Source organism: Panthera pardus, unplaced genomic scaffold (genome assembly GCF_024362965.1).
Source record: "Panthera pardus isolate Hobbes unplaced genomic scaffold, ASM2436296v1 HiC_scaffold_6, whole genome shotgun sequence".
NCBI classification, from domain to species: domain Eukaryota; kingdom Metazoa; phylum Chordata; class Mammalia; order Carnivora; family Felidae; genus Panthera; species Panthera pardus.
The window spans coordinates 72,306,543-72,450,721 of record NW_026526991.1 but is presented as its reverse complement, the minus strand read 5'-3'; positions in this window follow the sequence as shown (position 1 = coordinate 72,450,721).

Sequence of the window (144,179 nt, the reverse complement as noted above, 5' to 3'; positions counted from 1 at the left end):
GCGGTAAAGGATTTTGAAAATTCTCGTTAAATTATGTAAAACAATTTTCTGATACTGTATACTTGACTTTTTCAGGTATTGATGCAGTAAAGAAGGAGAAGACAAACATCTATCACTGTAATGGCAGGGAAGACAAAGGTTATTTCAGTTTGGGTGTTCTTGGTTAAAAAAATAATGCTCCAATCCCTAATCTTCCTATATTAACCAAGGATACGTTATCTAGCACCTTCTCCTGGTTGGATTTTATATGAAAATAAAATTAATTCAGTCACTTCAGCTATCCAAGTCTTAAAGAATTGAGAAAGCAAGTTCTGGTGTAAGGTTATTGAGTGTTTACTCTGTGGTAGACATTGTGCCAAGTGCCTTCCATGCATTATTGCATTTCTGCCTTACCACAAGCGTATGAGAAAGCTACTGTGTCTATTGCCATCTTACTTATAAGGAGATTCAGAGAAGCATAGTAACTTGGCTGAGTCTACACCGTTGGTAAATGACGGGGCTGGGACTCAATTTTTCTTTTCCAATTTGGCCGCCAGGCAAAAGCCATCAGAAACAGGTGTCTTTTATCTGAAGTTCTGGGAAGGAGGAGCAGTTTTATTTGATTTCAAAGAAACAACGATCTAAATCAATTTGCACCTGCCCTTGATTTTGTGCACATTTATTTATAATGAATTGTGAAGGAAGGGGGCATAGTCCTAAATTCAGAAAAATTTAAATAGTCTTAAATCAAGCATGTAGCATGCAATCCCATTTGTCCAGAAAAAAGTGCAAAAGGCAGAACAATAAATCTTTTCCATAGCAAAATTATCACAAGGCTACACAGAGTCTTCCAAGCTCAACTTTTCCCCTTTGAATGGAAACTGCAAATCATTGGGTTATCATGTGGTATAAGTAGTGAGTCCATTAATCTCTTTCACTCTTCATTTGCCTCGGATCTGATTTGACTTTGTGATAATGCAGCGCTCTGATCACCCTGTGCTCTCCTTGATATGAAGCCTCCAGAGAAAGCTACAAACAGACAAAGAAGGCTGGTGGCCTGATCCTAACGGGGTCTCAGATGAGGAATGACAATGTTTGGAAGCATCTTCAACATAATTGTGGTACCCAAGAGAACTTTCAAGATACAAGCCAGCAGTAAAATACTTGTAGAACTGAATAGTAAGGCAGAAACTGAAAATGAATTCTTATAATCACTGCAATTTGGTGTAAAGTTTTGCCTCTAAGGGCATAATACTCAGATACCTACTGAGCACATAAATATGCACCTAACTATGCACCACAGTGGTTAATCAAGTTAAAATTCAAAATTGCATTGTTGTGTTTTGTTTTGTTTTGTTTTGTTTTAACATGAGAAGCTGAGATGCACAACAGTAGAATTACTTAAAGTCTCTCTGGCTCGAGGTTCCGGAAGATGGCAGCGTAGGAGGACGCGGGGCTCAAAACGCGTCCTGCCGATCACTTAGATTCCACCTACACCTGCCTAAAGAACCCAGAAAACCGCCAGAGGATTAGCAGAAGGGAGTCTCCGGAGTCAAGCGCAGACTAGAGGCCCACGGAAGAGGGTAGGAAGGGCGGCGAGGCGGTGCGCGCTCCACGGACTGGCGGGAGGGAGCCAGGGCGGAGGGGCGGCTCGCCGGCCAAGCAGAGCCCCCGAGTCTGGCTGGCAAAAGCGGAGGGGCCGGACAGACTGTGTTCCGACAGCAAGCGCGACTTAGCGTCTGGGAGGTCATAAGTTAACAGCTCTGCTCAGAAAGCGGGAAGGCTGGAGGACAAAGGGAGGGAGAGCTGCTGAGCCCCCGGACGGCAGAGCTCAGCTTGGCGGGGAACAAAGGCGCCAGCGCCATCTCCCCCGCCCATCCCCCAGCCAAAATCCCAAAGGGAACCAGTTCCTGCCAGAGAACTTGCTCGCTCCGCGCAAACACCCAACTCTGTGCTTCTGCGGAGCCAAACCTCCGGCAGCGGATCTGACTCCCTCCCGCTGCCACAGGGCTCCTCCTGAAGTGGATCACCTAAGGAGAAGCGAGCTAAGCCTGCCCCTCCAGCCCCCGTGCACCTTGCCTACCCACCCCAGCTAATACGCCAGATCCCCAGCAACACAAGCCTGGCAGTGTGCAAGTAGCCCAGACGGGACACGCCACCCCACAGTGAATCCCGCCCCTAGGAGAGGGGAAGAGAAGGCACACACCAGTCTGACTGTGGCCCCAGCAGTGGGCTGGGGGCAGACATCGGGTCGGACTGCGGCCCCGCCCACTAACTCCAGTTATACACCACAGCACAGGGGAAGTGCCCTGCAGGTCCTCACCACGCCAGGGACTCTCCAAAATGACCAAACGGAAGAATTCCCCTCAGAAGAATCTCCAGGAAATAACAACAGCTAATGAACTGATCAAAAAGGATTTAAATAATATAACAGAAAGTGAATTTAGAATAATAGTCATAAAATTAATCGCTGGGCTTGAAAACAGTATACAGGACAGCAGAGAATCTCTTGCCACAAAGATCGAGGGACTAAGGAACAGTCACGAGGAGTTGAAAAACGCTTTAAACGAAATGCAAAACAAAATGGAATCCACGATGGCTCGGCTTGAAGAGGCAGAGGAGAGAATAGGTGAAATAGAAGATAAAGTTATGGAGAAAGAGGAAGCTGAAAGAAAGAGAGATAAAAAAATCCAGGAGTATGAGGGGAAAATTAGAGAACTAAGTGATACACTAAAAAGAAATAATATACGCATAATTGGTATCCCAGAGGAGGAAGAGAGAGGGAAAGGTGCTGAAGGGGTACTTGAAGAAATTATAGCTGAGAACTTCCCTGAACTGGGGAAGGAAAAAGGCATTGAAATCCAAGAGGCACAGAGAACTCCCTTCAGACGTAACTTGAATCGATCTTCTGCACGACATATCATAGTGAAACTGGCAAAATACAAGGATAAAGAGAAAATTCTGAAAGCAGCAAGGGATAAACGTGCCCTCACATATAAAGGGAGACCTATAAGACTCGTGACTGATCTCTCCTTTGAAACTTGGCAGGCCAGAAAGGCTTGGCACGATATCTACAGTGTGCTAAACAGAAAAAATATGCAGCCGAGAATCCTTTATCCAGCAAGTCTGTCATTTAGAATAGAAGGAGAGATAAAGGTCTTCCCAAACAAACAAAAACTGAAGGTTTTGTCACCACGAAACCAGCCCTACAAGAGATCCTAAGAGGGATCCTGTGAGACAAAGTACCAGAGACATCACTACAAGCATAAAACATACAGACATCACAATGACTCTAAACCCATATCTTTCTATAATAACACTGAATGTAAATGGATTAAATGCGCCAACTAAAAGACATAGGGTATCAGAATGGATAAAAAAACAAGACCCATCTATTTGCTGTCTACAAGAGACTCATTTTAGATCTGAGGACACCTTTAGATTGAGAGTGAGGGGATGGAGAACTATTTATCATGCTCCTGGAAGCCAAAAGAAAGCTGGAGTAGCCATACTTATATCAGACAAACTAGACTTTAAATTAAAGGCTGTAACAAGAGATGAAGAAGGGCATTATATAATAATCACAGGGTCTATCCACCAGGAAGAGCTAACTATTATAAATGTCTATGCGCCAAATACCCGAGCCCCCAGATATATAAAACAATTACTCATAAACATAAGCAACCTTATTGATAAGAATGTGGTCATTGCAGGGGACTTTAACACCCCACTTACAGAAATGGATAGATCATCTAGACACACAGTCAATAAAGAAACAAGGGCCCTGAATGATACATTGGATCAGATGGACTTGACAGATATATTTAGAACTCTGCATCCCAAAGCAACAGAATATACTTTCTTCTCGAGTGCACATGGAACATTCTCCAAGATAGATCATATACTGGGTCACAAAACAGCCCTTCATAAGTTTACAAGAATTGAAATTATACCATGCATACTTTCAGACCACAATGCTATGAAGCTTGAAATCAACCACAGGAAAAAGTCTGGAAAACCTCCAAAAGCATGGAGGTTAAAGAACACCCTACTAACGAATGAGTGGGTCAACCAGGCAATTAGAGAAGAAATTAAAATATACATGGAAACAAACGAAAATGAAAATACAACAATCCAAACGCTTTGGGATGCAGCGAAGGCAGTCCTGAGAGGAAAATACATTGCAATCCAGGCCTATCTCAAGAAACAAGAAAAATCCCAAATACAAAATCTAACAGCACACCTAAAGGAAATAGAAGCAGAACAGCAAAGGCAGCCTAAACCCAGCAGAAGAAGAGAAATCATAAAGATCAGAGCAGAAATAAACAATATAGAATCTAAAAAAACTGTAGAGCAGATCAACGAAACCAAGAGTTGGTTTTTTGAAAAAATAAACAAAATTGACAAACCTCTAGCCAGGCTTCTCAAAAAGAAAAGGGAGATGACCCAAATAGATAAAATCATGAATGAAAATGGAATGATTACAACCAATCCCTCAGAGATACAAACAATTATCAGGGAATACTATGAAAAATTATATGCCAGCAAATTGGACAACCTGGAAGAAATGGACAAATTTCTAAACACCCACACTCTTCCAAAACTCAATCAGGAGGAAATAGAAAGCTTGAACAGACCCATAACCAGCGAAGAAATTGAATCGGTTATCAAAAATCTCCCAACAAATAAGAGTCCAGGACCAGATGGCTTCCCAGGGGAGTTCTACCAGACATTTAAAGCAGAGATAATACCTATCCTTCTCAAGCTATTCCAAGAAATAGAAAGGGAAGGAAAACTTCCAGACTCATTCTATGAAGCCAGTATTACTTTGATTCCTAAACCAGACAGAGACCCAGTAAAAAAAGAGAACTACAGGCCAATATCCCTGATGAATATGGATGCAAAAATTCTTAATAAGATACTAGCAAATCGAATTCAACAGCATATAAAAAGAATTATTCACCATGATCAAGTGGGATTCATTCCTGGGATGCAGGGCTGGTTCAACATTCGCAAATCGATCAACATGATACATCACATTAACAAAAAAAAAGAGAAGAACCATATGATCCTGTCAATCGATGCAGAAAAGGCCTTTGACAAAATGCAGCACCCTTTCTTAATAAAAACCCTTGAGAAAGTCGGGATAGAAGGAACATACTTAAAGATCATAAAGGCCATTTATGAAAAGCCCACAGCTAACATCATCCTCAACGGGGAAAAACTGAGAGCTTTTTCCCTGAGATCAGGAACACGACAGGGATGCCCACTGTCACCGCTGTTGTTTAATATAGTGCTGGAAGTTCTAGCATCAGCAATCAGACAACAAAAGGAAATCAAAGGCATCAAAATTGGCAAAGATGAAGTCAAGCTTTCGCTTTTTGCAGATGACATGATATTATACATGGAAAATCCGATAGACTCCACCAAAAGTCTGCTAGAACTGATACATGAATTCAGCAAAGTTGCAGGATACAAAATCAATGTGCAGAAATCAGTTGCATTCTTATACACTAACAATGAAGCAACAGAAAGACAAATGAAGAAACTGATCCCATTCACAATTGCACCAAGAAGCATAAAATACCTAGGAATAAATCTAACCAAAGATGTAAAAGATCTGTATGCTGAAAACTATAGAAAGCTTATGCAGGTAATTGAAGAAGATATAAAGAAATGGAAAGACATTCCCTGCTCATGGATTGGAAGAATAAATATTGTCAAAATGTCAATACTACCCAAAGCTATCTACACATTCAATGCAATCCCAATCAAAATTGCACCAGCATTCTTCTTGAAACTAGAACAAGCAATCCTAAAATTCATATGGAACCACAAAAGGCCCCGAATAGCCAAAGTAATTTTGAAGAAGAAGACCAAAGCAGGAGGCATCACAATCCCAGACTTTAGCCTCTACTACAAAGCTGTCATCATCAAGTCAGCATGGTATTGGCATAAAAACAGACACATAGACCAATGGAATAGAATAGAAACCCCAGAACTAGACCCACAAACGTATGGCCAACTCATCTTTGACAAAGCAGGAAAGAACATCCAATGGAAAAAAGACAGTCTCTTTAACAAATGGTGCTGCGAGAACTGGACAGCAACATGCAGAAGGTTGAAACTAGACCACTTTCTCACACCATTCACAAAAATAAACTCAAAATGGATAAAGGACCTGAATGTGAGACAGGAAACCATCAAAACCTTAGAGGAGAAAGCAGGAAAAGACCTCTCTGACCTCAGCCGTAGCAATCTCTTACTCGGCACATCCCCAAAGGCAAGGGAATTAAAAGCAAAAGTGAATTACTGGGACCTTATGAAGATAAAAAGCTTCTGCACAGCAAAGGAAACAACCAACAAAACTAAAAGGCAACCAACGGAATGGGAAAAGATATTTGCAAATGACACATCGGACAAAGGGCTAGTATCCAAAATCTATAAAGAGCTCATCAAACTCCACACCCAAAAAACAAATAACCCAGTGAAGAAATGGGCAGAAAACATGAATAGACACTTCTCTAAAGAAGACATCCGGATGGCCAACAGGCACATGAAAAGATGTTCAACGTCGCTCCTTATCAGGGAAATACAAATCAAAACCACACTCAGATATCACCTCACGCCAGTCAGAGTGGCCAAAATGAAGAAGTCAGGAGACTATAGATGCTGGAGAGGATGTGGAGAAACAGGAACCCTCTTGCACTGTTGGTGGGAATGCAAATTGGTGCAGCCGCTCTGGAAAGCAGTGTGGAGGTTCCTCAGAAAATTAAAAATAGACCTACCCTATGACCCAGCAATAGCACTGCTAGGAATTTATCCAAGGGATACAGGAGTACTGATGCATAGGGGCACCTGTACCCCAATGTTTATAGCGGCACTCTCAACAATAGCCAAATTATGGAAAGAGCCCAAATGTCCATCAACTGATGAATGGATAAAGAAATTGTGGTTTATATACACAATGGAATACTACGTGGCAATGAGAAAAAATGAAATATGGTCTTTTGTAGCAACATGGATGGAACTGGAGAGTGTGATGCTAAGTGAAATAAGCCATACAGAGAAAGACAGATACCATATGGTTTCACTCTTATGTGGATCCTGAGAAACATAACAGAAACCCATGGGGGAGGGGAAGGAAAAAAAAAAAAAAAGAGGTTAGAGTGGGAGAGAGCCAAAGCATAAGAGACTGTTAAAAACTGAGAACAAATTGAGGGTTGATGGGGGGTGGGAGGGAGGGCAGGGTGGGAGGGAGGGCAGGGTGGGTGACGGGTATTGAGGAGGGCACCTTTTGGGATGAGCACTGGGTGTTGTATGGAAACCAATTTGACAGTAAATTTCATATATTAAAAAATAAAAAAAATAAAAAAGAATGTGAAAAAATAAAATAAAAAAAATAAATAAAATAAAAGCTGAATTACCTGTGGGGGGGGGGGGGAAAGTCTCTCTGAAAATTGCTGGTGATAGGGCTCAGTCCAATGTCTACTATACTTTATTCCTACTCTATCTAGACTAGGGGTAGGCAAACATTTTCTTAGAAGGTCAGATGGTAAATATTTTAGGTTTTGTAAGCCATACTGTCTCTGTAACAACTACTCCACTATGCCACTGTAGCGTGGAACCAGCCAGACAATAATAACAATTCGGTGTGTGTTCCAATAAGACTTTATTTACAAAACAGACGGCTGGCTGGATTTGGCCGGCAGATGGTAATTTACCAACCCCTGCTCTAACTACAAATTGCATCATGGCCATTTCTTAATTATAGGCTTTGATTTAGTTGTTTAGTCTCTCTCAACCTCAGTTTCTTCCCCCAGTGAAACACACTGTTTTTCCAACAGTGAAAACAACTTTTCTCAGATAAATTTACCAAAAGTGGTATAAATAAAATAGGGCTTGGGGAATCCCACTTTTTAGGTTTATAAAAACATATATAAATATTCATGCATAGGTGTATAATTTCTTGGATACCTATTATGTGCTAAACACTATATTAAATGTTTTACATATATTGTCAAAATTTAAACCTCATAACTGTCTTTCAATGTAGATCCCAGGTGATTCAGAGACATTAGGGAGCTTGCCAATGTTGCACAGCTCCTGAGGTATAGAACTGCAGTCGACTGCTTGTAGAAGCTTCACTCATGCCTCTACAACATGCTGTCTTTCCATGGTCTCTTAATTTTATTATTTTACTTCATTTTAGCTTAGTTATTTTAGCTCATTTCATTTGATGTGGAAAGAGCACGTACATAAGATCTACCCTCTTAACAAATTTTTAAGGGTACAACACATTATTGTTGACTATACCTACAATGCTGTCCAGCAGATCTCTAGGGTTTATCTTGTTTGACTGAAACTTTATGCCTGTTGATTAGCAACTTTCCATTACTATCTTCTCCCAGCCCTCAGAAACCACCATTCCATTCTTTGCTTCTATGAATTTAAGTATTTTAGATACCTCCTGTAGGTGAGATTCTGCAACATTTGTTTTTGTGTGACTGGCTTATCTCATTGAGCATAATGTCTCTTGATAAGGACATACCGGGGATTTTCTTGAAGAGTCATGAGGGGAAGGGAGTGTCATGTACATAGAATACAAGTCATTTTTTATGGGGGACAACCTCCCGCTGAGATCTAAGTATTCACTGGGCTATGTTTTACTAGCAGGTGAAGAGACAGTGCTAAAGTTTAGGATGAGGATTCTTTCTCATTCTCTGACTGCTTCCTTTTTCCACTTGTAGATCCAATGACTGGTAAGGGGACACTAGTCTTTTTTCCCCTTAAGGGAACTATATGGGTTATCTCCTCTCTGATCTCTCAAAAGTAGCCAAGCACAGGCTATTTGCCAAATATAGCCTAAGAAGCCTAGGACCTCTCAATTCCAGGTACTGGGGCAAATTTATACTATCTTATTCCTTTTACTCTTGATGTAGCAGATAAAATTCACGTTCAAGTTTTCTAGCAATGCAATGGTGAGATCTCATCCTCCAGTTTGAGATGTACAATAGGCATAGATACAAAGAACGGTACGTAGAAAGCTCAAATGTGGCATTAGACCTAAACTGTATTCTATAATACAGTTTTTATCAAAACTCAGCATTAAAGGCAGAGAAGCTGTCTCAGATTGATAAAAACAATACATCTTTTGGCATTTGACCACAATCTCTGTACGTGAGATCCCTTGTCAGGGAATGCCAGGAAGGAACATAGAAGAAGACCAGATCTTTTACATTTAAAACAAAGAGACAGACAAATCAATTACATAAAATAAAACAAAAAACGACCCTACGTTAAGCAGTTTGAATGGGACTAGTTCCTCCATATCATTTTCATATTCCTCATCAATCACTGGCTTCCACCCTAGTATCCCACTGAAACTTCTACCATTAAATTTACCAACGGCATCTATTCGGGTCCAATGGTCATTTTTCAGTTCTTAACCCACTTGATCTTTCTGGATGATCTTTTTTTTTTTTTTTTTTTTTTTTTTTTTTTTTTTTTTTTTTGGAAACCCTCTCCTCTTTTTAACTTCTGTGTTCTCTCATGAGTCAAAACTCAAATGCCCCTAGGGTCCAAGCCATGACATAAATTATTGGAGTGGTCTCTTATGTTATATTCACCGCAGATATATTTTGTAGCTATATCAAACAGGTAAGAATATTCTTGTCTTTCGCAACTAACACGGTCTTGCCCATTGTTCTTGAAATGTGTGGCCCAAATGTCCCCTTGTCTGTTTTTCCATATTTGATGGAAACACGGATCTGAGAAATGTTTCACTTTCCTCTTACCTATGCTGTAAGAAAAGCAGCTGTCATCCATTTAAGTAGATGAGAAGTAGCACCAGACGCTTAGTCCAGGGACAATGGATTATGGTGGAGACTGTGGCAAACTATAGCCCACATACCTTTTCTAAAGAAGTTTCTATCCAGCTCTAGGTTATGGTTCCCAAGTCTTGTTATTTGCAACAGATGCTCCAAATTCTTTGCTACACTCTGTATTTTTAAATGTTGGCAACGCTGTGTAGGTCAAACTTAATTACCTCTGAGTGTGAGATTTGGTTCACTAGTTTGCCACGTTTGTGGTCAGAACCAGATTGTCTTTTACTGATTCTTTTTCCACCAGTTTATCTCCTGGCTCCTCCCTGAGTCTTATTCTCATTCCAAATGCTTCTCTTGAGAAAGTCCATCTCCTCTGTCACATCTTCACTGCATAACACTTTGTTGTAAACTTATTCTCCCACAGCATATTCTTCCTTGTATGATAGTTGTTTACAAAGTTGTCTTATCTGCCTCAAATGCTGGTAACAATATTATGGGTAGTGACTGACTCTTACTCGTATGTGCATTCCACACAGCACCTAGATCCATTGCTTTGCACCTGAAAATTTTGTTATAAATATATCTTTTTAAAAAATTTTTAATTGTTTAAAATTTTTTAAATGTTTATTTATTTTTGATACAGAGAGAGACAGAGCATGAACGGGGCGGGGGGCAGAGAGAGAGGGAGACACAGAATCTGAAACAGGCTCCCGGCTCTGAGCTGTCAGCACAGAGCCCGATGTGGGGCTCGAACTCACGGACCATGAGATCATGACCTGAGCCGAAGTTGGACGCTTAACCGACTGAGCCACCCAGGCGCCCCTGTCATAAATATATCTTGATTCATTAATATTTAGATTCTGAATTTCTGTAAAGAAAATACTTTTAAAGGATGGGTGCTCAGTCAGATGGTCCCAGGAGCATGCAGGGATCCCTCTCTGTGGATCTCCATTTGTATAAGGCAATAGTTCTTTCCTCAAATTCCTGCCAAACCCAGGTAGTGCCCAAAACAGCTTTATTCCCTAGGATGGTAGCTTTGCTAAAAGTATTTTGTGAAAAAAATAAAAGTGGGACCTATGGAAGCAAGTCGGAGAAATTCTGGGTTCAACAATGTTTAGCAGAGTTCTTTATTGCAGCACTTCTCAGAGTTTTCACTGTGCTAAAATGAACTGTGAGTATATCTCTGGTGTTGTTTTCTACCAAACAAACCCTCCACCCACTCCAGAACTCATGTTTTTCTTCGCTTCCAAACTTGTGCCTTCCCACTTCAGCGCATTTTCTCTCAAAATCCCCATGGTCTAAAATACCATTCGATCTTCACAAAAACCTAGTTAAGAGTTCCCTATCCTTTAAAGCCCAGTTAAATACATACTTTTCTAAGAACTCATCAGAAACCACTCCTGCCCCTGTTAACCTATCTTTCCTCTAAGCAGCAGCTACATTAATTGTCTTCATCAAGGCTCTGATACATAAGATAGACTATGCTTTGTTTTTTTCTGTTTGGCAGCATGTATCTCCTCTACTTAAGAGCTCTGCCTTTTAACTCAGTGCCTTCTTCATAAAGAAAACTCATATCAGTGATTTTCATGATAAAATAAGTTGGAAACCTAAATGTGTATGACCAAAGATTCTGAGAGGTGAATGGTCAGAAGTGACCACTGGTGTACGTGAGGTTTTAGAATAGCACAATTTTCCCAGCAAGCAGGTGTACAAGAGAGTTTTTGTCGCTCTGGAAATTAAGACTTTCAAAATAAGAAAGAGGACAAAACCTTCGAGAAGGGGAAAGAAAACCCTACCGCAGGGTAGAAAGCACCCTCTCAGGAAGAAAATGTATGCCAAGACATCTTAATCACACCTTAGCAGTTTTTAAGTCAAAGACTATAACACAGAGTAGAGTCACATAACCAACTCTTGCTGCGGTCCAGTCTGCTTCTCCTGGGGATTTAGTATATGTTGTTTTAAACAGAGTCAAAAGCTGAAAAAGTACCTTTTGGAGTCTTGCAAAGGCCATACAGTCGAAGAATGTTTGCCAGAGCTCTCGCAAAATCAGGAAAAAAATCTCCTTTTACCTGCAAGATTTCAGGGATCTAGGCAAAACAAAACATCTGGGGGCTACAAGTGACGAATAAGAATGGAGGACTACTGCCAAAGTGTGTCTCTTCAAGATCCATGTAAAGGACAGCCAGGGAGAGAACAGGGGGGCGTGGATGGGGAGGGCTCCAGGAGAGCTGGTACCCTAGGAACAACCTGAAGACCATCTGGACCCAGCGTTGTAAGTGAAGCCCTTATTGTTTTTTCTCAGCGCTGGTATATCCTGGGGAAAGCAGGTTACACTAGAAAGCAGAACTTCATTTCCCAATGAAGTAAATGTGGCAGAGGCAAGAAATTTATTTTGCTTACAGTTTGATTTCCTGGCCTGCTAATTTCTCAGAAAGTAGAAAAGGAATTTGAAAGTGAGAAATATTTACTTATGTGGGAATAAATATGCATGAAAATGCTAAACAAAAGTGCAAAACCAGTATTTATGCCCATTTGCATGAATTTAAAAGCAATATGAATCAAGAAAGCTCTAACATCATCATTCTGACTCTCCGTAATGGGACAGAGAGTAAAGTAATATATACATTTAAAATTTATTCTGTGTATGAATAGATGCACATTATGTGGATGAATTTCTTTATGAAATAATTGACTATTTTTTTCTTGTAAACCTAATAAAAACAGTTTGAGATCATCAAAATTAAGAGATCGAGCTAGTGCATAACAAAGTGAAACATTCTAATCTGTATATGTAAATGAGGTAACTGCAACACATTTAGCATCTGTTAAACTCACAGTATATAATATTCATTCCATGAGGCTTGAAATATAGGCAGGAGTGTTACGAAGGAGAATACCTGCCTGAGAGAACCCTATGTGACATTTTTCATCTCATATTTACACTCAGCTATATGTGCAAATAAGCAGGTATTTTAATATCTGTACCAAATGAAAAAATATATTGCACTAGTTTGAGTTTTGATGCACATGGTTTAGATACATGGTTTAATTTTGAAGAAGAAAATGATGGAGAGCCTGGAGATTTTCAGTTATACCTAGAAAAATGAGAAATTATCACCTTAGCCACCTTCCCCATTGAATAGAAGCCCATCTGGAAATGCATCCATTTTTTATATCAACAGAAGACATTCCATTGCCTGGTAAATAGTTACATATTGTAAAATGTGGATTCTCTCTAATTAACAAAAAGAAAGACATTGCTTTTCAAAGTCTGGGAATGTTATTTTGTGATTTTGCCATAAATGATCTTTATTTAATTGTTCCATTCTGAGGATTATTTGTCTTGCTTTCACCTCTTTGATCGCCTCCTTCCAGTGCCATGTAAATCGGAATCACTATTAGCAACATCACTACTTTCCCCTAAAGATCATGTGAGCTTTCAAGCCGAAACATTGCACTCCATTTTATTTTTCATAAAATTGAAATGGTTTTAGATGGCTAATATTATCATCTTTAATTCAAGCCTCAAAGGTAGCCAATTTTTTTTTTACGAATAAGTAATTGCTTGGACTGAAAATCTTAACTGCAGTATTTCAAAGGGAAGATAGTGTTGAGATGGTGTTGGTTATAATAATTAAACCCTTTGTTCAATCAAAAATAGACTCTTTAGCTAAAGGGCAGTAAACTTCATGAGGTATATAACAAATCATGTTTCAATTTATTGAACACAGATTTTTTTTCCTTCCCCATGTTTAGTATTTGTCGTTTAGATACATAAATAGAGAATTAGATTCTGAATAAATTAAGCATAGCGATAATTTGTAACAGCTCTGATAAATCACACATATATGCACTGTGATTACATGAAATGAGAGGGGCCATCACATATAAAGCTGATAGATTGCTCTCAGTCCACAAAGGGTTTGATCTGCAGACCAGCTCTCTCTTCTTTCTCACTCAGGCAACAACATTAACTGTTGAACTAGAAAAGCTTTACCTAATATTTCAAATGAATTTTATAGTATCACCTGAGTTAGGTGATGTTCAATTACTAGCATTAAACCACAGCAAGATAGCAAATATTATTCAAAAAACAGAAGTGAGAACTGAAGGTATCTGACACATTTCACTGAGAAGCAGGAGAGAGACTTACCTGGCTGCAGTGGACGGGAAATGATAGGTATAAAGGTTGATAAAATCAGAACAGAAAGCTGTGGCCATGGTGTGAAGGGGGAGGATGAAGTATCTAATCCATAAGCAGTGGGGGGGCTGCCTTAGTCAGTTTGGACTGCTATAATAAAGCACCATAGATGGGTGGCTTATAAATAACAAAAATTTGTTTCTCAGTCCTAGAGGCTGGAAGTCTGAGATCAGGATGCCAGAGTGATAAGATTCTGGTGAGAACCCTCTTCTGGACTGCAGACTGCCAACTTATTATATCCTCCTGTGGCACAGAGCAGAGAGAGGAAGCAAGAACTCTCCTGACTTTTTTTTAAAGTTTATTTATTTATTTTGAGAGAGACAGCGCGAGAAGGGGAAGGGCAGAGAGAGGGAGAGAGAGAGTATCTCAAGGAGGCTCCATGCCACCAGTGCAGAGCCCCAACTCACAAAACCCAAGAACATGGCCTGATCCAATATCGGGCACTTAACCGACCGAGCCACCAGGTGCCCCAGCTCTCCCTTGACTCTTGTAAGGATCCTAATGCCATTCAGGAGGTTCTCACCCTCACGCCCTTGTCTAATCCTAATTGTCTTCCAAAGTCTCCACCTCCTAAAACCATCACATTTGAAGGGCAGAGGAGTAGGGTTTCAACATATGAATTTTGGCAGAGGGGGGTGGGGAGACACAAATGTTCAGGCCATAGCATACCACATTGGATTCTGTGTAGGGCAGCATTTTCTGAAGAGTGATCTAGCACCTGTTGGCAGGGGAAACTGTACAGAGAAGGGTCTGAGTGTAGCAGCACACTTCAAGAATAAATGTAGTAGCTCAAGAGTAAAATGAGAAGTTGCTGAACATAGATGTTGGCCGTGGTAATGGCTAGGAAAGGATATTTTGAGAAATATTGTGAAGGAAACACGAGCAGGCCTTTCTACCTAGTATATAAGAATGCTTGAGATGATTCTAGCATTAACCAGGGAGGTGGATTTGAGGACAAGAAAGTCTATTTCTGCATATTGAGATCCTCTAAATTGTGCTACAGTAATGGAGTCACCAAATCTCCTATGCTTGAAATACCGAAGTTGTTTTTGTTGTTACCACCATTGGTACAGTTGTTTTTGTCATTACTGTTTGCTTGTATTTCCTACTCACACTACGTGCCCATCGTGGTGAGCTGGGTCCCTGATCCTCGTTGTCAGCCTCCCTCAGGGACACGCAATGCTGCTGACAACTGACTGCTGCCAAAGGAAAAGAGAATTTGTCTCCTAAGACATGTTGTCTCTTAAAGCTTCCACTGGAAAGGGCACACGGGACCTCCTGTCACATTTCATTCGTCAAAGTAAGTCAGATGGCTCTGCCTGAGTTCAAGGGGATGGATATTGGAGATTAGTGGTACAATCTACCACTTTCTCTTTTTGTAACCAACTGGGCATTTGATGTGTAAGAATATTTTATTCAGACTACGTTCTATAAAACATGAAATGCAAAGCTATTTTCTTCTCTTTGGTGACAAATAAATAATTTCACATGGACCAGTGTGGAAGGAAATAAAAATGTAATTAAATACTAAAAAATGTCCCTAGCTACGTACAGTTGGTTTCATAAATACCCAATCTCCAAAATATGTGGTTTGCCATGTAATAGGGCTTTCTACAAATCAGTTTCTTATGGGTGCTACAACAAATTTCCACAAACCTGGTGGCTTAAAATAACAACATCTCTTCTCTTACAGTTCTGGATGTCGGAAGTTCAAAATAAGTTTTAATGGGCCAAATTCAAGGGGTCAACAGAGCCATACTCCCTTGGGGAAGGCTCTAGGGGAGAACAGGTTACTTGCCTCTACCAGCTTCCAGTGGCGGCCAGCATCCCTTGGATCTTGGTTGCATCACTCCAGGCCCTATTTGTATGGTCACATTGCCTTTTCTTCCTGTAAATTCTCCCTCTGCTTCCCTCTTACAAGAATTCTTCTGATACACTGGATTACACCACCCAGATAATCTAAGTCCCCACCTCAGGATCTTTAACCTAATACCTCTGCAAAGTCCCCTTTACCACATCAGGTAGTATTCGCAGGTTCCAGGGATTAAGACTTCCATATCTTTGGTGGCTATTATTCAGCCTGCCATGCTTATCATGGCACAGTGCATTAGTACCTCTTGTGGCCCCCATTGTGTTTAGATGAGCACATGAAAGAAAATCGACCGAAGCACTATTACCATTAAACCTGTATTCAAAAATGTCAGGCATGAAAATACTCTGAAGGGAAGGAGGGTGTAACTTTGTGTAGGACTTATGGAGGAAACAATCAGTCAACTGAAGTTCACTTGGCTTTGGGAATTTGTTGGTCAAAATGGTTCTTCAAAGAGAGAGGATTGCTCCTACAGATTAGCAGCGATTATTTGCATAGTACGGCCTCTACCTGAATGGATGGAAACACAGTCAGGAACTAAACTCTTGTGCAAGATCAACTCGCAGATGAAAGAAAGCTGCAGGTCAATAGGCCAGGTGTGAGGGCCACAGTGAAAAATTCTCAGGTTTTCTTTCTTTTACAAATAGAGCAGGGATAAAAAATTAATCTGTATTTGTTCATAGACTTTCCAATTGCAGAAGAACCATTGTCTAGGGAATGGAGTGGCTTCCTCTACTATCCAGGAAGTTTCTGTGTAAGCTTGACTCTTTGCTTTCTGAGTCTTTTATCATATTGATCTGAGGAGAAATAAAGAACCCAGAAAAGCCAGGCATCCACATGTTAGAAAACATAAAGGGCTTTCCATGTAAGAAAATAATAAAGCAGAAAGTAAAAGGAAGAGTTAGGACAGGTTAAAGAATAAGTGGGAGAAATGGGCACAGATAAATTTAAATAATCTTTCTTTCTGTTAAGGATGTAATTTTTATTTACTCCTCTTCTAAAGACTTCAAAAAATATATAAATTGCCAAGACTAGATGCAAACTCTCTGCAGAGAAACTTTCCTCTGATTATCTGCACTTAACACGCTAAAATCTGTGGAATGATATATGTTCCAAACTCTAACAACTCTTCTCTTAAATATTTTTACGTGACATATTGGAGGTTATATTCTTCCTCACTGGGCAAGTGTTTTCCAATTATAATCTTACCTTTCTTCACATGTAGAAACCCGTTAATGTTTGTGTATGAAACCATTTGAGGCATTTAGACATATCTGAATGACCTAGTCAGAATAATCAAGCAAGGATCTTAATGATTACTCAGCAAGTAGCCATCATGAAGCAAAAACTCAAATCATAAATTTGTTCATTTAAATAGACAAAATGTATGATTTCATTTGTTCTTGGACATCATATCAGTCCTGAATTCAAAGGATGCTAATGAATAGTACATTCCAATTATATTCTTAAACAATCTCTCAGTCCCCCTAATTCATCAAATAAAATACTGTGTGTGGAGTAAAGGTGATAAGACTCTGCTTAGGTTTGGAGGGAAAGTTTACTCTGGAAAGTAACCAGATCACGGAGATCCTCGATGATATATGATAACATATATTATATTTTTGGGTTTTTCTGGAAATTTGTTTACAGCCCTTGATATTTGTTATCTTATTTGGAGCTCGCTAAATCCCCAGGAGTTAGTCTGATATTTGTTATCTTATTTGGAGCTCACTAAATCCCCAGGAGTTAGTCTGAGTAGCCAATGCACTCTGTTTGGTAAAGGCACAGTATCAGAAAAGTGATGTCACTTTTGCAGAGCAAGTTCAAGAACCCAGGTGTCCTACTGTTCCAACACTGACTCATAACTAACTCTCCAAAAAATAAGCATTGTCTTTTCTGACTGGCAAATAGCTCATTCTTACAAGTCCCAAGGGCGTACCTCAATTTCACAGTCCACACAACCCCAAAAATTCAGCTGAAAATTGGTCTCAGAATACAAAGGCAGTGCTTGTCAGAAGTAAATTCTAGGCTGGTAGGCCACAGAAATCCAGGCTCATTTCCTATGCATAAGACCCTTATGCTGTATGATTTTCCGTACAACTCAAGTGCATATTCTTACCACTCAGATTCTGAATATGAACAAAACCCAAGAAAAATGCACAGTCTTTCCCAATGGCTAGTTATGGGAGCCTGTTCATAAGTCACAGAAACCCTTTAACAGATAATTCTAAATTTATTACGTATTTTTAAGAAAATGGCAACTTAAAATTTACTTATTTTTTCCTTATTTAAGAAAATCTCTATTTGATGTAAGTTTGCATTGGGGCATGTCGTATTCTCAAGAACTTCCTTTTTTTATTTTTGGTCACTTTTTTACATTAAAGTCTTGAACTCTCCTGGTTGAACTGTGGGTATGAAAATAGCTATACATGTAAATAGTAAACAGCTGCAACTGGGTGACAACTTTAACATGAGGTGGACATTCATAATTACTTATTGACCTCCCGCTTACATACACACACACACCACACACATAATCTCCGCCTCATTCACTACTCTATTTATTGTGCAATATATTTTCTGCATCGATTATTATATACTAATGGGCTGTGTAATATCCTTTCCAGATTTCATTGTAGGTATTTTATAAAAATGAATAGATTCAATTATAGAAAAAAATCAAGTCCTTGCCTACTGCTGTTTATTTTAATTGTAAGTAGTTAAAAATTTACAATTTGTACTCTTTGGTTTGGATCTAAGCTATGCATGGGCTCCGACTCCCATTGTCGACTCTTTGTGCGTTACTTTTGTTTTTTAGGTAGGCTAGGATGTGAATTTCTGAGGTTATGTTGCACACATTCCATTCATAGCCCATTAATAAGCATCTGTCATCTTCAGATGTTGCGGTTGGAGAAAGGAAGTTTCATTTATTCATTCATCCATTCCACAAACATTTATTGCTTGCCTGCTACATGCTAGGCATTGTTTTAGGCACTGATGATAGATCAGTGGGGGAACAGCAACAACAAAAAAAAGAAAAATATCCCTGCTGTGATGAAGCATCCATTCTAATTGGGGAAGACAGACAATAAATAAACAAGTAAAACATATAATATGTCAGATGATGATATATACTAAAGAGGAAACAAAGGTCTAGAAAGAGCTGGGAGTTCCAAGGGTGGATAAGCTGTTAAAACTGGTAGTAAGTTGGTGGTATCATTTCTGAATAGACCCAAGGAAGATGAAGGAGCAGCCATACAAATACCTGCGGCACACTGAAGGCAGAGGAAATGATAAGAAGAAAGGTCCTGAAGAAAAAATGTACATGGTGTACTAAGGCTAGCCAGAGGCAGTATTCCAGTAAAGTGAGCAAAAAGAAAAATAATAAGAGTTAAGGATAAAGAGGAAACAGTGAAAATAATATAGGGTCTTTCAGGCTACTCTAAGAACTTTGGGTTTTACTGAGTAAATCACAAACACATGATTTGACTTACCTTCATTCAAAATTTGGTATAATTCCAGTGATGCTTCAGGTGGCTATCTTCTGCATGGTGATTCAGTGATCCAGGCTGCCTCTGCTTGTCACTTTATTATTTCAACACTCAGCTAACATCTTCACTGACAAGGGGAAAGTGAACTGGAAGGTCCACAGGGGACTTTTGCTTCTACTCACACTCCATTCCCAAGAACTAGCCAGAAGCCCCAGAAAATATAGTCCTCCCAGGAGGGAAAGAAACCTAATTTCAGCGAGCAGTCATAATGTTTACTACTGGGTGCAAATGCAAAAACAGCAAAGCCAGGTAAGAGAACACTGCAATTATCCAGAAAAAGAAATGACAGTTGCTTGAACCATGCTGGTAGCAGGAGTCAGATTCTGAGTGTATTTTGAAGGTAGGAATAATAAGATATATTGATGGGTTGAATGGGGATTTTAGAGAGGAGGTAAATTGGAAGAATGGAGTTGCCATTTACTGATCAGAGAAGACTTCAGAAGTAATATGTTCAAGGCACACTAGCAAGAGTTTGGTTGTGAAACACTAAATTTTTCATCTAACTTGAGATGTTGAATAGATAGTTGAGTATATGTGTCTGGAGTTAAGAGGGAGATAAATTTAGGAATCATCAACATCGTGATAGAGCTACCCGACACAAGAGAGATAGATACCTGAAGGGCTGGTGTAGTTAGAGAAGAGAAAAAGTACAAGGGCTGAGGTAGGGAGTTCCAAGGGGCACTAGAGCTCTGGGGCACCCATCTTTGTAAGTTTGGTAAATTCCCAAGCTTCCCAAAGGAGCTTGGGAAGTAGCAGCTATGAATTAGGAGAAAAAACAGCAGTGTGTAGTGTTCCAGAAACTATGTGGAAAAGGTGTTGCAAGGAAAGAGTTGTCAGCACTGTCAAATTTTGCTGATAGACCAAACTAAATAAGGGCTAATAATTGGCCTTTGGTTAGCAACATGGAGGACATTACTAACCTTGAACGGAGCCATTTTGTGGAATGGTGAGGTCAAAAGGCAATTGGAGTTCTTTAGGAGTAGAAAAATGGGGTGGGAGTTGGGGTAGGATGTGGGAGAAACTCAGCACAGCTCTATGCTGATGAGAATGATCTAGCAGCGTGAGAACGAAGGAACACACAGGAGAGGCAAGGGGGATCCCTGGGGTATTGTCTCAATCAGTGTAGAAGGAATAGGATCTGATATATTGGAGAGGGTGTTTGTCTCTGAGAGGCGTGTAGTGACTTCATCTATTGAAGTAGAAAGATGTCAGAGTGTGTGGGTACAAATGCAGGTAGGCAGGAAGGTATGCTGGTGTGGAATGTGCGGGACACGCTTCTGATTGGCTCTACTTTCTCAGTGAAATAGGGATGAAAAGCAACAACTGAAAGGAGAATGAAGGAGGTTTGAAGACAGAAAAGGTGATGACTTATCATCTAGAGTTGTAGATGAGTAAACATGATTTCCAGGCTGCTCTGAGGGACCCCTTAAAGTTGGAGCAGTCAGTGAACTTGCTTCACCCATGCCATCATGAACTGAGCAGGTACAGGGGCAAATGTGACATAGGAAGAATTCGGATTTTAAGGAGTCTTATTTTCATTGACCATGATCTTGCCATTAATATTCTTGATTGTTCTAATTGTCTCCTTTCTCACAGATGCTGTTGAGATTGGTCAATCACTAAATTTTTGCCTTTCACATTCTAGTCTAAATTCACTTGCTCTTACTCCTTTGGTTCCAAACCTATTGTCAACACCTGGTTCTCCTTTAGCACCCACCTCCTTCACCAAGGCTTTTTTTTTTCCCTTCTTGACCTGTGAAAGGCATGGTTCCAATTTTTCTCAAGGGCAAGCTCAGCGGCCTCTGCCCACTTCTCTGCCTCTCCCACTCTTCTCATGTTAAACCCCATCTGTAGCTCCCAGTCTGGGTCGTACTCTGATTCAGAATACAGACTTGAGCAAAGAGCCCTACCACAGACAGCTAGCCTCTGATAAAGTAGGAATGAACTGAACCACTGAAGGAAGAAGCAGGGGTTTCCAGGACCGCATCTCCCCCCTCCACTTTCTGAGCTTCGGCTGTTTTTCCAGAAGCCAGTTCAGAGGCAGTGAGGACCGTGAGTGCCATGGGAGGCCAGACCGCATCACAGAGTCTGTTCTTCTTACCTCAAATCGGACCAGTTCTTTCACAGTCCAGATGGTTAACACTGCTGCGAAGGCCTAGTCAACATGTTGAATTTACCATCCCGGGTAACTTATTCCTGGGGAAATGGGAGAAATTGTTATCCAAACAAATAGGGGGTCAGCTTATTTGGTTTAAAAGAGAGAGAGAGAGAGAAAGAGACTCTCTACAGAAACATTTGGGCAGGTTTCAATTTAAGCAAAAAGCATTTCATTCATTTCATGTTAACGGTTTCTGTTGAATAAGCATGAAAAATGGTTTTCATTAGTCCTTCCTCCACATTAGGCCTGACAAGCAGGAGGAAAACATGAATTTTTCCTGTACTTAACAAATATTCTAGAGTAATATGGAGCAGCAGGAGAGATGCAAAAGGAATAGTAATTTTGCAAAATGAAAAGGCTTGAGCCAAAACAGATCATTTATTCCCAGGAAGGAGCAAGAATATGCTAGCACATGATAAAAATAAACTGATGAAATTTCTAATACTGGAGATTATGATTAAAGACAATTTATAATCGGTCTGGAAATGAAGTGGGGAGGAATGCTTCGTTTTCATTATTTGCTTCAACCTTATTTATTTTCTCACGCCCCATCCATTCAGCAGGGGACCTCCAACAGTCTCTCCATAGATAGAACTTTTTGCTTCATGCCCTGGCTGATGCTTGCTACCACATAAATAGCTTATTTCCACAAGCTACGCTTCTTGCTGGGTCTAGGATTTTAACACTAATATGATTTTCCTTTCTTTTTAATGCTCTGAGATTAATTGTACTTGTGGAATATCTAGTTTTGAAATGTAAATGCCTTTGACATTTTACTTTAATTCCAATTTGGATGGTAATTTAAGGGTTTAATTAACAATAAAGATGAATCAACCTATAAAATGAATACATAAACAGGGAGCAGCGATTGACAAAACTGAAAGAAAATTTTTCTAACGCATTCTCCACAGACTCTTACCGGTGTGGGCGAGTGTAGTGTGTGTTTCTGCGTCTCGCCACACAACTAAGAGTAGAAAACACCCAGTGTGGAATGTTGCCTATTTGCCAAACAGTTTAGGCCAGTTTAGCGGTTGTGAACACCAGTAGTAATAAATGGGAAGAAGAGGCCTATTTTGAAGAAAGAGTGACTACAGTAAATAAGCAGTCAGAGTCTAAAAGGAAAGCCGGTCAAGTGTGCATAAACAAAAACGAGTAACTCAGTAAAGAATTTGTACAGTACGGAATTTGTTCTGTATTCTAACCGTAAGCCCAGGCATGTGCTAAATACTTTACTTGTCTTGCTCAGTAATCCTCATCCAATTCAATGAGATAGATCTTATTATTATTCCCAATTTGCAGATGAAGAGGCAGAAGCTCAGAGAGATCAAGCAACGTGGGCTAGATCACACAGCTGATAAGTGGCCCGGCCAGGATTTAAACTCAAGGTCGGTCTGACTCCAGATTTATTTTATACCAATAGATCATTTCTTAAAATCAATGTTTTTCTTGATTAAAAAAATCCTCTTAAAATGTATAGAATAGTTATTAAGTCTAGTATAAAATAGTATTAAGTCTGATCATGAAACTGCATGCATGCCCATTCAACGTCACATATATATTGGCACAATTTGTGCACAATTTGAAAAAAAATATTTCCCTGAGGTCACACTGCCCCTCCTAAACTTACTTGTACCACTTAACTTGTGCCTCTTAGAAGCTCACAGGAAAGCGTCAGCAGTGGGTACTAGCCTGCTTTGAAGACTGCAGTTTTCTCCCCAGAAAGTTGGAGTATTCACTCTGGGACTGAATCTCACCATGTGCACCACGGAAACCGGCCTCATCGGTTCAGTGTGGGGCATGCACTCTCCAACTCCGCGGGAATGATCTGGTACAGTGTAGTCCACAGAGTTGTTCTGGTGAAGGGGAATTAGAGTAACCGTTTCAGCTAACACAGGCAAAATTGCGTTTTTCTTTGCATCAACTGACATGTCAAGAAACGATTCAAGTCTTTTTCTTTCGGAACGCAGGAGACAGAGGGTTTTTTTTTTTTTTAAAGAAATATAGAACATAAATAGGGAAAACCAAGCAGATAGCAAGTTATAAAGTATTCATAAGCTCTTACATTACTATAGCACTTGATAGTGTATACAGTGCTTTCAGATAAAATTCATGCATTTTGCTAATGATCCCTTGAGTTAGGCCAGGGCAGATGTAATCACGCTCATTAGCGGAAGAGACAGAGGCTCTCGAAGGTTAAGCTGTTTGTCCAAGGTTATGTGGATTTGACATGATAATATTGGGCTCCAACTCAGGTCTTATGGCTCTGTTAAGACTTCATATTGATAAGATGTTTATTTTCTGAAGGCTTCCATGGACAATTATTTCATTAAACAGAAAGCTCTCGGGGTTTTTCTTGAAGATCAATGCCTCTGCCTGGATAACTACTCATGTAGGCATTCGCAGTATGAAATTCTAATGATAGGACATCATCATCACCCTCATCTCCAGCTGACAACAAGTATTGATCAATGCCAATAATGGGGGTTCCTCTTTGTCAGACACTTTCAAATATTAACTTTTTCAGTCATCACAAAAACTCTAATGAGGTAGGTATCGTTGTTATCCCATTTCCTACAGGAATGGCTGGGAGAAGGAATTATCTTAAAAATGCTATTAGGTGGTATCAGTCAGGCAATGCTGTGGTTAAAATTAAAAAACAGTAATAATAAAAACAAACGATGAACCCTCTGTGGTTTTTAACTACATGGGTGCATTACTTGCAGGGTCTGCTTCCTGCCCCACTTATTCCAGGATCCAACTTGTCAATACATCCCTCTCTAGATCATTGCTGGTCTCATGCCAGAGACTGTAATGGACCACAGGGTTCTGCTCAGAAACTCATATCTGTTCCTCTCACAGCCCAAAGCAAGCCACCTGAGCAAGTGTGACATCAGTAGAAGGGAGATGTATTCTAGATATTTTCTAGTAGAATGTGGGTCCCATACAGAAGGACCCAGAGAGAGGCAGCACATAGTTCGGACACTATTACATTTCATCAAAGTCTATAAGGGGGTACAGATATTAGGTTCTTTCTTTATTGGAGTCAACCCCAAAGTTTTATCTTAACATAAGACCAGACTGAAAGTCTAGGATTTTGTGATAGTCTCTGTATCGGGTCTGGGTATGGCTCCCGTGGTTTTGAGACCCACGAGCAATCAATCAATCACAAATAAAAATATGTCAGTCTGCTTCAGGCACATACCAATGGTGTGCGGGAGCTGGCTTAGGTCTCCTTAAGAGAGTTCATTGTTACATTTTCAGGAATTTTGCAAATGTCACATTAGTAGCTTAAAGTTGCCCATGGTTGGAATTATCTAACACAGAAATGGGCAAATGCTATAAATTGGGGCTTTTCCCCCAGATAGAGAGCTATTACATTTACCAACATATCACTGCACATCTGGCATATTTTGGTGGCACAGGAGCAGATTAATAGCAACAAATTCTCCTGTTTGGAAAGAATAAAGATGGAAACCACACAGCAGTCATTGACCAATAAGAACTCTGGAATATCACTGGGTACTTGTTGCAAAGAAGCCTCCTACCCCAGAGGTGGGGAACGGTCCTTTGTTAACTGCTATTCTTCCCTAGAAGTAGTTCCCCAGACTACTGTTCTCAGTGACCTTGCCTCTGCCCTCTGGGTGATCCTTTGTTTTCCTATTTCTCCTTGGCTACACCTAAAATAAACATTGGACACTGCCCTCCTTAGAAGCCCTGTGACTATTGCAACCTGCTTCTTGCCTACAGAAGACTCACTCTGTATCTGTTTAAACAAATTCCACTCAGTTCCATATGCTGAAAGAGCGGACCTACGCCGGCCCACTCCATCTTGTTCTGTGTCCTCCACCTTGAGTGACTATGTCCCCGACATGGCCCCTTTCTGGGAAAATCGCAGAAACCTCAGACCACGCCTCCTCCCCTTGAGTAACCTCCCACTCACCTGTTGAAACTTCCCGATCAAAACACGCCCAGCGACCTGCCTAATGGGACTCCGACCCTTCCCCAGCCAATCGCCAGAGGCCATAGCCATTACCTCACCAACTGCCCCTAGACCCCCTATAAAACCTTTGTGCTTTTGAAACTCGCTCTCTCTCCCAGGCATCTCACCGCTGTGTCGGTGCAGGTGGGGGATTGAGCTCGCGCTAGCTCGAATAAAGGCTCTTTTGCTTTTGCATCGGAGTAGGCTCCCTGGTGATCTTTGGGGATCATGAATTCTGGGCATAACAATGCCAGTAGCCACACCTCCAGTTCTTTTCCAGATATGCCCCTCTTTAATTACTAATAATTCTAGCCATCAGGCTTCTGAGGGAGAGCCTGGAAGTCTCTTGCCCTGAGCGGTGTTTTCCATTTGAAAAGATTTTCTGGACACCAGTTGAATTGATTCAGATTTCAACAAAGAACATGGCAGCCATACCTCTGCATTGGTTTTTACCAAAAATCTGGGTTTAATCAGTCTTTGTAGTTCAAAGATTTTCTCAGTTTTATCATTTTTTTTTAACACTAATACTAACTGGACTCTCTCCATTGCTTTTTACATCTTGCAAATCAATCGATTCTTTCCTAAGCACATCTCAGTAGCTTGTCAAATACAACTTACAGTGAACAATTTATGCTACAAACATTCTATTTTCCAATTCCTTCACCTAAAGCCACAAGTTAATTAAGTACATTACCTGCTTTCCAAGCTACTGTGGGCAACAGTGTTGCTAAATGTTTCACTACTGCGTTCAATGGCTTCCTGCCCACAATAACAGCATCTTTACCACCTTCTGGCCAGCCCCAAAACATTTTACTTATTTCAGGCTTTTTTTTTTTAACAGCAGGGTACTCTACTTTCGGCACGATATCTATAACACTCTGAATAGGCTAGTTTGATGGTGAGTATATCCCAAAATTTCAGTGGATTATACTTACAAAATTTACTTAAGTTTATTTCACTTATGTTAATATTGGCTACAGGGAGGTTGTTTCCCTGCTCCAAATTGCATTCACTCAGGGATTTGAGTTAAGGAGTGGCCTTTATCTGGGATATTGTTGGCCTCACAATAGAGGAAAAAGAGTCTGTGCAGCTGACCATAAAATGGATCTTAAGGGGCGCCTGGGTGGCTCAGTCGGTTGAGCGCCGACTTCGGCTCAGGTCACGATCTCGCGGTCCGTGAGTTCGAGCCCCGCATCGGGCCCCTGTGCTGACAGCTCAGAGCCCGGAGCCTGTTTCGGATTCTGTGTCTCCCTCTCTCTGACCCTCCCCCATTCATGCTCTGTCTCTCTCTGTCTCAAAAATAAATAAACGTTAAAAAAAATAAATAAATAAAAATAAAATTTAAAAAAAAATGGATCTTAAAGTTCTGTCACGTTCACTCACCTTCCATTGATGAAGAAAGTAACATGGGTGATGGGCTTTGGATAGCCCCCATAGGGAGGGCCCATAAGGAAGAATCTGTAAGGAAGCAGATATTTTGGAACAATATGCAGTGTTTCATGGTAATAGAGTCTATCTGACTCCAAAGCCTGTGTTCTTAACCACTATATGATACTATCGCCTCTCCGAAATATGGCTTGGCTTCATTTTGGTGTTAGACTAATGACAACGGTTCCAAGAATACTTTGTGACACAGAGCAAATACCGCTGGGCTTTAATTGCTACAGTTCTCCACATGACCCAAGGGCAGTAACAGTCAAGGCTACCAGTCATGACTGAATTTGTCTCAAACTAGCCTGAGACAAAATTCATTTTGACCAAAGAGATTTAAGCGAAGGCTATTTTCCCACAGTGATATAAGATGTCTTTTTGCACCTTCTTTAGAGCAATGAAAAATTTAAGTCATAAAAATTATGTTCTTAAATGATGTTTTTCATCTTGAGAGATTACTTGTAATTACTTATCATTAGCTATGATTTAAAGCAGTTAGAGAAATAAATACTTTATCCCTCCTATTTTATAAGTTGGAAAATGTAAACCAGGTCTGTCATTTATATTGGTACAATAAAGTAGGAGTTTAAAACAATTTTACAGATATGTTTCTTTGTACGCGTGTGTGTATGGATATGGTTATGGATATGGATATGGATATAGATAGATTATAGATAGACATATATGATAGATATAGATATAGATATAGATATAGATATAGATGATATAGATATAGATAGATATTTTTTTTCCTCCTCTTCATTTAGCAGGGACAAATCCAGCCCAAAGATCCGGAGTCTCAAAAGTACCTTTTAAAAGAAAGAAGTTTAGACTGTATGTTTGGAGCATTGGTTTTACTGAAACCTCGGTTTGGAAGCCAGAGCATCTCAAATTCTCTCCCTATTCTCAATACACCTTGGGTCTATAGAGTAATGTGTGACTTAACAGGGGCAACAGGTATGTAGGAGTCTGCATTGTGTGAATAGAGGTCTGAACTCTTGGATTCCTGAAGAAAGACACGAGGATCTGCGCATGAATAAAGACAGCCAGAAGGAAAGTAGCAAGCACAAAGCCATTTTTTTAATGTTTTATTTACTTTTGAGAGATAGGGCAAGTGGAGAAGGGGTAGAGAGAGGGGAAGACAGAGGACCTGAAGTAGGCTCTGTGCTGACAGCAGCGTGAGCCAGACGTGGGTCTTGAACTCATGAACTGCAAGATCATGACCTGAGCCGAGTTTATTAAGGACAGTACACACTCAAGGTGGGAGAGTGGGCAGGCCCAAGGGTGGCAAGTGCACCAGATCAGCGGTACTGTCTTTCTATGTCTGCAGAGGTTATGGGTAGCAGCTGGGGCGGGCTCCCACTGAATTGTTTCCAATCACCTAACGGACTCCTCCTACCAGTTGGAAGTGAGGGATCAAAACCAGGTAAATACATTATAAGGGAGCTACAGGCTACCGTGTGGCAGAGGTTGAAGACAAGAGGGTATGTGCTCCGCAGGTGTCACTCTGTCTGTCAGCCCAGGAGTGTTGGAAGCCTGAAGCCAGGAGGTTAAAACCCACAGTCAGGATGTTGTGCACTCAGGCTTCTAATGTGTCACCCGTTTATCACCACCTTTGCCTCCAATTCCTGTCTAACTGCCTGTTCCATCAGGAGTTTCAGTGTCAACATTAGAGCTAATTACATGGGCAACAGGTTTAGTTCATAATTTTTATCATAATGAGAATGCACTTTTACACTTTTCTATAGCTACCAGGAGTTTGTCCAGGAAGTAAAGTCATATTTGGGCATTAGAGGCTTAGTGTCTCTCAAAAGGGTCTTCGACCATTTTTTTAAGCCTGTAAAATAAAGTCTGGGAAGGAAGTTGGTTTTGGCTTGGTGGGAGTACTGATGACCTAGAAACAAAATCAGCCTATCTGACCAACTAAGATCACTGGTTTGTTGGTCCCACCGTGCTCTCCTGAGTCCCACATTGGAGATAGTATTGACTTCCGATATTTCCTGCCACTTTCCTGGTACTGATCCGCCTGCAAAAACAGCTTGTCCTACAGGCAATTATGCAGCTATTTTGTTTAGTGATCTTTAATAATGGCTTCATTCTTATCTAAAACAGTTTCTAAACCATAATTAACTAACTCTAAATATATTTTCTACAAATGGAAAATAGATACTTGGAATTTGATATTCTCAATAGGCTATTTAAACCCCATACTAAGTACATTTACATCATAGATTGTACTAGTTTATTAGACACAAACAAGAGATATGTGAAAATAAATAAAAAATTACTACTTGGAAAATATCTCCTCCCTCTTAAAAGTCCTCCCTTAATATCGTTCTAAATGGTCTAGCCTGGATCTAACTGGTCATTTAGGTGAATTCTGGCACCATGTTTTAGAGTCTTCCTAGATTAGTAATTCCCATGAATTAATACTTGTCTTTTGCTTTTTGTTTTCTGTCTTTTGTCTTTTCTTGTGTGAGTTTTTGTTTGTTGGTTTGTTTTTTGGCTTCTATGTAGGCTCATTATAAAGTAGAGATCTGAAGTAATTATCCAGAAATTTAAAACCCTCAGATATATTTTGATGAAAATATTTTCTTGTAGTGAAAGCATTAGCATAAAATGTAACTGAAATTTTTAATCAACAATAAGTTCATTATGTGGAATCATTAAACACTGACCTCACAAACCATTGGCCTCATGTTTTCCAAATATGTTCCAAATAAATTTCCAAGTATTTTTTTTAATTCTATTTATTTTGAGAGAGAGAGAGTGAAAAAGCAGGGGAGGGGTAGAGAGGGAGAGAGAATCACAAGCAGGCTCCGTGCTGTCAGCACAGAGCCCGAAGTGGGGCTCAAACCCACAAACCATGAGATCATGACCTGAGCCAAAACCAAGAATTCGAGGCTTAACCAACTGAGTGACCCAGATGCCCCACTAAAGTATTTTTTTTACATAATCTCTACACCCAACATGGGGCTTGAACCCACTTCCCCAAGATCAAGAGTCTCATGCTCCACTGACTGAGCTAGCCAGGCACCCTGGCTGTTTGGTGCTTTAACGGTCACTCTGAACCTGAAAATATCCATCATGGCCATTTACAGCTTTGAGTAATGTCAATCATCAGACCACTCCTCTCTTACTATTGGCTGCTGAGCATTACAGGAAAAGTCACACAATCATGCCAGCTGCCATTAAAACTAAGCCATGTTCTCCAACATCCACTGATCTATCACGACTGCTGGGCAATTATTTATCTCTAGTTGACTGTAACTACCTGCAAGTTTTGCCATACTACTTTCCTGGTCTCCCTACTCTCATAAAGTTCCCAAATCCATGTGCATCTCCTTCACTCTGCAAATGGGAGTCTTGCCTCCTCCTTGAGGAAATAGACTGTATGAATATGAATTGTCTCCTCAATTCAACCACCATTTCTATCACCCTTCCTTCTCTCTTACTTTTCTCTTGCCCCGGGGTTTTCCTCTTTCTCTCCCTCCCTGGTGATCTCATTCATTTCTACAAGACGTAGTCTCACTTCTACATCTTCCTCCTATGCTGTCATTTGACCACTGGCTGTCCTCAACTAGATTATTTGCTTAAGCTTTAAACTCGGCACCTTTAAATGTTTTAAATTTCCTTCCAGTACTATAAAATGTTGTGGGTCCATAAAATTATCTGAGTGGTTGTCTTTATTCTCCAATTCATTTATTCTGGTCAAGACAGATAAAAAGTTCTTTTTTCCTATATCTGGCACAACAATTCCATAATCCTTTTATTGTGTAGAGCCTGATACCCTATGAAATTCTTCCTGCAGGACTTAGTCCCAGAATGCGTTCACTCTGGCCATCTCAATTATGAGCTTATTCCTACTCTAAAGTGAAGTTGAATTTTTCTGCTTCTCCAAATGACAAGCTAAATGAAAAATCCTTGCCAATAGATTTCTTAAATGATAACCTCAAGTTGCCAAAATACTCTCCTGAGAGATTCTCCCTTCACTCGGACAGGATCTAAGTCCAATAGGCATGAGCTCCCTGAAGGCCGTACCTGCCAGCTGTCACTGAATGCTTCCAGGTGGGCATCTCAGCTAATCGACAGTGCTGTTGGAGAAATTGGAATCCAATTACAGTGACTCACAGCAAAAGGCAATTTACCTTTCTTTCAGGAATGGAAGGACAAAGTGCCAAACGCAGCAGGTTGCATATTTTTGCTCATAAAATACATAATTTGTCAAAATCATTTTTCTCTCAACACTTTAATGGAAATCCTTGGCAGGACTGCGTGCTAATGATTTCCATATTAATTTGGTACTCAGTTCCTCCATTTTATCCCAAACTCTCAGCATCTCTAAGGTAGGGCTATTATTCTTTTATTATAAATCACATAAGTAGACCATTTTCCAAGGAAGTCGGTATCTCTGTTGCATTTAAAAGTGCTATGTGACTCTCCTTGGATGGCCTGTGCTGAAATTAGTAATAACAGACCAGACTGACTATGGAACAATTTTGAATGGCTTCTTGCATGTTGAATTATGTAGAGGCAGAATAATCGAAGAGAAGCATTACAAAGCAAAGGGAGTGGGGAAAGGGAGTTTTCAAAGTTATGAAATCTCTTTTGTCACATTTACTTTATTACAAGTGATTTGTACACTTTAAAAATATTGGAATTTCATTTTACAGATTTTCTCTAGATATTTAAAAAAAAAAATTTTTAATTAAAATGTTTACCTCGCCCTGTAATGGCAGGGGCAATTTTGTTGCCAAATTGATAAAATAATAGAGAGGAAGGGGAGATGTGCTTTAAGAGAAAAAAACAGTCATCTCCCATTATAGTAACAGACAAGGAAAGCAGGCTTGCGGGCTCCAAAGTCTATGTGAGCTACATTAACGGTCATATTAAAATTCATATCACATCATGGGTTTGTTTCTACTGAAAACTGCTCGGCTTGAACTAATATGTTATCAGTCAGATTTTAAGTAGCTCTCCTCTTACTTTTAAGAATGTGATAATGAGTCCTACTGAGCCATCAAACTAATTTTGTGTTTTGGTAAACCCTTCAAAATGTTCTTGCCAGAAGGGTAGGGATTCCGGGTGAAACGTGCTGGCCGCCCCCTCTTCAGGTATGCAGAATCTTCTAAATTTTCCTTGTCAAACACAAGCTATTCAAATTTCCCAGCCACAACAGCTTTCCTGCTCCTTTTCCCTCTTTGCCCTCAAGATAGTCTCAGAGGGGTTTTACTCAATGCCATAGGATGCTGGAGTTGTACAGGAGCGATATGGTAATTGCATGCGAACTACAGTTAAGGCCTAATGAACATTATGTTTATGAAGAATGTAGCTCTGATTTCTAAAAGCACTTTGGTAAATTATACAAATTAAATATTCATTACTTCGTACTTCATTAGTTCACATTTGGAACACTTTTTCTTCATTATAATAGCCTGGAGTAAAAGCTTTTTGTGATTTTTTAAAACATTTTATTCTGTTATTTTTCAGAAACTCCTTACTTACAATATTAGTGCAAAGTCGTATTTTTTTTTCCATGGGGACCATAATATTCAATTTTCTTTTAAAAAAAACTATGTATTTATTTCACACAAAGAAAGTGAAGATGTGTTTGTTTGCAGTTTTTATTTCAATCGTCAGCATGAAAATACATAAACTTTTAACTCTGATTTTCACTCAAAGTTTACTAACTGCTCTTATTCCTATAAAAAAAAATTGCTATTTCATTAAGGGAAAACCTTGGTGTTGAGTTAAAAGTGTTGCAGAGTTATAAAGAATGTTTATTTTCCATGTTGGAATAACTTTACAGTGATTTATTGGTCATCAGGTTCTGAGAAGTTAAACATCCTTTAAGTAGTAAGGTTGTTTGTCTGAGATAGGTGATAAATAGACAACCTTCCTCAGCACGTGGATATTAAAATAGAAAAAAGAATTATGATTGGAGCTACTCTTTTCCACTGCTAAATACCTAGTCAGCTAAAATGTATACTTTCCTCAATGCATTCAGCAAATGAGAGTGTGTACGAAATACTGAAATTAAGTAACTCCCAAGATTCTATCAATTGATAGTCTGTGGTAGGCAGTCAGTTAAACAGTTGGAAGCAGGTGACTTAAAGATGTGATTTTAATCAAATTAAGTGTCTCTACATTTAGAGATCTTCAGATTTTTTTTAAGATTTCCATAAATGGCAATTAACAAGGGGTTTTTATTAAAAGATGCTGGTGAGAGAAATAAATTCTAAGAACACATTTCAAAAGATTACAGAGAAAATGGTCTGCATGAACTGGAATGAAATGATATTTAAATGTTAAGGAGCAGTGGGCCAGAAGACAGAAGACATGAATTTGAGTTCTGGATGCATCAGATAGTCTTGCAATTCTTCATAAAATCCCTTAATCTTTTTAAACACCAATGATTTAACCTGGTAAATGGGAATAATAACACTTGTTTTACCCACTCCTTTGGTTCACGGTGAATATACCATGAGGTTACGAAGCATTAAAAAAAGAAAAATCATGGGCACCTGGGTGGCTCAGTCGGTTAAGCATTCGGCCCAGGTCATGATCTCGCATTTATGCTGACAGCTCAGAGCCCAGAGCCTGCTTTGGATTCTATGTCTTCCTCTCTCTCTGCCCCTCCCCCACTTGCACTCTGTCTCTGTCTCTCTCTCTCTCTCAAAAGTAAATAAACATTAAAAAATAAATAAATAAATAAATAAGTTAAAAAATAAAATATTCTACAGGTTTATGACATTAAAAATCCAAGTCACAAACTCTGTAATTTCTACACACTAAGATATCAATAATAAAATCTCAACTCCATTTTTTTCATGTTTATTTAATTTTGAGAGAAAGAGAGAGATACGGAACATGAGTGGGGAAGGGGCAGAGTGAGAGGGAGACACAGAATCTGAAACAGTTTCCAAGCTCTGAGCTGTCAGCACAGAGCCCGATGTGGGCCTGGAACCCACAAACCATGAGATCGTGACCTGAGCTGAATTCAGATGCTTAACCAACTGAGCCACCCAGGAGCCCCATCTCAACTCCGTTTTAAAGCACGCAGGGTGAAGAGAAAATTGTGGTCCAGGCAATTAATGAGATGTTACCTTCTCTTGAGCACTAACCATATCACGTGCTCTCAGCAAGTTTCAGCAGAATGGTTGTTACATCTCTCACCTGAGAGCTCATTCATTATTCTATTTGCTTCTAGTATTTATTTTAACTGACTTTTCTTCCTTAGGGAATTTAAAGAAAATAATAGAATCATAAGAATGAGATTTCAGCAAGAATCTGAAAAAAAAAAAAAGACAACAGGTGGCTTTGTAGGTATTCAGTCTGCCTATTTCAAAGTGAAAGAATCCTGAGAATGTCATGGATTGAGGAAAGGAAGAGTGTGATGACCCAAGAAGCTTGGAGAAGAAAACAAAATAGAACCCAGACTGGGAAAAAATGTTGACAATTTTTTTGTTATTGTTTTTTCATGATGAGTCGGAAAAGAAGGTCTTGAAAGCAACTGAGAAAGAAAAACAAGTAAAAGTAAAGATTCTACATCAGAAAACTCGGAAAAATTTTGATTGGGATCGCTATATTTTGCATATATCAAAGAGAAGATTACTGAGTCTCAGAAGCCAGAAAAGCAATCTACAAATCGATTCTGACATGTTATAAAGAAACAACATCTGAATTTGTCAGCCGGATTCATTTGAGGAGAGAATGGTAATTGTAAAGAGTCAGAGATAATGGGGAAATTGGCCGTTAAAGTAATGGGATGGATAGGGAGTTTCCAAGAGGTAAGAATGACAGGCAAGGATAAATATTAGGACTAGCACAGAGTTCTACAATAATGCCTGTTCCTGCTCTTTATTGATCTATGTTCATTCCTGACATTAAAACTTATTTAAAATTCCCATTATTCAATGACCTTCTTCAGAAAAATCACAGAACTATGATAGCAAGATATTATAAGTAGTTCTTCTAGCCATCCACTCCTCAAATTCTTTCAACAGCTTTCCAGCCAATGGGAATTACATGTAAACACCTCCTGGGATGAGATAGTCACTATTTTCTGAAACAACATATGCCACATTTGGTGAACTTTGTATGCTAAAGAAGTCTTCCTTATGTTAAGCTGAAATCGGCATCTCCCCACTGGGCCCTATTCTTCCTTTTTAGGGTCACACAGCCCAACCATTATCTGTTCTGCCCAGTTCTGTATTTCTTTCTTTCTCAGACTAATATATTGAACAAATATTTACACCAATATTATATACTATGCTATTAGTTTTAAAAAAATTTTTAATGTTTATTTATTTTTGGGAGAGAGAGCATGAGCGGGGGAAGAGCAGAAAGAGAGGCAGACACAGATTATGAATCAGGCTCCAGGCTCTGAGATGTCAGCACAGAGCCCAGCGTGGGACTCAAACTCACAAGCTGTGAGATCATGACACAAGCTGAAGTCGGAAGCTTAACCTACTGAGCCACCTAGGCACCCTATACTCTCCCCTTTTATCCTTATAGTGGGAGCAGAACTCCCCTTCCCCCCTCCCCACCAAGGCCCATGTTTTAACATCACCACAAATCCAAGGTTCTGTGACAAATCCACATCTCAATTTCCCAAGAGGAAGGCAACTTACACGTGATGAACCCTGTGATGTGCCAGGGATAGGATATAGACCACATCATTCAATCTCCTCATCAACCCTACAAAACAGGTACTGTTATCAGCCTCTTTAAACAGATACAGTAGTCAGTTTTATCCTTTTACACTTAGAGATTGACTATACTGTAGTTCTCTCTTTTCCATGGTTTCAATTCCTGCAGTTTCATTTACCTGTGGTCAGTCATAGTCCAGAAGCAAATCATCCTCCTTCTACCAAATTGTCGGAAGGTCAACAGTGGCCTAACACTACATCTCAATGCTACACCAGTCATCTCACTTCATCTCATCATGGGGGATTTTTATCTGCTCACATCATCACAAAAAGAAGGGTCAGTATACAGTACAGTAAGATATTTTGAGAGCCCACATACATAAGTTTTATTAAAGTGTATTGTTATAATTGCTCTATTTTATTATTTGTTATTGTTGTTAACATTTAACATGTCTAATTTATAGATTAAACTTTATCAGAGGTATGTATGTGTAGGAAAAATATATTATTATATAGGGTTCTGTATCTGTGCTTTCAGGCACCCACTGGGGGTCTTAGAATGTATCCCCTGTCGATAAGGGGGAGTCTACGGTATTATTACTTTCCTAGGAACTGATTTCTCTATGTGTGCTCTGAATTCTCTAATATATATTTTCTTTTAGTGTTTATATTTTTTATTATTTTTAATATTTGCTCTTCTAGAAGTATTTTTCAATTCTTTCTCGAATGAGGCAAGATATAAATAAAATAGATGGTATTTTAAATTGACATTTCACAGATGGGGTGCTGAAACTCAAAGAGGTTGAATAACTTGACCAAGAGGTGATCAGACTCTGGAAAATGGATTCTCAGTAACTGAACTCTTGAGAATCTGATTTATAAACCCAAAATCTCGTTTACTACTTTTAATGGAAGGTCTCTGTGGAAGGATAACTGATGCCCATCGCTGCACAAAGCACTCAAAGACCAAGTCACAAATCAAATCACATATCAGAAGACTGCTTAGTTAGAGCCACTGGAAAAAGAGTCTATGATATCAAAATGATATTTACATAAATATAAAAGAGCTCAACTGTTAATCTTCTTTGTCCAGAGATATTTCAAACTAAAGGTTTTAATAAAAATACTCCTTAAAATTATAGCACCAGGTCTCTTAGACCTTTTTGAAGTGAGGCTACCTAGGTTTTATTTCTCAATTTTTTTTCTCAGTGTTACCAACTAGTTACCTACATTTGCAGGCACAAGACTTCTTAATGATGTCATTCCAAAACCCATATTAAATTTAAAAAAACTTACATTAAATTGAATATATTTTAAATATGTGTTTTTACTTAGGGAGAAAATGCTGCTAATATTTAAAAATACCACAGATGCCTGACTAGCTCAGTCGGTTAAGCATCTGACTCTTGATTTTGGCTCAGGTTATGATCTCACAGTTCATGGGTTTGAGCCCCACGTTGGGCTCTGCACTGACAGTGCAGAGCCTGCTTGTGATTCTCTCTCTGCCCCTCCCCAGCTTGCTCACACGCACTCTCTCTCTCTCTCAAAAACAAATAAACTTAAAAATAATCTTTAATATACCATAAAGATACCACATCTATTTAGGTAGAACCTTTTGGGTTCCATTTCACGGAGCAACATTTTATGCCCTTATTCCTAAACAGTAGGGATAGGCTTTGTCAGAAACAAAGGCCTGGTAAGATCCTGTGAAAGGAGCAAAATAGCTTCCTCTGAAGAAAATGGATGTCACTATAAGATGGAAAAAGATCTGGAACCAGGGGCCACAGGACCGTGGAGTCCAGGGTTGGAGGAAGTGTTCAAAGAGGCCAGATTCCAGGGAATTAAAGAGACCACGCTCATACACCAACATACCTTGGGACTGTGGCAACTCTCACAGTAGAAGGGTCAGGGTAGATGAACTCAGGGAGTGCTGATTTCTCTCATCGAACTCTGAATTTTCATATTCTATTGTGTGACCATGTTACGGAATCCTCAAGTCTTCAGGGAAATTTTCTGAAAAGGTCTTTGCTTAAGTATTGTGTTTGGTGAATTTATGGGAAATACAAAGTTGGAGCTCCTTAGGAAGAAAGAAGGCAATAATGAAAATGCATAAGTAACTAACAGTATTTGCCTCGGAAGCTGAACCACAAGATCTACTGGGGGTGGGGGGGAAGCAGTGTTTCTCCTGATGGTATCTATAAATATTGTTTTGCATCTGAAGTTTTGACAGTCTCCATTGAATTTTTCAAATTATGATCATAATAAGCCAAGCTCCCAAATGGATATCTTATCAGCTGTGTAAAATCGGGAACACATCGTTTCAGAAAAAGAGATAAGTACTGCAATTTGTTATACTTACATTGATAAAACAATACAACTAATAGAAAGTATACTCCTGTTCTTGTTTTATAATTGTGAAAATGAATAATAAGAGAGCATAAAAGGGAACTTATAGCCATTTTAAATTCATTATAAAATGAGTTGTTGCATATTTTGAGATTTCTATTAAACTAAAGCATCTTTTATATTTGCAAATCAGGTTTTTAGTCTCTCAAAAATCAATAAAAATTCACATTTCCAAAATGTGCAAATTATGAAACTGATTTGGAATTTTTACATACTCTTCTGCTATTATACCACAGAAACACATAATAACATATTAACTTATGTTATCCTTTAACCTGTAGGAATTAGAAAATTAAAATTTTAAGTAGACTGAGTTCAATAGCATTTCAAAAGCTAATCACTGCTTTCAACTCTTTTATCTTTCTTAGTCCTGTCATACAAATATATGTTATCAAGAATATTAAGGTCTCAGAGTTAAAATTCTGAGATGAATACAGATTTATCGGGCTATGAACTCAAATGTGCAAATCATGTCGATTTAATTTTCTATAATTGCACTTACTTTTTATCTTGAATCTCCATTCTACCTGCCGATAGCAACTTAATTTTGGTCAATTCAGAGTAAAAAAATAATAATTCAGAGTTTTCTCAGTCAATTTATCCTTTTTCTCAGTCAACTTTTATTTCCCTTGCAGCTCCTATGGTGGTGTACAAGTTGTGAGAAGAGTTCACATGGTTGAGTCTTACTTACTCATGCCAGCTCCTCCAGCTGCCCTTGAGCCTGGATGGTCTCCAGATTTTGGAATCTGGAGGACTTCTAATTTCTTATCCACTCTCCAGTCGCAGACTGCAGGCATACTTGCTGCTGCATTATTCTCCTTTAAAAAAAATGCAATGCTACTCAATCCACAAGATCTTTCTCAATTGCTGCTATATCTCTCTCTGAAGCATGGGATATATTCAGATGCTCTCCCAAAGTCCTCTGGGTCCAAGAGAGCACACTGAGATATCTCCATCCTTCTTTGACCTGATACATGAAGATTCGCCATTTGACCTAGGTAAGGGCTCTTAGTGTGACTCCCTAGGAAGTCTGGGTAACTGACTCTGATCTTCTTCCACCAACACTGGTTCAGGAATGTGCTCACAGCAGGCTGCATTAGTGTGGGGAGTCTAAGTGATGGCTGAGAAGTATCAGCCCCCAGGACGCTGTGTACCATTCTTTAATAACCATAAGTCCATTGTATACTCAAGATTCCCATAACACAAGTCCAGGTGGATGGTTCATTTTCTTGTACCTAGGAAAACGCTGAGTTCTTCCTAGGTGTTCACTAGCATCTAAGCTCCCTCTTGCTCAAGATTTGCCCCCCATAGTTTCTCTCTGGAATTTCCATCATCTTGAGGACAGGAGACATTGCATGACATCATGAACTTCTCTTAAAACAATGTTTATGGAAAAAACTCTTAGCCATAGGTGCTCCAGGGCCATGGATTTTGAGATCAAAAAGGAAAGACAGTGTAATCATTTCATAATGTATATGAATATCAAATTATCACATCGTAGACTTTAAATGTACACAATTATAAGTGTCAATTATTCCTCAATAAAATTGGGAGATGGGAAAGATGAAAGACATTGAGACTCAAAAACATCCTGTCAAACTTTTGTCTCTGCCAGAATTTCAAAAATCATTAGTTGATTCAAGGATTTATAATTATATTAAATTATATTAAATTATAATTTATATAATTGAGCATTTAAATTCAACCAATTTTGATATCCAATACTCTTAGCTTAGTAACCAGCAATTGTATAGATAATTTCCTCTGAATTATAAATAGTTTCAACTTACATATTAATTGTGCTTACTTGATGGAGAAAGAAAAAAATTGTGAAGTCTGTTTTCAAATTCTCTCAACATAACCTGTTTGCCAGCATATAGAAGAAATTTCCTTTTTTTTCATGGTAGAGAGTTTTAATTATAGAAATCAGTTTTATAACACAGCTTGGAAAATACTCTATGGAATCTAACTTTTAGACAATTTTCTTGCAATTTTCAGTTTCTCACATAGTTACATTTGCACCCTCACTGGTAGTGGGTTATTTCTAGTATTTTTGTATCACCCATGCTTGTATTTCTTCAAAGGTTTGGCTTTATTTTATGTCAGCCAACTACCCTACATAGAGAAGAACTGAGCCTAGCTTTTCCTACTTATTAAGACTGTGGATAAGATTTCTGTCCCATAATATAAAAACTACTTTCCTAGCCACTTTCTAGAATGTTAATCTTAGGTCATTCCTTAATAAATCAGCAGTAATTGCGGATTTACATTTCTCAAAGCGCTCTTCGCACAAATACTGCCCTCCCTGCAGAAAACAAAAACATGCAATTCTGATATATGTCAAAAAAGAGATTAAATGATTATGGACTATCAATACTTTCTGGGTGAAAATCACTGCTGTTGGGAATATCAAATGGTATGATTACTGGAATAAATAATTCAGCAGCATCTAGGAAAGTGAAAATGATTTTACCCAAAGACCCAGAAAACCCACGTGTAGGCAAATACCTTGAAGGGACTCACATATGTGCATGGGAGACACTTAAAAGGATGACATCCCAGCATTATCCCAATGGTGACACCAGCTAGAAGTGGTGTCAATAGAGGGATGAATAAATAAAAGATATCAATACTTAAGGCAGCTAAAAATGAACTTGATCTCTATAGACCTCAAAGACATAATGCTGAGTGGAAAAAGTGAATTGTAGTTTGGGATTAATACACAGAGTGATACAAATTGCATGCATTTAAAAGTACACAGAAATAGAGGGGCCCTGGGTGGCTCAGTCAGTTAAGCTGTCCAACTCTTGATTTTGTCTCAGGTCCCAATCTCAGTTTGTGGGTTTGAGCCCTGCATTGGGCTCCATGCCGACAGCGCAGAGCCTGCTTGGTATTCTCTCTCCCTCTCTCTCTGTCCCTCCCCCACTCACACACAGGTTCTCTCTCTCTCTCAAAATAAATACATAAACTTAAAAAATACACAGAAAGAGGGGCGCCTGGGTGGCGCAGTCGGTTAAGCGTCCGACTTCAGCCAGGTCACGATCTCACGGTCCGTGAGTTCGAGCCCCGCGTCAGGCTCTGGGCTGATGGCTCGGAGCCTGGAGCCTGTTTCGGATTCTGTGTCTCCCTCTCTCTCTGCCCCTCCCCCATTCATGCTCTGTCTCTCTCTGTCCCAAAAATAAATAAAAAAAAAACGTTGAAAAAAAAAAAAAATACACAGAAAGAGGGGCGCCTGGGTGGCTCAGTCGGTTAAGCATCTGACTTCGGCTCAGGTCATGATCTCACGGTCCATGAGTTCGAGCCCCGCGTCGGGCTCTGTGCTGACAGCTCAGAGCCTGGAGCCCGTTTCAGATTCTGTGTCTCCCTCTCTCTCTGCCCCTCCCCTGTTCATGCTCTTTCTCTCTCTGTCTCAAAAATAAATAAACATTATGGGGCCCCCCGGGTGGCTCAGTCGGTTAAGCGGCTGACTTCGACTCAGGTCATGATCTTGCGGTCTGTGAGTTCGAGCCCCGCGTCGGGCTCTGTGCTGACCGCTCAGAGCCTGGAGCCTGTTTCCAATTCTGTGTCTCCCTCTCTCTGACCCTCTCCTGTTCATGCTCTGTCTCTCCCTGTCTCAAAAGTAAATAAAACGTTAAAAAAAAATTTTAAAATAAATACATAAATAAATAAATATTAAAAAAAATACACAGAAAAATAACATATTATTTGTGTGCACAAATACTTATATACTTACATAAAAAGATATAGTTATATAAAATTGGATACACATTGGGGCACATGGGTGGCATAGTTGGTTAAGCTCCGACTTCAACTCAGGTCATGATCTCACACTTAGTGGGTTCAGGCCCCATGTCGGCCTCTGTGCTGACAGCTCAGAGCCTGGAGCCTGCCTCAGATTCTGTGTCTCTCTCTCTCACTCTGCTCCTCCCCTGCTCATACTCTGTCTCTCAAAAATAAGTAAACATTAAAAAAAATTTTTTAACAAAAAAAGATAAAATTGGATATACGTAAAATTCTTCCTCTAAAATGTAAAATATTCTTGGTCAGAAATGTTTCTTAAAAAAAAAACCTGATGTATTTCAAGCATCTAGAACTCTGCCTGACACATAGTAGGAGCTCACTAGATACTTACTGAAAAATGCATTCATGATAGTGGTTGCCTGGGAGTGTGAAATTGAGAAACAATTTTATCTGTAATATAATATTCCTCTTATTTAGAAAGAAGGAACAAAACAAAGAGGGGGTGGAGGAAAAAGTTAGGGAAGAAAAGACTCCCCCAAATTAAAAAAGTTACCAAGTTTCAGTCGTTAATCAGTTCATGCATGTCTTTTATAACCATCCCTATGCTTCTCTGTATTTAAAAAACAAACAAACAAAAAAACAATTTCACGAACTGCAAACTGTATTTTAGAAGCTGTATGCCTTAAAAATTAATGAGAAATTTTAAAAGAAATTCCATGGGAACATTCTCACCCTTAATCCTAAACCCTTGCCACTTTTGTAATGATGTTCTTGCTTCGTGTATATTTATTTTGCTTTCTTCTTTAAATTGTGAGCAACTCATGGAGAACCTCTCAATTTTTAATTTGTCATGTTTCTCCTAATCTCCTGATTCAAAAGTCAGAATAGTTGGCTTCTAGCCGTCGTTCTACCTAAAACAATCTGTGTGACCTTCATCAAGTTGCTCAATCACTGTGGACTTTGCTTCCTCATTTGATAATTAGAGACATTACGAATGATCTCTCTTATTTAGGATTTAAGGACTTTATCATCTACATTTCCTTTTAGTTCTCAAATTTGATGCTGATTTTCTCACTAAATTCCTATTACACATGTTTTGTACTTTTACTATTGGATCAAGCACACTCTCTCCTACAATGACTACGCAGTACCTGGTAGGACACAATAATATTTGCTGTTTTAAGATGAGTAAGTTCTGGAATGCTAATTTAAATTTTTGAAAGAATCAAATCCAATGTCAGTTTTGTATATTCATAAATGCTGCATTAATTCAAGCCACAAAGTTACAAAAGAATAGGCTATTCGTTGGATTGTTTGCTTATAGCAAATCAGCAGTGGGATGCACACTGTTTTCTTAATGTTGCAACATATTGATAGGAACATGCATATTGCCTACGTCTTTCCCTGTGCCTTTCAGTAATCATAGATCAAATGGCATGTAGTCCATGAACCTCTGCGTCTCTCCAACAGGATCCTTTTGAAGCCAGTGCAAGTTAGACCTGTTTCGGTGTGACTTTTAAGTTCCATTTCGACAGCCCTGCTTGAAAATCCAGTTACTATGGTGATATGTACCACTGCAAATAATCTCCTTCTCAACAACTAAAGTTATACCCTACTCAGTAAAAGCAGTATCTATGGCTTAATGGTTCGGCAAAAGGCTGACAGATCTACAGTCTTATTTCCAACTGAGAGGTTTTTAATAAGTAGTTTGAGCTCCTGGAATCTGAGAAAATTGAACAAGCTCTGTCTAAATTTAGCAGGGTCAGTCTGTTGACACTTCCTCAACCGACCAAGTACTGTATAAATTGGAGTATGTTGCATTGGCATACCAATATTTGACTCTTTTTCGAGGTAATGGAAAGAGAAACAGACTACCCCCTCTCTTTTCTTTTTTTAAATGTTTATTTTGGGAGAGAGAGCATGCGATTGCATGCAAGCGAGGAGCAGAGAGAGAGGAAAAGAAAGAATCCCAAGCAGGCTCCATGCTGTTGGCACAGAGCCTGACATGGGACTTGATCCCATGAACCATAAGATCATGACCTGAGCAGAAATCAAGAGTGGGGCACTTCACTGACTGAGCCACCCAGGTGACCCCCTCTACCTTCTTTTCAAAAGATAAGACAACTGATCTTAGTTGTCACTCCCTCCTTAGTGTCACTCCTTAGTGTCACAGGTCACTCCCTCTGTCAGGAGCCCTAACTCAGGCCAGTGCTCACCCAGCTGGACTCCCAGCAGCCTCTTGGAGCTATGCTTCTCCCTCTCTCCCACTCTCAAAGATGAGGGGAGTGGACAAAGGGCAAATTTTCTATTACCACAGAGAAATGATCTTCTTGGCATTCTGAGTGGCGTCTCTTGAGTGCATTTTCCTTAAATACATGTCATTTCACATAAGAATTAGATTCAGTAACAGCACATTTCATGCATTACATAGGATTGTGGCTGGCTTGTTGCATTAGCAACCTCTAGGTCTTAGTTATATGGCAAACTACATCCTTAGTTCCGAACAACTGCCTCAGGTGGAATTTTGAAAAAATATGTATTAGATAACTTTGTAAACTGCTACCCTAGGAATATCTCAGAGGTCAGAAACTGCCTTCTTCCCATTCACACACATCCGGCAATCAGCATATGTCTGATGAGCATAATGAAAGGCACATGGTGCTCAACAGTGTTTTGGGGTGAATAAGGTGAGTGGCTAAGACGTGAGTAAATTTAATCCAAAGTCTTCTGATATGGGAACCATCTTCAGAAATGTTCCATATGTTTATCACAGTTCATCTTTAGCTGTTCTCAGGACAGATTTTTCTAAAGCTCAGGTAAAACTACTGGTCAAATCCTAGAAACTACCAAATCCTCCTGTAAAGGGACCAGCAAATAAAGGAAGCAAACAAGCTATGTGTTCGTAAAATGAACCAATAAAAATTACGAGTATAATCACGGACTGCAAATTAACAGGGTCGCAGTCTGTAAATAAGAACATCTGATGACATAAGCATTAACATCTTAAATTAATATCTGCTCTGAGAGAACTACACAGCTTGAGGCAAAATGCAGGCTGCTGGCAATCCTCTAGCGTGCACTGTTGGCAATAAGGTCTGAATCAGCAGATATTTTTGTCATTAGATGATACCTCTACCTTGGAGACTATGGTGTTAATTGTTATCTCTGTTTATAATTACTAGTCAAAATGCTGTGGACTAAAAAAAAAAAAAATCTCTTAATCATGTGGCATTGTTATTTTACTTTGATAAAAGACTTAGGTCTTCTCTTTGTGTGTGTTTTTTCCAAGATTAGCTACACAGTTTCAGGAAGCCATGACTCCCTGTTTATTTGAGACTCTTCCTAGGTTGGTAAATTGTAAATAAGTCCAGATCACAGTGCTGAGAAACTTGTTACCTAAGCTCAGTGGCCATTTTCCCAGATCACCTCCCGATAATCACAGTTTCTTGGAATTGAACTTAAAACAAAACAAAAAAAGCTTCCTGAACACAAAACTCATGAATTGTATGATTTTGCATCAAATCATGTCGCAAAACATGTTTAAAACAGGTTTCTAAAGCATTCGGTTGATTTAGTTTCTCTCCTTCCTTAGCTTCCCAAGGAACCCATAATCCTAATTTTTTTTCTCTCTTGCTGTGGTCCCTCTTCTTCCAGTTTCATTTATATAAGATTCATTTACTGTACTGTCCGGAACTCAATAATCCACATTTTTTTCCCTCTGCCATCTCATCAATTTCCCCACGTCTTCAATTATGCTATAGATGCCACTCCCTAAATTTTCATTCTAATCTAATCCCACATTTTCTTCAAACTCCAAATCTGCCATCTAGAAACCTTTATGAAAATAAGGTATCTGAACGATATATATCTTTCCCCCAAATTATCTCTTCTTGACATCTCTTGCATTATAAATGCCTTTTCTAGGGATGCCTGGGTGGCTCAATCAGTTAAGCAACAGCTCTCGGTTTCAGCTCAGGTCATGATCTCACAGTTTACAAGTTCGAGATCTGTACTGACAGCACGGAGCCTGCTTGGGATCCTCTTTCTCCCTCTCTGCTCCTCTCTGCTTGTGCTCTCTCTCTCTCTCAAAATAAATAAATAAGCTTTAAAAAATGAATAAATAAATACCTTTTCTAGGTACTACAGCCCCAAATCTCAGAATCACTGTTCATTCTTTCCCTTCCCTGACCCTCACATCAAATTAGTTCATCCCGAGGCTATGAATGCAGTCTCCTATTTCTTTCTTCTTGATCATTTCTGGCCCAGCTGTCTTAGTTCAAATTCTCATTACCTTCCACAGATGCTATTGCTGGTCATCTAACTGGTCCCTGGATTCTGTGCTCCAATTAGCTAAGCCAACGGTGCCTAAGGTAACTCAGGTACATAATATATAACATTATATAAAAAGTTGAATTTGGGGGTGCCTGGGTGGCTCAGTTGCTTAAGCATCAAACTTCGGCTCAGGTCATGATCTCATCACTTGTGAGTTCGAGTCCCACATCAGGCAGGCTCTGTGCCAACAGCTCAGAGCCTGGAGCCTCTCTCTCTGCCCCTTCTCTGCTCGTGCTCTTTCTCTCTCTCAAAAATAAATAAAAACATTAAAAATTTTTTAAGTTGAATTTTTAAATCATTCCCCCTGTTGTGGGTGTACCTCTACTTATAACATTTGGTTGCTCAAAGCTTTCATGTCATTTGCTCTGACAACTGGAAGTGTTGAACACTGCTGGTGGAAATGTAAATGGGTACAATCACTCTGGAAAGCTGGAAGTTTCTCATAAAGTTAGATGTACACCTACCTACCCTATGTCTCAGCCATTCCCTTCTCAGGTATTCACCCAAGAGATATGATTTCAGTCATTTTGAAAATCACCCTAATGTATCAGATTAACCAGTTTTTAAAACAGTATTTTTCAACCTATGACAATGATGCACAAGTGCACTTTTGGAATGTTTCACAGCTTTTTAAATCAAGCATTTTAAAGTGCTTGCAAGAAACAGAACCCAAAGAACGGTATAATTGGGGGGGGGGGGGGGGAATGTCGTATCCTCTTTAGTTACATTTTATAAAGCAGGCAAGGGGCGCCTGGGTGGCTCAGTCAGTTAAACGTCCTACTCTTGATTTCAGCTCGGGTCATGATCTTGCAGTTTGTCAGTTCCAGCCCCACGTCAGGCTCTGCACTGACAGAACAGAGCCTGCTTGGAATCCTCTCCCTCCCTCTCTCTCTATTCTCCCACACACACTCATTCTCTCTCTCCCTCCCTCCCTCTCTCTCAAAATAAATAAATTTAAAAAAAAACACATAAATAAAAAACAGGCAGGAATATGGTGCTAACTTTATTATTTCTCCCCAAAGAAATTGAACCTGTCTTCAGTTTAATTGGCAGATTTGCTATATGTGAGTTTACTCACTAGCTCATTGATGTGACTGGCTGCCTTTACAGTACACAAAACTAATGAACACAGGGAAGGGGTGATAGTCGGGAAGTAGCAGACAGGACTTTTCAGTCATTAAACCTGTGTAAACTGTACCAAGCTCCTTTCTCTGAACACCTCAGAGTGTTTTACAACCACCATCTATTAAATCCATCCAAAGTCAATGCAAATCAGAAATAACGGCCGCACACTTCTTTTTTTAGAGTTAGGGGAAAAATACCTCTGGCCGAGAAAAAAGGAAGATACCTATCACTTATTACTGAATGAGCTAAGAACAGGGAACGCCCCAGAGCCTGTGCCAAGACCATGGCCTCCAAACCTCAGATGTCTAACGGTGACTTCAGTTAGGCCAGTTACATGGGACACAGGGAAGGGAGTTAGCTAACATTTGACCCAACCTTTTAGTTTTTCAATTATCATAGCTTTCTTCATATCTCCCAATATGTGGCACATGGTGGATACTCCTTTCTAAGGCGGCGGGGGTGGGGATTAACAGTTTTATTGAGGCATATGTGACATATCATAAAACTCACCCATTTAAAATACACAGAATGAGGGGCGCCTGGGTGGCGCAGTCGGTTAAGCGTCCGACTTCAGCCAGGTCACGATCTCGCGGTCCGTGAGTTCGAGCCCCGCGTCAGGCTCTGGGCTGATGGCTCGGAGCCTGGAGCCTGTTTCCGATTCTGTGTCTCCCTCTCTCTCTGCCCCTCCCCCGTTCATGCTCTGTCTCTCTCTGTCCCCAAAATAAATAAAAAACGTTGAAAAAAAAAATTTAAAATAAAATAAAATAAAATACACAGAATGATTTTTAGTCAATCTACACAGAGACAAAACTATCATTGGATTCCAGAATTAGAACATTTGTATCATACCCCCAAATTCCACCATGTACATTTGTAATCAATTCCATTATCTCCCCTGGGCCCAGGCAAACACCGATCTGCTTTCTGCTCTTATAGTTCTGCATTTTCTAGAATTTTGTATAAATTGATTGATGCAATACATAATACTGTGTCTGCATTTTTTTCACTTAGTATGATTTTTAGGTTTATCCATGTTTTTGCATGTAAAAGTTTTCCTTCATTTTTATTAAGTAGTGTTTGATTGTACAAATATACCACATTTTGTTTACCCCTTTGCCAGTTGATGAACATTGAATTGTTTTCATTTTTTGTCTGTTTGGAATGCAATTCCTACGAACATTTGCATTACAAGTCTCTTGGGTATGTGTTTTTATTTCTCCAGAATGAAATCACTAGGTTGAACGTTAATTATATTTTTAACACTTCATGAAACTGCCAAACTGTTTTCCAAAGCAACCATTTTGCACTACCACAAGCAACATATGAGGGTTCCAATTCCTACACGTTTTCTCCAACACTTAGTATTTTCATTCTTTTTGATTATAGTCTTTCTAGTGGGTATGTAATTGGATCTTATTGTGTGTACTTTACTAGTAGCTTTATAGAGATCTAATTAAGATACAATAAATTGAACATGTTTAAAGTATTATAATCAGTTAAGTTTTGACATATGTATACAACCCTAAAATAATCACCACAATCAAGATACTGAAGATATTCATCTCTAACAAAAGTTTCATTTTCCCTTATAATTCCTCCCTCCTGTGTTGCCATCCCTACTCCTTGCCCAGGAAAGCACTGACCTATTACTATTTCTATTACTATGAATTGGTGCTTTTTCTAGAATCTTATATAAAAAATTAAACCATACAATGTACTCTTTTTTGTCTGGCTTATTTCACTCAGCATAATTATTTTGAAATTTATCTTTGTTGTTGATTCTGTCATAGTTCAATCTTCTTTGTTGCTGAATGTTATTCCATTGTATGACTATCCCATGGCTTACCCGTTGACCTGTTGAGCACTTGGGGTTTTTCCCCCAATTTTTGGCTGTTGCAAATAAAGCTTCTATGGGGTGCCTGCCTGGCTCAGTCAGTAGAGCTTACGACTCCTGATCTCATGGTCATGAGTTTAAGCCCCACACTGGGCACAGAGCTACTTTAAAATAATAATAATAAAAATAAAGCTTCTATGACTATTAATGTATAAGGCTTTGTATGGACCTATGTTATCATTTCTCATGAGTAGATACCTAGCTGTGGAATGGCTGGGTCATGTGGTCTGTGTATGTTTAACTCTTTAAGAAACTAACAAGCTGCTTGCCAAAATGGCTACATCATTTTATGTTCTCACAAAAGGTATTAGATTTCCAGTTATATCATTCTTGTCAACACTTGGTACAGTCAATCTTTTTAATTTTAGGAGTCCCAATAAATGTGTAGTGGTATATCATCTGTGGTTTCATTCACATTTCTCTAATGACTAATGATGTTGGCCATATTTTCATATCCACTTAAAAAAACATTTGCAAATCAATATCTGAAGAATGTGAACTTTCAAAACCCAGTAATAAGAATACAATCCAATAAAAAATAAGCAAAATATTTGAAAGATGAAATACAGAGGACAAATAAGCCCAAGAAAAGACCTAGGCTCACTCATATAATCTCCTCACCTCAAGATCTTTAAGTTAATCACATCTACAAAGTCTTTTTTGCTGTGTGAGGTTCTGGGGATTAGGACATGGACATACCTGAGGAGGTGGCTATCATACAATGAGAATCTTATAAATTATGATCTGTTATGTTTTCATGTTCATTCTATTCTAAATACTTTCTCATTTCCTTTTTGAGGTATTCTTTGGTCCAAGAATTACTTAGAACTTAGGTTACTTAGAAGTATGCAGTTATGCTCCAAATATTTGTGGACTACACAATATATATGTGTTATTGATTTATTTAATTCCCTGTTGTTAGAGAACATTCTTTGTATGATCTGAATCCTCTTAAAATTTTTTAAAGTTTATTTATTTATTTATTTATTTATTTATTTATTTATTTATTTTGAGATAGAGAGAGAGAGAGAGCAGGGGAGGAGCAGAGAAAGAGGGAGAGAGAGAGAGAATCCCAAGCAAGCTAGGCATAATTAGTGTGGAGCTTAACCAGGGCCTGAACCCATGAACCATGAGATCATGACCTGGGCTGAAATTAAGAGTCGGTCACTCAACCAACAGCCACCCAGGCTCCCCTCCTCTTCAATTTTTTGAGACTTGTTTTATGGTTTAGAATTCGTTCCAACTTTGTAAGCGTTATATGTGTGCTTGAAAAGTTCAGTATCTTATAAATGTCAATTAGATCAAGTTGGTTGATAGTATTGTTTAATTCTTCAATATTCTTACTGATTTCCTGTCTACGTGCTTGGTCATCTATTGATATTGGCTGTTGAAATCTCTAGCTATAAATGTAAACTTACCTATTCGTCCTTGCAGTTTTCACATCATATATTTTGAAGCTCTATTATTAGCTGCATAATATTTAGGATTGTTACATGGTCTTAATGAACTGGCCCTTTTATAATCTTCCAGAGACTCTCTTTATCTCTTATAACATATTTTTCTTGAGGGGTGCCTGGGTGGCTCAGTCAGTTAAGTGTTTAACTTCAGCTCAGGTTATGATCTCGCGGTTCATGAGTTCGAGACCTGCATTGGGCTCTGTGCTGACAACTCAGAGCCTGGAGCCTGCTTGATTCTGTGTCTCCCTCTCTCTCTGCCCCTCCCTCTCTCTCTCTCTCTTTCTCTCAAAAATAAATAAACAATAAAAATTTTTTTTTTAATTTTTTTCCTGAAACTTATTTTGACTGATAGTAATCCATATTACCCTAGCTTTCTTTTGCTTCATGTTACCATGGCATACCTATTTGTGTCTTTGTACTAAAGCATATTTCTTATAAGTATCACAAAGTTGGATATTCTGTTTTACTCACCTGACATTTTCTGCCTTTTTATTGGAATATTTACACATTTACATTCACTTTTGTTGTTCTGTAGCTTTATTTAAATCTGTCATCTTGATATTTTTCATTTGTCTCATGTTTTCTTCATTTTCTTTTTGCTATTTGCCTTTCTTTTGAATAAAGTATTTTTTATGGTTTCATTTTATCTCTCTTTTTGCCTTATTATCTAGAACTCTTGTGTTGTTTTAATGGTGGCTTCAGGATTTATAATACATTTTTAACTTATTAAAGTCTACTGTCAGGTGATGTTATATTACTTCACATTTGGTGTAAAAACACTAAAACAATATTCTTACATTTTTATCTCCTGATTTTTGTGTTATTATTGTCATACATTTTATTTTTACACATGCTATAAATACTGTAGTATTATTGCTATTTTGGCTTTAAACGGTCCTCTCCTTTGTGTAGATCCATGTTTCTGACTGCTTACATTTTTCTTGTGCTTAAAGGACTCCATTAACATATCTTGAAGCATATGTCTGCTCTCAACCAATTCTTTTAGTTTCTGTGTGTCTAAAAAGATCTTTATTTCACCTTCATTTTTAAAAAAATTAATGTTTATTTATATTTGAGAGAGAGTGTGTGCAGGGGAGGGGCAGAGAAAGAGGGAGAGAGAGAGAATCCCAAGCAGGCTCCACACTCTCAGCGCAGAGCCCAACATGGGACTGAAACCCTGAGATCATGAGCTGAGCCTAAATCAAGAGTCAGATGCTTAACTAACTGAGGCACCCAGTCATTCCTCACCTTCATGTTTTAAACAGCTTTACTGAGGTATAAATTACATACCAAAAAAGTCACCCATCCTAGATATTCAGTACATTAATAAAATGGTGCCTTTGTTCTAAAATCCAGTTTTGAACTTTTCCATCATCCCCAAACTTCGATCACCCCCCTTTAAGCCCTGCTCTACTGTTCAGGCCCAGACAAACACCAATCTGCTTTATGGCTATAAGTTGGCCCCTTGTAGATATTTCATATAAATGGGATGCTACAATAAAGTATTTTATATCTGCCTACTTTCTTGTGGTGTAACGTTTTTTTTGGTTCATCATTTGTGATATGTATAAGTAGTCCATGCCTTTTCATTGCTTAGTATTATTTCCTTATATGGATTTCACTTTCCATTCACCAGCTGATGAACATTTGGATTGTCTGCAGTTTCTGGTAATTATGAAGAACGTTCCTATGAACATTTGTATACCTGTCTTTGTGTTGACATATGTATTATTTCCCATAGGAGTGCTACCTTTCAAAATATGAAAGGTATTTTTACTGGGTAAAGATTCTAGTTTGATGGGTTGTTGGTGTTTGTTTTCATTAATTTCATGACATTGCACCATTGTCTTCTAGCTTGTCCTCTTTCCCATGAAAAATCTGCTCTCCTGATCTTTGTTTCTGTCTAGATAAAGTGTCCCTTTTTCCCCACTCTGGCTGCTTCTGTGATTTTCTACATATCACCAGTTTTAAGCAATTTGATTTTGAAGTATCAGTGTAACTTTTTCATGTTTCTTGTGCTTCAGGTTTGGTGAGCCTCCTTTATCTGTTGGTTTATACTTTTCATCAAATTTGGAAATTTTTTGCCATTATTTCTTCAAATGTTTGAACAATAATCTCTCACTCTTTTCCTTCAGGTTCTCCAAATACATGGGTGTGTGGCTGCTGGGAAGTTCTCCCACAGTTCACTGATGCTCTGTTAATTCTGCTCCTTCCCTTTTCTTTATTTGTGTTTCATTTTGGATAGTTTCTATTGCCATTTCCTCGAGTTCACTAATCTTTTCCTATTGAATGTCTAATCTGCCATTCACCCCACTTGGTATGCATTTCATGTCAGATATTATTGGTTTCAGCTCTAAAATTTTGACCTATGTTCTCTCTGTCCTGTATCTCTACTGAACATATTCCATCTTTGTGCTCAACCTTTCCTCTAGCTTCCCGAATGTATGAGGTTAGAACTCTTTTTAATAGTCTTGTGTACAGATTCTCATCGCTTTCATTTATTTTTAGATAAGTTTGATTGATTTTTCTCTTTACTATAGGTTATATTTTTTCTGCTTCTTTGCAAGCCTGATAACATTTTATTGGATTCCAGAAATAGTGAATTCTGTCTTTTTGGGATGTTCTGTAATGTCAAGGAATAAGTGCTTCCCATAACCCATTTACCTAGCACCCTTGGTAACTGATCATAAGGGCTAAAGTGTTTGTCTAAATAAAGATCATAAAAGAAAATAATAAGGCTCGGTTACATAGCTATCATTTCATTCATTCTGGGGCAAAAATGCCAGGGTCATAATTCCCCTTAGGGATGGACCTATCTTCATTAACATTGATGATAAATGATGAGACTAACAAAGCATAAGTTAACAGGAAACAATGCAATAATAGAAACAGTGAAACTGCTTTCTATTATAAATGACCATGGAATTCAAGGGTGGATTTTGAAAGGAGAAAGATTAGAATAGGAGAGAATGGAGAGATGGGGTAACTAGGAGTGTAATAGTGTTTAAATAGTATTCAAGGTCAAGAATGACTGGCATTTAAGTTCTTTGCATTAATGAAAAGCAAATCTGCTGTTTCCCTAATCCTCAGTAAAGTCTGCTGCTTACCTGTCTCTTGAAAGTGTTTTGTTTGTTTCTTTTTCCAATGAAATGAATTAAAGACTAAGTCCTATATTTGACATAATGCCAAAACAGGGAGAAAGAAATAACCAGAAGCCATAGAAGAAAACAAGGATTCAGTGGAGGCAGATAACCAAAGCCAAATTGATCATGAGAATATCCTTTTTCCTCCTTCAGTAATTTTCAGTAATCTTGGGGAAAGAATGGAAATTTCTGAACAAAGGACTGAAGCAACCAAGTGGAAATATGAACGGAACATAGATCTCTCTACTAGGCTTCCTTACTTTCACCAAATAGAAATGTTCACTTCTACTACGAGTTGAAAGCAACCACAATCATTAATTTATCCACAGTACTAATTCTCAACAGTCCCAATGTACACTATTCCATTCCTCCTCATTTTCAGACACTGCCTTCTACTAACTAACCTCTCATCACAGACATTTATACCTACCAGATGGTGGTTTGTTCCTTTCCTTCTTTGCATTCACACTCCCTCCACTGTGCACTGCAGAAACATTGAGTGCAATAAACATTTCAGCTGTTCAAAAATTGTTCTAAAATGTATGGCAGAGTTAGCTCAATTTAGGAAAGGCAGCACAGACAAATCCATGTAATAAAAGAAATATTAAAATAAAAATACCAATTAACAGGGCTAAAGTTAGCAACATCACTTCATGTTTTATTTTCTGTACCTCCTCCCACCTTCATGTTAGTAGAAAAGACAAGGATGTTGGAAATATTATAAGATTATTAACCATGCTGGTTGTCATGAAAGATTGAGTTTTGGTTCACCCCAATGACTTCTTCAATGATAATAAGTGATACATTTTAAGAAAGAAAGTGAAATACTTTAACAGAGTACTTAACATACCAGAATGAGTAACTCCAGGCATGGACTTGTGTAAGATTTTCTTAAGGAAACTTCATGGGAGAGGTAACACTTGAATTGCATCATGAAGGAAGAATAAGAGTTTATCAGACAAGAAAGGGAATGACATTCTAGGCAGAGCAAACACTGCATTCAAGACTCAAGATTCAACAAAGAAAAGGACGAAGTGTCTTTTGTGAACAGTGAAAAGTTCAAAAATTCTGTAATACATGGAGAGATTATAAGGGCAAGTTGTTGAAGGACCTATTCCAAAAATGATCGTCTTCTTAAATCCCTTTTAGAAAGTTTGTTCAGTCTATGGTGTGCTAAAAATATTAAAACAAACAAAAATTAACACTGCAAGATTTGCATTCTGGGTCTGAAGTTTGTGCAACTGACAGAAACTAATTGCCCACCACAGATCACTGTTCCAGGACTCAGGAAAGCCCAGACATTTACTACCACCTTCTTTCAGACTACCCTTTGTAGAGTGGGCAACCTGCTTGATCTGATGACTCGGCCTCATGCTGATCTCTCCTCAGAACTCGACTTCAGGTATATCCCTTCTGGTTCTTTATGCCCTCCTTTTACCACCTCACTCATCACACACACGCACACACACACACACACATACACACACCACCTTGCCTGGGATTATGTAGCGGTTACTTACTGACTCTCCACCTCATCCAGTCTTCCTCATCAGAGAATGGAGTCAGGCAATTAGCAATAAAAAATCAAAGCATTTTCAAGGAAAGAAAAAGATGCGTTTGAATTATCAAGAGTATTAACACTCACTGGACATTTTTTCTTATTAAAAACAAAAGCAATAGCCATTAAATAGCTGGACTTCAAAGAAAGCCAGATAATGAAACTTTAGCATATTTTCTCAAGTGATAGGCCTATGAGTGGGAAGTTTTTACAAATTAATTGAAGGTATAAGAACACACTCAATAAAAATAGTAACCTGTTCTGATTTTTTCAGAATTAAATACTTGCCTAATATCCATCTTCTCCACCACCCCCTCCACCATCCATCTGTATGGATTTTATCAACCAAAATACAAGGAGAAGCTGAGGGAAAGAGCCAGAGAAGGAAGAGTGTGGTGGAAGATAACAGACATGAGTATTCATTATTAGAATGCAATGCAAAATAATATTAAAATTTAAATCCCCCTAGCATGAACTTAAAGAGATTTGCATGATATCAAGAAGTCATTTATTATTAGTTTTCTGCACTTACAGATAAATGAAGCCAAGAAAATCTCCATTTCCCAGCTGTGAGTTTTCTGACTATGGTGTAATATTAAGCTACTGAGTCGAAGAGTGTTGTCCGCTTTAACGACTAGTTTTGAATATAACATGAGTAATCAGCATGGAATAGTATTCTTAGACCCCTCATTGTAATCAGCATGTCATTGTTACAATATTATGGTACCCAAATAAAGTATTCTCCTCATTCTTAATTTTGGAATAAGTGTTTAAGGAATAAATTATAATAATTTCCAAACACATGAAGGACAGCATTGTAAGATTGCATCTTTCTCCTAAAAATGATAAGAAATTCACTAATGAGTCCATTAGACAGAGTCCATTAAAGGTGACAGGACAAAGATCTCTTGGAGACCTCGTCAAGCGGAGACAATATGCAGGATTAATGCAGTGTCCATCCAGCTTCCCTGTGCTCAGATGGAAAATGAGGTTTGAGTGACAATTTTATTTAGCGAGTCAAAGACTGCTGAAAATTTTATGAAATGATGCAACTCACATGCAAAACAGAGCAGAGCTTTATTAGGAGAGTTTGATGTGATACTGTGAAAAATGGGAGTAATTCTCATTAGATATCAGTTAATAAAATGCATGAAATATAAATTAGCTGCAAGCTTGATCTGAATGAAGTTGACTTTGTGTTTGCAATAGTAGTCTTATCACTGTATGCTTATTAATAGAGATATCATTTATTGTCCTGTCTCCTTTTATATTCAACTCATTTGAAATCATAATGGTTCCTATTAGTTAGGCTTCATTTAAAAGTATCATTGATTGTTCAAACATCCATCCTTAGAAATTTATTTATAACTTCAATTTTTGGTGCTCGGAGATTTTGCTTCACTCAAGAACAAAATTTTTAAATTAACAAAATAAGCCTTATATATATAAATGTACAAAGGAAAGGTTACTGATACTTGGGCAAGTCAGAAGATTGAATTTTAAATTTTTAAAGGGTTAGTCCCATATAAAAGTTCATGAACCTGTAGGACCTAAAATATATTGGGGATAATAATGCACATGTGTAAAATTTTATGATAAAAATACAAATCTTATTATATTATATATTCTTTTATTATATTATATATTATTATAGAAGAAAGTAAATTTTTAAGAAAGAATATAGAGACAAAACAAAACATTCACAGAATTATAAACATAAAACATAAAAAACATTTTACATTTTTAATGTCTCACCAACATGTAAGTTCAACAGATATTTTTATGTTTAAACATGTTTTGACAAAGTAATTGCTCTCCTATAACCATTTCTTAGCTTTCATTATGTTAACCAAAATAGCACTATTCAAAGAAGAAGAAGAAGAAGAAGAAGAAGAAGAAGAAGAAGAAGGAGGAGGAGGAGGAGGAGGAGGAGGAGGAGGAGGAGGAGGAGAAGAGGAAGAAGAGGAAGAGGAAGAAGGAGAAGGAGGAGGAGGAGGAAACAATGATGTGGTTGGAGGATTCAGCATATGCTGTTTTTAAAAAAGGAAAGGCTTAATGTTAGGTCCATTTTGGAGTATTTTAGGTTCTTTGACCATTGGCAACCCGTGCATTTTATATTCTAGTGTGTCCCAGAACATAAGTCCAAGATACGTAGACCAAGGAATTCAAATGAGATCACGTTCACACAGGTATTCCCATCCCTAACGCTCTGACCTCACACCTGTTTAGCCATCAGGAAGTTGACATCAGGCCAGTTGTTTGATGAATGTCCCATGGTCTAGATGCGATCAGTTGTTTGCTGTGATATCATTAACTAATTCATCTGGCCTCTATATCTTCCGTAAATAGTAGTGAACTTGAGTTAACTATGTTTGGCAAGAGTATTTCCTAAGGGATGTTGTGTACTTCATACTACGTGACACCAGGAGGGCCATGTTCGCTTTTCCCCAGCAATGCTGTAAGTTAGATCACTGGTGGGAACACGTGGATCTCTCCATTACCAAGGTAAGTTTTTCCTTTTGGTATTAGAAAGCCATCTAATAGTGTGATGCTTGGCATCATATGAAATCTTTTGCCTAATGGTTTAGCATCAAGTAATAATGCTTGTTTGAATCAAGTATTTTATTAGGGGTTAAAAATGATTTTTTTAATTGCATCATTACTTCTGCATCTTGGTTGGTGTTACTCTGTAATCTTCCTAAGAAAACTTCAGCTGAAGCTATTTGCTTACCATGAACTACAGCCCTAGCAAAATGGTAAGATAAATGCTTAATTCTTTCCTTTTAATTACCAACTTCCAAGCTAAGGAGTTAATTTAATCATACTTGCCAATGAGGACAAATGAGGGTTTAGTTTTCCGATATGTTGTTGTTTGTTAGTATCAATATGGACTCATGAAATTTTTTATATTCAATAACTTTCAGTTAATGATATTCACGATGATCAAATTTGATCAGCTAGAGTACTTTCAAATTGGTTCCCTTATCCTTTTTTAGTTGTTGTTATTCTCATATCCTTTTGATATAATTTATTTGCTTTCTTTCTTACTTCCTGCCATAAAATATCCTAAACCTGGAAACAGCTATTTTTCTAAGAATTTTTTAATACAAAAGGTGTTTAGAATCCGCCATTAAGATACCAAGAGTTTCATTGCTCCTGTGTTAGCAATGATTCTAGGCTTTCTCAGTGGATGGAGCTAGAAAATGTATACATTTTAACATCGCAAGTTCATACTGATGTTTCCCATTCAAACTGAACATGTCAGAGTTTTTCCTTCATTTCTTTAATCCTACACTTATAGCTCGTTTCATTATACTAAAAATTTTGTTTCCTGTTAACCTTAATATTTTATGCTTGCTTTATCCTACATCAACAAAAATAGTTTCAAGATAACAATACCAATATTATTAATAGTAATAATAAAGTTGATGTCTAATATTTTTCACAGGTTTTAATGTCCTCAGAATATGAAGCAGGGCTCTAAAGTCATTTGAAATCTTTCCTTGGGGTTCAGTTATGTTTCCAGTGTGTCTCAGAGGAAGGTACATTCGTGTCACTTTGCATTCACTCTGAAGGCTTGTATTAGTTATGGCTACGAGCACCCCATATTGCGACCCATCTTTTGTTGTTGCAAACACTTTGCCTTTAATTCAAATGTCACAACACACCTAGGATATAATTACATCTGTTTTAATGCTATAAAACTGAGGTTCACAGAAATTGAGCATTTTACCCCCGTCCATTGAGCTGCCAGAAGCCTGAATTTTACTGTTAATTTCTAAGTACAGTGTCTCCTCGGCATCCCCATCACCACCTTCATTGACCGTTTTCTGTACTCTATTGCTTCCAACCATCTTTGTAAACACGAACAAACAAATGAAGTCTCCACTTGCATGTTGGGATCCAAACAGATGTGTGAAGAGGGCCTCAGTGAACTTACAGCCAGAACTACCCGCTGAACCTCCGCTCCTACCTAGCCACATCCTAACGCAGGAGATCGTTCATTACACACCCACGCATTTGCTTAACCAAAATGCCTATCTAGCTGCCAGAGAAGTGGAGTGTAATGTACGAATCTTTTGTGAGGAGGGATAACGATCATATTTGCTTTGGGATCAGTGCACAGAGTTGCACTGAAATACTACAGTTTTATCAAAATCTCCCTCTTTGATAGTGATATCAATAAAATACCTGATTTGAGTGTCAGTATAATATATGAAAAGACCGTGTATGATTAAGAATTGCTTTGTAAGTCCTAATGAATTTCCTGGCCATGGACTATTTTACACACGACAGGAATTAGACAGAACTTTGAAATGGCCACTAAGATGTTATTGTTTCAGAAACAGCAACAAAACCCCTCCCCGCTGTATGGCAGTGGCTTGCTTTCTTGTAGGCACACCCCTCATACAGGGTGAGGGAAGCATTCTGCAGAACCCTTTCCACTGATGCTTTTAGAATAGAGGCAGGGAGCTGATTGTTCCTCTGCATATAGAAATAAAATAGAAACTCCTCTTAGCTTGAATTTAATTTTCATCAAGCTCACTTTGTCCTAGAAGACGTGTGTATTACAAAGTTTCACCTCTGGGACCCATGATGGGAATCCGTCTCCTTGTCACATCTAACGCTACACTTGGCAGAATTCTCCTGATTCCATGAACTACTTTTAAATGACATGCAGGAGAAGAAAGACACTGTAGTTAAATATATAAAAATAAATTTTCTTGGCTTACTGGGGTAGCAAACAAATATCTGTGAGTAATGCCCCTATATCGCCAGCTAGCAGGGCACTTAATAAAACCCAAACAACTGTCACACACAGGTTATAAGGTCATTTCTCACATATAAGATAAACTAGAAATCTATCCAAAGGATAGAACCAAGGAGACTGTTATGAAGTTTGCTGGAAAATAAAAAATGAGTTTCACATGTTATTTCATTTCCTAAGGGCACTTTGATAAGCATACACACATATTGTCAATGTATACTAGGACCCGAGTGTGTGTGGAGGACACAGAAACCAGCAAGTTCAAGACCATAAATGTCATTTAGTAACGAATTAAATATTTGCCACAGGTGACAGGAAAACAAATAAGTAAAATAAAGCTGTATTTTTTTTTGGCTGCCAACAATGTGGAAAAAGACAGAAATGTAAAATATGAAGACACTGTCCTTCAGGAAGGTAATGATAAGGTTTATATTTATAACACTTCCATTTAAAGTAGTCACAGAGGCTTGTCCCTGTCAATGTTTGTTGAATGAATGAATGAATGAATGGACAAAAACAAACCTTGTAGCAAAGTGAGTTTATATGGCTTATGAAGAAGAAATGGGAATTCATGGTTGTGGTTTCAGAATGGTTTAAGAAGCAATAACCATATTTCCAAATGAAGTCTAAAGTTAATGAAACCAAAAAAATAAATAAATAAAATCAATAAAACCGTTAGTCTTTAACACTTTCCAATACTGGGAATACTCACACAACTGAAAAATTCTAGCCTAGTTGTGTTTAAACTTTCGTGTGCATTAACATTCACCGGGGGGGTGCGGGGGTTGCTAAAAAAGTAGGTTCAGATCCAGGCCCAGGAATCAACACCTACATATTGCACATGATTCTGAAACAAAGTGGTCCAGAGATCGTATTTTGAGAAACACTTCTCTATACCAAGTGGCAGGACTGAGGAGAGGTTTGGTTTTCCCCTCTTCTTTTCTTTGTGGGTTTTCTCTGATAGCAGGTGTCTTTCTTTTGTTTTGTGTTGTTTTTTTAAGTCTGCACCACACCTCCATGCCCCATTACCATAGCTGAATTCAGCCTTCTTACATGGAAATACTATTTAGTAAGCTCAGAATTCATATTTGGAATAAATATTCAATTAAAATAATTCCCACAAAACCAATATGTAAATAGGGAAAATCAGTAGATCAAGAGTTTAAGTAATTAAATGCAACGTGTAAGGTAAGGAAGGCAGGAGGGAAGACTAGAAAGATACATTAAGGATTTTTGTTAAAGAAAGACACTGTAAAGAGACTAGAAAAACCTTAATACACAAAAAAATATTCTTCTTTGTGTTAAAAGCAAATTAAAAGTAACTAAAATGCATATTAGGGTTGCCAGATACAATTCATGTGGCCAGTTATTTTGAATTTCGGGTAAACAGTGAATAATTTTTTCATATAAATATCAAATTTCCCTGGGTGTCTTGTCTTTTTATTTGTTAAATCTGGTAACTCTAATATCATGTAAAACTAATGTTAAGAGTTACTTTTCTGAGTACCATAGAGTGAAGAGCATGGATTATGTATCTTTGAGTGGATCATTGACATAATTGAGGTTTGACTTCTTGAAGGAAATCTTGCAAGATGTTTCCCATGGCCTATGAACTGCCATTTGTATCAAACATCTGAGAAATTTCCCCAAAGACTATTTTACTCAATCAATGTGACAATTCTCTACCAGAGAGATCCTTTTAATACCCCACAGACTCTTTAATGAGAGATTGTAGAAGGCAGCTCAGTGCACATAACCATGTTCATTTTCTAAACATTTAAAATTACCTAATAACAATGTTGTATGTATTTTTCTTTTCTTTCCCATAGAAAACCCATTGGTGCCTTCCTGCTTGAAACAGTCTCAAATTCTGAGTAGTTTTGGTATGTCTCTGGTTTTCTCAAGGCATTCTATTTACTTCTTTACAATAAGAATTTTTTTTTTTTTTCAGTTCAACCTGATTGACATTTTGGGCCACATAATCCTTTGTTATAGGGACTGTCCTATGTACTATAGAATGTTTAGATAGTACTAGGCATCTCTGCCTCTACCTACTCAGCAGCAGAAGCACTCCCTAGTAAGACAACCAAAAATACCCCCAGACTGCAAAATGTCTCCTGGAGGACAGAATCACCCCTAGTTGGTCACTGCTCTACATAGGTTGTAATCCATTGCAGCTTTTTTTTCTTTCTTCTTCTTTGCTATTTTCTTCCTTCCTTCAATCTCTCTTGCTTGCTTGCTTTCAATGGGAAAGCATAGTATTCTACCTGGCTTCTTATAGGAAAATGAAAAAAATTCTTTTTAGAATTTCAACTTGTAAAGATACCACAGTTGAGGGAGGAACCAAGACGGCAGAATAGCATGGAAGTTTTTTGTGTGTCTTGCGTCCATGAAATACAGCCAGACCAACACTAAACCATCCTACACATCTAGAAAACTGACTGGAGGATTAACACAACAGTCTGCACAACCTGAACTACAGAATTCAGCAGGTACTCAGTGTGAAGTGAACTTGGGGAGCGAGAGGCGCAGGAAGGCAGGTGCCTCTGCGAGTGGAGAGAGGATAGAGACTGGGGAGAGGGGAGAATACGGGAAAAGCACCCCTCCCCAAAAGCAGCTGGAGAGAAAGTGGAAAACTGGAAACAGCTGCAGGGTCTAAACTAAAAAGGGAGAAAGGAGAAAGGAGGGGGGTTAAATTCCATTAACTATAAACAGGGGGAGCGCAGTCTGCAACTCCACAGCTCCATACCTGAATGTGCTCTGGTGGGAAGGGCGAATCCCCAGGAGCAGAGTGGGGTCCAGGAGGGTTTCGGGCCACATGGGGAAAAGCAGTTCCACTGCTGGGAGGACATTTGGTGGAGATGGTTGAAGCCATCTGGTCCCAGCAGACCCCAGAGAATGGCCACATTTGCTGATGCTGGAACAAGGTCGTTGAGGGTGAAGCCTGGCGCCAGATGTGTGTTGTGATTTTCCATAATTCCTGAAACTCTGCTGCTACACTATCTTGCGAACTTCTTCTGGGGCGGGCTGGCATCTGGCCGTAGTCTTGGGGCACCGGCAGCATCAGGGTCCAGCAAGCGTTCCTGGTTGCAGCCGGCATTCGGCCACTGTTTGTCCATTGCTTGGTGAGATCCTCCTGCAGAGGGGCTGAATGGGTCAAAGCTGCAGTCCTTCAGAAGTAAGGGGCCAGGGAAAATAGCCGCATCTGAGACAAAACTCAGGAGAGAGGTACTGCCTGGGACCTGGTCACGTACAGTGAAAAAGCAGGGAGTGGACAAAAGCTGAAGACAGAGGACGGATACCCGATTGCTGTTCCAGGAGAATAGACTGGGTAGCTGGGTGGCACCATTTTGACCACTCCCGCACATGCACATATGCACCTACGAGCACAGCAACAATCCACCCCAGTAAGCTAGCAGCGCCCTGTAGTAGAGAGTGGAGCTGTTGCACTGAGCCCCGCCCAACTGGGCCAACTTCGCTCTTCAAGAACACAAGTCTCACTGCCAGCTTAGTTTATGGACTATAAAGCGCTACATAGACTGACTTCTAGGGGAAAATGAAATAATTTCAGTCCTACTTCAATCTGTTAGCAGGTCCATCTATTCAATTTTATTTCCTTCTTTTTTTTCCCCTCTTTTACATTTCTTTTTCTTGAATACAGAAAAAGAAAAAACTCAATTTTTATTTTCAATTTTTATTAAAAATATTTTTCTTTAAATTTTATTACTATATTTTTTACTTTTGTGTAAATTTTTTCAAATGCTATTTTACTTCCATCATTTTATATTAGTCTACTTCAGTGTATTCATCTTTTCAAATTTTTAAACAATTGCTTTTTCTTTCTTCTTCCTTTTTCTTTTTTTTCTCTTTTTCATTTCTTTTCTTTTTCTTGAATGAAGAGAAAAACTCCATTTTACCTTCAATTTCTATTAAAAATATTTTTCTTTAAATTTTAACAATTTTTTTGCTTTTATGTAAATTTTTTCAAATTCTATTTTACTCCCATCATTTTAGTTTAGTCTACTACAGTGTATTCACTTTTTCAAATTTTCAAACGATTTCCTTTTTTCCTTTCTTTTCTTTTTCTTGAATATAGAAAAGGAAAAATTCATTTTTATATTTAATTTTTAATAAAAATATTTTCTTTAATATTTTTCTACTATATTCTTTAATTCTGTGTATATTTTTTCAAATTCTATTTTACCCCACCATATCGTTTTAGTCTACTTCAGTGTTTTCATTTTTTCAAATTCTCAAATTATTTCCTTTTTTTTTCTTTTCCCCTGCCCTTTTTTTCTCTAATCTGTCAAACCACTTTCAACACCCAGACAAAACACACCTAGAATCTAGCACCATTTATTTGATCTGTGTGTGTGTTTTTAATTTTTTAGTTTTAATTTTTTAATTTTAATTTTTCAACCTCATTAATTCCTTTCTCCCTTCAAAATGACAAAAAGAAGGAATTCACCCCAAAAGAAAGAGCACAAAGAAACGACACCCAGGGATTTAACCAACACAGATACAAGCAAGATTTTTGAACCAGAATTTAGAATCACGATAATAAAATACTAGCTGGAGTTGAAAATAGATTAGAATCCCTTTCTGAAGAGATAAAAGAAGTAAAAGATAGCCAGAATGAAATTAAAAATGCTATAACTGAGCTGCAATCACGGATGGATGCAGCGGTGGCAAGGGTGGATAGAGAATAACGAAACAGAAAAAAAGACGAAAATTAAGGCAAAAGAGCATGATTTAAGAATGAGACATATCAGTGACTCATTAAAAAGGAACAACATCAGAATCATAGGGTCCCAGAAGAGGAAGAGAGAGAAATAGGGGTAGAAGGGTTATGTGAGCTAATCATAGCAGAAAACTTTACTAACCTGGGGAAAAACACAGACATCAAAATACAGGAAGCCAGAAGGCTCCCATTAGATTCAATAAAAACTGACCATCAATAAGGCATAGCATAGTCAAATTCACAAAATACTCAGGCAAGGAGGGAATCATGAAAGCAACAAGGGAAAAAAGTCCCTAAGCTACATGGGAAGACAGATCAGGTTTACACAGACCTATTCACAGAAACTTGGCAGACCAAAAGGAGTGGCAGGATATATTCAATGTGCTGAATCAGAAAAATATGCAGCCAAGAATTCTTTATCCACCAAGGCTGTCATTCAAAATAGAAGGAGACAGAAAAAGTTTCCCAGACAAACAAAAATTAAAGGAGTTTGTGACCACTGAACCAGCCCTACAAGAAATTTTAAGGGGGACTCTCTGAGATGAGAAAGATGGAAAAAAAAAAAAATATATATATATATATATATATATAGCAAAAGCAACAAAGATTAGAAAGGACCAGAGAACACCACCAGAAACTCCAGCTCTACAAGCATCATAATGGCAATAAATTCAAATCTTTCAGTACTCACTCTAAACGTCAATGGACTCAATGCTCCATTCAAAAGACATAGGGTAACAGAATGGATGAGAAAACAAGATCCATCTATATACTGTTTACAAGAGACCCAATTTAGACCTAATGACACCATCAGATTGAAAATAAGGGGATGGAGAACCATCTGTCATGCTAATGGTCAACAAAAGAAAGCCAGAGTAGCCATATTTATATCAGACAATCTAGATTTTAAAATAAGGACTGTAACAAGAGATGCAGAAGGGCATTATATCATAATCAAGGGGCCTATCCACCAAGAAGACCTAACAATTGTAAACATTTATGCGCTAAATGTGAAACACTCAAATATATAAATCCATTAATCACAAACATAATGAAACTCACTGATAGTAATACCATAATAGTAGGAGACTTCAACACCCCACTAACAGCAATGGACAGATCATCTAATCAAAAAATGAAGAAGGAAACAATGGCTTTGAATGACACACTGGACCAGATGGACTTAACAGATATATTCAGAACATTTCATCCTAAAGCAGTGGAATATACATTCTTATCCAGTGCACATAGAACGTTCTCCAGAATAGACAACATACTGGGACACAAATCAGCCCTAAGTAAGTAAAAAAGATCGAGATCATACCATGCATATTTTCAGACCACAAGGCTATGAAACTCGAAATCAACCTCAAGAAAAAATTTGGAAAGGTAACAAATACTTGGAGACTGAATAAAATCCTACTAAAGAATGAATGGGCTAACCAAGCAGTTGAAGAGAAAATTAAAAAGTATATGGAAGCCAATGAAAATGATAACAGCACAACCCAAAACCTCTGGGATGCAGCAAAGGTGGTCATAAGAGGAAAGTATATAGCAATCCAGGATTTCCTAAAGAATGAAGAAAGATCTCAGATACACAATCTAACCGTACACCTTAAGGAGCTGGAAAAAGAACAGCAAATAAAACCCACAACCATCAGAAGACAGGAAATAATGAAGATTAGAGCAGAAATTAATGCTATCGAAAACCAAAAAAACCCAGAACAGATCAATGAAACCAGAAGTTGGTTCTTTGAAAGAATTAACAAAATTGATAAGCCACTAGCCAGTCTGATCAAAAAGAAAAAGGAAAGGACCCAAATAAATATAATCAGGAATGAAAGAGGAGAGATCACAACCAACACAACAGAAATAAAAACAATAAAGAGACTATTATGAGCAATTATAAACCAATAAAGTGGGCAATCTGGAAGAAATGGACAAATTCCTTGAAACATATACACTACCAAAACTGAAACAGGAGGAAATAGAAAATTTGAACAGACCCATAACCAGGAAGGAAATCAAATTAGTAATCAAAAATCTGCCAAAAAACAAGAGTCCAGGGCCAGATGGCTTTCCAGGGGAATTCTACCAAACATTTAAGGAAGAGTTAATGCCCATTCTCTTGAAGCTGTTCCAAAAAATAGAAACGGGAGGAAAAGTTCCAAACTCTTTCTATGAAGCCAGCATTACCTTCATTCCAAATCCAGAGACCCCACTAAAAAGGACAAGTATAGACCAATTTCCCTGATGAACATGGATGCAAAAATCCTCAACAAGATATTAGCCAACCAGATCCAACAATACATTAAAAATATTATTCACCATCACCAAGTGGGATTTATCCCCGGGATGCAGGGCTGGTTCAATATCCATAAAACAATTAACATGATTCATCACATCAATAAAAGAAAGGACAAGAATCATATGATCCTCTCAATAGATGCAGAGAAAGCATTTGACAAAATACAACATCCTTTCTTGATAAAAGCCCTCAAAAAGTAGGGATAGAAGGAGCATACCTCGAGATCATAAAAACCATATATGAACAACCCAATGCTAATATCATCCTCAATGGGGAAAAACTGAGAGCTTTCCCCCTAAGGTCAGGAATGAAACAGGGATGTCCACTCTCACCACTGTTATCCAACATAATATTGGAAGTCTTAGCCTCTGCAATCAGACAACACAAAGAAACAAAAGGCATCCAAGTTGGCCAGGAGGAGGTCAAACGTTCACTCTTCACAGATGCCATGATAATCTAAATGGAAAACCCAAAATATTCCACAAAAAAACTGCTAGAATTGATTCATGAATTCAGCAAAGTTGCAGGATATAAAATCAATGCAAAGATATTGGTTGCATTCCTATACACCAACAATGAAGCAACAGAAAGAGAAATCAAGGAATCAATCCCATCTACAGTTGCACAAAAAACCATAAAATACCTAGGAATAAATCTAACCAAAGAGGTGAAAAATCTATATGCTGAAAAATATAGAAAGCTTATGAAAGAAATTGAAGAAGACACAAAAAAATGGAAAAAGATTCCATGCTCCTGGATAGGAAGAACATATTGCTAAAATGTCAACGCTACCCAAAGCAATCTACGTATTCAATGCAATCCCTATCAAAATAAAACTAGCATTCTTCACAGAGCTAGAACAAATAATCCTAAATTTGTATGGAACCAGAAAAGACCCCGAATAGCCAAAGCAATCTTGAAAAAGAAAACCAAAGCAGGAGGCATCACAATTCCAGACTTCAAGCTATACTACAAAGCTGTAATCATCAAGACGCTATGGTACTGGCACAAGAATAGACACTCAGATCAATGGAACAGAATAGAGATCCCAGAAATGGACCCACAAACATATGGCCAACTAATCTTTAACAAAGCAGGAAAGAACATCCAATGGAATAAACAATCTCTTCAGCAAGTGGTGCTGGAAAAACTGGGCAGCGACATGCAGAAGAATGAACCTGGACCACTTTCTTACACCATACACAAAAAGAAACTCAAAATGGATGAAAGACCTAAATGTAAGACAGGAAGCCAACAAAATCCTAGAGGAGAAAGCAGGCAAAAACCTCTTTGATCTTGGCTGCAGCAATTTCTTACTGAACACATCTCTGGGGGCAAAGGAAACAAAAGCAAAAATCAACTACCGGGACCTCCTCAAAATAAAAAGCTTCTGCACAGCGAAGGAAACAATCAGCACAACTAAAAGGCAACCAACAAAATGGAAGAAGATATTTGCAAATGACATAGCAGATAAAGGGTTAGTATCCAAAATCTATAAAGAACTTATCCAACTCAACACTGAAAAAACAAAGAATCCAGTGAAGAAATGGGCAAAAGACATGAATAGACACTTCTCCAAAGAAGACATCCAGAGGGCCAACTGACACATGAAAAAATTCACAACATCACTCATCATCAGGGAAATACAAATCAAAATCACAATGAGATACCACCTCACACCTGTCAGAATGGCTAACATGAACAACTCAGGCAACAACAGATGTTAGTGAGGATGCAGAGAAAGAGGATCTCTTTTGCATTGTTGGTGGCAATGCAAGCTGGTACAGCCACTCTGGAAAACAGTATGGAGATTCCTCAAAAAACTGAAAATAGAACTACCCTAGGACCCAACTGCACTACTAGGCATTTATCCACGGGATACATGTGTGCTGTTCTGAAGGGACACATGCACGCCCATGTTTATAGCAGTACTATCAACAATAGCTAAAGTATGGAAAGAGCCCAAATGCCCATCGATGGATGAGTGGATAAAGATGATACAATGGAGTATTACTTGGCAATCAAAGAGAATGAAATCTTGCCATTTTCAACTACGTGGATGGAACTGGAGGGTGTTATGCTAAGTGAAATTAGTCGGAGAAACACAAAAATCATATGACTTCACTCATATGAGGACTTTAAAGGACAAAACAGATGAACATAAGGGAAGGGAAACAAAAATAATATAAAAACAGGGAGGGGGACAAAACAGAAGAGACTTATAAATATGGAGAACAAACTGAGGGTTACTGGAAGGGGGGATGGGCTAAATGGGTAAGGGGCACTAAGGAATCTACTCCTGAAATCATTGTTGCACTATATGCTAACTAATTTGGATGTAATTTTTTTAAAAATTAAAAATAAAATTAAAAATAAATAAAATAAAAATAAAGATATCCACAGTCAATGACACCCAAAAAATGAGTTAGGGAAAAAAAACCAATGAATGATATTGGAAGATACTGATAAGTAATTTAAGAAAAAAAAGTTAGGCCACTAAATAAACTACATATCTTTTAAATGATAAAATTTTTAGTCTAAAATGTATAAAAACTGGTTGAAAACAGTATTGGGTATTTGCCAGTATTACATATTAATAACTTGGCAAACTATTTGAGTGATAAATCATAAAGGAAAACACTGAAAGATTAAACTCTGAAGACATTAACTATCTACAGAGCATAATAAAAATGAAAACACTGCAAAAATACATCTGCTAATATACAAAAGGGTGTAGATATTATTTAATATATAATAGCAGCTCTCTTATCTGAGGCAATTGGGACTGTAGTTAGTTCACCAAAAAGTTCAGGTTCATATTATTCACAAGTACCTTAAATATTTCAATTTAATTTAAAACCTGTAGATGTAGTTACTCATCAATCTTTAATATAGAGTCACCTCTTTCATTTTGAATATCCGTCCATGGATAGGAGTTCCACATTCATTTTCTTGCAGAAACCACACCCATAAGGCATCTGCAATGATTTTCAAGGTATCTTCCTGTAAATAAGTTAGGATTCTTCTTTAAATAGGAGTGCAAACGTCTTTCTCAATGTTTATAATATCTTTCCATATGTTGTAATTATGTATCTCACTCTAAAATTAAAAGCATTTGTCATTGAACAATTAATCTTCATTCTCTTTCTGATTCATATTTCACTATTTCCAATAAAACAAAATTGAACAATAATTACATGTTACAAATAGATGTTAAAAGGCATGATGAATGTGGAAAGGGCACACAGACCTCAGGTAAGAACACAAGCATACTTTAAATAGAACTGCACAATTTGTTAATCATTTTCTCTTTAGAGACCATGCTTTTGGGGTCACAATATGAAAAGCCATAAGATTTTTCTTCTATATTATCTTCAAGCTGTTTTTTCAGTCTTAATTTTTACACTTAGACCTATTGTCCATTTTGAGTTCATTTTTTTCTCCATAGTGCAAAGAATGGATTGGATTAAAATTTTCTACTATTCAAAATACACTGTTAAGAACATTGAAAGGACAAACTACCAACAGAGAAATGCCTTTTGCGTTTTCACTTTATTTTAAAAATAAGTTTGTCAAGGGCTACACAGGAAAAAAAAAACTTGAGATTTTGACTGGAATTGCATTCATTCTTTAGATCAGTGTGCAAAGAATTGATAGCCCTAATATATGGAATCCTCCAAACATTAAATGTTCAATTTATTTAAGATCCTTTATTTATCTCAAATAAAAAATAAAAAATATCCTTTATTTATATCAATAATGTTTTATAGCTTTCTGCATAGAGGTCTTACAAATATTTTGTAGTTGTAGTCGTAAGCATTTGATATTTATTAAATCTTGTTGGAAATAGCATATTTTAAATTCTTTTCTCTTTCTGTATATTTCTGTTAATTTTCTTATATATTTTCTATATGTTAACTTTCTTCTAATGCTGTGAATTATATTGATTTTTTTTGTGCTAAGCTTGAATTTTTTTAATAAACCCAACTTGGTCATGGTGTACTTTTCATGTAGATCTAGTTTCAATCTAACCGCATGTTGCTTAGAATTTTTACATCTATGTTTATGAATAAAATCGACCTGTAATTTCCTTTCTTATAATGTCCTTGTTAGGTTTTGATATCAAGAATACACTAGTCTTGGGGCACCTGGGTGGCTCAGTGGGCTGAGCGTCTGACTCTTGGTTTTGGCTCAGATCATGCATGATCCTAGGGTCCTGGGATGGAGCCCCATGACAGGCTCCGCCCTGAACACTGAGCCTCCTTAATATTCTCTCTCTCTCCCTCTTCCCCTCTCCCCTGCTCATGTGCTTGCACTCTCTCCCTCTCTCTCTCTCTCTCTCTCTAAAAAAAAAAAAAAAGGAAAAGAAAAGAGACAAAGAATATGCTAGTCTCGTGATATAATTGGGGATTGTTCCTTCTTTCTATTCTCTGGGACCATTTACTTAGCATTGGTGTTATTTCTCCTTTAATGCTTATTAAAATTAGCCATTGAAACTGTCTCACAGATCGAATCCTTAATTATTAGAAGTGTCTTCTAATCTTCTATTTTCCTTTGTACCAGTTTTAGTAAGTTGTATTTTTTAGAAATTTACTTTATCAAAATTTTCTGATTGGTATAAATTTGTTCATATCTAATTAGAATATTGATAATTTTTGCATATCTATGGTAATGTCCTTTTTGTTTTTTATTTCTGTTGCTATCAGTTCCATCACTGCTCTTTACTGATCAGTGTAGTAAAGGGTTACACATTTGCTTAGTTTCTTACACATTTGATTAGTTTCATACAAGAGCCAACTTTAAGTTGTAGTTTTCCTCTGTTGTGTATGTGTTGTCTATTCTAAAAATTTCTACATTTTTTAAAGTTTTATTTAAGTAATCTTTACATCCCACATGGAGCTCAAACTCATGACCCTGAGATCAAGAGTCCTCCTCCAACTGAGCTAGCCAGGTACCCTTAAAATTTCCACTTTGATCTTTTTTTCCTTTCTCTTCTACTGAATTTTCTTTCTCTTCTACTGAATTCTAATGAATTATGAGCTCATTACTTTTAGTCTCTTTTCCATATTTTTGGCTATATGTTTTTCTTTAAGAAGTTTTTATACACAGTATTTTTTTTCATTTTGTTAAAAATATTTTCAAATTTCCATTCTAATTTCTTCAACTCAAGAGTTATTTATGATTGTATTTCTTAATTTACAAAGAGTATGGGTTTTTTTCAATTTCTTTTATTAGTTGTTTCTAGTTTAGCATCATTGTGGTCAGAGAACACATTGTTTTTGTTATTAAGTGTTAAGTATATTTAAGTGTGATTTATAGCCCAAATCATAAGCATATTTTTATAAATGTTTTACTTATATTTACTTTATTTTTTATTTTTATTTGTATTTTTTTGAGAGAGGAAGCATATAAGCAGGGAGGGGTTAGAGAGAGAGAGAGAAAGAGAGAGAGAGAGAGAGAGAGAGAGAATCTTAAGCAGGCTCCATGCTTAAGGTAAAACCTGTCATGGGGCTCAGTCACACAACTGTGAGACCATGACCTGAGGCGAAGTCAAGACTTGGACACTTAACCAACTGAGCTACCCAGTTGCCCCTACATATACTTATTTTAAGAGAATGTGAAATCTTCACATTTTGTGAACATTGTTTTATGTATGTCAAGTTTTCTCATAATCTTATTCAGATATTTAGTACCCTTGCTAAGTTTTTATCTGACTATTCTGCTGTTTAGTGAGAGACCCACATATTTACCACATATTTATGTTGTTTTTTTACCATTGTTTCTACCACACCAATCCTCCATCTAAAATTATTTTTATTCTGCCTGAACACTTTGTTACTTTTTGAAATGTGTATCTACTGTCAAATAATTGCTTTATTTTTATTTGTCTAAAAATGCCTTTATTTTGCCTTCTTTCTTGGAAAGTTCTTTTGTTTTGGGCTCAGTTGGTTGGGTGGATGATTGGTTTTTGGTATTTGGGGTGTTTTTGCAGACAGTTCTGTCAGCATTTGTAGACATCACTCCATTTTCTGCTTTCCATTGATTCTACTCAATGACAATTATTAATCTGAATGTCGTTCCACTAAAAATCTGTTTTGCTTTGTTTTGTGTTCCTTAACTGCTTTTAAAATTTTTGTATTTGTCAGTTTAGAGAAAACTGACATTATCTTTTTACATATTGCTTCCATTTAATTGCTTCTCTCCTCTCCTGTGGATCTCTAATCACAAGTGTACTAGACCTTATCACTCACTTATCCATGCTTCCTAATCTTTTCTCCTGTATTTTCAATTCCCTTATTTCTCATTACTTGATTGTTATATTCTTCTGACTCATCTTCCCATTCAATAAAATTCAGTTATATCTAATGTGCAGTTTTTCTCATATTTTGCTCTTAATTTTGATTATTACATTTCCCAGTATCAGAATTGACATTTAATATTTTCCCATGGTTTCCAAGTCTCTGATAAAATACTTGATCATTCATCTTTTCAATTATAATCATATATTTTTTAAAGTCTGTGTCCAATAACTTTATCCCTCCAATATCTGAAGCTCTTATTTGTCTCTCTCTATTATAGTTTGTTATTTCTACTGTGTTTGTTCTAGTGTGTATTGTCCTCTTGTGTGCCTGATTTTTTTTAACTGTATGCCGGACATTGTATTTGCAAAATTCTTCGTAAAATTAACTTGAGTCTAAAAATTATGCTATCTTTCTCTAAAGAGAATATATGTTGTTTCTGTCAACTATTTGGGAACCTCACAATCTGGGACCACCTTCTTTTAGTTCAGAAATAAAAAAGATCTGCAGGAAATCCAGTCCTTCCCAGGGCTATTTCCTCTGGTCTGTCTTTACTCCTAGAGTGTAGCCCTATGGAGTATGAACCCAAGCCAGAGATTTTCACCAGAGCCCTCTCCCCTCTTTCCAGCCCTGAATTCAAATTCATATTTCCTTGTAAGGCCATCAAGACCAGTGGTCAGGCTCTCAGCCCCTTATTTCTTTTCTCCAGAACCAACAACCTACCTCCTTCAAAGGAAAGCAGCCCCAAACAGGGAACTCACTTCCTCAGGTCTTAGTCCTTCCAGGTTCTAGTCTGATTTAACTCTGGTTTCTTTCTGGCTCTCTGACATTTGCTCGAGTCAACCCTTTGGTTGCCCCTTGGAGCCTCTGAGCCCAGCAGAGAGCTTGTACCAGCTGTCCTGTGGGCCCTTAAGCAGAAAGCATCATTGTAACATCAGTGACAGTACAAGGTGAGGATGAGATGTCCTTCCCCAATTTTCCTTAACCATGTGAGCTCCATGTTTTCTCCTTGTTTTCAGTGGAAGAATTTCCTAAATTATTTCACAACACAATTTACAGCACTGGAAGCCACCTTGTCTATGGTTTATGTCTTTTTGGTTTCCTTTGTTACAACACTTTAGCTTTCAGATTGACCCATAAAAAATTTGACACACCAATCCTATTTCTTGAGAAAAAGCAATGCGCTTCATAATATGTATGGTAGGAATACAGAGGAAGGAGTTTGTAATTTACAAATTACAGTTGTCTGACAAAGGATGGGAATGAAAGCTGGAACAATCAGATGCGTGAGTTAATGGTGGAAGTCCGCAAGGACACATTTGGGTCTGCAGGCTTTTGTTTGGGAAACCATGTATGCGATTGAATGCAGTGCTCCAGGAGGAGCCAACACCTTGAGAGAAGCAGAAGGAAAGTGGTTGCATATCAGCGGCTACCAATGGGCAGGGTTTCTAAGAACAGACATCGCTGCTGTCATTTAGAGAGAACGTACCTGCAAGACAGTAAGGATCAGCTCTCCACATGTGGATTTAAGGAAAAACAAAGGGAAGCAAAGGGACCTGAAGATTAGGATCCCTGCCCCAATTTCCTTGAGTCACATCAGCCCCAGGTCTCTGGTAAAGCCAATGAGAGGTACAGAAGCTGTTTCAAAATTGACTGAGATTGGATTTCTCATTAACCTTCACAGGTGGGAGCCCTAGCCAGATATCATTTGACTTAGAAAAACAAAGAAATGTGACCTTTCTTGTACTGGAGTGTCATGAAGCAATTCATTTAAGTTAGATTCATAATAGTAAAATATAGAAAACAACCTAAATGTCAGACAACAGGGCAAAGAGCAATCACGGATAGCACCTCTGTACAATTACATGAAGTTATTAAACACTGTAACTACTCAGACTATTTAGCAATATAGGGGATGTTCACATAGCATTTTAAATGCAAATATAAAGCAAAATGTATCTATCTATGATAGCGGTTTTTAAGAAATTGTGTACAAATAAAGATGAAGTCTGAAATAGAAGAGAAAAATATACAGATTTGATACTTTGGGTGATTTACTTTGGTTAATGCTTTGCTTTTCTGCTTCCTTCACTGTTATTTTTTTATCCCAAAGTTAAATGATTTTTTTAATAATACCTGATTGATTTCTTTGCAAAGATTCAGGACTGCTGAATTTTATATTCAGTTGCTTATTAATCATCAATTTACTCAACAAATGTTTATTGAGCCACTCACATAGGTACAAAACACTATGGTAAGTGATAGCATTACAATGGTAAATAAAACTGAACAAATCTCACATCATAGGGAAGGAGTATATGTAAATAAGCACAAATACACATTTCAACTTTTAACTTCTATTCTCTAAATTACTCTAATAATGAGTGATATATAAGCTTCCTCAGGTAACTTTAGAATTGATATTCAAGCTGAAACTTAAAGAATATAGAGCCAGGAGGGGGCAGGGGGGAGGGGAAGGGAAAAAACATATCAGAAAGAATTAGGCCCTATTTTGAGGCTACAAGGAGCAGAAATAGTAATAGAATGGGAGCTGCTTGCTGAGAAGAATTTCCAGGGAGTGCATTATGTTTTCTCAGATGAAGTATTAGTCAAAACACAACCTCCATGACCATGTCCTTTCACACAATTTTAATTTCTTTCCTCTACAAGTTGGTTACTGGAGGAGAGTTTAATAATAAAATGGGCAGGGACATATAAAGATGGGATATAGGGAAATCACAAGGGATAGTGCAGTGCCCTAGGACAAGTAATTGTTGGGGGCTGTAAGTGCTCCAAGCCTGAAGTAGTGAGGGAAAGAGCAGTTAACAGAACCTTGAAAAAGTGCTGTGTGGAAAGAGTCAGCTAAAAGAGGCTGTGCCCTAAGGCCTAAATATGACCAACTTTTCGCATCCTTGAAGGGAAGGAATAATTACCTTCACCTTATCCTCTTTCTCCCCATTGATTTCCCAATGGTGTTCCCTATTGGCCAAACCCGATGTGAAGCCAGAGAACAAGAGAAAACAAGTGCAAAGAGCAGTGGGGAGAAGGGTAGGGAGTGGATCTGGAAAGGCAAATGGAAGACATCCAGCGTGGATGGTAGGTTGACCCAACATGACTCCTTAGCTTTGCTGTTTGCTAAAGAACCTAAGCAGCCATGAAGCGAAGGTCCAGAAAGAGTCACTGTCATTGCACCCATTTCTGGCCACATCCAATCAAGGTCTCTCTGGTCCTGAGATAATTCTGCTTCCAGGGGTAAGAAATTAGAAGAAACACAGTTGATGTCACCTCTGCTTTTTATATTCTCTGAACCTCCTAATTGGCTTCTATTCTGTGAACTGCCTCTATTCAATTAACTCACATGGTAGGTTAGAAAAATTTAGGATTAGCTCTTAGCCTATCTTCCCAACAAAGGGCTCACTGGCCAAATCTAAAGTCTCCTTTGCTCCTAAAGTTTGGGTCACAATTTTTTTCAGTTTTCAATAGCTTCTCAATAGTTCTTCTGTCATCTAATTATGGATATATTCTCCTTCCCTGCTTTCTTACATGCATTCTGAAATGTTTTTATTAGTTCATGTCAGGGTACAAGAAAGTTCATTCGTCTCTGAATCCACACCAGTCCATTTTAAGAACTGATGTGATTTTAGTGCACTGCAAATGAGTAGAGTCTGTAACAAACACAATAACTGCACCCCTTCTGGAAGAGGTACAGCACTGACATTGTCAAAAAGGACTCTTTCCCCACAACTAAATGAAGGATTTGGCTCCCTAAATTGGGCTTTGAGAATTAACCACTCAAGCTGCTGGTTCCTGAATGTAATTTGCAAAATATCCACAGAACCATAATCAAAAACCTAATCCCATATTATAATGGGCAAGGATTTGTTAAATAGGATGCGAAAAGCATCACCACAAAAAAAAGTGATAAATTTGCTTTCCTTAAATAACTTTCATCATCAAAAGACATTATTAAAAGAGTAGAAACGTCACAGACTAGGAAAAAAACTTTAATACACATAGCTGACAAAGGACTTGCATCCAGAATATAGAAAGAATTTCACTTACCAGTGAGAAGGAGATTAAAAAACAAAATTTTTCCAAGTGGATATCAGACAAATAGGTACTTTATGCACACATATGCACAGCACACACACACAAATGATCAACAAACACATGAAAAGGTGCGAAACAATATTCAACAGGGAAATGTTCCCTAAATGGAATTTATGAATATAGCACCAATCCTTCACCAGAATAGCAAAAATTTTAAAAGAATGATATTTCCAAATGGTGGTGAGGCTATGGAGCAAACTGAACTCTTTCACACTACCAATGGGAATGTACACTGGGACAGTCTCTTTGGAAAATTACTTGGCAGTATTTATGAAAACTAACCATATGCCTGCCTGCCCTATGACCCAGCATTCCTGCACCAAAGTGTATATTCAAGACAAATGAGTGCAAATGGCCACAAGAAGATGCACTCAAGAATATTCATAACAGCAGGGCATCTGGGTGGCTCAGTCGGTTGAGCATCTGACTTTGGCTTATGATCCCACAGTTTGTGGGTTTGAGCCCCACATTGGGCTCTGTGCTGACAGCTTGGAGCCTGCTTCAGATTCTGTGTCTCCCTCTCTCTCTGCCCCTCCTCCACTCACGCCCTCTTTCTCTCTCTCAGAAAGATATACATTTTTTTAAAAAAGAATATTCATAGCAGCTTTATTCACAGTAATTCCAACAAATGTGGGTTCCAACAACCCAAATACCCAACAAAAGAATGGATAAATAAGCTCTGCTATATTCATATAATGGAATATTAACTCAACCATAAAGCAAAGTAAGTTATTGCACTCAACAATATGGATGAATCTCACAGACATTATATTGAATGAAAGAAACAAAACATGAAAGGGTATATGATATAGGGTTCATTTAAGATTCACTTCATGAAGTTGAAGAAGAAGCAAAGCTAATCAACGGTGATAGAAACTCAGATAGTGGTCACCTCTTGTAGTGGGAGTATTGCCTGGGAAGAAGCACAGGGAAGATTCTAGGATGCAGGAAATGTCCTGTCTTCTTCACGGTGATCATAATGGGTATATACATATGTAAAAAATCACTGAGCTATGTACTTCCAATCAGTGCCCTTTCCACTTGTTACTGTGTATATGGTACGCTTCAGTTTTCAAAAGTGAAAGTGATCAGGGCCCCTCCCCAAATGTCCTCGATCAGGACAGCCTTGTGTGGGTTTAGCAAAACTAAAATGAATGCACGTTGCAGTTCCCTCGGGTAAAACTCCAACATGACAGACCACCTCAAATTCCAAGGGTAATTGAATTGACTCAATATCCTTTCATAATGAAATTCTGCAAGTTTGGATTTAGTTGAGAGCACAGAAAGACTCCAAAGGAGCTGTTAAGAGCGATGGTTGAACAAGCTGTTTCATTCCTTCTCAACATATTTTTTAATGAAACAGGTATTTGAATACCTATTTTTAAATGAAATAAGTATTTAAATATACCAGTTAAGTAGGTCAATGGAGATCCATTATTGTCAAACTAAATCAAGTACTCAACAATGGGAAAGAATGAGAAAAAAAAGAATTTTTTTGAAGGTGCTTTGTGCTCATTTGCAGCCAAATTCAATAGCTTTCATGCAGAAACCCAAGGGAGTTTTTATTGAATTCAATCCCTGAATTGTTTCTAGCTAACGGGCTCACTTCTATTTACAGCATTATTTTCTATTAAAGGACAAGGCTGGAAAGTCAAAGAATTTAGAGCTACTGTTTCACTTGAATAATCAACACTTCCTAGGCTGCCTTTATCATTCTCTCATAAAAGGATGGAAATCAAACTGACTGCTTTTTATCAGCTGAGCTTAAACTTTCCAGGAATAGGGATTTACATAAATATATAGAGACAGTAACTATAAAAATGTAATCAGCCATGAGAGGAAGCCAGTTATGGTCCTATAATGGAAACAACTAGAACCAGTGGCCTTCTCACAATGAAAGATGGTAAGAAAGAGGCTCAGTTAAAAACTCAGCACTTCTCCATGTGAGCAGCTCTCACCTGAAGACATTTTGACACTAAAATGCAACCAAAATAGGGGCGCCTGGGTGGCTCAGTCAGTTAAGCGGCTGACTTCGGCTCAGGTCATGATCTCACGGTCTGTGGGTTCCAGCCCCGCATCAGGCTCTGTGCTTACTGCTTGCTCAGAGCCTGGAGCCTGTTTTCGGATTCTGTGTCTCCCTCTCTTTCTGACCCTCCCCCGTTCATGCTCTGCCTCTCTCTGTCTCAAAAATACATAAACGTTAAAAAATTTAAAATAAAATAAAATGCAACCAAAATATTTGACACAAAGTTACCTTCTAAATTCTGAAATAATCTTAGGTTAAGTGAGGAAATCCAAGGTAAGCCACCTCTAGTCACTCACTAATCCAGGAAACAACCAAGTAACACATTTTTTAGAAAAGCAAAATTTAAACAAGATTTTGATTATTCCAGAATACATACCCTTGCTATTAAACCCTAAAGACTGGGGCGCCTCAGTGGCTCAGTAGGTTGAGCGTCCGACTTTGGCTCAGGTCATGATCTCGTGGTTCATGAGTTTGAGCCCCGCATTGGGCTCTGTGCTGACAGCTCAGAGCCTGGAGCCTGCCTCAGTTGCTGTGTCTCCCTCTTTCTCTCTGCCCCTCCTCCACTTGTGCTCTGTGTCTCTCTCTCTTTAAAGTAAACATTAAAAAAATTAAACTAAAGACTGAAAAATCCCATCCCATCACTTACTTTGAGGGGGTGATCTAGGTCTTTATACCAAAGCCCTCCTTTTTTATTTTTATGTTTAAGAGAATTATACCATTATAAATGGCAATCAAACCATGGGTTCAATGACCTTTCAGAAGTAATTTCAAAATCCCCAAGAAGACATATATCAGGACTTCAAATCCTGTGTTTAAACATATGATGGCCTTTACGTTAGTTAGCTGTCAAGGTACTGGATAAAACTCAGATGTGATCATTCCCAGACTAATACTTTCTCTACTGACTACAAGGACCCTCCCTCTCCAAACATCTCTACAAAAGACCTTGAAATGTTTTCCATGTTAAAATGTGAAGAAGTATCTGGGATAAAGAATTTATTAAGCTACCGTCCATTGTTATGCTTGATCACCATGAAAAGAAAAATCATCCTTGAGGTATTGAAGGTTATTGTCTCCGAAAAGTGGGTGCCTGTCCCTCCTGAGAGCACTGAGAGCAGCTGTCATCAGGAAGGTGACCTAGTGGCCAAGTAGCTCCATTGTCTGAGAAGGTGGTACAATCAGACCTTTTTGTGTTCTGAGAATCAAAAGGAGATACCACCAGACCCTCATGGAAGGGACTAAAAGAAAGAAAAGCATCTGCGTTCTGGTTAATCCAAACCTATGCTCTGAAGTCAGTGTCCTGAAGGTTCTGTGTACATGAACAGAGAAGAATTTCTGTAAATGGTCACTGAGTATGTGACAATAGCTATAATAGAAGACCCAGCTTGACACAATTGTATACTGATAATGTTATTACTCTTGCTAGACTATCACTACTACTATTGGTTCCGGTTCTGGACTGTATTCTAGACTTCTAGAGTGGGAACCTGGAATCAGCACCACTTTGTTCTAAGATCTCAGTGGAGGAGTCAGGAACTACATTTGCCAGGATTCCTTCCCTATATGGTTCCAGGTTAGCATCCACTAATAAGAGACACTTACGTTAGACTCAAAAGGTGGAAAAGGAAAAGCCATTATTTTCCAGAGGCAGCTGCAAGCAGATTTGAGCTTTTCGAAGCAGCTTTTAAGCTTTTAAGAACTCCCTCTTCAATTCTTCAGACTGATAATCTTACTGAAAGATTTTTTGACCTTTGTTCCCATAGCCTTTCTAAACATTGCAACTTTAATTTCCTTATTAAAATTTTTTTCTGTATTTGAAATACTTAAAGTGGCTTATGTTTTCCTGACTGAACCTTTACATCTCAAAATTCTGAGATGAGCTACCATACCATTGTGAGTTGTTGATATTACCATTTTCCTTTACAAAACAATTATACAATCAAATCACATTATTCATGGTAGTTATGCTCTATAAAGTTATCACAAACTTTCAGTATTTGTGAATGCCGAACCATCATTCAGTGAGCCTTTCTTCAGTCACATTTTTACCAACCAATCAATATATATTACTTTATTTTATGTGTCTTTCTGTTTAGAGATACTTTATTTAACATATAGTGCTGTTTGGGGTGCATGGTTGGCTCAGTTGGTTAAGCGTCCAATTTCAGTTCAGGTCATGGTCTCATGGTTCATGAGTTTGGGCACCGTGTCGGGCTCTGTGCTGACAGCTCAAAGCCTTCAGATCCTGTGTCTTCCTCTCTGCCCCTCCCCAACTCATGCTCTGTCTCTCTCTTTCTCTCAAAAATAAAGAAGCATTAAAAAATTTAAAAAAAAAACATATATTGTTGCTTAATTAACATTGGACTCATGGCTAACAGCACTATATATAACTCATGCCTGAATGAAACTTAACTAACCCACCTGTTTTTCTCCAAAAGGCACATCACAGCCTTCCTTCACCTAGGAACACTTGGCCACACTTCACCATGCTTGAGGGCCATTTTAAATAGTAGAGTTATTGGGGTGCCTGGGTGGCTCAGTAAGTTAAGTGTCTGACTTTGGCTCACGTCATGATCTCACAGTTTGTGAGTTCAAGCCCCGTGTTGGGCTCTGTGCTGCTAGCTCAGAGCCTGGAACCTGCTTCAGATTCTGTGTCTCCCTCTCTCTCTCTGCCCTGGAACCTGCTTCAGATTCTGTGCCTCCCTCTCTCTCTCTGCCCCTCCCCTGCTCACCCTCTGTCTCTGTCTCTCAATAATAAATAAACATTAAAAACAATTTTTTTAAGTAGCAAAGTCACCAACAAAAATGAAAAAAAAAATGTGGCACTAATAGACCATGAAAGGACATTTGTTTCCAGGATAAGAGCTGGGACAAGAATGCAGAGTCTCACCTTGTTGGATCCCAGCTGGGAATGGGCACTTAGCGTGATTCAAATTTTACGCTGTTCTGCTCATGTCCACAAATAGCTGTAAAAGTACTGTGAGTATTGATTTGGGGACTACAAATAAATTGTAGCAAGTAGGTGAATTCCATGAATACGGGATCTGCAAATAGTGAAGATCTACTATATTTGAGAAATCAAATCAAATGTTGATACATTTAGTCAGTGACAGAATTAGGAGCAGAATCTCTGCTCTCTGCTTCCATACCTATTGTCTGCCCTTCGTAATTTAGGTACGCATATCTAGATGCTCTCTCCTCTTTTTATTGTGTCTTGTAGGCCAAAGAGCGGGTCTTACTATGTTTCTAGCTTAAGAAATGAATTTATAACTAGAAATTACTCTGAGAGACAAAAACAGAAACAAAAGAAAGTCATTCAAGACACACTGGCTGAGAAAGCATGTGGAAAACTATCAACAATGGTACTAGTTTATGCACACTTGTTCACCATCCGATCAAGGAAGTAATGAAGAAATTGTTAGGTATGAATGAGTTAATGCTAATGACCCAATCACTGGCCTATATTTCTAAAAGTATCTAGTCTATTCTGATCTATCAATAAAAGATATACGCGTGGAACCAGTTTTCCTAGCAAAAAGGGAGAGAACAGACCAGATATTCCCCAAGCCCATCCATGAAAAGGCTGGTGGACTGTGATTCTCCTTCACACTACACGTAAAGAATCCATACAATACACACTGTACTACCTTAGTGCCACGATGCCAAATCACATTTTCTTATAGTTTTTAGCCTCCCTTTTCCAACAATCAAAATAACACTTTAGTGTGTTTCATCAACTAGTAACATGGTAGTTAACAGAACATCTATTGATTTATACCTATATTTTTTTAGAATTTCACGAGCTACTTTTAATGCTCTGGGGTCAATTGCTCATATAAAGTATTTAAAACAGATTGCGTTCCAACTCCCTGATACCTGAATACTAAAGGAGATCCTGTCTATTGAGCTAAAAGCATTTGAAACCTGTGAAATGCAATGGGATGAATCTGTCCAGAACCAAAAGAAAACCTATATTTATAGCAGCTGATTTATTTGGTTGATATACAGTATGTGCTGTGGTTTATAATTTTTAAGGCGTGTGAACTGGGACACATTAGATATTACAGAAAGAGTGAGTTGATGATTTACAAGACTTCATATAAGGCCTATTGACCTTCTCAATAAGAAAGGTTGGTGGTCGTAACAGCACTGAAAAATGCAGCCCTCGGGAGTCAATTTAATGTAGAATAAACTCTTTAACAACCAGGAAGATGGCCATATCAGCTGCTCTGTCTGCAGATTATGCTGCTGTTGTAAAAAGCAATTTTTAATAAAAAATGCATAGGCTTTATTTTTTAAAGCATATGTTCCCCCTACCAAACCAGCAGTTTCTCCCACATAGGCACCCTTGCATTATAAGAATTTGGGGTCTAAAACTGACAAAAAAAAAAATAGTGTGGCCCGGGCCCCTCCCTTATAAAAAGTATACTGGCAGCAATTTGCTCGGTGTCTTTCTAAAAATTAATCATGGGTCACAAAACAAAGATGTACCTGTGTACCCTTTGTTCTGGTTAAACACAGTCATCTCATCCTCAATGCAAACAGTATTAGTCCGTGTACAACCTGATACAATCAATAAATGGACTTAGCAATTGGTGACGCTTCATGTTAACACCATCACGCTGAAGCTGATCTTTTGAGAACCAGATGTCTCACTTAATTACCAGAGTCATATGTCAAGGGAATTCCCAAAACAGTCAATCTAAACATATCTCGAACACAGTAAATCAAGGTAGGAAAAAAATTCTAAAAATGCTCTTCCTTATTAGCACAGGTTTTCTGGGAGAGCATTCACCTCTCTGCCATTGGAATGGAAAGATAAAAATGGGTTGCAACTTGCTTGATCATTGAAGTTGTTTTTTGTTTTGGTTTTGATTTTTTGGGTCTTTTGTTTTTTGTTTTTTCCTATAGTATTCCATAAGCGATTAGCTAAAATCACTCAGGGAAAGCAGAAAAAGTCAAGCTTTAAAAATAAAAAAAATTTTTTGTATCTGGAAAACTGATCCTATGCAGCAGTTGAGTGAGATTGAATCTATAAACACAATAAAGGGTCAGAACGCAAAGTGACAAACTGATGGATAATGTAATCTATTATCTGTCTGGCAATTAGTTTGGTTGAGTCTTACTTTGTCAATTGTTGATGATAGAAACAAACCTTACTTTAACTTCCCTTCAGCATTTTTCTTTTTCTTATAGATTTCTGTACATGCACTAATATCCTAGAATTCATGCCATTGCATAATGTCATCTATTTGTGTCCCTGTCTCTGTATTATATTGTGAGCTCTTTAACATTATGACCATTTCTTAGTGATCTTTGCATTCTACAAACCTGGTACAGTACCCAGCATGTAGTAATCATTCAATAAATATATTTCAAATTAAATTAACTGTATATATGCATGTCTTTTACATACTAATGGTCTTGTGTAAAGCCACTGGTACTCAACAAATGGTTTCTGAAACTCATCTCCTTTTTAAAATATCCATTAAACTGGGGTGCCTGGGTGACTCAGTCGGTTAAGCATCTGACTTTGGCTCAGGTCATTATCTCATGGTTCATGAGTTTGAGCCCCACATCAGGCTCTCTGCTGTCAGCACAGAGCCTGCTTTGGATCCTCTGTCTCCCCCCACTCTCTCTGCCCCTCCCCTGTTTGTGCTCTCTCCCTGTATCTCTCAAAGTAAATAAATAAACTTAAATTTTTTTAATTAAAAAATAAAATAAAATATCCTTTAAACCAAAATTTAATCAATATTTATTCATTCAACATATATGTATAGAGCAACTACTGTTTGAAATCATGCAAACAGGTTATATGGAGGATAAAAAGAATGTCAAGATGTTGTTGCTGCTCTTAGTAATACTTTATTCAGAAGGGGCATATAAAATCTAAAATCTGATAAAGCAAAGAATACAAAACACTTCAATGTCACTCAAGACTGCATGGCTATTTACTAGGTGAATAGTGTAGCAAGAATTACCAAGGAGTGCAAAGGAAACATTTCTTTAAGCTGAAGTTTGGATGATCAGGAAATGACATATGGCAAAGAGGGATAAGAGGTGGTTCATAAGGGAGAAATTTGCTGCACTTAGTTAAAAAAAAAAGGAGGGGGGTGCAGCTGAGTCACTTGAAGGGATTATATAACCTCTCCAACTTCCATTTCCCCTTCATTCCATTTCCAATCAGGACTGAAATGGAATAGTAGCAGAGTGCATGTTTTAAAGCAATAACAAATATGTTTGGGGGACGTGAGTAGAAAATGGATGCTGTGCTGGTTCTGGGGCTTTTCCTTCAGCAACAAGCAAGGGTGTAAACGGTCCACAATGGCACTGCCTTTGTGGTGCACCCTCAAGTTTGGAAAAGCATCCATGCTTGGCAAAGCAGGGCTTCCTTCAGGATTGTTCCATAGCTCCCTGAGGGCTCTTGGAAAGTCTACTTTTCTAACATGACTTCTGGTTAGAGTTAAGCTTTCAGAAAGGCAAATATCATAAAATGTGACTTTTCAAAAGACAAAAATGTATTCTAAAAATGTTTGGTTTAGTTTGCAACAATGTAGCCTGGCAGATACATTCATAACACTTTGTGTCCTATAATAATGCCCAGGAATTTTTCTCTTCTCAGTTAAACTACCTTAAATCTCAATCTCTCTCTCTCTAAACATTCACACACACACACACACACACGCACACAGACATATGCACACACACACACACACACACACACACACACACACACACACACAAACATACATGCACACAGATTTCCTGGAGCAGTCATCCAAGGATCTTCAACAAATTATTATGAATCCTTGATGAGACAGTAATGTAAAAAAGAGAAGAAGGGAAATTATTTTTTTTAGGATGGAAATCTGCAAAATATTTTCATCCCTATGCATATACATGTATATAATTGATATTTAAGTACATGCTTAAACTTGTTCTTAACTTGGATATTATCCAAGATGGCCTGTTTCTCCAGAGAAGCCTGTCAGTTTTCATGATGCAGGTTACTAAGCATTGGAAAAGTCTGACTCTGATCTTACTTGATTATCCAACCCTGGATTTGAAGCCAAGTTATCTTGAACAAGCACTTCTCATTCTCTCCCATTGAAGTAACTCTAATGGCAGAGGGTAAACCCATTCCCAAAGGGGTCTGAGGATATGAATTGCTTTGAAGTCTCCTGTTTCACACTAAAATTTCTTGCTTAATATAAAATCAATGTTGTTGCAAAAGGTCCCACTCAAAAGGAGCCAATTTTTGAGATAGTATGAATGGGCTTAAATAAAACTTTAGAATGAGAAATACATGGCAGTTAGAATTGTGAAAGCCTAAAAGATACTGGGTTTTTCTTAATATTGGGAACGATGAGAAAAACAATAGTTTTGTTTTGTTTTTCCAGTGATGCTGCTAGCACAGACGGTGATACTTAGATTAAGTTTAGATGATTCACAAAGAATTTTTCCTAAGGAAAAAACAAAATAAAAGCCCCCTTCCATATTTTTATACAACTGGCGATCTGAGTTACAATCTTTCCATTACCTTGTTTGATATTTAGATATTTGATATTAAATATTTAGATATTTGGGGTTGCCCCAAAGAAAATTCATGAATACACAGTAGACAGTTAATGAGATGAATCTCCGAGGTCTGGGGCCTGAGAATCACTATCCTAATCACCTGAAAAGATGGAAATACTTAGGTCTGTACTGGAAGCACAAGACATTTTTAGTCAAGAGACTTTCACCATGTGCTCAAGAACCTATGTCTCAGGCCTCTCAGTAGATGGGACAGGGATGGCATGCAGGGATCCAGGACCTGTTTCACTGGAATAGGTTTTAGGACCAACCTTTCTCCAACAGATTTGACAGTATCTCCTTTCCCTCTGGACTCAATAGAATTCTTCTATCGTCTGCTCTCTACTGAAACTATGATTTAAGCGTAAAGGACTCCAGTCATTTTCTAATTATTCTATGATTTGATGAAATAATAGCTGCTTCCCCACAGTGTGAGGAGATGTGGAAATATTGGGGTTTGGAGTTGAGGGCCAAGAAAGAATTCTTGAGACATCTTTATTGCAAAAAGGTGGTTTTATTAAAGCATAGGGACAGGACTCATGGGCAGATAGAGCTGCACTGAGGTTGTGACAGATGACTGACTGATTACATACCTTCAAGTTGGGAGGGGGTCAGGACAGCATAAGTCTCTAAGGAATTTTGGAAGCAAGGTTTCCAGGATCTTGAGGAGGTTACTTATTGTTAGGAAAAAGGTCATTTATTAATCTCTAATAAAATCTTCGTCATGAGACCCTTAAGATGTATATCAGTGGGCCATATGCTTAGAAGATGATTACTAACCTATAGTAGGGTGGGGGGGCAGGGCGGGTAGAGAAAAAGGAAGTTTCCAAAGGAATTTTTATATGTCAAAGTAGACTCACAGGATCCTGGAGGTCAGGATAATGTTAAGCTGAGATTGCCTTTTGCCCTTAGAAAAGTATTAACCTCAAAGCAGCTGGGTTTTTAGAGGAAGGTCACTCTGCTAGTTTCAAGGACTTGTCAGTGGGCTGTAAGTAGTAAAGAAATATAATTTTTTCTTTTGCCTTTGTTTCCCACATCATCAGCCATGACCAAATGATTAGCAGGAATTATACTGAGGTGTCTAGACCTTATACTTTGTGTGGGGCAATTGCTCATCCATTTTTGTGAGAGCTCCTATGTATTTGTAGATCCTGAAAGAGTGTGTGCAATGAATCTCCTTGGAGAATGTCATTAGTTTGATGTCTCACCTGTGTTCCTGGGAAAGCTGGATGTGTTTGAACTCTTGCCTGCAAAGATTGTGTGCACTGCAAGGATGGTGAGATGCCCTACAGGTAGCCGGGTAAAGTGTGTCCCTTCAAAGGTGAAGACAATTTGTGGCTGAGAGGCTGTTCAAATAGACACTGAATAGAACATATTAGTCACATCTACAGTAGCAAATATTTCCCAATTGCTGACTGGATGGAGTCATCATTTCAATAATAGTGGGTCTGGGGATCTTAATGAGGTACCATGGTATTAAAGTTGTAGTAATCTGATGTTGGGTGCTATTCATTTGTACCAGGTTTGAGGATTGGCCAAACTGAGCTATTAAAGGAGATGGCAGTAGGAACAATGTCTCCTTTCTTCAGTAGATCTTGATTCCCATGATTCTTGTTTTAACCTTTAATGGGCCATATTCACTATTTTAACGGGGTAAGCAGACAGCAGGGGAAGATCTTTGGTGTCTCATTTTGTGAAGCTAGTTGTCAGTGCTAAAGACAATTTTATTTCAGTTTATTACTCATTGGATCAAATCATCCATGCCCACAATGGGATATTTTAGAACACTGGCCATCATGAACATGGGGAGTTTAGGCAAGATAATTGTTTCTTTGGCTAAGGTGAGGCATAACTGCTGCCCCCTATTTTATATTCTCTGGTACCCCTACAAGTACAGAGGTGCCTTATTTAATTGCAATGGGATCACTAGATATAACTGTAGTTTGAGTCCCAGTGTTGATTAAGGCCACAAAAGTTTGCACTAATTAGTGCATCTCAACAGATGTTAAAATAAATTTAAAACCTATGTTATAGAGGTTCAAAAGCCAGCTGGTACCCTTTTAATCTGCTTAGTTTTTGTTTCCTTCCTTTTTTATGTGTTTTAGTTTTGTTTTGTTTGTTTCCTTGTATCAAGCTAGTTTTGTTCTGTTTTGTTCTTGGTGATTACTGGATACACTTTATAGTATAAGAGGGGCTCTCTACTCTGACCACATTTACAGATTTCTTCCTCCAGAGATCTCCAAATCAATATCATCAGGGTAAGGGGCCTCCCCCATGGCAATTATTGCTTTGCTAAATTTAGGGGCCCTGGGCTTAAGTTGGGTTTGAATTAAATCGTTGTCATGTTGATAAGATATAGCATTCAATAGAATACAGAGTCTTTGTCAGCTATTTTGCATTTGTTCAATAGGCCAATGGTCTTTGGGTCCTTTAAAGGACAAGGGGTGAAAGATTTAGAGCTGTTTTTCATAAGGCTCTGGACAATGGGTATATTCTCCTAAAATCCTAAGGATCGCAATCTTTTCTGATGACAGAGACATAGGCAGCAGCAGAAGAAGAAACATTTTATAGAGTCCTAATGAGCCACCAGCTTTTTGGAGTGCGCACCTCAACACTCCACGTGGTAACTACTCTTCTTCTTCACATGAATGATCATCTGATGACCTATATACTGCAGAGAGTAGAGTCTTTCCCCTGAGCAGTCTGCAGAACAAAGGCCAGTGCCTACTTGAGACACAACCAACAATCACAGGGTAAGTCGTTCCCCTGAGCCCTACATCAGTCACTGTTTATGCTGAAGTCAAGACACGCAAGACTCACACATGGGTCTTGACCAAAACACATAGCCCAGGACCACTTTAAGAAAGGCCTCACACCTCGGTGGCTCAGTCGGTTGAGTGACCAACTCTTGATTTTGGCTCAAGTCATGATCTCAGGGTCATAAGCATCAAGCCCTGCATTGGGCACCATGCTGGACATGGAGTTTTCTGTGCTTGCTCATTCTCTCATTCTCTCTCTCTCTCTCTCTCTCTCCCTCTCTCTCTCTCAAAAGAAAAAAAGACAGAGAGAAAAAAAGGAAAGGAAAGAAAAGAAAAGGCCCCAATCTCATACTTTTGTCTCTAAGCACCCATTACCAAAACTTTCAACTTGGGTCACTGAAATCTATAACAGATGATTGGTAGGACTTGGACTTGGCAAATGTAACATGAAGTAATACAGCTCAAAACACACACTAACCATCTGGCAGCAGCTCAGAGTACATGGTCAGCAGCAGGCAACAGGGACAGTCAGCTAGTGGAGAGCAAGAGAAGATCCCTGGGTGGTGCCTGCCACCACTTAAACCATCCTGCTCATGGCATCAATAATTTTGTGGTTGCAGGACCACAGAAGCAAGCCCTCTCCCCCAGAATTGGTTCAGATATTGTACCACAAAGGTTTGAGAGGTTCATAGGTTCATTATTCACATAATACAGATTTCTAAAGAGAATGGGACAGACACCCAAGATGGTGCTGAAAGGCTCCAGTAAAGGGAAGAGTGACTTTGGTTTTTATTATGATTAGAAAGTAGAGCCAGGATGGCACAAAGGAAGGAGTACATGAGCTTTCCTATGGGCTTGCCCTGAATCTCCAGAAATTTTCCTAGTGCCAGGAGCAGACATTCAACTGTACATGTACAAATAAATAAATAAATAAATAAATAAATAAATAAATGTTTCGAAAAAAATCTTAAGGCCTCAGTAGAATGTAATTCAATGATTTAAAATTCCAGCAGTTGATTTATCCTGTTCTTATGGTAGAACTGAGAGTAATTAGGAATTGTTTTTGTATTTTTCCCCATCAAAATCAATACATTCTTTTTATTTTGAAAGGAAAGTTTAAAAATCATGAATTTTGTGGGGCACCTGGGTGGCTCAGTCAGTTAAGTGTCCAGCTTCTGTGCTGACAGCTCAGAGCCTGAAGCCTGCTTCAGATTCTGTGTCTCCCTCTCTCTCTTCCCCTCCCTGCTCACGCTCTGTCTCTTTATTTCTCTCTCAAATATAAATAAACATTTAAAACATGTTTTAAATAATGAAATAAAATAAAAATCATGAATTTTGTGACCCAGAATCTAGATCCAAAAGACTATGAAAACATTCAGAGAAATAAAGCATTTTGTTGTCATGAAAACTATTACCTTTCTGAAGGAAAAAATAAATAAAATTCCAAATTAGAGATATCAATAAAGACAGTCTGCAAAGAACATAAGTCGTGTTTTTATGTGGTCACTGGCTCAGACGGTGTCCAGCTTAATTGTTTTGTTTTGTTTTATTTTGTTTTGTTTTTCCACCCAACTTAAAAGACTTCTTCACAATCAATGAGATCAACAATATGGTCAATTCAATTTAATTATTAAGACAGGCAAAAACAATGGATTGACTATATTTTCGATCCAGTTGTGTTATGGGAGATATTTCCATCAGAAAGACACAGTAATAAATTTTCTTTGAGAGGAAATCTGGGTGGGAAAAGAACGGCAGCGTTAGCTAATAAATGTTCCTTTTCAAACCTGCTAATGCTCTCAGATGATTTATCACTGTTTGAAAGTGTTGGGCTGCTTTACCAAGAAAAATGCACCATCCCTTAAAATTGTGTAAAAATTTTTTCAAAGTCACATTTATAAAACTTAATACCACCTGAAACCAGCAAACTCCAAGTCGTCCAGCCAATCAATACCTGATGGCTTGCACCAGCAAGGAAGCCCCAAGCATCTTCTGCTCATTCCATTTCAAAAGGTGAGACCTCACATATCACCTATCTCCAGATGTGGCTTCCCGTGCCTCTCTCAGAATGGAGTCTAACTGGTGATGGGTATTTAAATGGTGTTCACAGAAGTCTCCCCAGAGGTGGTATCTGGAGTATTCACTCTTATATGATGAGGAAAGATGAAAGAAGGACCCTAGGAGACAAGAGCCCTTGGAAGACACTATTTTGAGGGCTTTTATATCAATGCCTGTGTGGTTCGCAGAGAGAGAGCAGTTCTACCCCATGGAGTCCAAGCCAGGCTTCGTGGCGTGAGGCAGCCCACTGCAGTGAGATAATCCATGGGAGGGCAAAGGAGTCTAAACAAATCCCTCAGGCTGTGTTTTAAAATCAAAGGTAAGATTTTCAAATGAGACAGTACAGCATTTGGCAGACATAGTTTGCATCAGTAACATTGACAGAGGAAGCTTCATCCACTCCGAATGAAACAGTTTCATGGGTCATCCACTGAAAGGTCAATGATATTTCATGGTTTACCTTTACTCTTCTTAGCCCAGCTACGATTCATCAGAAATACACTTGACCTTCTGAAGTTTTATAAAGAGGCCACGGCTCCTGGCTGAAAGAAGAGAACTCCCCCAGCCAAAGAGATGGCGGCAGGGGGAGGGGGGGGTACAGCCAGGAGAAAGATATGAAAATACGTGGCGAGATTTTAAGCAGTTAAGCTTCCTACTATTTCCTACACAAGTCCAAGCTTAGAAATCCTTTTCTTGTTCGGCAATAATTACTGAGCACCTCCCATGTGAAAAAGGTAAGAGTGGGCTCCATGGGGAATACATAAATAAAACAGAAAATGATAAATATGTCATTATAAATATTAAATAAATGATTAAGTAGATCATGGAGGTAAAAGACTATTGCTTGAAATGGAAAAAGTGAAGAGTTGTACCATGAGATTAGTTATTCCATTCATTATAAATAATGATTCATGGGCTCATGGCTCTTTATTTATTTCACCCTATGGATTAGGACCTCTTATTATTATCATTCATTTTGTTGCTAAAAGTGTTGCAGTTTTGGTCATTAGGAGCTCTTTCAGGTTGGCTCCTGTGTTCTTTTAATAAGCACCACCATCCCCATCTTTTTTTAAGCATTTCCTTACTTTCTGGCACCACAAGACATCCCAGGCTCAGTTCATATTTTACCTGCATTTGCCTTGGAATCAACCACTACTCCAAGGATTCCTGGCTCCTTTAATTGGAGAACCAAGGTCTTGAGTCAGTCATCAGTGTTTCTTGATCCGCTCAGCCAACAGAGCTGGGAAATACATGTATGTATTCTAATCCATTCCTACACACATGTCTATATTTAGGTATTTATCTGTCTGTCTGTACATTAAAAACATGAGTTCAGGGGTGCTTGGGTGGCTCAGTTGGTTGAGTGTCCAACTTAATTTTGGCTCAGGTCATGATCTCATGGTTCATGAGATCGAGCCCCACATTGGGCTCTGCTCTGACAGCATGGAGCCTGCTTGAGATTCTCTCTCTGCCCCTACCCCGCTCACGCACACATGTTCACATGATCTCTCTCTCAAAATAAATAAACACTTAAAAAAAAAACAATATCAGTAAATTACTCAGGCATAGTCATTTAGCAAGTAGTCTTGAGGGCCTACTGTATGCCAAACATTGTTCTAGGTGCTTAGTATACATACATCAGTGGCGAAAAAGAAAGATCTCCAGCCTGGTGAAGCGTACACTCTGTAATTCCTTCAATATGCAAGGTACTATACTAAAAATTTAAAGGACAACGTAGAAATAATTCCCTGCCTTAGAGAAGTTTACATTCTTGATAATAGATAATATGTACACATGTTCTTAATGGGAGGCAATGTGCACATTCATGAAAAATACAGAGTGATTTATCCTAAATTCCAAATTATAAACACTAATTTATGTATTCTTTCTCTTTATTTATGAAGCACCTACTGTTGAAAGGTAGGTGTATGAAGCGGACACTGCCAGGCCCTAGGAAGCAGTAAATGAAATAGAAAAACAAACAAACAACCTGATTTCAATGAACTTACAGTTTTGTGGCAATAGAAAGATGATTGATCAATCAAAAAATAAAACTTTAGGGGCGCCTGGGTGGCTCAGTCGGTTAAGCGTCCGACTTCAGCTCAGGTCACCATCTCGCGGTCCGTGGGTTCGAGCCCCACATCGGGCTCTGGGCTGATGGCTCAGAGCCTGGAGCCTGTTTCCGATTCTGTGTCTCCCTCTCTCTCTGCCCCTCCCCCGTTCATGCTCTGTCTCTCTCTGTCCCAAAAATAAACAAACGTTTAAAAAACAATAAAAATAAAACTTTAAATATTCCAATGTCAGGTAGTGATAAGGGCTCTTGAGACAAAGAAAGCAGAAAAGGAAGACAAGAGGGTGTTAGGATGCAAATGGAGTTGCAAAGTCCCAAGAAGTTCATTTCAAGGGGCAAAGATCTAAAAGATGTGACAACTGAGGCAAGGGGGAGGGGGTCGCATGCCAGGCAGAAGGAGTGGTCTCCAGTAATTTGGAAGGAAGGACATCACCCACAGCTTAGTTTCCAGGGAAACCTCACAGGGGAGGTGCAGTGCGGCTAGGCTTTGAAAGATGACTAGTCTCTAGGATGTGGGGATGTGGAGAGAACAGGAAGAGCAATTCTAGGTGAGCGGTAATATAAGTAGTCATGGGGCACAGGAAGGTCCAAATTAGTCAACCCATCTGGCTGTGGAAGAGTTTGGGTAAGGCCAGAAAAGCCAGCTGGAGACAGTTCTGAAGGCTTGGAGCATAAACCCTTATAAATAAAATACCCTTAGGTATTTTATAAATGGATCTAGACTTTCTGTTATCTTCGTATTTTGAAGTCAGGAGCCATGTTCTTAAGTTCTGCTGCCTTTGCCCATAGCCAAAAAGTGTTATACACATATTCATCACTCAGTCAATCAATATTTATCAAGTAGCTCCCATATATCAACCACATTTATAAGCCCTCAGGAATAGAAAGGTAACAAATAGATTATCTCTAAGCTCAAGAAGCTCGCAGCAGAGCAGCAGAGCAGATGAGACACGTGCATAAACCTAACAAGTGCAGTGACCACAGTCCTAGCTGACTATGGAGGTACATGTGCACACAAAGACAGGAGCTATGCTTTTACCTGGAAACACAGATGTACTGAGGAGCCTTCTCAGGTGAGGCAGCATTTAAGTGGTAGCTTAGAAAACAGAGGTGTACAGATAAGAAGAAAGAAGCTTCACTCCAGAGAGGAGGAAAAGCATGATGGTGAGTACGGTATGTAAGGGGAAAGCTGGACTCTGGCTTAGTGTTGTGTGGAGGGTGGGAAAAGAGGCAAGGGGGTGCTGGAAGCATGGAGAAGTATAACCGGACAGGTCGGTTGGGGCCAAATCATGAAGGGCCCTGACTCCTGAGTGAAATGCTAAGAAGTTTCTGCTTAATATTTTAGATCTTAGGCTGCTCTCAGGGATAAGAAGGGAAGTGATCCAATTTGTATTTTGTAAAAGTAAGTCTAGAAAAAAGATAATATCAGAAATAGAGATTGCAGATTAAAGGAAAACAGCGAGGAGATTATAAAAATGCAGCCAAGATGGAACAAGGGAGGAACAAGGGAAGGGACAGAGAGAATGGAGAGGAGGAACGTGTGATAGAACCACCTGAGTTTGGAAACCGTATGTTTGTGATTCGAAGTCACTGTTATGTGATTTTCTCTAACAAAGGTGACTAAGTAACAGAACAACCAAAAACTGGGAAGTTTATCCTGAGTGTAGGATGAGAAAAGTAGGTGCTTCTGAAAGTTGAAGAGTCATTGGAACTGGGGACATCAGTGAGCGTGTCGTGTAGGTGATTTCTCAAGGATCCAAATGGGCGCGGGCTGGAGGGAAGAGAGACTTTGGGAATAGCAAAGACTCATGTCAGATCAGACTAAAGAACTGGTTGCAGTGAGGAAGAGAAAGCAGAAAGGGATTTCCAGACTGAGGACTTCAAATATTGAGCAGTTTTATATGTGACAAGGCCCAGGGGATAGCTACTTAAGATGAAACTAATCCATTAATGTGAGATTGTGGTGAAAATTTTTAAAGAAATTATTTTAAGCAACTGAGACATTCAGTTGTTAAATAGGTCATCACATAGGATACTGAAGCCAGGATAAGGTCATGGGCTGGGGAACAGAGGCAGCCTGCAGGAAAAGGACCATAGTCCTCAAGAGAAATTGGGGAAGACTCTATAAGCACACAGATGAAGTTTTGAAGGACCAAAAGAATCCTAATTTCAGCAGTTTCACAAGTGCCATGAAAGTTGCAGAAGGAAGGTGTGAAAGCATAAGGGAACACCATGAAAGTGCAGATCCTTCCTTCTGACCCTAGCAAACATCTAGTGACAAGCCTAGGAGGCTGCCGCCAACTCCAAGTCTAGGGTAGTCAATGTTCCAGAATCCACCACCTCTGGGATTCATCCAAACATTCCACAGTGCTCTCTGAGATCAGTGCACTTGGCTACATCCTTGATATCTTCTTGAAATGCCCCTTAGTGAAGCATGGCTGACTTCATTTTAAGGTAGGTTTTTTTTTTCTTTTGCTGCAATTCCTCATGTGTCTTCCATTGCCACTTCAGACCTTTCTTTCCCCTCCTTCCTGAATAAAACTCCTGATCTTTGCAGAATGGACCTTTAATACTATACCCTCTTCCCTTCTTCATTGCCATCAATAACCTACATCTTAGTATTTTCCCAAGGCTTAAATTTTCTTCTTGGGTCCCCAAAATCTTCTCTATAATTCCTTTCCTCATTCTTGATGAATTTAGAATCCCTGAGATGAATGATCCAACACCCAAGATTTTCATTTCCTTGAACTCCTTACCTCCACCCTTCCGTCACTCAATCCCATGGTCACATTCTGGACCTTATAACTTCCAAAAACTGCACCCATCTGTACTTTTTATTTCAAATACGTCCTCAAGCATGATCCTAACCTTTCAGTTCACTACTCAGTACCTTTGTCTCCATAATCCTCCGGGATGCTAGAGATGTCAAGGTGAACTCATCACTATCCATTATCTAGTCCTAGTTTTGTATCCCTACTTGTTAGGCCTAGATTCTTTTATCCATCATTACAATCCCCACCTTGCAAAGAACCTCAGCTTTCTTGCTCCACCCCCTCCTTTGTAGCCATCTGCCTCATCCTACTCCTGAATAAACCCTCCAACCCACCTTTTCTGTGCCTGCACCCAAAAAGCTGGATGTGGATGGAAACAACACACACAAGGTAGTTGACTAATCAGTACTGCCAAAAAAAAAGCCTACCACATGTCTTTAGTTGACTCACACTGCCTTCTGCTACACAATATTCCATACCTCTTTCACTCTCTCCAGTTCTATCATACCCCAATCCAACATCTACTCATAGCTGATGACTTTGCTTTATACTCTAAGAAAATACAAACCATGATATCTGAAATCTTTCATCTGCCCCTCCCAGACCTACCAATTTAGTCACACATGTAGTCATTTTCTTTTCTCTTGGTACCATGGGGAAGGGTAATTATATCCACTCTCTTTTTCCTTCTCAAGGATTTGATTACTTTAGTTATCCCTAGCTATTCCCTTTCTCTAATTTGAATTAGTATATATATTCTTGAGTCTCTCTCATTTTTTAAAATAGTGTAACACATACATATGTGTGTATATATATATATGTATATATATATATATATATACATATATATATATACACACGCACACATATACACACACATGTACACATACACATATTCCCACATCCATTTCCAGCTACTAACCCATTCCTCTTCTTTACATTTCTAGAAGAAACTGCCTACAGAGGCTGTCTTGGCTTCATCTCCCATGTACTCCATATCTGACTACATATCATCCCCTATCCAAGTTCTCCACTGAAACTGCTCTTGTCAAGGTCATCAGAGATCTCCATGTTGCTAGAATGAATGAAAATGTCTCTGTAGGCTGAAACATTAGGTGACTCGATCAGTTTCCATCAATGTATACACCATCTGTGTGCTAATGAATCTCATACTTCATTTCTAGTTTAGACCATTTCTTTCAACTCTAGAATTGCCTTTTTTATTGCCTAGTTGATACCTTCCCTTGGATATCTCATAGATTTCTAAAATAACCCACAAGTGTTCTTTTCCCACCTGAGTCTTCCCCTTCTCAGTAAATGGTACCATTGCTCACTCAATTCACAAGCCAGAAACCTATAAGACATTATTTTTTTTCAATGCTTCACCTTCACTCTGATCAATACCCTGCCAGTTTATAGTTCCAAGTATATGTAATGTCTGTACTCTCTGCTCACCTCCACTATGAGTGGAGCCTCTTTATCTGTGTCCTGTGTGACAACATCTACTTATCTGCTTCTTTTACTTCTTCTCTTACTCATCCCACTCCCCACTTGCCTACCAGAATGATCTTCTTAGGATGAAAACAAAATCACACAAGTCCTTCTTCAATGGATTCCTATTCCTATTGCATGATCCTGTCCCCACATTTCTCTCTGACTACCTCTCAAAACCATTCTTAACATATTCACTGAGCTCTAGTCACAATATTCTTCTTTCAGTTTCTAGAATGGATTAGGCTACATCTCACTTCAGGACCCTTGTCCATATTGTTTCTTCTCCCCAGAATCCTCTCTTTTTCTTCTTTAAATGGCAAAATTCTTTCTCATGTCTTGTATCTTGGCTCTTGAAAGGATGAAAAATTAATCTTCAGTTTTACAGATTTCAAGAAACATGTACATTAAGGTTGTAGTCAAGACAAGAATATAGAATGAATATCAAGGAGGAGAAAGTGGAAGAGGAAGAAGAAAAACAATTGGGGATAATAAACATAACTAATCAACACTTACCACGTATTTCAGTGCTATCTCTTTAGCAGATAACAGAGATGCAGACAGGAACAAAATAAAACGTAAAAGGGCACCATGGAAAGGTGCATTCACTCAGAGATGCCTTCACTCAGAGAAGTTCCACCTGTCAATAAAAACAAGAATGGCTGCTGGAGAAGGTAGAAACTGGTAATGAGCAAGAGAATGACTGATATTACCGACCAGCATTGGAATTTCATTTAGAACTTCAGTGTAGACTCATCATAGCTTCTTTCCAAGTGCCAGGAGAGAACCACCATGCTGGGAAGATATGTATATGTGCCATGTTCAGATAGGAATCTAGGATGTGACCAGTGGAGCATTATCCCCCTGGCTGGTGGGACAAGAGGGGTATGTGATAGGGCACACAAAAATCAAAGGGGATGGGTAGGCAAAAGGAAAAACATTTAAGCCCCATCCCAGAAATACATACATACATACATACATACATACATACATAACCTATCCCAGAGTAACTGCTCAGTAAGTAGCTGTACAGCTCCCTAAGTCCTTAGCACAATGAAGATCCTTAGTAATTCTTAGAAAATCATTTTTAGGAAATGATGTAACTAAAGTTTCATAATAGAGTTGTATGGTTCTAGGAAGCCACACCTCAAATCCACCTTTCCTTCAAAAAAATAGCAAATTAGAAAAAAAATTCTCTGAATATTTTATATTACCTAGTTTTTCACTTTTTTGTGTTTATTTTGAGAGAGAGAGAGAGAGAGAGATAATGGGGAGAGGCAGAGAGAGAGGGAGAGAGAGTCCCAAGCAGGCTCCATACTCAGCAGAGAGCCCCACAAGGGGCTCAATCTCCCAACCATGAAATCATGTCCTGAGCCAAAACTAAGAGTTGGATACTTAACCAACTGAGCCACCCAGATGCCCCAGTTTTTCACTTTTTACACCAACAATATTTTATAGAGGTACAATTTACATCGAGTCACATACACAGCTCTCTAGGACACAGATCTGTGGATGGTAACATCGGTACTCACCCTGTATCACGACTGCCCAGCTCAAGAAGCTGATGCAACACTAATATTTCTATTGGCTTCAAGGTGAGCAACACAAATCCCTTGTGCTAGATAATCCTCATGACTAGTGCCCTCCTCCATCCTCAGTCTAAAGACCCAAGGTAATTTTGGTATGGTGGAGTTAATTCCTGGAATAGAAAAGCCATTTGCACTGAAGTTATCTTTACAATGTCAAAAACCTAAAAGATATCATTCTTTTCTAAAAGAAGTACCAGTCATGGTAGCTCTATATTCAGAGGAAAATAAGAAAAAAACATTATTATGCTTTGGAGAGTAATTTGTGACCCTGCTCCTCGGATGGGATTTACCCAGGTTATTCTGTTCCTGAAAGCCACTAATAACCCCAACTCTACTGGTTTGCTTTTCCCTGTGTCCCCAAGAGGGACGTATGTTTGGTCCTGTCAGGTGTGAAATCAGAGGTACCGGAGCCTAAAAAAAAAAAAAAAGTCTGTTATTAACACTGCTTTTGCTTTTGTGTGTGTCTCACCCTAGTGGGATAGTCTGTGGTTTCCATGGCAATGATATCTGGCAACAATGCTGGGCAGCCTTCCAGGAACTGGGGTTGGAAGCTGTGAGGCTAAAATACGTCTGTCAGAGGTAATGAAGAGTTCTCTGTGTAAACATTTCTATTCGACTGCTCTGCTCAGCCACCTGCACAGGCCCAGAAGGTAATGAGTATGATGCAGGGGTAGGGATCTGGGGGTGGGAGTGTCAGCCTGAGACTAACATATCACATATCACACAGACCATCTTTATTGCATGTATCGTGATAGAGCCAAGATTCCCACCCAAATGGTTGGCTTATTTATCCAGATAATAAATTAAAAAGATGATGCTGGATGACCTCTGGCAGCTTTGAAAAAGATCTGCAACAATTCTCAGATTCAGCTTTAAAAGCTGAATTCCTCATATTTGTACTCCCTGCCATCTCTAATAAGTTGCCTTGCCCCAAATATTCTATTTATGTTAATGCTATCACCATTTTCTTAAGCATCTAAAGCTTCCACTTGAGCCTTTAACCCATTCTTCTAATTGAGCCAACAAATCCTATCAGCCCTTCCTTCCCATTTTTTCTATTAGCCATTTATACCAATACATTTATTCATGCGTTCGCTCATTTAAATATACTGAAGATGCAACAAAGAACAAAATAGAAAAAAAAAAAAGTTCAGTGTCTGTGGACAAGCTTAGAGCACAGAACAAGGCAAGTCATGATTCTGTATTGTGACAACTCACGTCAGATTTCTACCTACTAGACTAGGATTCTTTCCTGTTATAAACATCAAGTGATGCTCTAGTAAGCTGCCCATTTCTTTCATGCCTATGGACATATTTTGAATTAACCATCATTGAAGATCCTTTTAGGCACAACTATTCTGACTGCCATTATATCCCTATTGCTATTTACTCCTACTCTGCTGATGCCTTCTTTCTGGAAATAAGTATTGGTGCTTGACCTCTGCCTCTGTAGGATCCCTTCATAATAGCATCTCCATCATAATGGCAATATCCTCACGATAGCACCAGGCTACAGAGGCAACTCCCATTTAATTTTTCTAGAATTCTGGTGTTCCATTCTCTAGTTCATTTTTCAGTGTCTTCAGGAAGTGAGTGTCTCATGGGATCACCAAAAGACATCCACCACAGAAGAGGCTCTCAATATCCAGATATTCAAGGTGACATGTTTTGTGGCAAGTAGCCTCTCCCCAGCCATTTCAGGGCATTTCCTTAGCGGCAGGGATGGAGGCTGTGGAAGAGCTTATCAACATGCAGTGCCACTTTCCGAACCAGAACTGGCAATTGCTACTGCTGAATGTCCAACCTGCTGATAGCAGAGACAAATACTGAGTCCACTGATATGCTATCATTTGCAGGGAAGTCAGAGCACCACCTAGTAGCAGATTACTTATATTGCAACTCTTCCTCATAGGGTCAACCACTTCTGCTCATTGGAATACAAACTATTAGAGCATGGACTTTTCTAACTGCAATGTTTTCCCCATACCATTAACCTTGGACTTACATAATAATGCCTTATCCACCATCATGGTATCCCACGCCACATTGCTTCTAACCAAGGAACTTATTTCATGACAAAGTAGCATGGCAATGGGCCCAGGCTCATGAATATACTCATCTTATTTACATATCACATCACCCCCAAATAATTGTTACGATCAAATGCCCTTAAATAAGAAAACCCTGAAAGATAGGTATTCTATCCTATAGTTGAAATATATGCTCTGAACCAGTGACCAATACGTGGTGCAATTTATTCCATAGCCAGAATCAAAGTGTAAAATTTGGGAATGGACTCACCTACAGCTACACCTAATTAACTACTGAGATAATTTTTGTTTCCCACCTCTACAACTTTGAGCTTTGCTGGTTTTGGGATCTTAGTTCCCAAGGAGAAATTATCCTATTTAGGCTTATCCAACCATTTGGGGTTTCTTGTGCTAATGAGCCAAAAGGCTCAAAAAGAGTTTTATAGAATGTTTGGGAAAATTACTCCTCACAGGGGCAGGAAGAACTGTGTTTGGAAACTATAGTCTTCTACAGGTGCCTCACATACTTCCATGTATAAAATTTGTGGAAAACTACATCCCAATAAAAGCAAGACTCTGGGGCTTCAGACTCTACTTCGAATGCAGGCTTGAGTTGTGCTTCCAGTAAAGAAGTTTTGTCACCTGAGTGGCTATTTTAAGATGAAGGAAAAATCAAATAGCTAGTGGAAAAGGAAGTTATAAATATCAACCATGGCCTCTTGAGCAATTAGAGAAAAGTATCTGTTATGAATATTCTCTACCTTGTCTATAATGTGTATTCTAATGTTAAGTCAGTTTTCTCCTTCCCCTTCCTTTCTCCTACTATTTTACTTGAGTACCACTGCTGTTCGCTAAATCTATGACTCTGTCTTTGTGTTACAGAATATTCAGACAGATATGGATATGATTGCTGTGGGAGATCTTTCCTTTTAGGAAGAGCATCATACAGGCTTCATCTGTATGAAGGATAACTGCATCTTATTGGGCAGATGCACAGAATTCCAAGTCATTAGAAGGATAGGTATGGATGCTGATTAGCCAAAGGCATTGACTTTACTTGTTATTTACCTATTTTCTCTGAGCCCCAGACCCTGCTATGCTCTATAACTCTGGGCCTAGATTTGTACCCCTGTTCCTCATACTAGCTTGCCAGTTGGCATTTGATTACGTTGTGCTAATGGGAGGCACCAAAGGATTAGAAGGTGGCAAGAAGACAGAAAAAAGCATTCCTCCCTTCAGGTCCTATTAGCAATGCTCCAGCACCACAGATGGTTCACTCCAGCCTTTCCGTGCCCCTCCAGAGGTACCTGCAGTAGTGAGGTCCATGATTCCTATTAGTGCCAGTATCAACAGTGATATGCTCCCTCTCCCACTGGGCTTGGCCCATTTCCACAGTCTACACCCACCAGATGATGCCGTCTCCTCAGAAGTCCAAGCACCATGATGCCACACCCTGTCCTCAGAAGTTCAGTCCTCACTGAACTCTACTCCTCCTCAGAATTCTGACCGCCAACAGTGGGGGTACCACAGGTTCTGGACACCTACCTCTTTCTTCTAGTCCCCTAGTCCTATAGATAGCTGATTCCTGCAGTTAGTAACACCAAAGTTACCTCAGTATCTCTTCCAATGTTGTATAATTAACTACATCTACCTTTGTTTCAAATGTCTAGTTTGTTAGGCTTAATGGTTTTTTTTTTAAGTTTATTTATTCTTGAGAGATAAAGACAGAGCTTGAGCAGGGGAGGGGCAGAGAGAGAGGAGGAGACACAGAATATGAAGCAGGCTCCAGGCTCTGATCTGTCAGCACAGAGCCTGACACTGGGCTCGAACTCATGAACCGCGAGATCATGACCTGAGCTGAAGCCGGACGCTTAACCGACTGAGCCACCCACGTGCCCCAGACTTTATGTTTTTCATTGTTTCCTTTCTGACTGGACCTTTCTTGATACAGACAAGAGTAGTAAGCCTGGAGAGAAAATTAACACCACCATGCATCCATTGTTACTCCGTTCATTAATCCCTCTATTTTCCCACCCATTGGATGTTTATTGAGTACTTCTTAGGCACTCTACTAGGCTTTGGGACAATAAAGGTCAAGCAGGCACGGTTTACTCCAACCATCAAAGAACGTAGAGTCTAGTGGAGGAAACAGCAGTGAAAGCAGCAGTAACAAGAGAATGTAGTAGATGGTAGAGGAGCACAAACCTAAGTCAGGGTTTGGGGATGGGGGGTGGTCAGCATATGCTTCTAGAAGCAGTGACATCTGAATAGAGACACAAAGTGTGAATAGGAATTAGCAAGGTATAAAGAGGAGGCTGGGGAGAAAATACTCTAGCAACAAGTGTGAAGAAAAAGTGTTGAAGAAAATGTGGCAAGTTTAGTAGTTTGATATGGATGGAGCTTAGATTACACAGTGCGGCAAGGCAGAGCTTGAGGGGGTGGAGGGGAAAGCCAAGAGGCAAAACCAGGCAAAAGAACAGAGACTGGGTGGGTAGCAGGAGGTGAGTCTGGTGGCTCTTGTAAGCCTCTCGTTTTCCCTGTCTTGTTCCATACAATGTTCGGTGTTGCACAAAAGAAGTCATCTTACCCATGGAAAGGAATAGTGCAATGGATTGAAGGTTTGTGTCCCCCCAAAATTCTTACGTTGAAACCCTAACCCAAAGTAATGGTATGAAGAGCTAGGGCCTTTGGAGGTGATTAGGTCATGAGGGTGGAGTCCTCATGAATAAGATTAGTGCCCTTATAAATGAGAACTCCTAGAGAACTCCCTGTCTTTCCACCATGTGACTTGGTTTACAGCAACGCAAACTAAGACGAGCAGAGTGAGGCGAGAGCACCTTACCCCTCTGCAAACTCAATACAAAGCCACAGTAACAACAATTCCGCAGTCTTTTCACCCCCAGGTTACTTGGTTTCCTCCCAAATGTGGTTCTCCACTTCAGTTTCCTTCTAGGTCTTTCTCTCCTTTGTCTTTCCTGGATTCTTTCCCTCTAAGTCTCTCCCTCTTCCTAATGCAGGGCAATTGTGTCCCCTCTCAGCCCTGCCAAATGTGCATCATCATCCCCACCAGCTACCAGGGCCCATCTTCTTTAGCAGGCAGTCAGATCATATGTGACAAAGAATATTTTCTTACCATAGAATGGAGAGACTGATCATTTAAGTAAGTATTAGAAGTGTGTTACAAAGTTGTTTGAAGAAACACTGTGTAAAATAACTACTCTTTTTGCTGGGGCCACAGTAAAGTTGGTGACGGAAGGTGTTCTTAATAACCTGGCAGGAATTCCCAAATCCAGGAAGAGTAGGAACCCATGTAATTACTATTTAGTAAAAACTTTGTGTAAACAGAATACAACCTAAGCACCTTAAATGATTTTTAAATCCATTTCAAATGCAGCTTTTGAAGTTACAGGATTCTTTGACTTATGTGAAGGATGTAGTCCATGTATAATTAAAATTTTGTTGCTGGGAATCTACCCCCCACTGATTGCCACATTTAAGCCACGTGCATTTCCCACACAAACTACACACTGGCACCAATATTTAGATATTTTTGTCATACTGTCAGAATGCACAGCAATCATTCCATCACTGGAAATCCAGAGCAAAGGCACAACGACACAACCATCCAGTCAGTGTTACAAAGAGAATCACCAAAATACAATGCCAAATTATGTGTGTAACAATAAATCCATCTTTCTCATATGACCTCACTTTGGGACTCCCTCTTTCCATACATTCTGTATTATTAAGTGTGAAGGGATGCTGAGCAAGCATATTTTTGTATTTTCCAAAAACTCTACAATGCAAAAGTATTCCTTTTATAATTATGTGGTAGAGCCTTTACACAACATATGCATATATCTGGGGCTACCTGGCAGACTTGTGGGGTCAGACTGACTTCCCAATCTGTATTTGCACAAAGAATCAAGAAAGTTTCTCAGAGAAAACAATGTGAAAAAGAGCCGAGAATGCGTCCTGACCCAGCAAACAAGCCATGGTCATTAGAAGACAGGGGTGATCCCGAGTGCGTGTTGATGTGCACTTTTTGGATGTCTCTGTCAACTTTGGCTTTCTATATGAATTCTCTGAAGAAAGGGTGGTTAACACCTCTATTGCTGAATATTCTTTATGACATCGGGGCACAAGTCACCCGGGTTCCTCAATCCAGATGTAACACAAAAGCAACTATTCTTCCCCCATTCACAATGCAACTGCTTTAGCACCAGGAAGAATCTGGGAGGAGACTGTGGTGCCCAGCAAGAGGATGTTGAGTCTGGAAATCACAGGGTTAGAGGCTGATCTGGGAAGAGAAGTGACTCCGCAGAAGCAGTGGTTTTGCATAGTGATTCTCACAGAAGAAGCGAGAGTGTCCACTAGGAGGAGAGGTGCCAGGTGGACCCAGCAGTGGGGTTGAGAAGCAGTGTCAGATGCAGTGGGATGCCCAGCAGACATGGCAAGCCGCTAGTGGAAGAGAGTGCTGGGATAAGATGACTAAAACCCCAAGCCACATGGGAAGATGTGAGGCCCTCCTTTGGGACTCCCAGGAAAAGAAAACAAAACAAAAAACCAGAAAGAATCTTCAGGACACTAGAGGAAAAGTTAGTAAAACACAGAGGTGAGGAAGTGCAGCTCACGTTGTCTCACACAAGGTAGGCTTTCAAACGTTTTCTCATACAAGTGTGAGTTTAGGTGTGAGTACAGCTGGTTTAGAATATGATAGAAAATGAGAGAGACTCACAATTATAAATGTATTCTCTTAATAATGTTACAATCTGTCTTAAGGAAATTTCTATCTGTTGATCCTTTCTCTGCCCTTTATGGCAGTGGTTAATCAAACCATGTGTAATGGAGTCCTGGGATTCAACTGGAAATGCCTTAGACAGAAAGTGGAGGTCTGTGGGAGGGGCTCGTGTATGATTCCATCATGATTTTGCTGGGGGGAAAAATCTCAAGACAAAGTCACTGCTCAAAGAGATAAAGAAGATGTGATATATATATATATATATATATATATATATATATATATATATACATATATATACGTATATATATATATATATATATATATATATATATATATATATATATATACATGTATGACAGAATACAACTCAGAGATCAAAAAGAGTTAAGTCTTTCCATTTGCAACAACATGGATGCAACTGGAGTGTATTATGCTAAGCGAAATAAGGAAGTCAAAGAAAGATGAATACATGATTTCACTCTTATGTGGAATTTAAGAAACAAAACAGACAAACATCGGATAAGGGAAGCAGAAATAAGATAAAAACAGATAGGCAGGCAAACCATAAGAGACTCTTAAATACAGAGAACAAACTGAGGGTTGCTGGAGGGGTGTGGAGTGGGGGGAAGGGCTAAATGGGGAAGGGGCATTAAGGAGGGCACTTGCTGGGATGAGCACTTGGTGTTGTATGAATTTAGTGATGATTTAGAATTTAGTGATGAATCACTAAATTCTGCTCCTAAAACCATTATTACACTATATGTTAACTAACTTGGATGTAAATTAAAAAAAAAAAAAAGACAAAGTTACTGCTTCATGGTAATATAATTCTAGATAACTCATTCCCCAAAACAATAACCCTTAAAATATTTGAAGACAGTCATCACCTCTCTGCTTAGTCTCTTCTCCCAAGGCTAAACACCTCAGACATCTGCTTCTCAGATAAGGAGGCCTCAGCCGCTTCATCATGTCAGTTGCTTTCTTACATTGCCCTCTGGTTAGTTAACCTGTGTCCTTTTGAATATGTGTGTGGATGAATCACAATTCACAGGACTTGACTTTGATGCGTTTTCTTTTTTAGCTTTGTATTATCTGCAATTCATTTTATCGTGCTCATGAGCCCTGTTCGTTCCTGATCATAGGGGGGAAAATTAAACTTTCCAGATAAATCTATTTCTTCCAATTTAAAATTCTGCTACAATACACATCTCTATAACATCAATTACTATCCATGATCAGTTAATAAGATGATGTCAGTATAATGCAGAAATCGCTTTGATTCATACATGATTTCTGCTGGGCAAGGGAAGCAGAACTAGCATTGTAACCATCAGCAAGGAAGGAAAACACCCTCAGCTTAATGGTTGTGTAAGCAGGAGCCTTTTAATCTGCACTTTAAGAAAATTAAAAGCAGGTATCTGCTAAAGAATTGTGGGTCTTTGTTTGCTTGTTTTGAATGAGTATCTATACCCAGGACACCTCCCCCTTGCTCAGGACTCCATGGTCACCTGCCTTGTCTCACCACAACAAAGTTACACCTTTGCAATATTTTTTCTCAGAATTTTGATTCCCTGAGGCAGCCTGAAGCCACTGGTCCACCTGCCTGCCTGGGCAGTCACGTTCTCCCTGAAATACACACTATTGTTTTGTTAGTGCTCTGGTTTTGAGTGGTTTGCCCTTAAACTTATTTTTCCTACAAATCTTGCTATTCTTTCTGAGCAATTGTACAGATTGAGAGGTTTTTCAGGCACAGGTACATGGAGTTATAGCAGAAAGACCCATGTCTCATTCAGGTCAATATTCAATCAACTCAAAGTTTAAATTCTCCGGGTAAGGGTGTTTCTCCCCTCAGAAAGGAATCCCTACCTCTGTACTCCGTGGGTTTGTAAGTTCAGAGGTAGCTTTTATATCCTAATGGCAGTGGAGATGTACAAAGTCTTCTGATTTCATTCTGTGGTACCTCTGGGTCATCAGTGTCCACCTGTCTACATGTCCTCTCCCACCTGGTTTCTGGTCCTCTGGGCTGGCATAGGGTACCCCATCCTTCCTAGCATCTTCCTAGATGTTGTGTAAGCTCCACTGCTGAAAACCCTGGTCCTTCCTATGGCCCTCCCTCAGTTGCAAAGTCCCAGCAGTGCGCCCTCTGCCACCTGACCACAGACCTTGCCTGGTCTGCTGGCTTCCCAGCCCATCTCCATTCCTCTACTGGAAGAGGCAAGAATCTCTGGTTGCATTGCTTAGTCTGTGCAGAATGCAGTTGCCCATGACCACTAGCCCAGATCCTTCCACCTAGATGCCTCCTTCCACAGTGCTGCTCTTCTGATCTGCACTGTGTCAAACAGCTTGGCAGGAAATTTGTTATGTCTTATCCTCCGCCATTCCAAAATATGCCTTCTCTGAGGGTTCTGCCACAATCCACACTTGATATGTGAAGAGAAACATGTGAAAGTTTGAAACCCCTTTTGTGTCTCAACAAAGATTGGCTTTCAAGATTATTTTATCTCTGTAGGTTCAAGAAAAGTCAAATTTGAGTTCTGATACTGAAAAATATTTTTTCCCATTTTTATAGGCTGTTATTTTTCTTTCCCCTGAAATGATGAGTGGTGACCTGTGATTTGGGGTAAAGGAGCTCTGGGACACTGAGGAGCTCAGAAGTAGCAGGAATCAAAATACTTTGGTTTAGGGGCACCTAGGTGGATCAATAGGTTAAGTGCCTGACTTCAGCTCAGGTCAGGATCTCGTGGTTGGGGGATCAAGCCCCAAGTCAGGATTTGTGCTGGCAGCTCACAGCCTGGATTTTGCTTCAGATTCTGTGTCTCCCACTCTCTGCCCCTCCTGTGCTCGCGCTCTGTTTCTCTCTCTCCCTTTCTCAAAAACAAATAAATGTTAAAAAAATACTTTGGGAGTGCCTTGGTGGTTCAATCTGTTGAGCATTCAACTTCAGCTTAGGTCATGATATCACAGTCTGTGGGTTCGATCTCCGCATCAGGATCTGTACTGACAGTTCAGAGCCTGCTTCAGATTCTGTCTCCCTCCCTCTCTGCCTCTCCCCCCTTATGCTCTGTCTCTCTATCTCTCAAAAATAAATAAACATTTAAAAAACTTAATTAAAGGGACACCTGGGTGGCTCAGTTGGTTAAGCATCGGACTTTGGCTCAGGTCATGATCTCAGGGTTTGTGGGTTGGAGACCCACATCAGGCTCTGTGCTGACAGCTCAGAGCCTGAAGCCTGCTTTGGGTTCTGTGTCTCCCTCTCTCTCTGCCCCTCCCCTGCTAATGCTCTGTCTCTTTCTCCGTCTCTCTCTCTCAAGAATAAACGTTAAGGGGCGCCTGGGTGGGTGGCTCAGCCGGTTGGGCGTCTGACTTCAGCTCAGGTCATGATCTTGCGGTCCCTGAGTTCCAGCCCCGCGTCAGGCTCTGGGCTGATGGCTCGGAGCCTGGAGCCTCCTTCCGATTCTGTGTCTCCCTCTCTCTCTGCCCCTCCCCCGTTCATGCTCTGTCTCTCTCTGTCTCAAAAATAAATAAACGTTTAAAAAAAATTAAAAAAAAAATAAACGTTAAAAATTTTTTTAATTTAATTAAAACATACTTTGGTTTGATATGTTTCAAAAGTTCACCAAGGTTTCATGTGATGTCCACAACTGAACATGTAGGTCTGACCAACAGAGTTCAGTAGGACTAGAACTGAGAGTGAGCTGGCCTCTATAATGGGCATTCCTTTTGTACCACCCATGTTAGGTTTTTGAGTCATGTGACTGATTTAAGTAGCTTTTGGGAATGGAGTGCCCACACTAGTAGTTTTCTGGGCCAAAGATGCTGTTGGGATTTCTCCATCTGCTGTTTTCATTGCCATAAGGAATCTACCCCTGCTCCAGCTGTGGCCCTGGGGATCTATTACTTTTATTTGTTCTGTTACCTTAGTAGCAAAGTACCTTTGCTCACAGGACTTCCCTGCAGATGCCAAGCACAGGGAACAAATGATACAGTGTTATCTGTTATAGTGGGCCCCAAGCGTTCCCACACTGGGCACCGTGGCCAAGGAGAACCTGACCGTTTAGTAGGGAAGGCTGATATGCCACTTGCTAAAGTTATCCAGCCAGTCTGCTCTGCTCCCCATTGGGTACCTTCTAGCACCTATGCCTGCTCCATGCCTTTGCAACCTGACTAAATACTCTTGTTATTTATTCTTTGTTTTCAATTAATAAACTTCTAGGGGCACCTGCGTGGCTCAGTCAGTTGAGCATCCAACTCTTGATTTTGGCTTAAGTCATAATCCTTGGGTCGTGGGATTGAGCCACACATTCAGCTCCAGGCTGAGCATGGAGCCTGCCTGAGATTCTCTCTCTCTCTCTCTCTCTCTCTCTCTCTCTCTCTCTCTCTCTCCCCCACCCCTGCTCTGCCCCTCTCCTCTGCTCCCACTCGCTCTCTCTCAAATAAAAATAAGTAAATAAAAAATAATAAAAAATAATCTTCTAGAAGAGGGCTTTGACACCTAGAAAAGGATATACCAAATGCAAATGTACAATACATAAGTTTCTCCACTCTTTGTGTGAATTCCATAATTTCTTCTACATCTACATAGTCTATGCACTGATGGTAAACATGGAGTAGCCAATACAAAAGGATGGGAGAGATGGGGCAAAGATTTACTCAGACCTCTGAGGAAGCCTGGAGTCTTTTGTCTTCCACTCTTTGAAAGTCAGATTTCTACAGTCAGTTCTCTACACTACAGCCAGATAGTCATTTCACAGTGTAAATCCTGCCACACATCACTCCTCTACTCAACCGTCCAATGGCAGGGTGCCCAGATGACTCAGTTGGTTAAGCCACCCACTAGTGATTTCGGCTCAGGTTATGATTTCACAGTGTGAGATCAAGCCCCACATCCAGCTCGGGGCTGGGCATTGAGCCTCCTTAAGATTCTCTCCCTCTCTTTCTGCCCCTCCCCTGTTCATGTTCTCTCTCTCTCTCTCTCTCTCTCTCTCTCTCTCTCAGTCTCTCCAAAACACAACAAGAAGAACAACAAAACTGTCCCATGGCTTCTCAGCACAGTTACAACATAATTCCATTCCTTACTCTGGTCTGTGAGGTCACATATCATCTCACCCCTGCTTCTCTCTCAAACTCCACCTCCTACTCATTATACCTTGGCACACTGGCCTTTTGCCCATCATCTCTGTTCCTGCCTCGGAGCCTCTGCCCTTGATCTTGCCTCTTCCTGAAACACGCTTCCCTCGGAAGATCTCATAGTCTACTTTCTCATTTGAAGGAAAAATTTCCAAAATTCTCTTGGTTCACACGACCTTACTGCTCAGTAATTGCTTCATGTGGGTTATAGGACAAAAGAAATACCTAACAGTTTGATGTAATTAGGAGTTCAGGCCAAACTATATAAGTATTTATGTCCTAACAATTTAGTAGCCATTTGAAAAACAATAATACACATACATTGAAAAGAAATTGTATTGCTTTTATAAATAACCAGAATTAATCACTGCATTAGTTTTCTAGGGCTTCTTCCTAGGGCATTTTTCAAGGTCACAAATTACCACTTATTAGGCCACTTAAGACAACAGAAACTTACTCCTCATGGTTCCAGAACCCAGAAGTCTGAAATCAAGGTGTCTTCAGGACCATATTCTTCTAGAGTCTCTGTAGGAGAATGTACTCCATGCTTCTCTTATCTTCTGGTAGCTGGCAGTCCCTGGCATTCCTTCGCTTATAGCAACATTACTGCCATCTCTACCTGTCTTCACATCACCTTCTCATCTTTGTATCTCTAGGTTGAATCTCCTGCTTCTCTCTTATAAGGATACTTATAATTGTTTTTAAGGTCCATCCAAATAATCCAGGACAAATTCACCCTCTCCTGTCCTTAACTTAATCACGTCTTTTGCCATATAAGGTGATATTCACTCTTTTGCCTAATGAGGTAATATTCACAGGTTCCAGGATTAACAAGGGAATATATCTTTGGGGGCTCATTTTTTCCACCTGCCACACTTACTAGTGGGGTGTGTGTACCTTTGTGCACTACACAACTCCTCAGACCCTGGAATCACATTGGGCCCTGTGTCTTCTTAATTTTTACTCAACACTTGCTTTTTATCATGACAACAGCCTAAAACTCAGCTTTGCAAAGATAAATATCACCACTGAAGAAATGAAGCATAATCTAATATTGGAACTGTGAGAACTAATGCAAGCTAGTAGCTCATGTGGTAACTACTAGATGCTGAGTATTTTCCCCCAAAACTTTGATAAAGTGTCCTGTGAGTTCACTGAAGCACTCCATGGCACTTTAAAACACAATGTGGGAACTGTGGCTTTAAGGTACTTCTTTTGTTTGGGTGTTTGTTTGTTTGTTTGAAAGAGAAAGAGAGTGGGGGAAGGGCAGAGGAAGATGGAGAGAAAGAATCCAAAGCAGGCTCCACACTCCGTACGGAGACTGACACGGGGCTTGATCTCAAGACCATGAGATCATGACCTGACCTAAAATCAAGAGCTGGATGCTTAACTGATTGAGCCACCCAGGCACCCCTTTAAGGTATATCTTCAATGGCACTCTTCAGAAAGACTGTTGCTTACCAATGTGTCAGTACTCTGCCCATTCATTCTGCTATATTTTTCTTCATAGCATTTAGCATTTTCTTATCTTACATTGTAAATTTCTTATTGTCGGTTTCTCTACTCTGAAGTAAGTTCTTTGAGATCTGAGACGTTGTCTGTCTTCTTCACCACTGTGCCCTCAGTCCTTAAAGCAGCACCTGGCACAGAGTAGGCACTCAAGCAATATTTACTGATTGAATGCATAAAACATAGGAAAGGAGACCTGTGGTCCCCATATGACAAGTAAATTACAGGTGATATATTTTCTCCATGTGATTTTCAGGTATATGTCTTCTGATTCTATACATTTCCATCTTTAAAAAGTGTGTGAACCCTGAATGCATAGCCTCCTTAAGTTTCCTCAACAATATAAAATTTATTTCTCTGAATTGTGGCTCTATGGGAAAGTTTGGTTGATCTCATAGTGAGAAAGTAAAAGTGTAAGAACATTCACTTAGAGTTGCCCTACCCATGACGGAACAAAGAATGGCAACCTAAGGGCTAAAATCAGGACTCTGTGAAAGAACAGTTGGAAGTTTATGTTGGAGAGTAAACAGCAAAGGGATGGAAGCTTCGGGAGAGGCCCTGCCGGAGTTTCCCAGGTAGCCTCCTTCTCTGTCCCTAAATATGCAATTTTCCTTCCAAATAGCCTGCCTGTCAGAGAGCAAGGGCCTGACATCCAGAGCTGTGTTGTCAGGAGCTAAAATGTGTTTTTATAAAGTTTTTAAAAACTATTAATATCTTATATTGTCTTCATTTTAGTAGGTGATTTCATTTCAAATGAAATAATCGCCTATTTTTTTGGTTAGCTTTGATTTCATTGGAACCAATATTACAGTAAGGACATGGAGGCCTCAGGCAGTGAAATGGCTGGTGTGTTCACTCATCTGTTGAGTCTTTCTCTCCATATCCCCTTGAAATGACGGGGAAGAAACTGTATGACAGAATGAATTCATTAGTGACAAAATGAAACCAAGATAGGATTTTGCCCTCAGCACTGAACTCGTGGAGCCCAAGAAATAAACTCTAACGAAAGTGCGTGATCTGCCTAACGAGGAAGTACGGGTATTTGGCAAGGGTGCCGAGACCTAAGACAGAAGCCAAGTTTGAGGCAGGTCTAGGAAAGATACAGAAGGGAACAATAATGAGTAAGGAAAGGCAGTGAAACAGGAAAGAAGTGAAAAAAGAATAAAGCCCTGTATTCTCAGAGTCAAGTTGCCCTGCTCAGGTGCCCTGCCAGGAAATCTATTGTGGGATGTGTGTCCCCAGCTATGCAGACTCTTCAAGCAGTTCTCTTCAGAAGAGAAGCTTCTGGGGGCACCTGGGTGGTTCAGTTGGTTGAGCATCTGACTTCGGCTCAGGTCCTGATCTTATGGTTTGTGGGTTCAAGTCCCATATGGGGCTCTGTGCTGACAGCTCAGAGCCTGGAGGCTGCTTCAGATTCTGTGTCTCCCTCTCTCTCTGCCTCTCTTCAGCTCATGCTCTGTCTCTCTGTCTCAAAAATAAATAATAAATATTTAAAAAAAGAGAGAGAGAAGCCTCTGGAGTCAGAGTCACAGACACCAGCTATCTGTCCTCACCAATACACCTTGCCACTCACGGAAATGAATGAAAAACAGAAGAGCATTTGATACCCAACAAAATCCAAAAGAAAATAATAAAGACCAAGAGGAACAAAAAGAACAACTAATCCAAGAAACAATGAAGGAATCTGACTTTAAAAATAACATTTTAAAAAATATTCAAGAAGATATCACATCCTGGAGCACCTGGGAGGCTCAGTCAGTTAAGTATCCGAACTTTGGCTCAGGTCGTGATCTCACAGTTCATGAGTTCGAGTCCCACATCAGGCTCTGTGCTGACAGCTCAGAGCCTGGAGCCTGCTTCAGATTCTGTGTCTCCCTCTCTCTCTGCCCCTCCCCCAGGCATTTCTCTCTGTCTCTCAAAAATAAAAATAAATGTAAAAACAAACAAACAAAAAGAAGATATCTCATCCTTAACACGAGGACAAGGATGAACTGCCATGAAAAAGGATCAATCAAAGAGCAAGAAAGACTGAAGTAATGGATGGACTAAATGATAATACCAAAGTGGTAAAAGACAGGATTAGAGATACACAAAACAGAGCTGAGGAAATTCTCCAGAATGGAGAACAAAAAGACAAATACTGGAAAATATGAGAGAAAAAATGACCATGGTGATACATTTTCAAAATTCAATATTCATTTGATAAGTTCTAAAATCACAAAACAGAAACAGTGTACAAGATATATATATAATATATAATCATAATAAATATTAAAATTATAAATAGTAAAATAAGATGATAAAATAAATAATAAAGATAAAAATAAGAAGGAATTTGCCTTAGCTGAAAAAACCATGGTTCTAAGATTCACACAACCATCTCCTGTTGAAATTTCAAGGTACTGGGGTGCCTGGGTGACTCAATTGGTTAAACACCCGACTCTTCATTTCTGCCCAGGTCATGAACTCACGGTTCATGAGTTTGAGCCCCACATCAGGCTCTGCTCTGTCAGTGTGGAGCCTGCTTGGGATTCTCTCTCTGCCTCTCCTCTGCTTGGTCTCTCTCTCAAAATAAATAAACAAACTTAAAAAAGAAAAGAAAAGACATTTCAGGGTAGGGTAAACTAAAGGTCTGAGAAACTTCCAAAAAGAAAAAGAAAATGGCTAATAAAGTAAGGCTGCAAAATAAGGAGCAGAGTCCAGAGTGGAAAGTTCTCTTAAATCTAGAAATTTATATATACAGCCAAATCATTAACCAAGTGTGAGGATTTTTGAGTGTCTCTGATGTGGGATATCACAAATTTTAAAACCTATGTTCCATATTTGAAAAAAATATTCAGAAATGTATACCAGCAAAAGTAAAAAAACAAACACAAAGCATCTGACAAAGAAATTGTATAGACTACTTGGAACAAGAGCAACTTTGACACAGAATAGGAAAGGAAATGAGACAGAAAACAAAAGAAATTTCTTAGGCTGACAAACTTGGAAGACTTTATAGCAAATAGCAAAAATTTAATTTGCTAAATCATACTTTCATCCACCTGTATCTAATTGTTCTACTTAGTTCTGGAGTAAATAATAGTCATATAATTATAGTATTAAAATGTTAATTATTTTTCTTGTTTTAGAACCAGCCATATATAGACAGAATATAAAAGATTAAGTTATAAGTGCAGAACTGCAGGACAGAATATAAATGTTATAAATAATGTACACTAAAATCAGTAAATAGATGGAGAAAACCAGGTGAAGAATTACATAAGTACACTACATTGATCATCTTTCATACGAAAATCAACATATAATGTTTAAAGTTGGAAAATCAAGAAATAGAAGCATAAAAATATTATTTCAACATACAAAGGGAACCTCCAGAAGCACTAAAAAACGATGAATCTACCCACCATAGTACCCTCCAAGAACTAAGACCGGGGACAAGGACACAGAACAGCAAGACAAGGATATTCTACTTTTCACTTTATACTGTCTTGTCCAATTCAAATCATTTACCATTTGGATGCATTCATTCCATTATTTAGTACAAAAAATATGGAAAAGGAATCATTATGCATGAAAAGCATACTCTTAATCCTGAGTGTAAATATTTTGGCCATTTAAACAGAAAAATGAAATAAGTCCCACTATATTCTTAAAACCTTATTGTTATAAATCCTGAGTTTTTAGAATAAAGTCTAGGGATTTTTACAGCAGGATCCCAAGTAGCCATAGGGACCATGAGACCTGTATCCCAACCACTATTTGCTGCTTTAGATTGTGACATGGAAGGCATTGGCTAAAATATGCAGTGGTCTTCAGGAGCAAGGTAACTGATGGTTAACCCTTTGTTAAAGGATTAAGAATTCAGCACAAATTGGTCAATCAGATTAGCTGGTGAGTCACAAGGGTACCTAAAATTAATTGGATTTTGGTTTGGAGACAAATGAGATAGTAAAAGGGAAGAGCCACCCTAGAGAGAATGCCCCATTAGGGACCAAGAAAATGCCATAGCATCATTTGACACCTAAAAGGGAAAAAAGATCAGGAAGAAGTTACCTGTCTCACAGTATTGCTTTGGGTTAGCCCTGACTGAAAACTCTGACAAAAGCTAAAGTCTCAGTTGAGTTTTGAGTGTCACTTTCTAGGTCACTTCACTAAAAATACCATTGACTGCATTGCACAGTCCTCTAAAACAAAGCTTCATCCAGTCATTCTCAAACACTAGGGCAGTCGTTTAGGAGTAATAGTGACCAAAGGCAGATATTTTGTAAATAGCAAAGCTGACCCCAAAGCACATTTCGCAATGAATCTTTAATAAGAATGAAGATTATCAAAAGTGCGGTACAAGTTATTGAAGTAATATTCACACCATATTAGGTAATTGCTATTAAAGCCTTGAGGGATAAAAATATTTACCAACCTGCTGGTATGTTAGTTTTTAGTGTAATTGTACAAGATCATTTGCACAGAGCTCTTTCCATTTACGGCCTCCATGTCTTTTTTTTTATTCTTTTAAAATTCATTTCAGCTGTGTAACAGGACCTTGCTGGATACCAACAGCAAAGTCAATCTGAGGATGACACTTAACACAAGAAGAAAATAGGTGACAAGCACAGATCAAGGGTGTTAATATAAATAACATGTGATCGCTTGAATGAGAAAATATATTAATAAAGGGACTGAAATTTCCATCATTCATATTTATCCCAATGCACAAGAAAAAGTAGGTGTTGGACGAGCTTGATCCTGAGGTGCCTCTAAAGCTAAGTTGCACGTTGACTTAATGGGCAAGAGAGGAAACAGAAAGGCATCTTGCTGACAAACAAAAAGAAGACTTTCAACAATAGCCAAATTATGGAAAGAGCCTAAATGTCCATCAACTGATGAATGGATAAAGAAATTGTGGTTTATATACACAATGGAATACTACGTGGCAATGAGAAAAAATGAAATATGGCCTTTTGTAGCAACATGGATGGAACTGGAGAGTGTGATGCTAAGTGAAATAAGCCATACAGAGAAAGACAGATACCATATGGTTTCACTCTTATGTGGATCCTGAGAAACATAACAGAAACCCATGGGGGAGGGGAAGGAAAAAAAAAAAAAAAAAGAGGTTAGAGTGGGAGAGAGCCAAAGCATTAGAGACTGTTAAAAACTGAGAACAAACTGAGGGTTGATGGGGGGTGGGAGGGAGGGCAGGGTGGGAGGGAGGGCAGGGTGGGTGATGGGTATTGAGGAGGGCACCTTTTGGGATGAGCACTGGGTGTTGTATGGAAACCAATTTGACAGTAAATTTCATATATTAAAAAAAAAGAAAAAAAAAAAGAAAAAAAAAAAACCAAAAAGAAGACTTTCCCAGAGCTCTCAATCTAGTGACAACTGACAGAGCAGGAGCTGGCTGCGTAAAAAAACTCTCAACCTCCATCCAGCTCCTTCTGAGGTCCCATGTTGTCCTGTAAAGACATCTAGCACTCCCCAGTTGCCTCTACAGTTTACCTTGTAATTCTGTTTTCTTTTATGTTTCAGAGATCCTCATTTGGACTTTGGGAACTCACCTATAACCCAGGTAATCGAGAGAATTCCTAAAGAATAAATCCCCAAGAAAAGAGAATATCTGGCTGACTCCATAAAGATGACAAAATTTAAAGCAAGGGAAACTCTTGTTCCTCTATTATTCCTATTTATTTTAATTTCCATTTTGAAAGCAAACGGGACATTTTCTATTAGCGTATCTCCTTTAGTACAACGATGACATAGCTTTAAAATTGGCTACAACTGATTCATTTTCACCCATGTTTCTCTGACTCTTTCCCTGTATAGTTGTCTGCATAGGGTCTGAATTTCTGTATCATATTTATTCAATAATTCACCACACACCAATGCCAGCATCTCGTGAGCACATGAGAGCTCTGCTAATTACAGATCTAAAGCATTCATTAAACTATTCTGAAACATGGCAAGTACCACTCTATCACATAAAATAAGGCACAGGGTATACACACATGCCTGCTTGTTTAGTAGTAATATGGATTTTAGTGTGCACTTGTCACCCACGTTAGGTTCTCATTATTGTCCTGCTCGCCCTAATTCAGCGATGTATCATCTTCCTGCATTTGTCTAAATCAGTTCAGCAGCAGATAAATCAAAGCTTTTCTTGCCCTTGCCCTTCCAAGCTGTTCAAGTCATCCATCTGACCATGGAGGAAAGAAAATAATCACTTGCTTGGGAGAAGAAAATATCTGCATTAACTCTAAAGTAAACCACCTCTGTCTGCATCAATGGGTGCTGCATCAAATACGCATGTGGGGTGTGTGTGTGTGTGTGTGTGTGTGTGTGCGCGCACATACACATAAATGTGGAAGTCACACGTCTTGGGGGCAGATTCTGAAAGAAAAATATCAAAGTGCCAAAATGTTGTTTTTTTTTTCCTTTTAGAAAAGAGAAAAGCCGGTTTCAATTCTCTTCTTTCAAGAAGAGAGTACATCCAACATTTCAAAAGCCATAGAAGATCCTATTTTTATAGCCGCATGAGCTGTAAGAGCTGGAAATTAATTGGTTCTTTAACTGGCAAACCCTTTGACAGACAATATACCCTGGTATTCAGAGGCCTAATACATTTTTCTCTTTGTGGTTCAACAGAGGAAGAATCATAAACCAGGAAAGACATCCTGGGTAGACCTAAAGAAGGCAGAGCCCCCTCTTGCCCCTTTTATTCCCTTTCTTTAAACCATCCCCACTTTTTGATTTTTTTTTTTTTTTGCACTTTTTTTTGCCTTTGGAGCTTTTGCTTCTTTTTCTAGGGAGTACATTACAAGAAAAAAATTATGAAAAGGAGGTCTAGGACTGTGACAAGGGAGACCAGAATGCAGCAGTCCCCACCCCACCTCTACCTGCCTTCCAGAAAGGAAGCTGAAGAAAAGGGGCCCAGGATCTGCTCCATTTCCAAGGTCTCCGTGAAGACAGGAGCTACATCAACTCTTCCCATGCCTGCAGAATCAACTCCGCTGTTAGAGGATTTGCTTGCATGCCAGAAATGAAACCAGGGCATTTGTCTTCTCTCACATTATACAGAGCATCCTGCAAAACCCCATGTTTCTAGAAACAATACAGGAGTCTTACTGGGATTTCTAAGGGATCTAAGCATGCTTCTATGAACTGGTTTTACTGTGTCACTTGTGTACTAGATAGAATCTAGGTTGAATTTTTCAAACTAGAATTTTGAATTTCTTTTCCTAGAAGCAAAAGTTGCAGAATGTGGTTGTACCTTCTATTTATTTCAATTTATAATTTGAGTAAAAATAGTACTCTCTCCCCACCCTACCTATTCTTTTTGTTTTTATTATTATGTGGTAAAACCTTGGATTGTGAGTAACTTGCTCTGTGAGCATTCTGCAAGATGAGAAAACGTTTCTAATAAATTTTAACTTGATAAACAAGTGATGTCTTGCAATATGAGTAGTACATGATGCTGAACATCACATGATCGCAACTGAGCCAATAGTTCTCGAAATTCACTTTGATATACAAGTGCTTTGGATTACAAGCATGTTTCTGGAATGAATTATGCTTGCAGACTAAGGTTTTGCTGTATATATTTGTCTACCTATGTTCTTTCTCCCTTTTTTTTAAGATTTTATTTTTTACAGCAGTTCTAGGTTCACAACAAAATTGAGAGAAAGGCATAGAGATTTCCCAAATGCCCAACACATGCATACCTTCCTCCATTATGAACATCCACCACCAGACTGGTGTTTATCTGTTACAATTGAGGAACCTACATTCACATGTAATTGCCCAAAGTCCATAGTGTACATATAGTTCACTCCTGGTGTGGTGCATTCTACAGGTTTGGGCAAATGTATAATGGTATGTGTCCTCCATTATGATATACAGGGTATTTTCCCTGCCCTAAAAATCCTGTTGTCTGTCTATTCAGACTGCTGCCCTAACCCCATCCCTAGCAACCACTGGTCTTTTCACCATCTCCTTAGTTTTACCTTTTCCAGATGTCATATAGTTTTCATCATACAGTAAGCATGTAGATTTCTCAGATTGATTTCTTTCACTTAGTAATATGTATTTAAGTTTCCTCCGGGTCTTTTCATGGCTTCATAGCTCATTTATTTTTAGCACTGAATAATATTCCATCATTTGGATGTACTACAGTTAATTTGCCCATTCACCTACTAAAGGACATCTTCTTTGCTTCCAAGTTTTGGCAATTATGAATAAAGTTGCTATAAACATCTGTGTGCTGGTTTTTGTGTGCACACAAAATGCCCAGGAAATGCCCAGGGAATGGAAATGCTCAGTCATGTGGCAAGAGTATGTTTAGTTTTTTAAGAAATCCCCAGACTGTCTTCCGAAGAGGTTGCACTGTTTCGCATTCCCACCAGCAATGAATGAGAGTTCTTGTTGTTCCACATCATCACCAGTATTTGTTGTTTCCAAGGCACACTACTTATTTATTTTTGATATAAATTATTAATTTTCTCATCTATAAGCCTAACTTTTTGAAAGTTAGGCATTAGAAGTAATGTTATATACTTTCTTTTTTAAGTTTTCATGTGACATATCTATAGGTACAGTATTGGATACACAAACATATACATTCTCTCTTGCCCTGGTTTTGGAAGGACTTCTTGTTTCCTTATGATTTCAACATCCCCAGGCTCATTGCCTCTGTATTATTCCCTTTGTATACTAATTCCATCTTATCTTCCTTGTCATAAGAAATTCTGTTATATTTCATTAAACATTACTCAGAGGAGCAAAAGCCTGGATAACATTGGAGGTTCATTTCCTCCTTTGATTTGGTAGTAAGGAGAGAGCTGGCTCAACAGGTCTGAGTTAGCACAAGAGAACAGGCTGATGTATAGCATCACAGGGTCCGTGTTCCCATCTATGAGGCGTTGGTCATGATGCATGCAGCCCCCCTCTGCTCAGCATAAACTGTGGGATAACAAGATTTTGATGGACTGCATGCACTCTGCTACTTTTCTGCTTATAAACTTTTCCTCAATATAATCTATTTTGTCTCTGCAGCCCCAGAGGCTCTGGTGGTCTATTTCCTGACCCCCTCCTCACACAATCCCTGCAATCTCTACCTGGGAGCTCTTTACCTGGTTTTCCATGAGGCATTCCTCATGGTCTACAGGAGTGGTTTATAAACTGTCTTGTACAAATTTCTCAGGCTAATCCCATGGCAAACATCTTAATAGCATTAATACTTATTTTGCACAATGACCTTGTTTCTGATTTGAGCAGTTTTCTGACCGTATCCTCCACCTGTGAATCATCAAAGCAAGTTGGGTTCTTACAAGAATTTGGGGGTTACGAGCACAGAACTGAAGGAATGAGCAGTGCAGGTATTGTCTTGCCACAGTTGTCCACAGATTAAGAACATTTGACTCTGGCTACCCACATTTCTTCCCTTGTTCTCCTTTTACCAGTTAGCTCATTCTCTTGACCTAGGGCAAGCATGTGTGCTGGGGACAGGGTGGGATGATAACGTATGCTAGTAATGATGTCAATGGTTTTCAAGTTGTTGAAGTTGGTATTTAGAATACTCACAAGTTATTGCTCGTTGCCTCTAAAAATATTTAGCATGTTTCAAACCAGGCAGAACACAAAGTCACAAAGTTATCATACATTCTCCTTTATATAAAAACTCCAATTAAAAATTGTAGCTAGAGGTGTCAAACATAAAGATAAAAATCAAGTAATGGTCTGTGTTTGAAAAAAAGTTTAAATAAAGATATCAGCAACTCACCAAATATTTTATGTACGAAAGGGAATTCAAGGAAACAGAATTCTTTATTCTTCATACGTTTCAGTGAAATCTTACAGTAGCACATGTTCCACACAATTTAGTCAGAGATCTCAGAGGATTCAGAAATATAATCATGGGAAGAAAGCTGTTCCAGAATGAAGGCTCGACAAGAAGTGAAAAGAAAATAAATGGATTACAACAAGCATACTAAAAAGGAAAAATAATGTTAGATAAATTTTCCCAAGAAACTAGTGATAAAGGAGTAGATTTTTGTCTGTTTTTTTAATGTTCTTTGTTTTTCATTTCCAAATAACATGTTCAGTTCAAAAAATAAGATAAAATCAAATGAAATTATTTCACAGTTTATTCCAGGAGAGCTTAGCATTTTAAAATAACAATAACAAACAATAGCACATTTCTGGACTTGGGGCTGATTTATTAAGAGATTCAAGTTACAGGAATCTAAAAGGAGGGGTGGGACAAAGGGTATGGTACATTAATAATTCTTTGTAAGTAGCAAGCATTCCTAATGGGAAAATAATTTAATTAACATAAAAGCACTGAACAATTAGTGGTCCTTATCTATCTCAGGACCCATGAACTCAATTATCACTAGTCATGCCATTAGTTAAAATTAAGTATTAAGAAACTTTGGAAACTGTTTAACTTTTAAGGTAGAGAACAAGAGCTATCTAGCGTGTACTGTCAGAATATGTAGTCACAACCTGACTACATTCTGCAGAGAGGAATGTGATTGAGCTTCAGGATCCACCAAGTTTGCACACAAAGTACCAGATAAGGGAGAACAGAGTGCCAGCCCACATTTTCACTTCTGCATATTACAGCTAAAATGTAGCATTGGTGCCAACCAAAGTGCTGATGCTATTGAAGCATCCATCCAGGGCTGAAAAATGTGAGGGGTGGGGGTAGGGTTTATTCTACTTTGAGAGGTGGAGCTTTGGGAGACAGTCATGATCAGCTCAAAAAATTATTCACCAATATACATCACTGTTACTTCCTCTTAACCTTTTTGAGAGCCAAACCTGAAGACCCTTGGGACCTCTGTGGTGGCACTGACTTAGAAATCACTGGCTGGATAGCAAGAGCAACTGGAGAGAGTGTCATGGATGGAAGTGTAAGAGGATAGGTAAAGGAAGCATTTCTAAAATCCTCTGCTGAAGAAGAAAAAAAAAATGGTGCAGTGTCATCATCCCATCATATCAAGAGCATTGTAAGCCAGGTTAAAGCTTTTGGTCACCCTCCTAAAAGCACCAGGATTTATGTGATAGGACTCTGTCTCACTGACGATTCACTGGGTGTGAAAACAGTCAGATACTTGAAAGCATAAAATCTGTCCACAGATGGGCCATTGGAATTCTGCCATGCTTTGTGTATGGCCAAGAAGCCCAGACTGCCATCCCTTTAGGCAGTGTGACATGTGCTGCTTGTGCAAGATAACACGCCCACAAGAGAGGTTAACAAATACATCAGTGCTACAGAAATGGAACCAGAGGAACGGAGTCCATCTGGAATGTCATCGCTACACATGATTCAGAAAATAAGACAAAACCACAGTAATGGTTGTTTAAGTACTTTAGAAGCCTGTCTGCATCAGGACCACATTACAGGCATCTTGCAGAGTGGGTGGAATGTCCACAGGGACAACTGTGGCCACCCTGAAAGCTTTTCATTAACAGAATATGTACAGGACCCATCAAACCTGACTCCACCATGTACTCATGTCCAGAAATAGGCTTCGTATAAAATTGAGAATCACTTATCTGAAAAGTGGAACAATCAGGGGAGCAAAATTCTTAAATCGTGGGGCTGTATCTTCCAGATTCTAACAAAGTGACAATTCTGTAGTGAAGTTGCCTCTTGTTTTAGCTTAAAATTTTATTATATAATTCAATACTTGGATTAGAAAAAGTGGGTACTGCTTTCATTTTAACTCAAATGTATATTTTCTTGATCATATTTCCCCTTACATTGATTATGCAAATTTGTGTCTTTCAGGGTTTTTTTAAATTAAGAGCTAGAAAAACTGTCTTTTCCAAAACTTTCTTAAGCATGGGATACTGTATTAAAAAAAAAAAAAAAAAAAAAAAAAAAAAACAAAACAAAACAAAAAACCTACCACAGGTCAATGTGGCAGCTTGAGTATAGGTATCCAAAGGCAACGATGTTCTTCTTGATCTAATCTGAATCAGGCTCCTCTATGACATCCTTTGGACTAGACTTTGACCTTGGGCTCTGTTCTTGGCATACTTAGTCCAGTTTTAGCAAGAATCCTGGCAGGTCAGTGCAATGGAAATCCCAATATCTGATCAAATTCCTTATCTCCCCATCCTTGATACCTTTTCACCCAGGCCTGCCTTCTAAGAATCCGGTCAAGCTGGTTTAGCCAGAATCCTCTCTTACCCCTGATATTTCCTCTTAGTAATTTTCCATCACTGCCCCCCAACCCCTGCTCCCTTGCTAAATCCCCACTTGTTTTTGTTACATTTGGGGTCCAACCTTGTCTTTCCCCTTACTGCAAAACTCCCATTGAAGTACTCCCTCTTGAATGAACTCTTCCTTATCGTTTTTAACAAGTGTTACTTACTTACGAAAGTAAGTTTCCTCTAACGCCAGGATTCTTCAAAATTCATACAAAAACAACCAGAGGAAAATAGTTACCCTTACTCCAAATCAGGAATGGCTGTCATCCATATGCCAGAGACCCAGATGAATTTCAATTAGATGCAGTCCCTATGGTGTGAATTGGTGGAAGACAGGGACCACTACTGTTAGCATCCCATGGAGAGCGCAGTGTTGCAACATAAGCCCAAGGCAATGCCAACACTTACAAAAACCAAGTCCGAGAGAGGATGAGATCAAAGCAATGAGAAGGGTGTGTAAGAAATCCAGCACTTTGGCTTCTAAAGTAATGTGAGCCCACCAGTCAGAAATGGGCATAAAAGAATATTTCTATGGAAATGCCATTCATGTTAATCTCCTAGGAAACCTCTCAGCTGTGACTCTGGTTCAGGGGTTACCTAAGCTCCAAAACTGTTAAACCTATAATAGTTGTCTCCTGCTTTTTTCTTTCTCTACCTTCTGAATCTAAAATTCTTTCTATAAAAATCATGGCAGAGAAACGTACATCCATGCATGTTAAGAACTCAACCTAATCCCACTTAATAAAAAGTCAGCAAGACAGTTTCTTATAAAGTTAAGCAAACACTTACCTTGTGGCTCCCAGGTATTTGCCCATGTATTAACATCCTATGACTGCTGTGACAAATTATCATTACTTCAGTGGCTTAACAGAACCCAAACTGATTATCTTACAGTTCTGTAGGTCAGATTCAGCACAGGTATCACTGGGCTAAAATCAAGGTGTTAACAAGGCTGCATTTTTTCTGAGGTTTCTAGGGGAAAATCTGTTCCCTTGCCTTTTCTAGCTTCCAGAGGTTGCCTGTATTCTTGGCCCCTTCTACCTTTAAAGCTAGTGACAGTGGGTCAAGGGCTTCTCAAGCTGCTATGTCTGTTCTTTACAGCAGTTAGAAAAGAACCTCATCTTTTAATAACTTATGTGATTAAATTGGGTCCACCTGGAAAATGTAGGTTAGACTTTCTATTTTAAGGTCAGCTCACAAGCAATTTTAATTCTATCTGCTAACTTAATTCCCTTAGCCACATTATGGAACATATTCACAGGTCCTGGGATTAGGAAACGGGTACCTTTGAGGGCTGTTATTCTGTTGTCACAACGCAAGAAAAGTGAAGATATGTGTTCATACAAAGAGATATTTGAATGTTTATAGTGGTTCCATTCATAAAAGTCAATAACCGCAAACAATCACAATGTCATCAATGGTGGCATTGATAATGTGAATGGTTAAACAAATTGTGGTACCTTCTTATAATAGAATGCTACTCAGCAATAAAAAAGAATAAACTATTGATACACACAACTTGAATAAACCTCAAATGAATTCTGCTGAGTGAAAAAACTAGATACCAAGGCTTTATAATGTATAATTCCATTTATATGAATTTCTAGGTAAAGCAAAACCATAGTGATAGAAAGCAGATCATAAGTTGCCAGGGGTAAGGAGAAGCGACTTACACAAGCCAACTTTTTGGAATTCTGGGCATGGTTTATATCACAAGTGTGGTGGCAGTTACCCAATCATATGTATTTGTAAAAACTTATCAAATCACACCTTAAAATTGGTGAACTTTATATAAATCAATTAAAGCAAATTAGATATATAACTATAGAAAATATATAATAAAATACATAAGTATTTTAAAATTAAATTAAATACATAAATTAAATAAAATAGGATAAAAAGTGATTTTTAAAAGCCAATAAGAGGGCAATCATAGACTTCCTAGTAAGAACTAGTAAACAGTCATGAGGTACATGAAGATTCTACAAACCAAAAGATAAATGCAAAATAAGACAATTCTGGAAAATAATTTCCTCTGCAGTAAATTTTCTAGAAATACCAAAAAAATCAAAATAATACCTGATTTTTATTCACATCTAGAGACACTGCACCTATGAAACTAGAGAAAATCATCATGAAAAAGGAGCCAACCAAGACAAGGAAGAGCTGGATAGAGATGTTAAACAGCCAATATCACATCAAAATTTAAATCCACAAAGACGACACTTTTCTCCACATAAACTAATCATGTATGCTCATTTGTTTACTTGGTGATTGTTTCTTCCTCCAGATGACCTGGGAGCTCCCTGAGAACCAGGATCTTTTCTTCTGTGTTCACCCTCTGCCTTTGGTACCCAGAACAGAGCCTAGCATTTGGCAGGAGCTCCATAATACTGGCTGAATTAAGAGATGCATCACTTACTTTTTTTAAGTTTATTTATTTATTTTGAGGTAAAGAGAGGGAGCACAAGCAGGTAAGGAGCAGGGAGAAGGAGAGACAGAATCCCAAGAAGGCTCCGTGCCGTCAGTGCAGAGCCTGATGTAGGGCTTGAACCCACAAACCGTGAGATCATGACCTGAGCCAGGATCAAGAGTCAGATGCTTAACAGACTAAGCCACCCAGGCACCCCGAGGGATATATCATTCAAAATTAGAAAAAAACAAAATGAGTTATTCTACAAAATGGAACAATACACAACAACAATAACAACAACAGACTCCTCCATAATAAGTCAGTGCTGTTACTTACAAGTGATTAGAGAAAGAAAACAAAAGCCATCTTCTTAAGGTTTTACAGGCAGCCCTCTGAGACCCCTTTCAATTTTTTTTAAATGCTTATTTATTTTTGAAAGAAAGAGACAGAGTGTGAGCAGGGTAGGAGCAGAGAGAGAGGGAGACACAGAATCAGAAGCAGGTTCCAGGCTCTGAGCTGTCAGTACAGAGCCCAACGCAGGGCTTGAACCCATGAACTGTGAGATCATGACCTGACCCGAAGTCAGAGGCTTAAATGACTGAGCCACCCAGGCACCCCTGAGACCTCTTTCAAATACATGAGACCAGTACTCTTCATGAGCAACCTATTGGAAGTTGACTAAATTATGATTATAAGATTCCCCTTCCTTTTCCCTGCTGAGTATGAAGTCTCATCTCCTGAATCTGAGTGTCTTCTCAGTAGAGAGGGTGCAATCACAGACCCCTTCTCCCCTGCACGTCACAAAGCAATCTTGGATCCAGTCATATTTTGCACTCAGGTGTGAAAGGGAGCCTGCAAGTTTGCTAAGTTAGAAAGCTGGAATGTGGTGATGGCCACCTGCCAGCTTCTGAACCTCCTTTCCTTCCTTTCTCCTGCAGTGCTGCTCTTAATACATAGTATCTTCCTTAAACTGTTAGATTGTGCTCTTATTTTCCACAAGGGTAGCTATTAAGATAATGCTTATAAAAATCTTTCATCAGGAAAATGCTTAAGATGTGACATTAAACTTTTTAAAAGCACTAAATAAAAATGCACAGGAAAGGGACCTGGGTAGCTCGGTCAGTTGAGCATCCAACTCTTGATTTCGGCTCAAGTTCATGAGATTGAGCCCTGCATCAGGCTCTGCTCTGACAGCATGGAACCTGCTTGGGATTCTTTCTTTCCCTCTCACTCTTCCCCTCCCCTATTCATTCTCCCTCTTTCTCTCTCCCTCTCTCTCTCTCTCTCTCTCTCTCTCTCTCTCTCAAAATAAACTTTTTTTAATTTAAAAAATTAAATTTAATTAAATTTAAAAATGCACAGGAAAATACTGGGAGAAAATTAACTACATGGAAAATAATTATTTCTGGATGGTGGAATTTGGGCTGTTTGAATTTTTTATCTTTATACCTGTTTAGAGCTTTCTCCTTCATTATAATAAAAAAAGGAAGAAAGACAACGGCAAACAAAATTATATGAAAGTTCTAAATGAGGTATGATCTACAAAAGAATATCAATTCTTTTTCATTGTTTTGTTTAAATATTGAGCACCTGCTATGTCTAAACACTGTGGACTCCCAGTCTAGAAAAGGTGCCCACAAATATACATGTATACTTACAGTAATAGGTAGAATGTTATAAGTACCACAGATAATACTCCATGGGAGTTTCAAGCAGGAAAACATGAATATGTTTGTGAGACCTTTTAAGACAGTATTGAGAATTGTATACTTGACATATAGGAGATGATGAGGAATTTTTATGTATTCAATAAAGTAGTTTGGAGACCGGGAAAAGAATAGAAAGGGACATAGAGTTCGACTAGTGGTTTTCAACTAGGGGTGACTGTCCTCCCAGGGGACAACTGGAAATATTTAGAGAAATTTTTGGTGGTCACAACTGATGGGGAAGTGTAACTGGCGTCTAATATGTTGAGCCCAGGGATGCTGCTAACATCCCACGATGCACAGGACGGTCCCCACTGCAAGGAATTATTCAGCCCAAAATGTCAGCAGTGCCGAGTTTGAGACACTCTGAGTTAGACAGATAATGCAAAGCATGCATGTATTCATATAGTGAAAAATTCATTTGGGGGAATTTATACTTTGTTGGCTGTATAGAATTAATGACTTCATCACGAGATCACTAGTAGGCCATTGAGTAATACCGCCAACACATACACTAGTCTCAATGACCATAGACTAAAAAATTTCAAAGGACCCAAATTCCTACACTAACATCAGATTAAAACATGAAAGATTGCTTAACACAATGTCATGGATATTGGCTGGAAATAACATAACTAGATATGCAAACACGAGCAGAAGAGAAAGAAGATGTGTCTGATTTGTCACAGATAGGATATTTATCCTACAGTTATAGATTAGGAGGCGAAAGAGGAGAAAGAGCCCATCAGTGTCTAGAGACATTTTTCCGTGTATTTGTAGTTTGCTGGGAGTAACCTTTTTTTGCTAGATAGCAAAGTTTGTGCAGCTTGCTGAGTCGGTCATTAAACATTTGCCTTTAGATCTGAGTGTTAGCATCAATGACAGGGTTTCCTAAACATGTCACATTTCCTCTGGCTGTCACAAAGAATTATAGCTTCTATGACTCACACTGTAATAGCAGCTATTTGTGATATTTTAACCTAATGTACAGCCCCAGAGGAGAAACAACAAAAACAATAAAACATCTGCCAGGGACTTGCTCGAAGGAAGGGATTCTGAGTGTTATGAGGATTCCAAATTAAAGAGTAAAGGCTTGGGTGTCAAATACTAAAGGGTCTGCGTTCATTAACTTCCTGGTAATTAACATCTCGGTTGTCCTCAATTCCCAGAGGGGAACATTCTAATTCACCTATGTTGGCTTTATTTGGTAAAATTATTCTCAAAGCCAGAAAATGTAAAGAGCTGAATTTTGATTTTCTACCTCTACAGGCTGTGTGTGTGTGTGTGTGGGGGGGGGGGGGGGGGGGAGGACCACAAAAACCAGATACAAAGGTTCCCCTTCAATAAGAACGTATTCTTCTGTGTGGATTCTTGCCATGGCTTGATTTCTGTTTTGTGGCAGGAAGGGAGGGTGGCAGGGGAATTGGCTGTTTTCTTTTTTAATGAGAGACCTAGTGTCAAAACTACTGTCAGGATTTCTCCTTTCTTCCTCTCCAGCCTATCAGAGTCAAATGTTCACAACCGGCCCAGGAGAAATGAGCACCAGCTTTAGAAAGACCAAATCTACTAAACAAAATAAACCGTGTCATTTCATGCTAATTCGAAGACTCATTCCAACTGCTGTGTGATGAGGGAGCCAAGAACTGAACTGTAACCCAAACACAAATACATCACGTTGCCAGGAAATGGCTAATGCGTCCTCCCATCACACGGAGCTTTCAAAATGTTTTAAGCATCGATGACTACATGGTTTTGGAAAGAGTTCAGACATATGCAGCTTTAATTCTACAAATATATCTTTCTTATAAAAATAATCCCACTTGCCTTGGAATGTGAATGGGGAAATGTGTCTCTGAGTTGAGGCATGTAGATGGGTGCTTCTCTGTAATTTGCTCATCCCTCGTCCTGCACTTAGTTACTGCCGCTTCATTAGACGATCTCCTCCTCCATTTATCTCCCTTCCAGAAAAAAAAAAAAGCACAAGCAAGCTAGAATCTTACCCTTCAAGAATGAGAGACATATTAAAGACCTCTTTACAGTGCTCTGCACAATCACAAACTTCAGAGATAAAGACACAAGTGTGTTCACTTAAAATTCATTTTGGGGGACTCCTGGGTGGCTCAATCAGTTAAATGTCCCACTCTTGATCTTGGTTCAGGTCATGATCTCACGGTTCATGGGATCCAGCCCTGTGTCAGGCTCTGCACTGAATTTGAGGAACCTGCTTGGGATTTTCTCTCTCCCTCTCTCTCTGCCCCTTCCCCGATGCATGTTTTCTCTCTCCCTCCCTCTGTCTCTTTCTCTCTCAAAGATAATTAAACATTTTTTTAAAAGCCTCATTGTTGGATAGAAATAAATGTGATTTCCCTCTCCCATAAAAAGAACATGTGACAACTGATAATTCTCTTTGTGCCCGTTTGTAGGAAGGTGTAACAAAATCCACAAAGGCTATGAAACATAGTGAAGGGCACATGGCACCATTTGTAAAAATAAAGCTGCCCCTAAAAGTAGAATTGGCCATACAAGGTCTGGTATAGCAAAAATATTCTCCTGTTGAGGTCCAAACACTTATTAATACCAGGCCAGTTTGAAACCATTTCAAAATGAGCTGAGCCCTGGACTTATTTTAGTCTAGATCTAGGTAGCTAGAGCTAGTCTTGACCCCAATGTTACCCTGTATGTTAACTAACTAGAATTTAAATAAAAACTTGAAACAGGAAAAAAAAAACCCTCATATGAACCCAAGAAGTCTTTCCTCCCAAAGGGCTCGAACTAGGTACCACCAAAGCCAAAGGCAAGATCCCAGCCAGGACTCTGTGGTTGAACTGAGGGAACCATCCAGGTTAAGTTAAGGAGTGCTTATGTTGAAGGAAGGGTGAGCAATCCAACCTGCCTATGCCAGTTATTTCCCTGTTTTTTCTCCACACTGTGTCTACTCTTCTATCCTCTGCTTATGAAGCTGAAGATGGAATTCTACAAACTGGCTTCCATCAGGTCCAGGTGAAGCACAAGAATGAACACGGAAGATGGGAAGAGGCATAAAGACTTCTTCCGTCCTATTTGTCCTGTTTTGTCAGGTCACTGTAGCAGTGGAGGCTGGCGCCAGCCCCCACATTTGGCTACAGCCCCCCAGACCAGCCTGGGTGCCCTTCTTTACCGGCGCAGCAGCATCCAGGTGGCTCATGGGAAATCTGAACACCATCTGGATGGAGCTTCCTTCCCAGTCTCCTTGTTTCTGGTGACTCTACATCTTTGTTTTATTTTCCCTCCATCCCCATGGTAGTAGCTGCTTGCTGTTATTATCTCAGCATTCCTTCTGCCTTCAGCCCGTTAACACCTATGTAATGAATGCTCTGTGTTAAATCCTGTCTGTTTGCAATATCTTGTACCACCCGAGATATTCTATTTTCCTGGCTGGATCCTGATCTATACAGGAAAGCATGGCAGAGGGCGAGGTTTTGGAAGAGAGGAAAGTAAAAGAAACCAGGGTTTATGGAGCCATCTAGGTTTTCCACTTGTTAGAGGACCCGCTAAAACTGAGGTTCTATCCCTGTGGTGTCCAGTAAGGGTAGCCTTCGAAATATGGCTGGTGTGACTGAGGGATGACATGTAAATTATTGTTTTGTATTCAATTTGGTTATTGAACACCTTTTTAGTATGTTTGGGACAACTTAGGTAAATGAATCTACTTTTTAACTGTAGGCTTTATAAAATGTAAATAGAGATCAATTATCTCTGATGAAAAGTTAGCAGAGGAGCTGAGATGCTCTAAGTATAAAAATATGTGCTGAATTATAGAGGCTTCAGATTTTTTTTAAATGTAAACATCTCATTAATAATTTTGCACAATGATTATAGGTTGAAATGATACTTTTAGGATACATTGGGCTAAATTAAGTATATTATTAAAATTAACTTTAACTGCTTTTTTTGTTTTTTTTAAATTTTTTTTTAGTGTTATTTATTTTTGAGAGAGAGAGAGAGAGAGAGAGCAGGGGAGGGGCAGAGAAAGAGGGAGAGACAGAATCCAAAGCAGGCTCCAGGCCGTGAGCTGTCAGCCCAGAGCCCAATACAGGGCTCGAAATCATGAACCAGGAGATCATGACCTGAGCCGAAGTTACTCAACTCGACTGAGCCACCCAGGCACCCCTGCTTCTTTCTGTTTTTAATATGCCTGCTAGAAATTTATAAATTACATATGTGACTGGTGTTCTATTTCTATTGCACAGCATTATACCCTCTTATTCCTTATACCCTCAATGCCCAGGGCCCTCATGCAAACACATTGTGTTAGTTATTGTTCATTTAGTAGCAAATAACAGAAACCAACTCTGAATAGTTCAATAAGAACTAATTGCTGGACACACACAGATAGCAGCAGCAAATAGCGTGGAAACCTGAAGTAAGAAGAATAATATAAAAATGTCTGAAGAACACAGTACTAGTCTGAGTTTGACACCAAGGAACTCAGCCGCCGTACACATCCTAACTTCCCAATGTGTTATCGTTGGGCCAGATGGCAAGCAAAATAACAGAAACATATAAACAGCAAAAGCCAGATAAAAGAATATCCCCCTAAATTCAGTCTAACAGTTGTAGATAATTAGCTTACAATGTCTGAATCATTCAATATGCTTTCAAATTTCACAACAAAGTCATCCAAATGATTACAACTCATTTGTTATGAGTCAAGGTTCGCAGGTAAAATGGAGTGAGGATTTTGGATCGGGGGTTGTAGAAGAAGAAATATAGTAAGATAGCATCAGTAATTATACCATACCCTTAAATTGCACATTTCTGTACATTTCCACAAGACAGGCTTCCTATTAATGTTGTCTTCTTTCTAATTATAAGGAAATGAGTTTGCATATAGAAGTTTTCCATGTTATAACCAATATGTCTCCATTATAATTTTTTAAATTCTATAAAAATCTATAGACCAATCAAATAATAATGCAAATGCTTATTAAATGTCCACCATAAAACAAAGCACTGGGTGAGGAGATATGTGTGTTGAAGAAGAAAACAATGTCTTCTTAGCAAAGAATTTGCAAATGAGGGAGAGAGAGAAACCACAGAATACTATAGCTTTGGCTTTGGAAGGACTTTGGAGGTCACCTAACACAATCTTTTGGTTGATGGATAATTCAACTCCTGAAACTCTCCCTATAAGTGTTCACCTTCTGCTTAAAGCTGCTTAAACAGGAACAGATAATTCACTACCTGAGAGCCTGTCTACTCCATGTTTGTCCTGCTTTGATTTTTAACAAGATCTTTATGCTAAATCAAAGAATGCACCCTTATAAATTTCTACTTGCTAATTCTTTTCAGGTCTTCCTTTACAAATAATAGCCTTTCCTGCATTTAAAGCCCCCTATCATATTCCCTGTCCTCTTTTTTTTATTGGCAGTATTGTCCTGGGATGTTTCACAGAGGGGAAAATCAAGCATTCCAAGATGAGATACATTTAGAAAACAGAAATTAGAAAATATTCTAATATTATCTTGAAAGCATGCTTTTTTAAAGAGCTCTGAGATTTCCAGCAGCAAGGAAACCCATCTAAATTCACTGTACCAAGTACTTTTCAAGCCTATTTGACCAAAGAAATCTAATTTCTCCCAATTTCTCCCTATTAACATCATACAGATTTATGATTTGATGGAAAAATCTGCCTATTCATTCACCCACTCGACAAATATTTATTAACATCTATTTTGCACCAGGCATTGTGATATGTGCTGAAAACACTATAGTAGACAAAAGAGAAATGATTCTTGCCATCTCAAAGCTTAGAATCTAGTATGGAAGATGAACAATTGAACAAACAATAACAAAAGTTAACTGGAATTGTTGGGGGAAGTGCAGTTCCATGGGAATACACTTTGGATACTGCTGCTCTGGGCTGAACAGTCTCAGATCTTTTGATGGTTTTCTTTACATCATAGTTTGCGGACTCTGTGCTTCCCAGTCATCATCCTTCACACATGCTCTAGTTTGTCAATGTCACTCAGAAAGGACCAAACTAAACCTAATAGTTCAGAATGATTTGACCAGTAGAGCCCCAAGCAAGATAATATCCTTTGTTCTGGGCATTGAACTCCTATCAATGCAGCCTGCTACATAAATGTAAAACACTAAAACAATAAAAGAAAGAATAGCTGATTGCAGAAAAGTAAGGGAGAGCTTTTCCAAGAAGGTTGTTTATACTAATCATCAATCAAATGGTAGACCAAAGTGAATATCAGGAAGAAAACTCATCTCCATTGTGAGAGACTGAATAAGATTTTGAGAAATAGTTGAGTTGAATTTTGATATGAGAGTAGAATTTGGATGGGGAATGCCTTTAGAATGTTTATGGAAACAAAAAAAAATAAGATCTGGGAAGCTCAAGCTTAACCAGGAGCCTCATAAGCTGCTTAGAAATACTGAAAACAAGCTCAGGGTTCAAAAGAAAATTTGTGGCATTTATCATAGGTTCAAAGCTTTACAATGAAAACAGGTGGCATATCACCAACCCATGTTTAGAGGGGATATGACCAAACTTTCAGATTCCCCAGGAGATCAACAAATCTGCCTCTCCTCACCTAATGGAACTAACAGTGGGTACCAACCAACCAGGAGTCCTCATCTCAGAAGGGTTCAGAGTGAGACAGGAACATTCAGAAGTCCCTGGAACCAGCATTTTGTGCTGGAGCAAAGATCTTAAACTACCCTTAAGGAAGTGACCCTCTTATATATTAAGATGGCATCTTAACTAACATGTTACTACTATCAGTAAGTAAAAGCAGCCATGAAGGTAGAACATGAAACAATGAAACAAGCCCACGTAGGGAAAATTGCCCAACATCTTCCCCATTGCCTACATAACCCTCTGGAACTTCTGGTGTAACCAGCACTATACTTGCTAAATCTTACCTGGAATTTCCAAAGGAAAGAACAGATAATTCAACCTATTCTACTCCTTTTTTTTTAAACCTATGGTTAAATGGTAGAGGATATTCAAAGCAATAGTTAGGATGTATTTTTTATTATCACTATTATCATTCTGGTTTTCATTACTCCATGCCTCCTGGATGCTCGATTAGCATGGATAGTTGAGAGCTGGGTGTAGTTCTCTGGATTTAAATCAGTAGTAGTTAGTACTAAATAGCCTGATCCTATTGCTATCTCCTGACCTCACACCACCTGAATGCACCTGGTAACACTGAAGGACACAAATGTCCTGATATAATTGGCCACAACTCATTGGTTACACATGAGAAGCCTAATGTTTACTTTTAATTTGAGTTTCAGAAACTGTTCTATTCATCATCATCAGTGGAGAATCCACAAGGGCAAACTGAAGCTGTATGCCAAAACTTAGAGAATGAACATTTTAAACAATCACCTGGAAAGTTATTTTTAAAGCCCAGTAAAGCCTTCAAAAGTGTGGATACTTCTAGATCGGTGACCAAATTTTTCATATTTAACTCAGTTGTTTGGCCTCAGTATTTATTTATGTTTTCCTAGTTGAGTATGCCAATAATCTAAGTTAGCTATGAAAACAACCAGTAACAATCAGGTATACTTCATTTCCATCCAATTGTTTTATAGGCTAGGAGAAATATAGTTGGAAGGAAGGAAGGAAGGGAGGGAGGGAGGGGGGAAGGAGGGAAAGGAGGAAGAGGGAAGGAAGAGAGAATTGATGGAGGCTGATGAACAGAGGACTATGAAATGGAAGAGTGAGGAGAAAGCAAGACAACCAACAAGGAAAGTGCAGAGAAAGATATTTGTCACAGGTCTCACATGTGCATGACAGGTACAGCCAAACTTCCATTAGTTTTTCCATGTGTTTGCTCATTTAATTGATGAGATTTCCTGTTGTTCTCTTCTATGTGTAAATCAGTAACACTATGAATGGATACAAAAGGAAATGAGAGTTACTGTCTTGATCTTAGGTAACTGAAAAGGTAAGTGTTGGGATTTTTTATCACTATATGGTAGGCTGACTAATGGCCCCCAAAGATATCCAGGTCCTAATCCCTGGGACCTGTGAACATTACCTTATACGGAAAAAAGTCTTTGCAGATGCGATTAAGTTAAAGATCTTGAGATGAAAAGATTCTCCTGGTTATTCAGGTGGCCCCTAATTGCAATCATATATGTTCTTGTAAAACGGAGGCAGAGGAAGACTTGACTATAGACAGAAGAGAAGGCAGTGTGATGTGGAGGCTGACACTGGGGTGATGTGGCTACAAGGCAAAGAATGCCAGCAACCACCAGAATCTGGAAGAGGCAAGGAAAGATTCTCCCCTGGATCCTCCAGGTGGAGTATGAGGCTATCAACACCTTGTTTTTGGTCCAATGAAACTAATTTGGACTTCTAACCTCCAGAACTGGAAGAGAATAAATGTGTGGTATTTTAAGCTACCAAGTTTTTAGTAATTTGTGATAGCAGTGTGAGGAAACTAATAAACTCCACATAAAAAAAAAGGAAGCATCCAGTAGCTTCAAAAACCATTCCAAACTATCAAGTATCCCTTGGCAAAGAGGTTCCTCTCCAGGGCCTCAAGCCACAGAACCCACAGATGCTCTGTGTACCCACTTGAAGATCCAAATGACCACTGACCTCCTGGAAGAATAGCCAGTGCAGGCCACCCATCAGAAGTGATGAAATGATAAAGGTGAATTGAATATAGAAATAGTGAGGGGGCACCCGGGTGGTTCGGTCGGCTAAGCATCTGACTTCGGCTCAGGTCATGATCTCATGGTTTGTGAGTTTGAGCCCCACATCGGACTCTGTAATGACAGCTCAGAGCCTGGAGCCTGCTTCTGATGCTGTGTCTCCCTCTTTCTCTGCCCATTCCCCACTTGTACTCTGTCTCTCTATCTCTCAAAAAAATAAATAAACATTAAAAAAAAAGAAATACTGAGATTATACAGAATACATTTCTAACGACGCTTTATGAGTCAAGAAGACAAAATGCCACTGGGAAGTTATGAAATAATGAAATTTCAAGAAAGGATAAAGACATATGAGTGAAGTAAGAAAGAAATGTCCTATAAATGCATGAAATAGGAAAAGAAAACATTTGAGTGTAATTATGCTCAGGACAGGTACTGATCAATAATTCTGAAGAAAATTCCAATTTCCTTATGAAATCCTCCCTAAGGGTGAATCAGATTTTCCCTCTTATCTCCTCCGCAATGCACTGAAACATGTTAGTCAGTGATTGAGAGGGAGCTCAATTAAAATGCACAGCAAAAACTCAGAAAGCTGTGCATCTCGCCACTGGAGTTTTCCGTAGGAGTAAAGATGCCTGGATTTGAAACAAATCATTTTACAGAAAAGAAGGGTTATTTCCTGCAATAAATCCCCATCAGGACAAATTCTCACTAGTGCCAGCGTGGTGATGGATGACGCTCTCTAGGCTGGCTGTGTGGATTGGATTTGGATAGGCCACCAAAAGTGCAGATGCTTATCGAAAACTTATCTGAACAAGCCAAATCTCATGGGCCTGCAAAATTATGCTGGCATTCTTTCAAGATTAGTCTCTCTCTTGAGATTGCTGGCACTGTAGCTGGGGGACTTGGCCACATGTCCAGTGAGGATGGATTATTTTCTTTACATTTTTTGGCATACCTGGTGCAGGAAAAATAAAGCACATTTGTCCACAGACATTGATAGCAAAGCAGAGTGAAAACTACATTGATAACATTTTAAAACTACAAGCATATGTTTATTGAGAGCCTACTGTATACCTTATGGTTCCTGCTTAAAAGAGTTTATAATCAGAATGGAAAAATAACAGTCATGATCAAATATCAAAAGAAACTCCTCAGTTACAAATGGTCAAAAAAAAAAAAAAAAAGGAGAAGAAGAATCAATACAGGACATTTGAGAAATGTTCTTCACAACATACAATTTAAACTGGACTAGAACCTAGAATAAAACTGAGTAGTCAAAGAAAAAAAAGACTCGCTTATACAAAAAAAAATCACTATTGTTTGTATGAAAGCCTACTATGTGACAAGCACTGTTTGAAAACACTTTATTTCTTTCAGTTATTTGAACATTGCTGGCCTCATCTTACCCATAAAAAGAGCCAAGACATGGAAAAGCCAATTTCCCAAACCCACTCAGCTAAGAAGCAGCAGAATCAGGATTTAAATCTAAGATTCAAAAAATCTCTTGATGAGTATTCTTCAGGATGCAAAATCACAGTAGGCGGCTACTTTTGGCAAACAAAATGTTAAGTGCAGTGTAGACAAGAAGGAAATGGGAAAAGGGGGACTCATTTTTGTTGTTGTTGCTGTTGTTTCTAAAATGACTGCTACAGTCTCCATTTGAGAAGTGGGATCTTTGGAGACAAATTATCTTTTCTTATTTTCTTTTTTTTTTAATGTTTATTTATTTTTGAGAGAGACAGAGACAGAATGTTGAGTGAGTTAGGGGCAGAGAGAGAGGGAGATGCAGAATCAGAAGCAGGCTCCAGGCTCTGAGCTGTCAGCACAGAGCCCGATGTAGGGCTCGAACTCACGAGCCATGAGATCATGACCTGAGCTGAAGTCTGATGCTCAACTAACTGAGCCACCCAGGCACCCCCAAATTATCTTTTCTTAAGTATATGTTCTTCTTGCTAAACGGATAGAATTTTTCTTCCCGAGGATACACAGAAAGCCCAGTGTTATCACTGTGCTTGTTGTGTTTGTTTTTGGTTTTGTTGTATCAGAATGCTTTAAGGACATTCTTTGAGCATTTCCAATGTTCTAAGAGAGGAGAATTAATATGGCTGTATTAAGTTCCTTTGCATTTGTATTCATTTGCTTTCACTGCAACAAGTTGTCACAAACTTAGTGGCTTAAGGCAACACAATTGTATTATCTCCCAGTATCTGCAGGTCAGAAGTCCAGGTTGACTATATGCTTAGAGTATCACAAAGTCAAAATCAAGGTATCAACAGGGATTTGTCCCTTTCTGGAGGCTCAGAGGATGAATCAGTTTTCAAGATCATTCATACTGTTGGCAAAATTCAGCTCCATGTTGCTACAGGAATGAGGCCCCCATTTCCTTGCTGTTTGTTGAGCGCAGGAAGGTCTTTCTCAGCTGTTAGAGACTGCCCACATTCCTTAGCTCTTGGGCCATGTTATCCATCTTCAAAGTTCAAGGTCAAATCCATCTCACATGTCTAACCTCTAGGACACCCCTTTTCTGCATATCCCATCTTCCCCTCTGCACCCCTCTTCCACCATATCTAACTCTTGTTTTCCTTCCTTCTCTGCTTCCCCCTACCTTTTTTGACAAACAAAATGCTGTACATATTTAATGTATACATGTATATCCATAAAAACATCACCACAATATGTAGAGCCATATACCTATCCATCACCTCCTGCCTTTTTATCTTCCTTCTGTGCTCTTAAAGGCTCATGTGATTATACCAGGCCCACCCAGATATTCCAGAATAATCTCCTTATTTTAAGATCAGCTAATTAGTAACCTTAATTCCATCTAAAAAGTTCCTTCCCAGCAGTACTTACTGTTTGAATAATCAAGGGGCAAGAATTTTGGGGGGCCATCTTTACAATTCTACCATGGCATTTAACAGCTATTTTTTTCATGGCAAAAATTTTGATTTAAGGATAACATAAAATTAATTGGATTCAGCAACCTTATGTGATTTCTACTTCTTCCTACAATACACTCTCTACCACTATCCTGACTTCAGGAAGGTTGAAACCCCTTCTATGAATAAACGGCATGAATTTTAAGAAGATGGGAAATCCCCCAAAACAAGTCAATACTATCCGATAAAAAAATTTTTAAAGCAGATCATTCTCTAGAGAAAATGTGATTTCCAAAACTATATCCTACCTTAATTTCCCAGATATTCCCTCTTGGAAGTCTTAATTATCAAAATAACTCAATTATTCACTCTGTGTTCTGACTGAAGTCCATTTACATGCTTCTACTTGGGAAAAGTACCTGTTGTATTGAAAATCCCTCATTCTAAATCTACTAGTTTATTTCCTATACAGGAAACCAGGGGGTATTTCTGTGCTTAAGGTGCTTAATATTTGAATCACCCTCCTTTGGTCCTTCCTTCTAAAGTTACCCCAGATAGGGGTGCCTGGGTGGCTCAGTCAGTTAAGCGTCCAACTCCTGATTTCGGCTCAGGTCATGATCTCACAGTTCATGGGATCGAGCCTGATGTTGGGCTCTGCACTGACAACATGGAGCCTCCTTGGGATTCTCTCTCTCCCTCTCTGCTCCCCCCTGCTTGCTAACTTTCTCTCTCTCTCAAAATAAATAAATACTAAAATAAAAATAAAGTTACCCCCGATAATGGTATGAAAAAATTTACCTTTAGGTAAAATGTTTGCCAAGTTTCAATTATTTATTGGGGTACTGGTGGCCCCTACCGATGGAGTGTATGGACCTTTCACATGTTTGTTGTTCTTGGAGTAGAATACATGTCTCTTCCCCCCACCTCGTCCCCCAACACACAAGTATTCCTGGAATTATCTCAGTTCATTGCTCTAAAAGGACTTCCTTCCCTTCAGCCACTAATCAGTTTAGCATGTAATTAAAAGAGCTTTAGAAACCATCAGTCATCTTGCTCAGAGTAAGTAATAATTTATGCCAAGGGAGTTGAAAAAAAGTGCTGATTTCATTTATTTTATCTCCTTGGAGGGCAGGTAGACTGATAAAACCATGTACAAGACAGTAAATGGTTAGACTTACTCAGAAGACTGAAACAGCAGTCCTATTGATGATTTCTGAATATTCTTTAATCTCTCTCTGTTCTCCTTTTTGAGAGGAATAAAGGTTTTACATACAGCCCTTCTAATTCTCCATTATCTGTGGTGATGGTCTAGCTTTTAAAATTTTTTTTAAATTTTTCCAAACCAACATCCCCTTCTAAACCAGAATCCTCTTCTTTCTTTTTACATTAGTGAACAAATAATATATATCTAGCAGATATTTGAAATTTGTATACACTTAGATTGGGTAAGTGCTGGTTTGCCCATTTATTTTCCTTCTAAGAAATAGTGCTGCAGCCCCACTTAGGAGAAACCAGCTCTCTCTGTAGTTAATCATTTGTGCAAGTGCAAGGTGTGGGCCCAGAGATAGGACACACATGCTTCAGGAGCCTGGCAATGCCAAGGGAAAGCGCGTGCTGAGGGTTATTAATTTGCATGGAGTGCACAGGGTGAGTAGGATAGGCCTACCTAATTAAACCATCTCACTAGAGTGGATTCAAAATCAGCCTACTTCAGCATTAAAATTAGCTTTATCCTATCTTGATAAGAAATATGTTCGAAGATCACTTTTGCAATGTTAGAAATACAAAGGTATTAATTCTGTGGCTGTATCTGCTTTTTTGGAAAAAAAGCTAAATTAAAATATTTAAATTAAGATTAAAATGTATTCTTTCATTCATTGAACAAATATCAACTGAGTGTTAATGAGCAAAGAAATGTGCTATGGGGTATTCAAAGATGTGGAAACAGCAAATGATTGCAAATCCAGGTTTCCCCACTGTGGGTTCTTGGACACTCAAATTTCTTCACATGTCTCTTCACTCTTCTCTAAAATGAAAGTGTTTGCATCTTAACAGGATGCACATGCTTCAGAAGCCTAGGGTATGACAGAAAACCCAATTCAAACAGGCTAGCGCAGAAAAGGAAGCTAACTGTTGAGCAGCCCAAGCATCATTCCAGCAGGTTCAGTTTTATGCAAGAACTTGAACAATGTCACCAAGATTTGCCATCACGTGGCTTTGCCTTGCACTGTGTTAGTTTTGTTCTGAGACACCACATGGTGACCCCTGGTCTGGCTCACATCATCCTCACTGCTTGCAGTACCAGCAGAGAGAGCACCTGCCTCTTTGCTATTATCCAAGTAAGTCTCTTTGCATCTCATTGCTCTGATAGGATCGTGTGCTTTTCACTGACAAATCCCCATATGGAGAATGCAATGCCTATGCGTGAAGTCAGGGATGACAACTCCCCCTGAAGAGCGTAGGCAGAGTTAGTTATATAGAGAAAAACCAGGCTTCTGTCCTGACAAAAAGAGTGAACAAATGCTGGTTTACCAAAATGAAAGGTTCAGACCTGATAGTCTCAATTATTCCTCCAGTGCTGTTCTATTGTTGTGGGCTCAAGTGTGTCCTACCTGTTTCTCCACTAAATTCATATGTTGCAGCCCTAACCACCAGAATGTGACTATTTGCAGAAGGGAGGTAATTAAGGTTAAATAAAGCCATTTGGGTGCACCCTAATCCAACCTGGTGTCTTTATGAGGAGATTATGACACATAGTGACACCAATGATGTGCCCAGAGAGGGAAGACCATGTGAGGACATAGCAGGAAGATAATCTGCAAGCCAAGGAGAGGCCTCAGGGGGAAAAAAAAAAAAAAAAAAAAAAAAAAAAAAAAAATATATATATATATATATATATATATATATATATATATATACACCAACACATTGATTTTGGACTTCTTGCCTTCAAATTTTAAGAAAACTACTTTCTATTGTCTAAGCCACCCAGTCTGTGGTATTTTTTAATGGCAATCCT